Source organism: Triturus cristatus, chromosome 3_1 (assembly GCF_964204655.1).
Source record: "Triturus cristatus chromosome 3_1, aTriCri1.1, whole genome shotgun sequence".
Taxonomy (NCBI): domain Eukaryota; kingdom Metazoa; phylum Chordata; class Amphibia; order Caudata; family Salamandridae; genus Triturus; species Triturus cristatus.
The window spans coordinates 191,991,873-192,136,051 of NC_140583.1; positions in this window are offsets into that span (position 1 = coordinate 191,991,873).

A 144,179-nucleotide genomic window follows, 5' to 3' on the forward strand; every position below is an offset into this window, starting at 1 on the left:
GCACAAGGCCTTAAAGCGAGCTCTCATGTGGATAAGGAGCCAATGCAGCTTCTTTAGTTCGCCTTTGACTGACACAGTCCTGGGAGTCCGGGTCAACAGTCTAGCAGCAGCATTTTGAATAACCTGCAGCCTATTTTGATGTTATAATTGCATATTAACATAAAGACTGTTGCAGTAGTCAAGGCGTGATAATATAAGTGCAGTCACCACCGTTCTGAGACACCCCTCAGATAGATATGACCTGATTTTTCTGATCATTCTAACTACCATAGAACATCCCGACGTCACCTTGCTCACCTGGTCCCCCATGTTGAGTTTGTCATCTACCACCACACCCAGGTTTTAAGCTTTCCTGCATGGTGTAGGGCAGAGACCAAGCATGTCAGGCCACCAATCAGGTGTCCACATCAAAGGATTATTACTGAATCTCAGAACCTCTGTTTTAGCTGAATTTAGCTTATGGCAATTTGCCGACATCCACCTAGAAATGGATCCCATGCAATCTGAGAAACGTGCGCCTGTTTCCTTTTCAGCTCCCTCCATCACAGACAACACAATTTGTGTGTCGTCTGCGTAGGAGGTGAGCTGAAACCCAAACGATCTAATAATACCAGCCAGGGGTGCCACATAGATATTAAAAAGTGTAGGGCTGAGAGATGAGCCCTGCGGCACGCCACATGGCAAGGAAAAAGGTTCAGAAGTATCGCCATTTAGTTCAACTATTTGTGACCTATCCTTCAGAAAGGAGTAGAGCAAATTCCATGCTCGTCCTCCTATCCCGATCTCTGATAACCGATTGAGCAATACCTTGTGATGAATGGTATCAAAGGCCGTGGATAGGTCTAATAGGATCAGCATCGCGTTCCCTCCCTTGTCCATCACCTCTCTGATCTCCTCGGTGGACTTGAGAAGCGCCGGCTCAGTACTGTGATGGGCTCTAAAGCCATATTGAGAGTGATCCAAAGAGTTATTTGACTGAACAAAATCACTAAGTTGTCTATTAATAGCTTTTTCTAGCATTTTGGCTGGTAGGGGAAGTCTGGAGATAGGACGGTAGTTAGTTGGATCCTTAGGGTCCAAAGACTGTTTTTTTAATAGAGGAAGCACTGAAGCTTTTTTCCAAAAACTAGGAAAAGTTCCAAAAAGAAATATGTCATTAAACAGAGGTGTCAAAGCTCCACAGGTAATATCTGCAATCTGCTTAATAATCCATGTGGGACAAGGATCACTGGGGGCACCTGATTTTATAATATTCATATGTTTCACAGTGTCCTCTATATCCAAAGGAGAAAAATGATCCAAAGTACTAACCGGCGGAAGAGAGATTTTAGTTGTAAGATTATTTTGATTTTTATGAATCAATTCGAAAAGGGAAAGAAAAATTGTTTCCACTTTTGACTGGAAAAATACCGCAACAGTATTACAGAAGTCAGGGGCAACAGGATCATTTGGCGTCCTGGGGTTTGACAGTTTAATAAGTGTTTTAAACAGCCCCTTCGTGTCAGATTTAGCTTTCGTAATTTGTAAAGAAAAGTATTCTTTCTTTGCTAGCATGAGGGATTGTTTATAATTAGAAATCGTTAGTTTAAATTCTATTTTATCAGCCGTAGCATAATTCTTCCGCCATAGTCTTTCGGCCCGTTTACATAGTCATTTTTTTTCCCTAAGCTCTCCTGAATACCAAGGAGCAGTGGGTGAGGCCCTTTTCGGTATCCATGTTTTGGGAGGTGCTAATTTGAGACACACATCACTTATCCAACTGTTGTACAAACATGATGCTACTTCAGGGTCATGTGAAGCTGTGTACATTGAATCAATAAGGGAAGATTCCAGATGTTTGACATCTACTTTACCCCAGGCCCTGGTCGTGATCTCCTTCTTTTGTTTGGAGTCGATATGAACCCTCCTAGCACACTTAAGTTCGAAAGTAACTAAGAAGTGGTCAGACCAGATAATCGGGAGGACGGAGATATTGCCTAAATCACAATTATTAGAAAATATCCCATCTAGGGTATGTCCTTTCGTATGAGTAGGAGAGGAGACCAGTTGTTCAAGGCCTCCTAGAGCCAGGATGAGGATAGTGCACAGGATGGTGGGTGCTGTACATTGGGTTTTGAATCCAAAGTTCACAGTAGAGTTGGAAGTGTTGGTAGCTGAAATGTCCAGAGTAAAGATCTACAGTCATCTGCTTCATTGGACCAACATGAACCCTCCATGTTATTTAGGCGAGTTGTGTCAGATACGACAAGGTGAACGGGTTGTGTACAAAGAACATTGTCCAGAACAGGTTTAGAGGCCCTGGGGAATGTGCAGGGACATCTGCGTCTCATTTGTCCTTCTTCGGACGACCCCTTTTCTTCTTCGGGGGGGGGGATCCTCAGGTGCAGGCGTCTGCGGTGCAGGGGACTCTCCGTCAGAGTCATCCTCCCTCCCTGTGGCACTGGCAGGTGGTGTGGCAACAGATGTTGTGGCCACACAGGGAGGTGTGGACATGTTTGTGGGGATCTGGCGGAGGCATATGATTATGTCCCGATGCACCGCAGTAAGTGCATCCCACTTTGCCTCCATGCGGGCATGGTGGGCAGCCTGCTCCTGTTGAATGTCCTTGAGGATCCCTACTACCTGGCCAAATCCTCCGTTGCTATCTTGGTATGCATCTATAATGTGTGCCAGTTGGGGGTCATCATGCAGTCCAGACCCCTCTGCAAGGCATGCCCTCTGCCTACCACCCCTCCCAGCACCCCTATCCACACAGGCAGGACCTGCGGCGGCACGCACAGGTGACACTGGGCCCCCTTGGGTGTTGTTGCTGGTGGTGTTGCCCGTAACTTCCTTGGGGTCCTGTGCCCCTGTGCGGTTGGTGTTCTGTGGAATTGGTCTGTCCGTGTTGGCGAGGGTGCCCTGTCTGTTTCCAGATGGTGGAGGCATGGGTACAGGGGGTGCAGATGTTGGTACTGCTGGTGCTGCATGATGACTCACACCGGAGGTGCCAGGTTGTTCGTCGTCATCTGAAGAGGACAGAGACGGATCCACACCAGAGAGCTGAGGGTCCACCAGAGTCTGGGACAAAGACTCCTCTTCATTTGGTGCTGTGTCCCCAGCACCACCTGTGTTTGGAAGAGACACACAATGTAAGTTATGTTTCTACAGGCATCAATGGTTCACATACATGACATTTTCTACTGTACGTCCGGATGCATGCCTGTACACTACTTTGTCCAAGGTTGTCACGGACAGAGATTGATATTGTTGTGGCACATTGCCCAGCCAAAATGAAACATTTCAATGTGCATGTCAAAGTGTGTGCATGCCCAGCTCATGTATAGATTTGGCTGTACATGGCCATTACTACTCAAGGGCCATCACGTTGCTGACACAGGTGTGTCATCCCTGTACACATTTTAGCTTTAAGAAGGACATACGTGCAATTCCACTGAGGATATGCTGTAAGTTTGGGGCATGTGTGGTAGCAGATTTTGCTAGTCTTTGTGTGCCACATTGGTGTATTGGTACGACATGGTCACAGTCCGGTATGGCTGTGATCTCTTGGGAGAAAGTGTTTTTTTACTGTGTTCCTAGTTCCCATCTCATTTCATACAAGTGATGATGTCACCATCGTTAATGAGTCTGGTGCTGAGTTTTGTACGTGCATATGTGATTTGACTTGTCAGTGTTCTCCATGGTGACATGGATTGGGCAAGGTAGCACTCTGGCTTTTCAATGCTCATGACAGTGAGGGCCGGTGGTGTGTGTGTTGCAGTTTGGCTGCTGTGAGTAGCATGTCTCCTCCAATTAAGCTTTCCTGCATGGTGTAGGGCAGAGACCAAGCATGTCAGGCCACCAATCAGGTGTCCACATCAAAGGAATATTACAGAATCTCAGAACCTCTGTTTTAGCTGAATTTAGCTTATGGCAATTTGCCGACATCCACCTAGAAATGGATCCCATGCAATCTGAGAAACGTGCGCCTGTTTCCTTTTCAGCTCCCTCCATCACAGACAACACAATTTGTGTGTCGCCTGCGTAGGAGGTGAGCTGAAACCCAAACGATCTAATAATACCAGCCAGGGGTGCCACATAGATATTAAAAAGTGTAGGGCTGAGAGATGAGCCATGTGGCAACCCACATGGCAAGGGAAAAGGTTCAGAAGTGTCGCCATTTAGTTCAACTATTTGTGACCTATCCTTCAGAAAGGAGTAGAGCAAATTCCATGCTTGTCCTCCTATCCCGATCTCTGATAACCGATTGAGCAATACCTTGTGATGAATGGTATCAAAGGCCGTGGATAGGTCTAATAGGATCAGCATCGCGTTCCCTCCCTTGTCCATCACCTCTCTGATCTCCTTGGTGGACTTGAGAAGCGCCAGCTCAGTACTGTGATGGGCTCTAAAGCCATATTGAGAGTGATCCAAAGAGTTATTTGACTGAAGAAAATCACTAAGTTGTCTATTAATAGCTTTTTCTAGCATTTTGGCTGGTAGGGGAAGTCTGGAGATAGGATGGTAGTTAGTTGGATCCTTAGGGTCCAAAGACTGTTTTTTTAATAGTGGAAGCACTGAAGCTTTTTTCCAAGAACTAGGAAAAGTTCCAAAAAGAAATATGTCATTAAACAGAGGTGTCAAAGCTCCACAGGTATTGATCTGCAATCTGCTTAATAATCCATGTGGGACAAGGATCACTGGCGGCACCTGATTTTATATTATTCATAAGTTTCACAGTGTGCTCTATATCCAAAGGAGAAAAATTATCCAAAGTACTAACCGGCGGAAGAGAGATTTTAGTTGTAAGATTATTTTGATTTTTATGAATCAATTCGGACAGGGAAAGAAAAATTGTTTCCACTTTTGACTGGAAAAATACTGCGACAGTATTGCAGAAGTCAGGGGCAACAGGATCATTTGGCGTCCTGGGGTTTGACAGTTTAATAACTGTTTTAAACAGCTCCTTCGTGTCAGATTTAGCTTTCGTAATTTGTAAAGAAAAGTATTCTTTCTTTGCTAGCATGAGGGATTGTTCATAATTAGAAATCGTTAGTTTAGATTCTATTTTATCAGCCGTAGCATAATTCTTCCACCATAGTCTTTCGGCCCGTTTACATAGTAATTTTTTTCCCCTAAGCTCTCCTGAATACCAAGGAGAAGTGGGTGAGGCCCTTTTCGGTATCCATGTTTTGGGAGGTGCTAATTTGAGACACACATCACTTATCCAACTGTTGTACAAACATGATGCTACTTCAGGGTCATGTGAAGCTGTGTACATTGAATCAATATGGGAAGATTCCAGATGTTTGACATCTACTTTACCCCAAGCCCTGGTCGTGATCTCCTTCTTTTGTTTGGAGTCGTTATGACCCCTCCTAGCACACTTAAGTTCGAAAGTAACTAAGAAGTGGTCAGACCAGATAATTGGGAGGACGGAGATATTGCCTAAATCACAATTATTAGAAAATATCCCATCTAGGGTATGTCCTTTCGTATGAGTTGGAGAGGAGACCAGTTGTTCAAGGCCTCCTAGAGCCAGGATGAGGATAGTGCACAGGATGGTGGGTGCTGTACATTGGGTTTTGAATCCAAAGTTCACAGTAGAGTTGGAAGTGTTGGTAGCTGAAATGTCCAGAGTAAAGATCTACAGTCATCTGCTTCATTGGACCAACATGAACCCTCCATGTTATTTAGGCGAGTTGTGTCAGATACGACAAGGTGAACGGGTTGTGTACAAAGAACATTGTCCAGAACAGGTTTAGAGGCCTTGGGGAATGTGCAGGGACATCTGCGTCTCATTTGTCCTTCTTCGGACGACCCCTTTTCTTCTTCGGGGGGGGGGATCCTCAGGTGCAGGCGTCTGCGGTGCAGGGGACTCTCCGTCAGAGTCATCCTCACTCCCTGTGGCACTGGCAGGTGGTGTGGCAACAGATGTTGTGGCCACACAGGGAGGTGTGGACATGTTTGTGGGGATCTGGCGGAGGCATATGATTATGTCCCGATGCACCGCAGTAAGTGCATCCCACTTTGCCTCCATGCGGGCATGGTGGGCAGCCTGCTCCTGTTGAATGTCCTTGAGGATCCCCACTACCTGGCCAAATCCTCCGTTGCTATCTTGGTATGCATCTATAATATGTGCCAGTTGGGGGTCATCATGCAGTCCAGACCCCTCTGCAAGGCATGCCCTCTGCCTACCACCCCTCCCAGCACCCCTATCCACACAGGCAGGACCTGCGGCGGCACGCACAGGTGACACTGGGCCCCCTTGGGTGTTGTTGCTGGTGGTGTTGTCCGTAACTTCCTGGGGGTCCTGTGCCCCTGTGCGGTTGGTGTTCTGTGGCCTGGGTCTGTCCGTGTTGGCGAGGGTGCCCTGTCTGTTTCCAGATGGTGGAGGCATGGGTACAGGGGGTGCAGATGTTGGTACTGCTGGTGCTGCATGATGACTCACACCGGAGGTGCCAGGTTGTTCGTCGTCATCTGAAGAGGACAGAGACGGATCCACACCAGAGAGCTGAGGGTCCACCAGAGTCTGGGACAAAGACTCCTCTTCATTTGGTGCTGTGTCCCCAGCACCACCTGTGTTTGGAAGAGACACACAATGTAAGTTATGTTTCTACAGGCATCAATGGTTCACATACATGACATTTTCTACTGTACGTCCGGATGCATGCCTGTACACTGCTTTGTCCAAGGTTGTCACGGACAGAGATTGATATTGTTGTGGCACATTGCCCAGCCAAAATGAAACATTTCAATGTGCATGTCAAAGTGTGTGCATGCCCAGCTCATGTATAGATTTGGCTGTACATGGCCATTACTACTCAAGGGCCATCACGTTGCTGACACAGGTGTGTCATCCCTGTACACATTTGAGCTTTAAGAAGGACATACATGCAATTCCACTGAGGATATGCTGTAAGTTTGGGGCATGTGTGGTAGCAGATTTTGCTAGTCTTTGTGTGCCACATTGGTGTATTGGTACGACATGGTCACAGTCCGGTATGGCTGTGATCTCTTGGGAGAAAGTGTTTTTTTACTGTGTTCCTAGTTGCCATCTCATTTCATACAAGTGATGATGTCACCATCGTTAATGAGTCTGGTGCTGAGTTTTGTACGTGCATATGTGATTTGACTTGTCAGTGTTCTCCATGGTGACATGGATTGGGCAAGGTAGCACTCTGGCTTTTCAATGCTCATGACAGTGAGGGCCGGTGGTGTGTGTGTTGCAGTTTGGCTGCTGTGAGTAGCATGTCTCCTCCAATTAAGCTTTCCTGCATGGTGTAGGGCAGAGACCAAACATGTCAGGCCACCAATCAGGTGTCCACATCAAAGGATTATTACAGAATCTCAGAACCTCTGTTTTAGCTGAATTTAGCTTATGGCAATTTGCCGACATCCACCTAGAAATGGATCCCATGCAATCTGAGAAACGTGCGCCTGTTTCCTTTTCAGCTCCCTCCATCACAGACAACACAATTTGTGTGTCGCCTGCGTAGGAGGTGAGCTGAAACCCAAACGATCTAATAATACCAGCCAGGGGTGCCACATAGATATTAAAAAGTGTAGGGCTGAGAGATGAGCCATGCGGCAACCCACATGGCAAGGGAAAAGGTTCAGAAGTGTCGCCATTTAGTTCAACTATTTGTGACCTATCCTTCAGAAAGGAGTAGAGCAAATTCCATGCTTGTCCTCCTATCCCGATCTCTGATAACCGATTGAGCAATACCTTGTGATGAATGGTATCAAAGGCCGTGGATAGGTCTAATAGGATCAGCATTGCGTTCCCTCCTTGTCCATCACCTCTCTGATCTCCTTGGTGGACTTGAGAAGCGCCAGCTCAGTACTCTGATGGGCTCTAAAGCCATATTGAGAGTGATCCAAAGAGTTATTTGACTGAAGAAAATCACTAAGTTGTCTATGAATAGCTTTTTCTAGCATTTTGGCTGGTAGGGGAAGTCTGGAGATAGGACGGTAGTTAGTTGGATCCTTAGGGTCCAAAGACTGTTTTTTTAATATAGGAAGCACTGAAGCTTTTTTCCAAGAACTAGGAAAAGTTCCGAAAAGAAATATGTCATTAAACAGAGGTGTCAAAGCTCCACAGGTATTGATCTGCAATCTGCTTAATAATCCATGTGGGACAAGGATCACTGGGGGCACCTGATTTTATATTATTCATAAGTTTCACAGTGTCCTCTATATCCAAAGGAGAAAAATGATCCAAAGTACTAACCGGCGGAAGAGAGATTTTAGTTGTAAGATTATTTTGATTTTTATGAATCAATTCGGACAGGGAAAGAAAAATTGTTTCCACTTTTGACTGGAAAAATACCGCGACAGTATTGCAGAAGTCAGGGGCAACAGGATCATTTGGCGTCCTGGGGTTTGACAGTTTAATAACTGTTTTAAACAGCTCCTTCGTGTCAGATTTAGCTTTCGTAATTTGTAAAGAAAAGTATTCTTTCTTTGCTAGCATGAGGGATTGTTCATAATTAGAAATCGTTAGTTTAAATTCTATTTTATCAGCCGTAGCATAATTCTTCCACCATAGTCTTTCGGCCCGTTTACATAGTAATTTTTTTTCCCTAAGCTCTCCTGAATACCAAGGAGCAGTGGGTGAGGCCCTTTTCGGTATCCATGTTTTGGGAGGTGCTAATTTGAGACACACATCACTTATCCAACTGTTGTACAAACATGATGCTACTTCAGGGTCATGTGAAGCTGTGTACATTGAATCAATAAGGGAAGATTCCAGATGTTTGGCATCTACTTTACCCCAAGCCCTGGTCGTGATCTCCTTCTTTTGTTTGGAGTCGTTATGACCCCTCCTAGCACACTTAAGTTCGAAAGTAACTAAGAAGTGGTCAGACCAGATAATCGGGAGGACGGAGATATTGCCTAAATCACAATTATTAGAAAATATCCCATCTAGGGTATGTCCTTTCGTATGAGTAGGAGAGAAGACCAGTTGTTCAAGGCCTCCTAGAGCCAGGATGAGGATAGTGCACAGGATGGTGGGTGCTGTACATTGGGTTTTGAATCCAAAGTTCACAGTAGAGTTGGAAGTGTTGGTAGCTGAAATGTCCAGAGTAAAGATCTACCGTCATCTGCTTCATTGGACCAACATGAACACTCCATGTTATTTAGGTGAGTTGTGTCAGATACGACAAGGTGAACGGGTTGTGTACAAAGAACATTGTCCAGAACAGGTTTAGAGGCCCTGGGGAATGTGCAGGGACATCTGCGTCTCACTTGTCCTTCTTCGGACGACCCCTTTTCTTCTTCGGGAGGGATCCTCAGGTGCAGGCGTCTGCGGTGAAGGGGACTCTCCGTCAGAGTCATCCTCCCTCCCTGTGGCACTGGCAGGTGGTGTGGCAACAGATGTTGTGGCCACACAGGAAGGTGTGGACATGTTTGTGCTGATCTGGCGGAGGCATATGAGTATGTCCCGATGCACTGCAGTAAGTGCATCCCACTTTGCCTCCATGAGGGCATGGTGGGCAGCCTGCTCCTGTTGAATGTCCTTGAGGATCCCCACTACCTGGCCAAATCCTCCGGTGCTATCTTGGTATGCATCTATAATGTGTGCCAGTTGGAGGTCATCATGTAGTCCAGACCCCTCTGCAAGGCGTGCCCTCTGCCTACCACCCCTCCCAGCACCCCTATCCACACAGGCAGGACCTGCGGCGGCACGCACAGGTGACACTGGGCCCCCTTGGGTGTTGTTGCTGGTGGTGTTGTCCGTAACTTCCTGGGGGTCCTGTGCCCCTGTGCGGTTGGTGTTCTGTGGCCTTGGTTTGTCCGTGTTGGCGAGGGTGCCCTGTCTGTTTCCAGACGCTGGAGGCATGGGTACAGGGGGTGCAGATGTTGGTACTGCTGGTGCTGCATGATGACTCACACCGGAGGTGCCAGGTTGTTCGTCGTCATCTGAAGAGGACAGAGACGGATCCACACCAGAGAGCTGAGGGTCCACCAGAGTCTGGGACAAAGACTCCTCTTCATTTGGTGCTGTGTCCCCAGCACCACCTGTGTTTGTAAGAGACACACAATGTAAGTTATGTTTCTACAGGCATCAATGGTTCACATACATGACATTTTCTAATGTACGTCCGGATGCATGCCTGTACACTGCTTTGTCCAAGGTTGTCATGGACAGAGATTGATATTGTTGTGGCACATTGCCCAGCCAAAATGAAACATTTCAATGTGCATGTCGAAGTGTGTGCATGCCCAGCTCATGTATAGATTTGGCTGTACATGGCCATTACTACTCAAGGGCCATCACGTTGCTGACACAGGTGTGTCATCCCTGTACACATTTTAGCTTTAACAAGGACATACGTGCAATTCCACTGAGGATATGCTGTAAGTTTGGGGCATGTGTGGTAGCAGATTTTGCTAGTCTTTGTGTGCCACATTGGTGTATTGGTACGACATGGTCACAGTCCGGTATGGCTGTGATCTCTTGGGAGAAAGTGTTTTTTTACTGTGTTCCTAGTTCCCATCTCATTTCATACAAATGATGATGTCACCATCGTTAATGAGTCTGGTGCTGAGTTTTGTACGTGCATATGTGATTTGACTTGTCAGTGTTCTCCGTGGTGACATGGATTGGGCAAGGTAGCACTCTGGCTTTTCAATGCTCATGACAGTGAGGGCCGGTGGTGTGTGTGTTGCAGTTTGGCTGCTGTGAGTAGCATGTCTCCTCTAATGCAGTCCAGGTTAGACCTTGTGTCTACAGTGTCTATGTCAGTGAGTGGTGTGTTGTGTGAAGGATGCATATGTTGCAGCACGATGTAGGAGTGAAATGCAGCTCACAACAGCACCAAGTGTGAATGAGACCATGCTATGTTGTCGGCTATATTGGTGTGTCCTTTCCATTCACTGTCAGATGTTTCCTGCCAATGATGTATATGTGAGTTCCTGTGTGTTTTGTGCAATGTACCATATATGGATCTCCACACTTGTCATCTGCAAGACACACCTCCCCAGCCAGGCCAGGGGACACCCCTGTACACTGCATCCCCAGACAATGAGTTTAAACATATGGTTGCAATGGCTGTGTGTGCGACCGTGTTTTGTTTGGCCAGTGCATATGTGTGATTTTCAGCCACATCATTTCTCAGGCCCACGTATCAGACATCTTGCCCGGGCATCATCCTTGTGAGTAACTGGTACCACGTGTGAAATGTTTTTTAGCATAAAAGGTGTGTGTATGTCCAGCATCGGTGTTATTTGTTTACAAATCAGGGCCTCCTTCTCCCCAAGGCCAGTTAACCCATCATGAAGTGTGCCACCATTGCAGTGGGTGCGGGTTAACTTTCAGGATGTCAGTCAGTGCAGTCCTGGTGTTTGTTGTTGTCCTGTTCCCAGCATGGCCTTGTGCTCCCCACAACAGAGCCCAGTGTCAGACATCTTTTCAGTCCATTCCCACTCCCTGTGAGGCGAGCATGGTTCAATGTGAGCTTGCTGGGCCATGTGGGTGGGTGTGGAATGTCTGTGACTGAAACTCCCATCTTGCTTTTGGCTACACCCCCTTCCCAGCATGCCCATACTTCCTTCCTTTTGACTCTGCTTCCCTGTGAGGGGGTGTGACAGCAATGGCAAGTTGACTGAATGTGCAGTCCTGGTGTTTGTTGGTACCCAGTTCCCAGCATGGCCTTGTGCTCCCCACAACAGAGCCCAGTGTCAGACATCTTTTCAGTCCATTCCCACTCCCTGTGAGGTGAGCATGGTTCAATGTGAGCTTGCTGGGCCATGTGGGTGGGTGTGGAATGTCTGTGACTGCAACTCCCATCTTGCTTTTGGCTACATCCCCTTCCCAGCATGCCCATACTTCCTTCCTTTTGACTCTGCTTCCCTGTGAGGGGGTGTGACAGCAATGGCAAGTTGACTGACTGTGCAGTCCTGGTGTTTGTTGGTAACCAGTTCCCAGCATGGCCTTGTGCTCCCCACAGCAGGACCCAGTGTCAGCCATCTTGTCATTCATTTTCCACTCCCTGTGATGTGGGCATGGTTCAGAGAGGTCTTGATGGGCCAATTTTAAGGGGGAGCATTATCTGTGACTACAAACCCCATCATGCTTTTGAATACACTCGCTTTACCTGCATACCCTCTATTCCTTCCTGTCCGTCAGCTGCACTGCGAGGTAGTGTGTTTGTGGTGGCAAACTGTCTGACAGTGTTTATTTGGCTTTCTGCCACTACCTTGCTCTATTTGTTTGTAGGTTTGTACATGTCATGACACAGTTACAAGTCACTATGAGATGCCAGGTATTGTGTTTGTCTGACTAGCATACATATCTTGGGATGATTATCTATTGGTAACTGGGGCTTTGCTAACGGTGCATGGTTTCACTGTCCCCTTGCCACACAATATTGCGTATGTTGGTTGTGTACTCACCAGGCTCTGGTATGTCTTCTAGACCATAGACGCTCTCTGGTGGTAGGATGTCCCGCACCTTCTCCTCCCAGGTCCTGAAATAGACTGGTTTGGCAGGAGGGCCACTGTCGGTGTACTGACTCAGGGCGTGATCTTTTTCGATGAGTTTCTTGACCCTCCTGCGCACGTCATACCACCTGTTCTGGATATCGTCCTTTGTGCGCCTTGCTGGTGCTTGTGCGTTCACCTTGTCCACTATCCTCGCCCACATCTTTGTTTTCTGTGACATGGGGCTCCTTTGGACCAATGTACCAAACAAATGTGGCTCTACTCTGATGATCTCGTCTACCAGCACTTCTAACTCACTATCTGTGAACTTTGGATTCTTCTTTGGGGGCATGGTGATGGGTGGTGGTGGTGAGTGATGTGTGTGTGAGGGTGCAAGTGAGGGTGGGTGAGTGCTGGTTTTGCTAGCTGTATGTGTGGGTGCTTTTGGTAAGGTGCTAATGGTGTGAAAGTTGTGTGATGGGTGAGTTGTGAGTGTGTCTGTGGTTGCTGTGTGATGGTGTTTTCTGCTGGCTGTTGTCTTCTATTTGGAAAGGATCATAGTAGTGATTGATGTCCTTTATATAGGTGCAGTTGTGGGTCTGTCTTTGTTCCAAGTTTTTTTTTGGGATATTTATTGGCTTTGTCATTGCTTGTTTGGTCCTTTTTTAGTATTTTTTCCTTTGGTTTTTCTAGGGATGAAGGAGACGTTCTTCTGACCGAGACAGATGCTGATGTTGGCTCGTGCGGGTTTCTCCGGCTCGTTCACGCTGACTTTCTTCTGTGTTTCATACGCGTCGATCACAGAGATCTCTATTGCTTGAGGGCCCTGTTATCTGTGCATGTCAGTCATGCGGCTTGGGCTCCGTGCGAGTCGGTCTGGGTTTACACGCATTGCATCGTACTGCACGGATCGGACATCGCGGGTACGTGTCGGTCGGGTTCGTTCCTGGTACATGTCGGCCGATGCAAATCGCATCGGTTTTCCGGGCTTGGTCATATGGCTTGTATTCCGTACGTGTCGATTGTAATTCACACGCGTTGCATCGTACTGCACGGGTCGTACGGCGCCGGTCCGTTTCGGTCGGTACGTTTTGCGTCCGGAATCGGAATCGGCCCCAAAGTAAGTAAGTAAGGAAAGGAAGTACCGGAACATTCCTAAATAGGAAATAACCAGGTCTTGACCATTTTCCTGAACAGAGGTCTGGCAGGTTGAAGCTTAATGTGGGTCGGTAGCTCATTCCAGAGCTTTGAAGCTCGATAAGCGAAGCATCTGCCTCCCATCTTGCTTTGTTGATTTTAGGAACTTGGGCCCAGACTTTACAGGCTGATCTAAGATTCAGACGCAGGTGTACCACTGAAAAGGTTTCAGTAGATCTAATGGCCCTCCACCATAGAGTGCTTTATGTACCAGGCAGAGCACCTTAAACTTGATGCGTTGCTTAACTGGGCACCAGTGTAGCTTCCTGATGCTGCCAGAAATGTAGTGGTATTTAAGAACATTAAGCAGAATTCTATCTGCAGCATTTTGCAGTGATTGCTGTTTTCACAGTTGACGCTTGTCAACGCCTAAATAGAGTGCATTACAATAGTCAATTTGAGAAAGAATTAGTTCACATACTACTGTTTTTCTGATGACTAGTGGAATTAAAGGAAGGATTTTATGCAATATATAGTTATTAAAAAGAAGCAGGATGAGGTCACAAGATTGATCTGTCCTGAAAATTTTGACTGAACGTCACAGGGTTCGGACAGACCCCTGCCAGTACCAGCCACCAAGATTGACTCCAGATTGGAGTTCCATTTCCAAATTCCATAACCTCCGTTTTATCCGTGTTCAATTTGAGGTATTTGGTATGCATCTGTTCCATAAAGTGCTCAAGACATCTGTGGAATCTCCCCACCACCGTGGTGCTTAATCAGTTTGGCCAAAGGCATAACATAGATATTAAATAGTGTTGGCGATAAAGCTGAGCCTAGGGGGACTCCACAGGGGAAATAAAAGCTATCAGATTTAAGATTGTCCCAGTACACACTCTGTTCTCTTGCAGTCAGGAATGAGGTGAGGAGAGTTAGAGCAGCCTCTTTGATTCCTATTGCCTTCAGCCATTGCGTGAGTAACGTGTGATTCACAGTATCAAACACGGCTAATAGGTCAAGTAGGATGAGGACGGCTCTATCCCCCTATCGATCCGCATGCATATTTGTTCAGTGGCCACGATTAATGCTGACTCTGTGGAGTGGCACGGACAGAAGCCATGTTGAGTAGAATCTAGGAGGACATTGGCATCAAGGTAGCCGGTTAACTCTTGATTAATGGATTGCTCAAGGATTTTGCCGCCATGGGTAGACAGGAAATCGGACGGCTGTTCTTGTCCCCGAATGCGTCTAGGGAGGGTTTCTTTGGGATGGGTATAATACAGGCTCTCTTCCAGGAAGCAGGGAAAACTCCTGTCCTAATAACATAGTTCAGAAGTGGGGTTAGTAAAATACTGATCTTACCAAAGCCAGATGTATTATATCAGGGGGACAGGGATCTGTTGGGACCCTGATTTTGTGGCTAGTAGCAGATCATTGACTTTGTCCGCAGGCAGAGGTGAGAAACTAGACAACTGGCCCTTCCTGGTAGATGAGGAAAAATCCTGCCTTAATTTGTAAAAAAAAAGAGGTGATGGGGACAGGGATCCTCACAGCCAGTTCATCATATATTGTTTGAACATTGGACTGGAAGAAATTGCCCATTTGATCAGGAGCAAATTAATTCTCCTGTTGCAATTTGGACGAGGTGGTGACGGCCTTGAAAAGTTCTCTTGAAGAGTTTTTTGCCACCTCATTTTGACTTGTGTAATAGATCTTTTTGGAGGTATTAATGGCTTCCTTATATTCAGTAAGTGCAGGTTTGTAGGTAGCTTTACCTTGCTCGCCATATTCAGTCCTCCATGCACGCTCTGAGCGTCTACACTTAGATTTTAGAACTTTAAGCTCTGGGGGTAGAGAGTTTGTTTCTCCCTTGTTTAATTGTTCTTTCTGGGGCCTGCTGATTCATTGTTGACCTGATCCAGTTGTCGTAATTGTCAGCTACCTTGTTAGTGTCCATGTCTAGGATGCAAGTACTATTGTCAAGTATCTCTATTAAAGCATCTTTCCTGATTTTGCACCAGGATCTTACTTTAGTGTGGGTAGATTGTTTAACTGAGGGTATTGATTGGTTGGACTGAGAAGGTTAAAGAAAATCAGTCCAGGTTATTGGCAAAACTTTGTTCACCATGATAGAAGGATTGTTAGTAAAACTCCCATCGAGGCCTATAAGTTAGTCTGGGATCCCAAGATCAACTGCAAAGTGGAAATAAGACACGGTTGGACTCTAAACACAATCCCTGGTTGTGTAAGGGTAATTTTTAAAAATGTATGTCTTCCTTATTCCTGGCTGATCGTGACTCTTTAGAAAATGATTGCTGGCATGAAATAGCTCATTCTACTTATGCATACGCTTGGCGTTCCTATATTTCATCATGCCTTCAGAGTTTTTATTTGCAGACAGGGCTTTCAGAAATGACAATGCCCATTATTAAACAAGTTTTTAGAAAAAAAATTAAAAGGCATTCACTTAGTGCGGATAAAGCAGCTTAAGTGGCAAAATCTCATGTATGGTCTGTGATTAATTCCTATAATTACCTAAGAATTCAGCCATATTCAAATGCCTATTTTTCGGCCCACATGAAAGAAATAGTTTTAAAATTAAGACTTGCATACACCCAAATAAAGAAGGAACATCGATTTGGATACAACAATGGCCAAACTTGGCATGTAGACTGTGCGGGTGGAAATGGGAACTCTTTTACATATTGTGCTTGTGTGTCCTAAACTGCTTAAAATACGCTGTGTATTATTGAAACCTCTATTCCTTAAAACAGTGGTTAGATCAGCCCACCAGGCTCTGATTTTATGTTTATCAGGTGAATCAATTTCACTATTATGTTAGATGATAAATGTTTTATCAATTGTGGAAAAATTGCTGGTATCAGCAGTGTGCAATTAAGGGTAAGGTATATTTTAGAAAATATATGGATGCTGTTGTCAAGTTATTGGCACTCTTAATGCATTTGCAGTTGGATTTTATGATTCTGTCTTCGGCAATTTTTGTGATTCGCACCTAAATAGTATATGGAAGCACCTTTTTTTTATTGCTTATGTGCACAATGAAGCACCTATTTTTTTTTGCTTATGGGCACAAGGTCTTATAATGTCTACACGTTTTGCACTCTCACACTTTATAACTATTGCACTATGTCATATAATGTCTATAGTTCTTTTTTGCACATCCCTGGAAATCAGACTATCATATGTTTTTTGATTTATTATTAACAACTGTTATAAAAGAAGGGCAACTGTGGTGTCAAATTTCTAGTGCGACATGTAATCATAGAAAAAACCATCCTTTTATGTGTACACAGTTGTATATTAATTGGTAAATAATGAATTTGTTTTTAACTCATGATTTTATTGCAATGATTTTTTATAATTAAGCAATAAAGAATTTCATTTCATACCTGAATGAGAATTTAAAGGGAAATTGGGGTGGTGAAGATGACATACCCAAAAAGGAGAGTCTAAGTGCCAGAGCAGACCCTTTATAGGCAGGAGGGAAACCATATACTGTAAATACTGTAAAAAGGAAAAAGAAGTCAAAACACTTAGAAGAACATTTTAAGATACATATCAATTATAATAAGAGTTCCAAAACTAAATAGAATATATGAGAACTATGTCAGAGAAAAGAATCTTCATGTAGAAGGACCAGCTGTGTCCACAGTGTCAGATATGTGAGCATTCATAAACTTTTAAGTTCAGCTGGATCATAAAATGAGGAGGTATTGTTCTGATAAGTAACTCTGAAAATCAGGGATGGGAACGACCATATCAGGCTCACAATGTTCACAATGCAGTTCAAAGATTGAGGAATTATTTTCGTCTGGTGACAGTGGCATTGGAAACATCTTGCGAAAAGAAGATCTTCTTCCCAACCAGGTGATTTGTTGTTTAGAGTTGGTTGCAGTAAAAACCTTCAATAAGTCAGTGATTTCTAGGAATAGGATTATAACTCCGCTTGGTTTAGCAGAAGACGCAGAGGAAGAAAGGCGAAGACCGAGCCTTTGAGGTCTTTGTCTATCAAGCGAGGTGGACGGAGATAAGTTCAACACCTTTGGGAGAAATGAGGTAAAAAAGGAGACCAAGTCACTGCCTTCTACACCCTCAGGAAAGCCGTAAATGCTAAAATGATTCCACCTCGTCCTGTTCTCCAAATCTTCTGTGTGCTTCTATAGCTGGAGCACTTCTATTTATAAAAACCAAAATTTTGTTTCATAATGTAAGTCAACAATCTGCTGCTCCACCAAAGACACATGGGTTTCCATAAGAGTCCATCGATTGCTAAGATGTTGAATGTGCTTGTTGTTCTCCTCAACAAAGAGATGCAAAGGATGTAGTGCTCAAATTTCCTCTAACAGCATCTCTAGAGAAATGGGAGATGGAGACTTTTCTGGTAAGGAGGATCTTGTTTTAAGCACTTGTTGGTTGAAGTGGGTGATTGAGCTTTATTCGAAGATATCGATTTGGACGAAGCATGAGGAGCAGCAGAGTTAGCCATTCCACAAGAAGAAGTTGGTTTATCCATCAACAAGTTTTTAGAAGATGAACATCTACTTGAAACAGGGGTAGATTGTGGTTTAGATGTAAACACAATGTGTGTTTTTTTATCTACCCATGCAAAACAATAGAAAGACAGGTTAACACAATTGCAAATGTTTCTAGCTCAAAATGACCTGCGACCTTTCTGAATTACTACCACAGCAAGATCACCAACATCTAGAACAATTTCAACCTCCAACCCACCACCCTCAACCCCAATGACCTCAACAAACCAACGAACACAAGCCAAACCATTACCACCTGGTCACCGTTTACCGCCCTGACCACCTCAGCCATCATGTCTTCCATCTACTCCTTCCATCTACGCCAGGGCACCCACCAACCCCTGCCCTCACCACCTCTACAACATCGCAAGAAACCCAATCAGCATGCAACTCACCAGCATCCTCAAAATCTCCATCTCCACAGCAACCTTCCTGGACAGATGGAAACACACAGATGGCAGACCCCTCCTAAAGAAAGCCTCTACTGACCCCAACAATCTCAAAAATTATTATCTGAGCTCCCTACTTCCCAACCTGGCTAAAGAACTCGAGAAAGTCATCAACCAGCGGCTCACCAAATTCCTGGAACAAAACCTCCTACTGAACTCCTCACAGTCAGGATTCTGTGCCAACCACAGCACTAAGGCTGCATAGATTGCTGCCACAGACGACATCAGAACACTCCTCGACTGTGGAGAAACTGTGGCCCTGACCATCCTCGACCTGTTTGTGACCTTCGACACAGTCTCTCACAACACCCTCATCAACAGACTCTCCAATATAGGCATACAGTCAGACACCCTCAAGTGGATTGCCTCCTTACTTACAGGCCACACACAAGGCATCCAACTGCCTCCCTTCACCTCTGCACCGAAAGACATCATATACAGTGTACCACAAGGGTCATCCCTCAGCTCCACCCTGTTCAATATTTACAAACCCCACTCGTTGACATTTTCAGATCCCACAGACTCAACACTCACACTCACACTCAACGCTCACTGACGACCCCTCCAATGCCAAAACCAGCTTCTGTAGCGTCATGACCAACGTAGGCAAATGGATGAGAGACAACTGCCTCCAAACTCAGCTCTGACAAAACTGAAGTACTGATCTTCGGGAAGACACCTCCATAAGGGACCACAACTGGTGGCCTGCAGAACTCAGACCCACACCGACCAACCATGCACGCAAACTCAGCATCATCCTTGACAACCAACTGACCATGAAACGACAAGTCAACGCAGTTGGCTCCTCCTGCTTCCACACACTTTGCATGCTCCACTGAATCTTCGATGGATCCAACCAACACCAGAAAGACCGTCACTCAGGCCCTCGTGACCAGCCGCCTCCACTACGGCAATTCCCTCTAAGCCGGCATCTCCACCCTGCTCCTCGGAAGACTCCAGACTATATAGAACATGGCAGTCAGACTCATCCTGGGCCTCCTCAAACGAACCCACACCGCCTCCACCTGAGAGACCTCCACTGGCTCCCCATCCAGACGCGATGCCAGTTTAAGATCCTCACTCATACCTACAAAGCCCTCCATGACCTAGGACCGGCCTACCTCAACCATCGACTGAACTTCCACCAACCCTCCAGACACCTGTGCACCTCTGCACTCACCCTCGCACACCCTACATCCATTACAGCCCCATTGGTGGCCACTCCTTCTCCTCAATTGCTGCCAAAACCTGGAACAATCTTCCCATTACGCTCTGTACGGCCTCCTCACTGGTAGACTTCAGAAAGACACTCAAGACCTGGCTTTTCATTGGAAACACACACCCAAATACCCCTAGGGGTGACAGTGTTGTGCTTTACTAATGCGGTTTGATTGATTGATACAATATTGCCAAAGAATAGAAACTCTGAACACAATTGGCTGAATTGTACTATTTTTCATTTCAATGACAGTCAGGTGGCAAGAACAATCAGCTTAGTACTAGTACAGGCTGGCAATACAACCAAAAATTAATGCTGATCCTTTAGAGTCATAGTACTCTTGAGTTCTTAGAGAAAATGTGAAAGGAGTGCTCCAGAAGAATGTAGCATGTTTAATTTAAAATATTTCAATAAAAATGAAAAGAAAAGTCGCCTTGAAGTATATCGTAATATTCTGAAGTTGATGAGTGGCTGACGAGAGCTTAAAATGGTGGCTGCAGTCAAAACAGCAGCTGTGACGAAAATTGCTGGAGGAGGTGACGCATTGACTTGTCATTTCATGGACAGTTGGCTGTTGAGGATGAGCCAATGTTTCCTGCATGGTCTGTTGTTGTGGGAGTGGGTCCAAGGTCGGCTGGCCACCAGCTATGAGTCCAGGCAGAGGTTGTGTTTCCGAAGATCAGCGATTCTGCCTTGTCGAAGTTGAGTATATGGCAGTTGTTTCTCATCCACTTGGCTACGTTTGTCATGGCATTGGAGAAATTGATTCTGGCATTGGTGGGGTCCTCGGTGAGCAAGAGGATAAGTTGAGTGTTGTCCACGTTCAGGGGCCTTGTGTTGTTCCCAACGGACAAAGAGCCTAAACTAGAGATACAAATAAACTGAGTCAAACTAAACGTGCACCAGACAGTGTTCAAAGTCAAAACCATGAAGGATTATTTACATTTTAGAATCATTACAGAAAGCAAAATAGTTAGTTAGTTCAAATCAAAATGTCAATAAATCTCAAAATGAACATAAATAGCAATTAGCATAGTACAATAAAAACTGAGCCCTATTCCACTAAATTAGCATGAATCACGAATGGTCTTGAACAAGGCAAAATAATTGAAATACATTCTTAGTATAGAGTCCAATAGCTGTATAACATGAAGTCAGCTCTCTAATAGGTAAAGGGGAAAGCTATCTAAAGTACAAAGTAAAATTTGATTATAAATACATGATTAATAGGAGTCCCAGAAAAGTTTGGCAAACATCTCATACACATCTTGGTATATTGGTTTTCACGCAGAAGAATCACACAGGCAACATGGTGTGAAACAAATGATACATCACAATAGGCAATAGTAAAACAGAAAACACATCACATCAAAAATGGTTTTTGATCCAATTCTAATCCTATATTGTGCTTTACTAGGAAAAACAAAGGAAAACTAAAAAAGAAATGTGCAAAATATGCTAGCCTGAGAAAGGGGCCTTATAAAGATACAGTTGAGTTTACTCCTTCCTCCAGTACATTAGAATCTCAAAAAGAATAAATTTAAAGATAAAGGGGAAACACACCTGAATAATAAGTGTTTAAAACTGCTTAAATTAATAGTAGTTTACAAGATGCTAAAGGACACAATTTAGTGCAAGCTGCACAAACACAAAAACCCATTAATATTTGCAAACAACTTCAAATGGATCTGAGGCATGACTGGGCCTCTGAGTTTTAACAACATTGTTAAATACAGCTTAGTTATTTTATTTTCAACCCATTCATCTTAAATAAACAATTGTTTTTATGAATTCTAAATACTCCTGTCAGGATGTACCCTTATAATCACTAAATTAACCAAAGCACAACAACCTGGTAGCTATGGCACAGGGCAGACAGGATTGACTTAGTGCACTGTGTAAAGTATTTATGCACTACCAAAATAGTCTCGAAGTGAAAACACCTAGCAATAAATCCCAAATTGAATTACAGAAATACAGTAAAATGTAATAAACAAATGACACTAAAATAACAAAAAAGTTCAATAAGCTGAACTTGAGATATGAATTTTTAAATTTGTAGGTAGAAATAGCACAGAGGAAAAGTAAAGTGCCAAACATAGTCAACGTTCATGGAAGAATGAGACCAATGCGCATTTTCAGGCTGACTTAAATGGAGCTTGGGTTGGCTACACCAAATGGATTGGTCTGGAAGTCAAAAAGTTTCTAAGTCACACTGACCTGGAGAAAACATTTTCAAACGTTTCCAAACTTTCTTCTAGTGCCCAAACAATTCTAGCAGTATATTTCTTGACTGCCTAGAGAAGGGGAGGTACTTGGAGACTTACAGAGTGTCAGGCAGAGGCCAACAGCAGGGTCCAGTGTAGTTACAGTTGACTCTAGTCAGCTGGGTACATTCAGAAAAAGGCCTATTGTAGTTTGTTGTGTACATTCAGACATACAGGAGGTCAGGTAACTTTTCTATGGGTTCCAGGAAGAGCAGCTCTCCTCTCTTTTGTTCTTCCACAGGTCCAGAAAGTGTTCTGTCCAGGTGACGTAGGGTGTTATATTTATGTCTGGCTCCAGCTAGTCAGTGGAAGTTAATCCTCAGCACTCCCTAACCAATGGGCTAAAAGGTCAACGGAGGCAACTCTACCCAATATTTAGAAGCATTGGTTTGCCTTGATGCAAATAGTCCCAAAATGCCATGTTTCAGGGCATTTTCAAGATGGCGAAAAACCTTGGTCACACTAAACTAAGGGTTATGGGTGTGGAAGAGAGTGCACTATTGTAAACAGTAGTGTCCTCCCACATTTAACACTAAACTCCAGTTTGAAACAGGCACTGTACCAACAACAAATCAAGAAGCAGAAGTCAGGTAGGACGAAAGAAGGGTCCTTCAGCAAACACACAGAGGATACAGGACGAATTGTCCTGGCATTCTGGTCTCTCCCTTTCAAGTGTGCCAAAGTGTTACCTGTCAGGCAGGGATTAACACTTTGGGGTCATCCGAATGCCTACAATCCCCAGCCTGCATATTATAATGAGCTAAAAGGAGTCATCTCTGCACATTCAGGTCAGCCTATTGTGTGCTTCTGGGAGGAATTTCACACCTCTTTTGTACCTTTTCGTGGGCTGACCACATGCTGTCAGTTGCTGGAGAGTTAATGCAAATCAGCCCCTGTGAACTTTAGGCAGATACAAAGTATGTTTCCTTAATATTTAATAAAAAACGAATTTCACCATTGAATAGGATTGTTAATAACTATTAGAAAATAGTTGGTCAATTTGTATAACTGGCCTATTCCATAGATACAGTTTTAGTCTTTAAATCTGTACTCTGATTTTCTACACAGAACAGCTAGGCTTGCCATAGTGAAATCTCATGTATATGCATGTATGTGAGTATTCACACACACACACACATATGCACATGTATAACTATTTTATATTCATTTTCATGCATGAAAGTTTTTACATGCTGATACCCACTAGGATAACATTTACCCCTACGCTTCAAAAGTGCACATGCATGTGGGCAAAAATTGTAATCGTGGTTTGTTGCATTGTTAATCTGTATTAGTTCTGCGCATTCTGCCATTTAGCCGTTTATTATTTTTACATCACTTCCCTATGAGCAGTTTTGGTGAATTGTATTTTACTGTCTTTTGGTTCTTTAAGATTGCAAAATTCTTTTATGTAATTTTTGTTTTAACCATGGTTTTAACCATTGTACTGGAAGTTCTTTGTCATGAACTCTGGGAAGTGTAGTGAATAAACTCAATTTCAGCAATTCAAATTTTGTACTTATAAGACTTGATTCACACAGGTAAATTTACACTTTTGTGTAAGTTTATGTTTGTTTGCTATTCACAAAGGTATTTTACTTGTAGTATCATTACTGCACTTTAAAAGATAGGACTGTCCTACATTTGTAATTTGTGCACAGCACATCTATGTAGGTGAAAAGAATACAGTACTTATATGCATTGTGAGCCATGCTGAATAGGTAGAATACAAAATTAGCCAGACCTGACTGCAGTAAAACAGGAAGCATCAAAAATCGAAAGCATATAAATACAAGCTATACTCTAGGTTGGGCCGTCTTCCCGTTGTGTTTCATATTATTTTGGAGCAGTGCTACTTCAACACTACTGAAGTGGCAGACAATATCATTCAGGCGGAAGAGGAACTTCATGTGGGAGGATGCAGACATTGTGATCAGTGAACTCCAAGGAGCATTGTAGCATCTTATCATTTGACTGGCCTCATCCTCAAACCTCAAAATAAGACCATGTAAAATGAGGACTGGTTATAAATAAAGTATCCCTGCCAATGCAGATGACATCATGGCCACAAATAACATCCATGCCACTCACAATAAAGAGGGTCTGATCTGCTCCACAACACTACACACACAAACACATTGAAACACATGTAACAGATCACTGACATAACATGTTCACATGCTTAGCCTGATAAATAATGCTAAAAAACAGCTAGCTTCTTCATGGGGCACAGGCACACAGGTCTACAGTTTAGATTTTTTCTTAGACCCCTTTCTGGTTCAAAGACAAACACGCGTGTGCCCCAGCAACGAGCGAGACAGAGAGTTTTTTCTGAGGCTGAGAAAAAAATCTGAAGAATGTAGAATATCGAACCAGATACTGTTTGGATTTTTTTCTTAATCTAACAAGAAAGCCAGTAAGCACTTTTCTCCTTGCTGAGTGTACTGGAGTTTTCGCTGATGAAAAATGAAGGAATTGCCATCTTTACACATACTATGATACCTATATGGGATTCTAGGTAATCACATATGGTAGGATTCAAGCTACACCACACTGAATTCCTGGGTCACCACATTTTAGAAAGGTCTTGGAATGGTTACTTTTCTTTTTGCCAGCCAACCTGGGCCCAAATACCGCAGACATAACCAGTGGAAGTTCCCCCAGCAAAAACAAACTCTGGTGTGTAATGCTTGGATTCCTGCTCAAACCCATTGAACGTCTAAGCTTATGTAGTCTCTCTGTAAGATACCACGTGCAACACAGGTGAGTGAATCCTTGGCAGGAATATCGTTATGTTTGATAAAGACTCAGGGGAATTGGCATGTTTTGGGAAAGATGCACAGGAAATTACACACATGTCATGTTCATTGAATGTCCCAGTCAGCTAATCAGGTAATCAGGATGAGTGAGTTCTCTCACCCTGCAATAGAAGGCTTCAAATGTGTAGATGTTAAATTATATGGTTGTGGTATGTTTCCACGCAACAAAGGATTGATACCTGCAGCCAAAAAACAGGGATCATACCAGCATTTTGCATTCAGTGGCTTCCTAGCGTTCCCAAATGCACAGCACTCAGTTTATTGCTTGTGGGCACCCTGAAATCAAAAAACAAAGTAATGCATGGTATCCTCTCACTCAGGAGAACCAGAGGAATAAAGCTTGGGGTCAAGCCATGGCAGGGATATGTTCCTCTGCAAGGAAAACTAGAGGGAAACATTATGCTTTGGAAAAAAATGATCATAATATGACAAAAGTCATGTTGAGTGCAATCGCCAGGTCAGCCAATCAGGGTGCGTGTGTCCCAGCATGCAGCGCTATCAACCTTAGTGTTAGACCTTTCAGCCTTAGGATGGTCTTTTCCCAAACATTTGGCCTCACTCCTTCACAATTTTCTGATCTGGTTTTTGGTGGCCTTAGGACTCTGTGCTTGTTACCACTGCTAACCAGTGCTAAAGTGTGGGTGATCACTCCTTAAAACATGGTAACATTATTTTATCTCCAGAAACTTCTGCATATTTAATTTACCTATAAGTTTCTAGTAAAGCTGTGCAACCTGTATCCATGACCTATACATTAAATGCTACTAGTGGGCCTGCAGCACTCATTGCACTACCCACTTCAGTAGCCCTGGAACCATTTCTCAGGCCTGCCATTCCAGCCTGCACATACAGTTTGCTAGGCCTCAACCTTCCTTTTCAATACATATATGTCACCCATAGTGTAGGCCCTAAACAACCCACAGGGCACGGTGCAATATATTTGTCTTTAAGTGCCTTTAGGTTTTACATGATCTGGTAGTGAAAAACACATTTAATAAGGGTATCTTCCAAATGGGAGGAAAATAATTGTTGTTTGGTGTCATTGGAATTGAAAAGAAAACCCCTCTTTTAAGGTAAAGTCAGACTTCGAATTACAATTTGCGAAATCCACATTTAGAAAGTGGCAATTTCTTACCTTAGCAATTGTTTGCTTGCAACCTGTCTCTGGGTCACATGGCTTTGTGAAGTTGGCAGTTGGTCTTTGTGCATTCCTTCCAAACTGCCACACACAATAGAGAGCTTGCATATGCCTGGATGTGCAATCACAGGCGGGATGGGAGAGCGGAGTTAGGCACAGCCCCACTTACACCTCAATAGGCTGTGTACTGCTTTCACACAAAGGACTACATAACCCTGTAGTCAAGCTGGAGTCTGGGCAGGGGAGGCAGGAAACCTGTACACTTTAAAGGGAATGCTGTAGAGCACAAGGTCTAAATGTTGGACCTCAGGCACCAACTCTTCCATACACTTCTGAACCCGTGGAAGACTCTGCCAGGGAGCAGGACTGCTGCTCTGATGAAAGAATGTTACTCTCCTGGTCTTGTGAATTGAGCGACTACTGCCCTGCTGTGATGACCTACTGCCCTCTTGTCTGGGTGAGGACAAGACCTGCAAACTGTACCTAGGACTACCAGAGTGACTGCAAGGGCTAATCTCTGGTAACCATCAACTGGACTCTGCTGCACCTTTATTTCCTACACTCCTAAGTGGTGCCATCCCCGTCTTGGATGCTTGAGAAGTTGGTCTGAATGTGCTCTGCTAGCCCATTTGTGGACCCAGCAGAACCAACGCATCCCCTCTGCTGCTCTATAGCCTCATCAGAACCCCCTCTGTGCTATGCATCCTCAACACAGGCCTTTCCATTGCAAGCCCTTAGTCGAGAGCATCCTTGACGACGATGCAGGGCTCTGCATCGCAAGCCCCACAGCTGCTTCGGAACTAGCTGGTGCACCTGAACTTTTGGCTTTGTCCCCGTCCAAAATGACAAGATATCCATAGTTGGTGCTTTGTGCTTTTTAGCACTGTTTTAACTGACATTTTAACAATTGCATATATCCGGTTCTACTGATTGGATTGTTGTCATTTTGGTCTTGATTTATTTATTTACAATTACTGTATGTTTCTAAATTGTTGTGGGATTTTTCTTGTTGTGTTTTCAATTTTTAACTGTTTGGATGAGCTGCAAAAATACTTTACACATTGGCTCTAAGTGAGCCTGACTGCTCTGTGCCAAGCTACCAGTTGGTTAACAGGGCCGGACTGGCCGTAGGTAGCGGGCATCGGGTATTTCCCTGGTGGGCCGCAAGGCCGAGAGCCGATTTTGGGGCCATGGAGCGGCCGTTTTTGTTAAAGGGCTGTTTTTGCAGCATAGCTGCAAAATCGGCCCCTGTAACAAAATCGGACGAAATGGGCCCTGGCAGGCAGCTTGGCTGCACCACCCAACCCCGGGGGGCTGGCCGAGCACTTTTCCAGGGCCGGTTTTGGTTCCCAGTCCGGCCCTGGTGGTTAAGCACAGGTTAATTTGGGATTTGCTGATAAGGATTGTGTTTTCTGCTTTAGTAGGGTTGCACCACCCACAACCAGTTACTTGGGGGCATATTAACAAGCCAGGCGATAAAATTATCGCCGTTTTAGCGGCAGAAAACTGCCGCTAAAACGGCAATAATAGGCTTGATAATATGCTCTATGGAATTCCAATTGAAGCCCATGTTAGATGTGAAGGACATCTAACATGGGCTTCAATTGGAATTCCATAGAGGATATTATCAAGCCCATTATCGCCGTTTTAGCGGCAGTTTTCTGCCGCTAAAGCGGCGATAATTTTATCGCCTGGCTTGTTAATATGCCCCCCAATTTCTTATACTTAGGATGTGCAGTTAAAAATATATGTTTTTTGTTTCCGTTAAGCATACGGTTCATACCTGCAACCAAATGATGGGTACCCTAAACTGTCATTTCACTTTCACCTGCTTTCCTTTGAGGTTAGTTTATTTTAGATCACAAATCCTTAAAAACAAAGCAATACAAATTCCATTACATTGAATGATTTTACTAAAAGTTATAAAATATAACTCATCAAATGAGATTGTATGAAAATAGGCCACGGCCTGCTTTGCACAATAACATTATATTTAAAAAGTAGTAAGAAAAGCGCTTTGTGCAACAGAGCTAGCTCCCTAGGATGATCAAATGACTATTTTTAACATCAGTAGTGCAATCTTTTGTTCTTATAATCCATAGAGTACTTAAATATCTAGCCGCATTTCGTACCATGAACTCTTCTGTATTTCACCTTAAAACACGTAAAGCTTGATGCTGACTTATATCCATAAAAGGGCATACTGGTACAATCCATTTTTTTCCGTCTGGTTCTATATGCATGACAGAAGTAAAACACGTCTACCTCTGTTTCTGGCTCCTTGTTGCATATTGGGCACAGGTCATTGCCAGGATGGTCTTTAGTTAGCAATATTTTGTATCTAAATTTAATATACAGCTGCTGACTAATCCAAAATGTAATCTAAGAAAAGGTTCAATAGTTGGTGTACACTTATAATTCAGAAATCTCTCAGTACTTGTTGCTTCTTTGCATTTCTGCAGTTCGTTGTACCAATAAAACTGGTGAAATCTCTCCTTTAATAAGTCTTTTGTGATACATTGTGCACCTGCTGGTTTTACCCATAGGGTTGCCAACCCCAGACTATATATAATATTTTTCACATGCGCCAGCCATGAAATAGAGATATGTTTTTTGTGCCGCAAAACCGTCACCAGTGCTGTCCTGTAGGGACCATGGGGCATATCAACAACAACCGGTGATAATTATTGCTAAGCGCACTTAGCGCTAGGATAATTTATTATCCTAGCGCTTATTTATAATAGGAGGATTTTTATCGCTGAGATAGCGTGCTATTAGGAACGCTTATTTCATAAGCGATAAAAATCCTAGCGCTAACTGCCTAATGTGAGATTATCGCTGGAAACCCAGCAATAATCTCCCGAAATGTAGCGTTAGCTTGTTGAAAGGGACTCACAAACTTAGCCATGATATCCACCTTCCATAGTATATCATGGCTAAGTCAGTCCTGAAGCAGGTGTAAGGAAAGTGGCGATAACATGGGTTATCGCTACTTTTCCTGACGCTATGCTTCATAGCGTGGGGCTTGATGATAGGAGAAATGTCGCTTAGCGACATTTCTCCTGTCATGTCAGGTCAGGAATGGCCACTTTGCATCTCATTAGAGATGCAAAGCTGGGCGTTAAGATTCCATACGCTAAAGCAAGGTTTCACGCGAAAACGGCCGCAAAAGCGATAATTTTCTATCGCCTCGTTATTGATATGCCCCCAAGTTTCTCTTTGTGCTGTACTCTCCGCCAATTTAGAAAAGGTCTCAGTTTAGCTATGTTTTGAAGCAGGAAGTGGCCAAACTAAATGTACATCGGCAGGAGGGTGCACTCTGAAGCAGGTTCCTAGGAGACCTGACAATTTTTTTTCTATCCTTGCAAGTGTGCTAGTGTTTGTTGCCCCCACACTTCAGCACTGTAGAGTGCTGAAACTATGGCCTGGATCATACATTTTCGTAGCTGGGGAAATGATGGTGCAGGTATAGTTTGCATTTAAACATGTCCAGAATTGTGGCGAACTGATGCTGGTGTTTCACTTAATTTTACAGGTCGGTCTAATACCCTGTTAGAAATGGGGTTTCTGTTTAGCTATGGTATGCACCTAAGCTAGGCAGAACTCTCCGCTCTATTTAGAGCAAGTAAGTTGCACACCAAACCTAACCTGTACTCACCCTCTGTTTGCTTGGCACAGAAGAGGTAGGCCTCAATGTCAGTAACAGAATGGACACAGCACAAAAGAGACTCCACACAAGGTTATATAAAATATAAAGTATAGTATACATAAATCATGGACCAAAATGACAAATTATAACTTCTGTGCATATTATGCAGTCACTGAAATAGTACCAGTTATCCTGATAATGCTAGGATCCAAAAAGTCATACATAATACCAGGACATGAAAGGCAACCAGTTATAAAATAAAAACAACATGAATCATCACATGAGTGCAAGACCGCAAATACGTTTATGTGAAGGCACAGGAATTACCAAAAGTCACCTGTGATAAGTACTGTGCATAACCTTTGACCAATGCAAGATGAATGCAACATATGTTAGAACCAGAAATGTGATAGTAAAACACCTTAGTATCACCATAAGCACATGACGCATGATAATTCTGCACTTCCTGCAAGTATTTCAACCATAACTGTTATCCTGATATAATCAGAATCTAAAGGTCAGACCTCACAAACATTAGCGCGTGAAATAAGGTAGTTGTTTGACAGAAAACACACAGGCATTACATTGTATTGCTATTCTCCCCCTTGTGATGGGCCCTGTGGGTATGGGCACACTGGGGGTTGTGTCGCAGTGGCAGCAAAAGAAAAGGACACACACACAGATGGACATGTTAACCATGTGCGGTCTTAGTCTCTTTATTATATAGCCTCTGGCCATGCCTGGCCAGAGGATGTACAAGGTGCAGTTTCTGGGTCAAATTAGCACTGCAGGGTGGTCTACAGGGTGATATTGGGCTGCTGAGACCCCTTAGTGTTTTGTTTTTGCAGCCTTGTATAATTTGACTTCTTACATCTTTTGGTTGGTCGTCCGCTGTGCATGTACTGGCCAGTTACTGCAGGCACACGTAGATTGTGCCCATGGGCTCCCCTTCATGTTGACGGGCTTGGTAGGGCTTAAGGAGTTCGTAGTCTGGATTGTGTTGCAGGTCGAAATGTGCATTGAGCTCTCAAACTGCTGCGTCATAGTTGGTTGCAGCACCTGTGTTTGGGTAGTTGTTCAAACAGTTTGTAGATGTCCTCCCCAGCGAAGTGGAGCAGGAGGGACCTCTTGATAGCATCGTCAGTCTCGCAAGACACGATGAAGTAGTGGTCCAGTCTTCCGATCCATGTCTTCCAGCAAGGTGAGCCGGTGGCAGGGTCTTGAAGCTCACTGAATGGAGGCGGCACTATAACTTGTGCTGGCCTTGCGGGGTGCTGCATTGATGACATTGGGGGCAGGCAGTCAGAGCTCCCAGGGGTTGGAGTGGATGAGACGCTCAGCTGAGCATAAGGAGGCGAAATTAAGGGAAGAGTCACTCTGGATCGCTCCGTCTGCAGCAGGCAGCTGCATGCATGGCCTCTGATGGCAGTGGGGGTTGATCTACCTACTTGGCCACAACTCATCCGAGGCAGGCAGAATTGGCATGGTGTCAGTGGGCAGTGGAGCATCCTGCACAACAAGGTCTGTGTCAATACTACTGCGATGAAGGGCCAGCAGCCAGGGAAGCACCTGCTGGCAAGTGGGAAGCAGGTGAGGGGAGTACTGTGCCAGACCGGTCGTGAGGGTTGTAGCTGATCCAGCAGGGCGTAATCGGTGGTGTCCAGGAGGCCCACCCTCGTTGCCAGTATAATGGGCCCTGTGGGTATGGGCACACTGGAGGTTGTGTTGCAGTGAGTGCAGAAGAAAAGGACACACACACACACATGTGGACACGTGACAGGTTAAAAGACAAGATGCAGTCTTAGACCCTTTGTTATATAGCCTCTGGCCACGCCTTGCCAGGGGATTTACAAGGTGTGGTTTCTGGGTCAGATTAGCACCGAAGGCAGTGCTAAGGTCATTACACCCCTATGTACTTTGCATATAGGGCCCAATGGTTGAGAGAAATACACACATCACCTGTAACCATATTCCACAGCACACCTGTGCTCTTTGTAGTGGGTTACAGTAGATTTGAATCAAGTGGGTTCAAAGGCAGTGCGTAGGCTGCCAGAGCACCTGCATGCCTACTCTTTGGGATGTGGTAATGTTGGTTCCATGTAAGGCAGGAAAGCCCCAGCATGCAGATTATGAATCAATCAGTCATGCTATGTTAGCAAAAAACATGGTGGCGGACAGATGTCTACCAGGCCCATGAGACCAGTGCGTCCTCCAGTACTGTGGTACTCAGCTGCGGGGCATCTGCTATAACCACAGTGCAGCCTCCTTTGACAACCCCAAGAAACTCACAAAGGAGCACAGACATCTGTACCTCTCAGCAAGGAGTATCTACTGTTCCCATGCTGTTGGGTTGAAAGTGTTTCTTGAGGGACCACACCTAGCTGTCCCCAGCCTGTTGGGACAGACTCAGGGATCCAAGCCTGGGGGGCTAGTGCTACAGCGGTAAGGCAGGCGGGCCGTTCTAAGCTTTTCTCTCATTGTTGAGACAGCTTCAGCGATCCGCGATGAGCGCCAGCATCAGTGGTGCAGTCCCCGTTTCCCCAAGCAATGAATCAGCAGATAGGTTTCCCCAGGCCCCACAGGGAGCACAGGCAGTCTCTCTCTCCTTTGAAGAGGGTCGCAGTGAAGGGCATGCAGAACTATAAGCATGCACTAGACTCAGGGGCCTGACAGAGACAATGGAGTGCGCACCACACGCTGAACATAGCGTTCACCATGTGCTTATATGAAAGTGGAAAATAAAGCGTTCTCCACATGCAAATTGCAGAAGAAGCAAAGGAGCTGGAAACCGTGCTTCATCTGTGCTGAGTTCCTCGGGAAGCACTTCAATCAATAAATCAATCGATCAGGGGTTGTAAAGTGCGGCAACTACCTGGTGAGGGTCTCAAGGTGTTGGGGAGGTGCCTGCTGGTCCATCTGCACTTTGGTTCTCAGTCGAAGAGCCAGGTCTTGAAGTCCTTTCTGAATGTCTGAGGTGGGTAGGCAGGGTGTTCCAGGCCTTGGCGGTGAGTTAGGAGAATGATCTTCCTCCAGTTCTTGTCTTATGGTTCCGTTGGACAGTGGCCAGAGCCAACTGTGTGGAGCAGAGGTGTCTGGTGGAGATGTGGAATGTGTGTCCGTGGTTCAGGTATGCTGGTCCTGTGTTGTGGAGAGCTTTGTAGGCGTGAGTGAGGAGCTTGAAGGTGATTGTTTTGTTGACGGGGAGGTGTTCGGAGATGTGGCTGCAGCAAGGGACGTCAAGGACCAGCCTGGCTGCTGCGTTTTTTGAACGTTTTTAAGTTTCCTGAGGAGCTTCTGGGTGACACCTGCGTAGAGTGTGTTGCTGTAGTCGAGTCTGCACCCATGTTGCTTGCAAAATTCTATTAAAGCATTTAATAAAGTATAAGGTCCTGATTGACTTTTGAACAGCAGGAGCATGCCATCTACAAATAACAGGGCTGAGACCTTTTAAGATCCAATGTTTGGAGCGTCGCTAACTGGAATATGAATGTAAGTAACTACACCATCAATATATAAAGGGTAGAGTACAACCCTGCCTCACTCCCTTAGCCACCGATATAGGATCTGCCAAATCGTCCATGCTATGTCACCTCACTTGAGCACAGTTGTTGTTTTACAATCTTATTAGAATAGATAGAATATTTTTGAGAACTCCCATACATTCTGGCACACTGCAGTGTTTAGGGCAAGGGATGAGGTCAAAAGCTGACCTAAGGTAAACAAATGTCATATATAGATGAGATCAGTGATATAATATCGAGGCATACAATATTGAAACACAAAACGATCGGAAATTAAATATCGATAACAAAATATTAACTTTCTATACTTAACTAGTAAAACCATAAATGACGAGAACACAAATATCATTGGTAAAAATATACATTTTTAGCTGTGTCAAAAGCAAAAATTTTAAAAACAAACATATTTTGACGTTTACTGATTAACAGAATATCAAACTACAATATTATTGCCCTCTCCAAAAAATAATAAGACATAAATATTTAAAAAACACTTTTTACATAAAACAATTACTTCAAATAAGCCCAAAACTTTTCATACACATATTTAATCAAAGAAAAATATATTACATCAACAAAATCTTTCTATACGCTCCAATACATTTTATTATTAAAATAGATAATCTCAAAATCACCTCTACAATCAGCCACAGCACAGAGACACACACTCCTGCCCAGCAATAATCAAGCTCAAAGACACTGCAGTTCAATAGATTTACAAACAGAGCTTAATCTACCATCTAAAACCTATGGGAAAGTTGCCTTTAGAGCATGCAACGAGCAGCCAGAGACTTGTTTCAACTTCTACTCCTCACTCTACTTAACGCTGAAAATTTGGCAACATCCAGTTTGTAGTTACCTCTTCTTTTCTTTTCCCTAATTTTATGCCTTGGTTATTTCATATTTTCTTCTGTGTTTCTAACATTCTCTTTTGACAAAAACGTTTTGCTCACATTGGCTATAGGTACAAATTGTAATCACAGAATTGTGCTTTCATGAAAATAGTGCATTTGTGGCAACTTACTTGATAATTTTGGTATGTTTGATTATTTCTATGGACAATATGTTGTTGACAGCTTCACCCATTGTGGCCTTATGTGTGTAACAATAACAAGGTATGCATGGAAGTATCACACCTGGATTATAGATGAGGCCACTGGGGTCTAATGAGGCAATAATTAAGAAGAAAGGGTTCCACAATGCCCCATTTGGATGTTTGGGCAATAATACTGTCTGACATGTAAGCGCTTTACTGGAGTGTTTACCATAAACAACTCTGCCCCATGAAACGGGAGTTAGACTATGGTAACTGGCCCATGTGCTGATAACATAAACAATCTACACAATATATCATATATAACAATATTAACAATATTAACAAATTAGACATGGAAGGATGCAGATCATTTCCAAGATAATAATGTAATATATGTATTAGCATCTTGGCTACATGTGTCAGGAGGGCTGTTTGTGCATGCTTTCAAAGAGAGATATATTAATTATACCCCCACGGGTTTATTAATTATTAATGACATTAGGGATGTACACATGACCTTATGAACATTCGGACCACCAATCATTATAATACTTGTGTTATGAAACATTTTACTTATTTATTATGAACTTTGATTGATGTGAATCAGCTGCTTTCAATGTATAAATGGAACAAACTATACTCTTATTGGAGGATTCATATACAAATGTACCCATCTTATCTCCTTACAGTCGATATTGGTAACATTTAGTATTGGTGCATATTGTTGGATGTATTTATAACCATAATGTATGGGACCATATGCCACGATGGCCGCCACAGTTATTGCTCTCATAGAAGTAGTTTGATGTAAAGCCCGTTTTCTATGCACTGTTTAACTCCCTTTAAAATACTGCAGGCAACAAAGCTGGCCCACCTGTGAGCAAAGAGTGCACGTCGCAAAAACGTGCTGGGTTCATTTTCAGCATGGAAGATTAAAACTTTATATCTATTGAACTGCAGTGGCTTGGAACTTGAATATTGCTGGACAGAAGTGCGTATCTCCGTGTTGTGGCTGGTAGTGGAGGTGATTTTGAGATTACGGGTTCGTCAACCTAGAGACACACCATTGCTGAATCTGGGACAGGGTCTTATGAGGATTTGTGTTGCCGGAATATATCGATATATATATATATATATATATATATATATATATATATATATATATATGCAACACCATACACTTCTCCTCCAGGAAGTATACACGGACACCAGGGATATTTGCAGTTATCAAATTGGTTTAATGGACTGCACAAACAACGCGTTTCAGCTTTCGCCTTGTTCACGTTACAATGACGTTTTTTTTTGTATAAAGTTAAATACAGTTCCTGTGCACAGAAATAAACAAAATAAACAACAGACTCTTAGCACCAGAGAATGTGTGGAGTGGCAAATTGGTAAACTTGGCGGCCATCTTAGCCTAGTGCAGAAGATCAAACAAAGGGTATCAGTTACCCAGTAGCATTTCCAAAATAACACTTCATGTTTAAAAAGTAATACTCAAATTTTGTAAATAAACATATCCACTACCGAATTACAACGTGATTGAAAACGCAATGTCATGTTATATAACATAAAGACGTATAATCAGCCCTAGTGGGCGTGCTTTCATAACTAATTTATAATGAAATGTAAACAATCACTAAATTAAATAATTTCGTAAAGGATATGCAAATAATCACGCCCCAGTGGGCATACTGAAAGAGTAAATTGATGCTTGAGATATACATCGAAGTTCTGCAGTACCACAGCATAATTCAATATCATTCTCTGAAAACGAAAAATAAAATTTTTAGTACATTACAAAAGGAAAAAACACAGTACATACATGATCGCAATTCCATATTCTATTTGTGTAAGTGTACCGAAAGTTCTTCACTGGAATTCAATCCTCTAGGGAACATTGTATCGAAATCTACGATGTATCTAGATTCCAATTGTCTCAGATGGAGCAATTTATTGCCCCCACGTACAGTGTCAGTCACAGCATCAATCACCACCATTTTTAACAACGCTTCATTCTGTGCATGTTGTTCAAAAAAGTGTCGGGCAACAGGATATTGTTTGTTGTTATGGCGTAAAGCCCTTATGTGTTCTAACACTCTCTTTTTGGCGCGATGAATAGTGCTGCCAATATATGCCTTGTTGCAGGGACAGGTTAATGCATAAACACAATACATTGTGTTGCAAGTTACAGCTTTTTTGATAATGAACTTGCTATTCATGCTGGAAAATTGTACCTCCGTACAATCCACGCTGTTTTTGCAAGCCTTGCAATTTTTGCAACAACGGAATCCTGGTCTACCAGTAATCTTCGAAGATGTTAAACTCGATATTACATTAGGACTTAGCTCATCTCTAAGAGAATTGCTTCTCTTAAATGTAATTTGTGGATGGCTGGTCAGATGTTTTTTGAGATTATTGTCCGTTAAAAGGACATGCCAGTGTTTATCAAGAACACGGCGTACCTCATGCGCTCGTCCTGAGTATGTAGTAATGAAGCGAAGACTCTCTGTTTCTGATGTCCGTGGCCTAGGATGCAGCAAATCATTGCGTGCAACTTTATCCACTTTGTTACATGCTTCATTGATAGTGTTGGAATTGTAACCTCTCTCTTTGAAGCGTTGTATCATCATATTTTTCTCGCTCTCATAACCACTGTCAGTACTACAATTGCGCTTAGCACGCAGTAATTCCCCATATGGAATACTGTGTACCAGCTTGCGGGGGTGTGAGCTGGAAGCACTTAGAATGCTGTTACCAGCCGTCTTTTTACGGTACAGCTGTGTGTGCATGGATTGATCCCTAATCTCCACTGTGACGTCGAGAAATTCTACAGAAGTTCTACTGACGTGTTCGGTGAACACTAAGTTATAAGGATTGTCATTCAATGTGTTCACAAATGCTGTAGCAGAGTTTAAATCACCATTCCAAATTAAAAAGATGTCGTCTATGTACCGGAGCCACAGGACACAGCTGGAGAAATCATCCAATTGTGTGGCCACCTGCTCCTCCCACCAGCCCATGACAAGATTGGCATAGCTGGGGGCGAAGCAGGTGCCCATCGCTGTGCCCTGCGACTGCCGGTACACGACACCATCAAACAGAAAAAAATTGTTATTCAGACAATATTCGATCATGGCCATGATCATTTCTGAGTGACGTAAGTAGGAAATAGAGCGGGTCTTTAGAAAATGTTGTACAGCCTGCAGACCTAACTGATGTTGTATGCTGGTGTACAGGCTGCCAACATCCAGTGTAACCAAGGTGTAATCTGGCTCCCAGTGTATCCCATCAATGATGGTTAAAAAATGGGTAGTGTCGCGAAGATAAGCTGGTAAGGCAACAACATAAGGACGTAGGTAATGATCGATATACCTGGAAGTGTTTTCCAAAAGAGACCCAATTGACGACACTATAGGCCTGCCCGGGGGGTTCACTGGGTCCTTGTGCAATTTGGGAAGTAAGTATAGCACAGGTATCCGAGGGTGAGGACATCTAAGGTAGTTGTATTCCTCCCACTCTAGCAACCCCTTTTCCCTCCATTCTACTAAAAGTTCCCAGTATTTTACATTGGAAGCTGATATCGTCTTTTTGTCTGACAATGCATAACATGTGTGGTCACTCAATTGTCTCATACCTTCTTGCAAGTAAGAAGTTTTATCCAAAATCACAACATTGCCACCTTTATCCGATTGGCGGATAACAATGGCATTGTCAGTCTTTAAATCCTGTAATGCTTGGATTTGAGACCACTTGAGATTTTTCTCACTAGTTGGAATTTTGCCGTGTCTCATTTTCTTGAGGTCATTAAGGACACCCCTCTCAAACACTTCGATGGCATCACAATCAATATTAGGCAAAAATACAGATTTGGGTTTGAATTGACTACCTGGGTTGACATTCATATCAATTGCAAAATCATCTAAATTGGAACATTGGTCAGAAACATATTCTTCCATATTAGATATTGCATAAAGAACCTCAATATCGTCAACATTAAGATTGCTCAGGGGCATACTGACAGGTGTTGACACAGTTTTGTTATGTTTTGTTTCAAACCATTTTTTCAATTTTAACTTGCGTGAGAAGTAAAACAAATCAATTCGTGCTTGAACATAATTAAAATTAGAGGTAGGACAGAAGGACAAACCTAGGCCAAGGAGGTCTCTCTCATCTTCAGATAAAGAACGTCTTGAGAGGTTGATGACAGTCATGGTTGAACTTTCTTGCCCCTTGTCGTCATTCCCATCGGGCTTACTGCATCTTTTCTTCCTCCTCTGTTTTGCCTGTTTGTTCCTCTGGTTTTTCCTCTGCCGCCTCGCCCTCTGCCTCTCTGACCAGTTTGGTCTTGATATTGCTCTGTCCGTCCCTGGTTTAGCATTTGGAACTGGGCTAAAAAATTCGACTTTTTTGGTAGGTCTTGACTGGCCAGACTTGCAGCTACTGATAGAGGAATGTCCGATAAACTGCCATCTGACACATCACTCTCTATAATATCCACCGCTGCAGAAGTAGTCGGCAATGGCATAGATACTGCTCCACTAGTATCAAATAGGTGGTCATACTTTTTGTGGAAAGTTAGAGTCCGGCCTGACTGGTAATCTTTGAAGTCTCTAACTTTCCACAAAAAGTATGACCACCTATTTGATACTAGTGGAGCAGTATCTATGCCATTGCCGACTACTTCTGCAGCGGTGGATATTATAGAGAGTGATGTGTCAGATGGCAGTAATTCCCCATATGGAATACTGTGTACCAGCTTGCGGGGGTGTGAGCTGGAAGCACTTAGAATGCTGTTACCAGCCGTCTTTTTACGGTACAGCTGTGTGTGCATGGATTGATCCCTAATCTCCACTGTGACGTCGAGAAATTCTACAGAAGTTCTACTGACGTGTTCGGTGAACACTAAGTTATAAGGATTGTCATTCAATGTGTTCACAAATGCTGTAGCAGAGTTTAAATCACCATTCCAAATTAAAAAGATGTCGTCTATGTACCGGAGCCACAGGACACAGCTGGAGAAATCATCCAATTGTGTGGCCACCTGCTCCTCCCACCAGCCCATGACAAGATTGGCATAGCTGGGGGCGAAGCAGGTGCCCATCGCTGTGCCCTGCGACTGCCGGTACACGACACCATCAAACAGAAAAAAATTGTTATTCAGACAATATTCGATCATGGCCATGATCATTTCTGAGTGACGTAAGTAGGAAATAGAGCGGGTCTTTAGAAAATGTTGTACAGCCTGCAGACCTAACTGATGTTGTATGCTGGTGTACAGGCTGCCAACATCCAGTGTAACCAAGGTGTAATCTGGCTCCCAGTGTATCCCATCAATGATGGTTAAAAAATGGGTAGTGTCGCGAAGATAAGCTGGTAAGGCAACAACATAAGGACGTAGGTAATGATCGATATACCTGGAAGTGTTTTCCAAAAGAGACCCAATTGACGACACTATAGGCCTGCCCGGGGGGTTCACTGGGTCCTTGTGCAATTTGGGAAGTAAGTATAGCACAGGTATCCGAGGGTGAGGACATCTAAGGTAGTTGTATTCCTCCCACTCTAGCAACCCCTTTTCCCTCCATTCTACTAAAAGTTCCCAGTATTTTACATTGGAAGCTGATATCGTCTTTTTGTCTGACAATGCATAACATGTGTGGTCACTCAATTGTCTCATACCTTCTTGCAAGTAAGAAGTTTTATCCAAAATCACAACATTGCCACCTTTATCCGATTGGCGGATAACAATGGCATTGTCAGTCTTTAAATCCTGTAATGCTTGGATTTGAGACCACTTGAGATTTTTCTCACTAGTTGGAATTTTGCCGTGTCTCATTTTCTTGAGGTCATTAAGGACACCCCTCTCAAACACTTCGATGGCATCACAATCAATATTAGGCAAAAATACAGATTTGGGTTTGAATTGACTACCTGGGTTGACATTCATATCAATTGCAAAATCATCTAAATTGGAACATTGGTCAGAAACATATTCTTCCATATTAGATATTGCATAAAGAACCTCAATATCGTCAACATTAAGATTGCTCAGGGGCATACTGACAGGTGTTGACACAGTTTTGTTATGTTTTGTTTCAAACCATTTTTTCAATTTTAACTTGCGTGAGAAGTAAAACAAATCAATTCGTGCTTGAACATAATTAAAATTAGAGGTAGGACAGAAGGACAAACCTAGGCCAAGGAGGTCTCTCTCATCTTCAGATAAAGAACGTCTTGAGAGGTTGATGACAGTCATGGTTGAACTTTCTTGCCCCTTGTCGTCATTCCCATCGGGCTTACTGCATCTTTTCTTCCTCCTCTGTTTTGCCTGTTTGTTCCTCTGGTTTTTCCTCTGCCGCCTCGCCCTCTGCCTCTCTGACCAGTTTGGTCTTGATATTGCTCTGTCCGTCCCTGGTTTAGCATTTGGAACTGGGCTAAAAAATTCGACTTTTTTGGTAGGTCTTGACTGGCCAGACTTGCAGCTACTGATAGAGGAATGTCCGATAAACTGCCATCTGACACATCACTCTCTATAATATCCACCGCTGCAGAAGTAGTCGGCAATGGCATAGATACTGCTCCACTAGTATCAAATAGGTGGTCATACTTTTTGTGGAAAGTTAGAGTCCGGCCTGACTGGTAATCTTTGAAGTCTCTAACTTTCCACAAAAAGTATGACCACCTATTTGATACTAGTGGAGCAGTATCTATGCCATTGCCGACTACTTCTGCAGCGGTGGATATTATAGAGAGTGATGTGTCAGATGGCAGTTTATCGGACATTCCTCTATCAGTAGCTGCAAGTCTGGCCAGTCAAGACCTACCAAAAAAGTCGAATTTTTTAGCCCAGTTCCAAATGCTAAACCAGGGACGGACAGAGCAATATCAAGACCAAACTGGTCAGAGAGCCAGAGGGCGAGGCGGCAGAGGAAAAACCAGAGGAACAAACAGGCAAAACAGAGGAGGAAGAAAAGATGCAGTAAGCCCGATGGGAATGACGACAAGGGGCAAGAAAGTTCAACCATGACTGTCATCAACCTCTCAAGACGTTCTTTATCTGAAGATGAGAGAGACCTCCTTGGCCTAGGTTTGTCCTTCTGTCCTACCTCTAATTTTAATTATGTTCAAGCACGAATTGATTTGTTTTACTTCTCACGCAAGTTAAAATTGAAAAAATGGTTTGAAACAAAACATAACAAAACTGTGTCAACACCTGTCAGTATGCCCCTGAGCAATCTTAATGTTGACGATATTGAGGTTCTTTATGCAATATCAAATATGGAAGAATATGTTTCTGACCAATGTTCCAATTTAGATGATTTTGCAATTGATATGAATGTCAACCCAGGTAGTCAATTCAAACCCAAATCTGTATTTTTGCCTAATATTGATTGTGATGCCATCGAAGTGTTTGAGAGGGGTGTCCTTAATGACCTCAAGAAAATGAGACACGGCAAAATTCCAACTAGTGAGAAAAATCTCAAGTGGTCTCAAATCCAAGCATTACAGGATTTAAAGACTGACAATGCCATTGTTATCCGCCAATCGGATAAAGGTGGCAATGTTGTGATTTTGGATAAAACTTCTTACTTGCAAGAAGGTATGAGACAATTGAGTGACCACACATGTTATGCATTGTCAGACAAAAAGACGATATCAGCTTCCAATGTAAAATACTGGGAACTTTTAGTAGAATGGAGGGAAAAGGGGTTGCTAGAGTGGGAGGAATACAACTACCTTAGATGTCCTCACCCTCGGATACCTGTGCTATACTTACTTCCCAAATTGCACAAGGACCCAGTGAACCCCCCGGGCAGGCCTATAGTGTCGTCAATTGGGTCTCTTTTGGAAAACACTTCCAGGTATATCGATCATTACCTACGTCCTTATGTTGTTGCCTTACCAGCTTATCTTCGCGACACTACCCATTTTTTAACCATCATTGATGGGATACACTGGGAGCCAGATTACACCTTGGTTACCCTGGATGTTGGCAGCCTGTACACCAGCATACAACATCAGTTAGGTCTGCAGGCTGTACAACATTTTCTAAAGACCCGCTCTATTTCCTACTTACGTCACTCAGAAATGATCATGGCCATGATCGAATATTGTCTGAATAACAATTTTTTTCTGTTTGATGGTGTCGTGTACCGGCAGTCGCAGGGCGCAGCGATGGGCACCTGCTTCGCCCCCAGCTATGCCAATCTTGTCATGGGCTGGTGGGAGGAGCAGGTGGCCACACAATTGGATGATTTCTCCAGCTGTGTCCTGTGGCTCCGGTACATAGACGACATCTTTTTAATTTGGAATGGTGATTTAAACTCTGCTACAGCATTTGTGAACACATTGAATGACAATCCTTATAACTTAGTGTTCACCGAACACGTCAGTAGAACTTCTGTAGAATTTCTCGACGTCACAGTGGAGATTAGGGATCAATCCATGCACACACAGCTGTACCGTAAAAAGACGGCTGGTAACAGCATTCTAAGTGCTTCCAGCTCACACCCCCGCAAGCTGGTACACAGTATTCCATATGGGGAATTACTGCGTGCTAAGCGCAATTGTAGTACTGACAGTGGTTATGAGAGCGAGAAAAATATGATGATACAACGCTTCAAAGAGAGAGGTTACAATTCCAACACTATCAATGAAGCATGTAACAAAGTGGATAAAGTTGCACGCAATGATTTGCTGCATCCTAGGCCACGGACATCAGAAACAGAGAGTCTTCGCTTCATTACTACATACTCAGGACGAGCGCATGAGGTACGCCGTGTTCTTGATAAACACTGGCATGTCCTTTTAACGGACAATAATCTCAAAAAACATCTGACCAGCCATCCACAAATTACATTTAAGAGAAGCAATTCTCTTAGAGATGAGCTAAGTCCTAATGTAATATCGAGTTTAACATCTTCGAAGATTACTGGTAGACCAGGATTCCGTTGTTGCAAAAATTGCAAGGCTTGCAAAAACAGCGTGGATTGTACGGAGGTACAATTTTCCAGCATGAATAGCAAGTTCATTATCAAAAAAGCTGTAACTTGCAACACAATGTATTGTGTTTATGCATTAACCTGTCCCTGCAACAAGGCATATATTGGCAGCACTATTCATCGCGCCAAAAAGAGAGTGTTAGAACACATAAGGGCTTTACGCCATAACAACAAACAATATCCTGTTGCCCGACACTTTTTTGAACAACATGCACAGAATGAAGCGTTGTTAAAAATGGTGGTGATTGATGCTGTGACTGACACTGTACGTGGGGGCAATAAATTGCTCCATCTGAGACAATTGGAATCTAGATACATCGTAGATTTCGATACAATGTTCCCTAGAGGATTGAATTCCAGTGAAGAACTTTCGGTACACTTACACAAATAGAATATGGAATTGCGATCATGTATGTACTGTGTTTTTTCCTTTTGTAATGTACTAAAACTTTTATTTTTCGTTTTCAGAGAATGATATTGAATTATGCTGTGGTACTGCAGAACTTCGATGTATATCTCAAGCATCAATTTACTCTTTCAGTATGCCCACTGGGGCGTGATTATTTGCATATCCTTTACGAAATTATTTAATTTAGTGATTGTTTACATTTCATTATAAATTAGTTATGAAAGCACGCCCACTAGGGCTGATTATACGTCTTTATGTTATATAACATGACATTGCGTTTTCAATCACGTTGTAATTCGGTAGTGGATATGTTTATTTACAAAATTTGAGTATTACTTTTTAAACATGAAGTGTTATTTTGGAAATGCTACTGGGTAACTGATACCCTTTGTTTGATCTTCTGCACTAGGCTAAGATGGCCGCCAAGTTTACCAATTTGCCACTCCACACATTCTCTGGTGCTAAGAGTCTGTTGTTTATTTTGTTTATTTCTGTGCACAGGAACTGTATTTAACTTTATACAAAAAAAACGTCATTGTAACGTGAACAAGGCGAAAGCTGAAACGCGTTGTTTGTGCAGTCCATTAAACCAATTTGATAACTGCAAATATCCCTGGTGTCCGTGTATACTTCCTGGAGGAGAAGTGTATGGTGTTGCATAATTGGGGTTGCCGATTACCCCCACACGGACCGCCCAGCAGACAGCCTTCGTCTTTATCGGGACGGGTTTTTTGATATATATATATATATATATATATATATATATATATTCACTGAAAAAACCATAGGTTTCACACATGTTATAGTTAGCGGAAATTTTACTGATAAAAAACCAGTGAAATTGCCCCGTTATAGTTAGTGCTGGCAACTATAACTCACGCGACCGCAATCCTCTGCTGATGCTAATACTGTATTTAGACACTTATTTGCCCATGTCTTCTTCCATACATTTTTAGCTATACATATATTACAAATATTTTTTTTTCATAAAGACACATATGTCATCAGCAGAAGATTGCGGTCGCGTGAGTTATAGTTGCCAGCACTAACTATAACGGGGCAATTTCACTGGTTTTTTATCAGTAAAATTTCCGCTAACTATAACATGTGTGAAACCTATGGTTTTTTCAGTGAATTTGCAAGGTTTTTTAAATGCTAATTCCTAACTATAACGTGTGTGAAACCTATGGTTTTTTCAGTGAATTTGTACGGTTTTTTAAATGCTAAGTTACTTTACGCCATTCGAGGCGTGCGCGCCCACTTAACGCAGTTCGTTCCGTGCACGGTTTTTATCAACTTTAATAAGCCCTGTACATTTGGTGGCCTTCGGCCACCAAAAGCACAGGGGGTGGGGTCAATGTGGATAGTGTTTTTTTTATTTCGATTTTATAATTTCATGTTGCCAAAATTTAGTTTTTTTTACCTATTAATAAGCCCTGTACATTTGGTGGCCTACGGCCACCAAAAGCACAGGGGGTGGGGTAAGTGTGGATAGTGTTTTTTTTATTTTTTTTTTTTTACCGTACGCTTACGGTAAGCGTACGGTAAGCGTACTCGGCGAAATTGCCGAAAAAAAAATAAAACCGTTTTTGCTCTTGGGGGATGTTTGGGGACTCCCTCAACATGACTATGTGGGAGGGAGTTGTCAAAACAGCCCCGTAACATGTTTTTGGCCATCTTGTTTGATAAACAACACTCAGTGCGAGAGACAAAATGGCGGCCGCCGCTTCCTGGTTTCGGTCGATTCGAATGTTTACTAAGATCTAAGAGCCAATCAGAATCGCGCTCGCGCACGCCACCGTACGCTTACGGTAAGCGTACGGTAAGCGTACCGTAAGCGGGCTCAGTTATATATATTGATTTAAAGGCTATTTTCTCAGAATCTACTGAACAGATTTACACCAAACCTACAAAAGGCAATTCCTTGACCTAGGGACTACCTCTCTGCCAAATTTCTAGTAATTCTGTTCAGCCGTTCGGGCTGTAGCTCGTTCTAAAGGTCCTATGGAAAAATGCATGGGAAAAACGCGTTTTGGGACCCCCCTTTTATCTCAGCCCCCGCTTGACGAATCCCCCCGAGACTTTCAGGGTAGGAGCGGAGCGTAGCGCCCCACCTATTTTGAGAAATTCGCGAGGATTCATCGACCGGCGCCAAAGTTATTCAAAATAGAATGTTGAGGTTTTCCTATGGAAAAGGGGTCCTAACTATAACTACCTACTGGCGACCGCCAGTAGGTAATATATATATATATATATATATATACAGCTCACAAAATCCCTTACTCCGTCCGGAGAAAAAGGCAACAGCACTCACGGTTTCAGTTTTTCAGGGCCAGTTTTATTCCTTAGCGCTTCACAGACGCGTTTCGGGGTTTCCCTTCGTCAGTGTGTTAACGATCTAAAAAGCGCGGCGCCATTTTTATATACAAATTTACATGTTTCAAAAAAGTTGCAAGCAAGGAAGGACTGACACGCCCCTACGTATTTCTTGGGCGCCATCTTTCAATGTGCAGGACACCACGTTAAACATACATCGATATAATTCGTGTTGTTTAACAAATATTATTTTGTCATCAATAAACATCCTTAATATTATTGTCCTGATCATGATTAATACAAATCTCGCCGTGGATCGGCATACCAGCGGTTTTATAAACCGCCCATTGTCCTTCCTTGTGTGTGTTCATATAGCCGTATATCGGCTTTTTGAAAAAATTCATCTATATACATTTTGGTTTAAGAATTTTTACAGTTTTACAGTACTACATTCCATATTAGAGTTCACTGTGATTGTTTGTTTGACTAATTTCCCAGGTGCACTATAAGCTCCTCTCCACTATTCATGCCATTAGGATTTTTTGTTTGCAAATCAATGATATATCTCGACTCCAACCTTCTCAATCTGAGTACTCTGTCCCCTCCTCTGATGTGTGGTGGTACATGGTCTAACCCTAAAAATTGGAGTAGGTTCCTGTCACTGTTGTGCTTTATGGCGAAGTGTCTTGCCACTGGGTAGCTCATATCTCTGTTTGTAATTGCACGCATGTGCTCTAAAATTCTTATTTTTACATTATGTATGGTGCTACCGATATATTGCAGCTTACAGGGACATATCAAACAATAAACCACATGAGTGGTATGGCATGTTATGAACTTGTTGATAGTTTTGCGAGTTCTCACACCTCTGATTTCATAGTTTAGTACCCGTCTGCTAAATGCACAAGCCTTGCATTTACCGCAAGGGTAAAAGCCCTTCAATTCACTTAAAGTGCCTTGTCTTACTGTGGGATTATCCAGGTGGCTGTGGACTAATTTATCTTTGAGTGACCTAGCTTTTTTAAAGGTCATCAATGGCATCGGTGGAATGTCTTTACCAAAGATGGTGTCTGTCTTCAGGATATGCCAATTTTTTCGAAAGATGTTTCTTATGGAGTCAACATCTTCAGAGTAAGTGGTAATAAGGCGGAATTTCCCCTCCTCTTTCTTTATTCCATTCTCCTTGTCCCTTATCAGTTTTTCCCTGGGTATCTTGCTTACTCTCTTCAATGTGTTCTCTAACAATGTTAAATCATAACCTCTAGAAGTAAATCTCTTAAGACTTTCCTTAGCTGTTGCCTGAAAGTCGCATTCCCTTGAGCAGGCACGTTTCAAACGTAAGAATTCCCCATATGGGATGCTGTTTTTTAATTTTATTGGATGACTGCTCGTGGCATGCAATGTACTATTGCCTGCTGTCGGCTTTCGATACAGGGTAGTTGTTATTTTCTCGTCTTTTATTTTTACTTCCAGATCAAGATAGTTCACTGCCACTGAACTTATCTCGCCTGTGAAGTGCAAATTGAGATTGTTCTGGTTCAGATGGATGATGTATTCTTTGGCACTATCAACCGACCCCCTCCAAACAAGGAAGAGGTCGTCAATATATCTGTGCCAGGTTATGATGTTATTAGTCCATACAGCATTTTGGGGTGACCAGGCCACCTGCTCCTCCCACCAGCCCACAAATAAATTTGCGTAACTGGGGGCGAAGCAGGTGCCCATCGCAGTCCCCGAGACCTGTCTGTAGAGGTCCCCCTGGAATAGGAATATGTTGTTCAATAAACAAAATCTTAGACATTCAATCAACATTTTGTTATGTTCCATCATTTTTAGTGGCCTCTTATTCAAAAAGTATTCCACAGCCCTTAATCCGTGTTCATGATTTATACAAGTGTACAAACTTGTGATGTCTAAAACTATGAAGACAAAGGAATACTCCCACTGTAGTCCATCAATATGGGAAATAAAGTCCTTCGTGTCTCTAATGTAAGAAGATAGTTGTGTTACAGCTTGAAATAAAAAATAATCCACAAAGACAGACAAGTTTTCCGTAAGGCTCCCCAATGAAGACACTATGGGTCTGCCTGGAGGATTTAATGCGTCTTTGTGTATCTTAGGTAGATGATAGTAGGTGGGGATAGTGGGGTTCAAAGTTCTCAAGAAAAGAAATTCCTCCATAGTCAGCATTGATTTGTCTTGCCATGTTTTAATCAGTGTATGATAATCGTTTACACTGTCTTCATATTTTTTTCTTGTTGTTGGTTCATAATCATGTTTATTCGTTAGTTGACGTAGGGCTTCCCCTACGTATTGTTCTCTAGACATCAAGACAATATTTCCTCCTTTGTCGGAGGGTTTATAGATTATGGTTGGATCCTTCTGTAAATTGTTCAGAGCTTCCTCCTGAGCTTTTGATAAATTCCTTCTTGATGTTCCCCGTTTGTCCTTTTCCCGTAGTTGTACCAGGTCCTTAATGACCGTGTCTGAAAAGACATCAATAGCGTCTTGTGGCATTTGAGGCAAGAATTGAGAGATTGGTTTAAAGTTACTCCATGGTGCCTCCTGGTCAATTCCCAGGTTCCTAGTTCTTTGTGTCAGTGAATCCTCACTATGATCTTGGGTCTGATTTTGTTCTTGTCGAAGTTCTTCAAGTAACTCCAAGGTTGTTAAATCATCCACTGTCAGTAGATCTGTTTCTTTTGCTTTGCCCTTGATCTTTCTGGCTTCTTTCATAGTGGGTTTCATTTTAAAGAACTTGTGTAACTTCAGCTTTCTAACAAATTTAAAAAGGTCAATCCTTGTTTGAGTAAATTCGAAGCTGGTTTGCGGGCAGAATGATAATCCTAGTTTCAATACGGATTCTTCCGTCTCAGATAGTTGTTTTGAAGTTAGATTTACGATGGTAAGGTCGTCAGCTTCATTTACCATCTTGCTCCTCTCTTGCTTCGTGTAGCTCTGGTCCCCCTGCCCCTTCCTCTTCCTCTTCCAGCCGCCCCTTCTGGTCTGTCGGTGTCTGCCTCCGGGGGCTTGCTTTTCCCCCCCCTTAGCCATGACTGTCTGATCAAGTTGAATTCCTCGTGAAAAGGGGTTCTCTTTTGTTGTTCTCCTGAGGGGCCTGCTGTATCATCTCCAGACTGTTCGTTTTCCGTCAGATCGGACTCTGAAGTTTCTATTCTTTCCGGTGTCACTGTTGGTGTCTGTTTTTTCTTTGACAGCTCCTTCCTGGGCCCGTCGAATTTCTTCGCGAATGTTAGTACTCTACCCATTGAGTAGTCCCTTTCATCGCGGTCAAACTTCTCCTGCTTCCTCTGACGTATTTTTAGTTCATATTGCTGTAACCTGTTTTTCATTTTCTCCCTTAGATCATCCTGTTTGTTCTTATCAGAATCCTTCGCAATCTCTTTTTCCATCGTCTCGATCTCTGCTAGGGCCTTCGCTCTGTCGCTCCATGCGAACTTCACCAAGATCTCTAGGCTTCCTTTGCAAGACAGAGCCGTGTGTGCAGCCCACTCCTCCAGTAATAGGGGGTCGGGATTCTCATAAGCAGGCACCGTGTAGATGCGCAGGCCTCGTGGGACCCTATCTACTTCAATGTAGTTCTGGAGGGAGGTCGCCTCCCACCATTTGCGCACCTCGCGTTCATGGAGCCTCTCCAGTTTCATAAACTGGGTTTGCATGGTATTAGATGCAACAGGATATTCCCTCTGTACTGGTTCTGTTTTTTTCTTAAACATATCGGCCGCCGCCTCCCTTCGCGCTGACTCACTGAACATTATGTTCTGAGATAGGAGCTCCGGTCTTCATTGGGGAGCCTTACGGAAAACTTGTCTGTCTTTGTGGATTATTTTTTATTTCAAGCTGTAACACAACTATCTTCTTACATTAGAGACACGAAGGACTTTATTTCCCATATTGATGGACTACAGTGGGAGTATTCCTTTGTCTTCATAGTTTTAGACATCACAAGTTTGTACACTTGTATAAATCATGAACACGGATTAAGGGCTGTGGAATACTTTTTGAATAAGAGGCCACTAAAAATGATGGAACATAACAAAATGTTGATTGAATGTCTAAGATTTTGTTTATTGAACAACATATTCCTATTCCAGGGGGACCTCTACAGACAGGTCTCGGGGACTGCGATGGGCACCTGCTTCGCCCCCAGTTACGCAAATTTATTTGTGGGCTGGTGGGAGGAGCAGGTGGCCTGGTCACCCCAAAATGCTGTATGGACTAATAACATCATAACCTGGCACAGATATATTGACGACCTCTTCCTTGTTTGGAGGGGGTCGGTTGATAGTGCCAAAGAATACATCATCCATCTGAACCAGAACAATCTCAATTTGCACTTCACAGGCGAGATAAGTTCAGTGGCAGTGAACTATCTTGATCTGGAAGTAAAAATAAAAGACGAGAAAATAACAACTACCCTGTATCGAAAGCCGACAGCAGGCAATAGTACATTGCATGCCACGAGCAGTCATCCAATAAAATTAAAAAACAGCATCCCATATGGGGAATTCTTACGTTTGAAACGTAACTGCTCAAGGGAATGCGACTTTCAGGCAACAGCTAAGGAAAGTCTTAAGAGATTTACTTCTAGAGGTTATGATTTAACATTGTTAGAGAACACATTGAAGAGAGTAAGCAAGATACCCAGGGAAAAACTGATAAGGGACAAGGAGAATGGAATAAAGAAAGAGGAGGGGAAATTCCGCCTTATTACCACTTACTCTGAAGATGTTGACTCCATAAGAAACATCTTTCGAAAAAATTGGCATATCCTGAAGACAGACACCATCATTGGTAAAGACATTCCACCGATGCCATTGATGACCTTTAAAAAAGCTAGGTCACTCAAAGATAAATTAGTCCACAGCCACCTGGATAATCCCACAGTAAGACAAGGCACTTTAAGTGAATTGAAGGGCTTTTACCCTTGCGGTAAATGCAAGGCTTGTGCATTTAGCAGACGGGTACTAAACTATGAAATCAGAGGTGTGAGAACTCGCAAAACTATCAACAAGTTCATAACATGCCATACCACTCATGTGGTTTATTGTTTGATATGTCCCTGTAAGCTGCAATATATCGGTAGCACCATAAATAATGTAAAAATAAGAATTTTAGAGCACATGCGTGCAATTACAAACAGAGATATGAGCTACCCAGTGGCAAGACACTTCGCCATAAAGCACAACAGTGACAGGAACCTACTCCAATTTTTAGGGTTAGACCATGTACCACCACACATCAGAGGAGGGGACAGAGTACTCAGATTGAGAAGGTTGGAGTCGAGATATATCATTGATTTGCAAACAAAAAATCCTAATGGCATGAATAGTGGAGAGGAGCTTATAGTGCACCTGGGAAATTAGTCAAACAAACAATCACAGTGAACTCTAATATGGAATGTAGTACTGTAAAACTGTAAAAATTCTTAAACCAAAATGTATATAGATGAATTTTTTCAAAAAGCCGATATACGGCTATATGAACACACACAAGGAAGGACAATGGGCGGTTTATAAAACCGCTGGTATGCCGATCCACGGCGAGATTTGTATTAATCATGATCAGGACAATAATATTAAGGATGTTTATTGATGACAAAATAATATTTGTTAAACAACACGAATTATATCGATGTATGTTTAACGTGGTGTCCTGCACATTGAAAGATGGCGCCCAAGAAATACGTAGGGGCGTGTCAGTCCTTCCTTGCTTGCAACCTTTTTGAAACATGTAAATTTGTATATAAAAATGGCGCCGCGCTTTTTAGATCGTTAACACACTGACGAAGGGAAACCCCGAAACGCGTCTGTGAAGCGCTAAGGAATAAAACTGGCCCTGAAAAATTGAAACCGTGAGTGCTGTTGCCTTTTTCTCCGGACGGAGTAAGGGATTTTGTGAGCTGTATATTTCACACGGGGCACCACCGTGCAACAACAGCACCCGCCAGCGAGTGATCCGTTTTCTTTGGTGCAGTGGAGCAAGCATATATATATCTATACGCACACAAAGTTCCAAGTGACAGGAGCCTCCGTCCTTGCAGGGCGGCTTCGTAACAGGCCTGGAGATGCCTGTAATTTAACACCACACGAACAGCACTTAGGAAGTACTCGAAGCCCAACTCCAAAGATAAACTGGCATTTATTACAAGTAGGCAACAAAGTCTTTCCTTACGCGTTTCAGCTTTAAATAGCCTTGATCACAGGTGAGTAAAATCATGGCAAGAGTAGTTTAGTTTGAACGTAGTGAGCACATGACCAACGGTAATCCTTCAATGCCCATAATGCACCATCTTTGCCTGTTTGGTGTAGTACATATACAATGACTCAGTGCAAATGGAAAAATAAACCGTCACGTATGTTTCATTACATTAATGCCAGTCTTACTGTTTGCTGCCAAGTGAGTTCTTTACAATGCTCAGAATGTCCGAGTTGGCAGGAGGAGACGTTTCCCCTCCTCTCCCTTTCACGTTTCCGAATACCATAGAAACCATAGTGGCAATGAAAGGCTCTGGAAAACGAGCAGGACATGCTCCCCAAAATTAAACACACACAAAGTTCCAAGTGACAGGAGCCTCCGTCCTTGCAGGGCGGCTTCGTAACAGGCCTGGAGATGCCTGTAATTTAACACCACACGAACAGCACTTATGAAGTACTCGAAGCCCAACTCCAAAGATAAACTGGCATTTATTACAAGCAGGCAACAAATTCTTTCCTTACGCGTTTCAGCTTTAAATAGCCTTGATCACAGGTGAGTAAAATCATGGCAAGAGTAGTTTAGTTTGAACCTAGTGAGCACGTGACCAACGGTAATCCTTCAATGCCCATAATGCACCATGAGATGGTGCATTATGTGGTGTGGTGTTAAATTACAGGCATCAACATCTTCACAAATTAAATCTCTGCCCACAATTCCTGTGCGCACACAGACTCATGCTATGTTTTTTGGAACAAAACAGTGTCCCTGAATAGTACCAAATTACTGTTACAGCCTGATACATTTCCCTTATCATTTACAGAAGCAGAAAACAGCACATGTCCTAACAGCTCCTTAAGACCATGACCATGTGTTACAGGGTGAGTGATTAGACTAGATCAATTTAAATGAGGCCTTGGTGACGTTGAATGTGTTTGCATTACACAGTGCGGAGAACAGGTGGGTAACGCTTAACAAAGCTAAGCGCTCGGACCAGGCAGATGGGGGTTTAAATAGTCTTTGAGGCACGTGTGTGTTCAATAGACAGTTTACACGTGCTTCCAGGACTGCCGTTGAAACGTGTTCTAAAGCGGCTCAACATTAGAATATTAAATTAGCAACAAGACATTTGGAACGTGTTAAGAACGTGCATGAATACTGTTGCACTGAACTCTGACAACAACAAGCATTGGCGAATACAACATCATCTCTCAAGTACTATAATACAATGCAATATTTGAAGATAGTATTGCTAATTCTAGTTACATGAAACATGTGAGGTTCAGGTCTTAGACAATTGGTTATTTTACCTTTAATAGTGAGGAATGTTTGGACACACAGCTTAGTGAGGAATGTTTGGACACACCGCTTAGGTTTTTTGCAACAGTGGGTGGTGCCTCTGCCACGGTAAAATGTAATTGGTCCCATTTTTCAATGTGTAACATGGTGAATTTCGCATCTCAGCGTGCCATTGTTATCTGTCTTTTCATCAGATCATATTCAGAAAACATACTGGTAGTGTTGATGTAACGCCACAGCACATGGCCAGAACGTAGTGTCTGCAACGTCCAGCTCAGTATTACGATGGAACGTAATTGTGACTGTCCATGTTGTAAAATAGACATCTCCTGCTGTATTATGTCGATTGCAGAAGACACACTGTTGCCCAATGATTAAATTCTGGATGATAAAGTGGTCATACCGTTGTCAACCACAGCCAAAGCCTTTTACCATATTTACCCTGTTGATCCTGTTCTGTTTGTACATAGCATAGGTCAGTCCTGTTAATCCTAAACCCTCCTGTGTTACCCAGGAATCTTGACTGACATTTATCTGTGTCTAGAGTCCAAACAAACCAACCCTGCTTATTGCAGTTTGATGTATTGCATGATCCATTGCGGAGTATGGCATCTAAAGTATCCTCACTGTACTTTGTGTATTTTTGCAAATGTTTAACGCGTGTAAATGTTGGAATGCGGGATATGTTAAAAACTTTCGCCTAAGTTAAAGTCTCTTGCACTGTTTTATTCAGGAAAATCATTTGATGTGGAATGAGACATGCTATAAATAATGCCTCCTGCCTGAACCTGCCAATCTTTTGTTCCTCAGACACATTTTGTTTCTATTGTGTCCTTCCAAAAGTCAAAACCCTGTATATACAATTAGGAAATACAGGAAGCAGAGTAAATCAGCTTGGTGTTTGTGATCATATTCTTCTTTGCAGGTGTAGGTGCAAGCCTATAGTAATAAGAGGCTGGATCCGATGTGTCAAAAACAGAAAAATATGCAAACTTTTGTGCAAATGTATTTGAACTGCCTTGTGGTGGTGTTGCGTAGTGTTTCCATTGGGTGCAATTATAAACCGTACATGGGATACTTGCTTTGTGTAAAAAATGGTGACCATAATTTTGATAACAGAAAATATCACCAAAATTACTTGTGCCTTCATGCAATTTATCATTAAAAAATGATGTTGATTGCTCTAGATCTGAAAGTAAATTATGCACAGTTCAATGTCCCAATAATCTGAGAATGTACTTGTGGTGATGATATCATTTAAAGAAATCTTAAACAAATATTGAATTTGCAAAAGTTCAGTAGGACCATAAACATTATACAATATCCTGGTCCACACTATTCCATCAGGAATCGGAACAGCTGTAATGTTCACCAAGGTTAGGTCTCTAAGTTCAAGGTGTGATGATGCATGCGATTTTAGTACCAAGTTCACATGTTGGACTGCAGAACATTCTGGGAGATAATTTCCATTCATAGAAAAAGACAGTCCCCATGCCAATACAGAGTACCAGGAAAAGTAATCCAATTGTAGCCCAGAGATCTATCCAGGGAGCAACAAGGTATGTCTTTTTCAGCCAAAGATGGTGAGAATAAACTCATAGCTTGAAAGGGAGTGGCGGTGTTGGCAGTTCAGGTTCACTTGGATCCAATGAAAAGTCATCATAATGTACCAAGTAGCCAAATGCTGTCCGGTCTATTTTTGGCAGCTCAGCAGGTTTTGTAGAACCAAGAGATGACTCGATCTGTGCTGTATCCATATCGGTGTTGTCAATTTGTCGAATTGATATTTCTGTACTAGCTCACTGTACAGTTGTAGAGGTAGAATTATCATTTATTGTTGTTTACTGATTCTCTTTGGAAAGTGGAGTCTTCATTTGATATTAAAGCTTCTGTCTGAACTTCCTGTACTGAGGCGAGAGAAGAGCGGTGGCTACCCAGGGGCCCACGCAGTCTACTGTTGAGAATCGGCCACATAGTGTGGTTTGATCAGCTCGATGGAGAAAAACCTTTTGTCTCAGTGACCAGCAAGAGGCAGAAGAAGTACAGTTCTGGTACCTTCAACAGCCAGGACAGGTGAAGGCAATCTGCAGGATGGCCCAAATTATTTCTTGTCCACTATTTTTTCTCTGACCAGGTCCCCAATCTTTGTGATACAGGCTGGTCTTGCCGATAATACTTTCACTTCCCCAGTGGCTGTGCGTTTCACTTGGACGTTGCTTTGTAAAGCTCTGTATTCTTTCAAGTCCTATAAAACATCCAAATGACTATGTCAAATGGAGTTTCAGCCGCCACTGTGCTGACACTATCGAAGTCTGGTACCCACATTATCACCCCAAAAAGGATCACATAGTGTGTACAACCCCCCCAGGGATTTTCTTGGCATGTTATTAAGTGCCTTCTGGACCCCGTATAGGTGATTGACCCAACTGTCACGGAGCCTAGTACCCTAGCTGTTAAGAATTGCTTTAAGTCAGGGTTCTTCCTCTCAATAACTGAATTTCCCCAGGATTTTAGGGGGAGGAGTGCAGCAAGGCCATACCCAAACTTCCCATGGCTTCTTTGTAAGCCCGAGAGCTAAACGCCGGGCCCTGGTCAGATTGAAATGTGTCAATTGCATATGTCCCGATAAAGACTCGTAAATCCTTTATAACAGTTCGGCATCAGCCGACCACTGGGGCCAAACCCACGGGAATCTAGAGCATGAATCTACTGTCACCAAGATGTACTTGTAAGTCCAGTGTGAGGGGCTGCAGTGATCCAAATAGAAACATGCGAGAGGTTTGTCTAAGATCAAGAAAGGTGTTTGCGTTGGACGTGCTACAGTAGAGCCCTTCATATGCTGGCAGATGTCACATTTGAGGACAAAGATCTTGGTCTGTTTACTGAGAGCTGGCCACCAGTAACGCTGCTTCAGTAATGAAACTGTCGCAGAAATCCCTGCATGTGCTGATACCAGACCCTCATTTGAAGCTAGTATTAATCCCAATCTGCAATCAATGTTTGGTATTACTCTATCCCCCAATCCTGGAAACTGAGCATACGGAATATTTTGTACATCCAACTTGTAGGAGTACTTGAGTAGTGAGTCGTTGTGTGTGGCACTGACAACTATCATAGTTGTTCTGTCTATTTTCGTGCTAGATCGAGGATTGCCGTAATGGCAAGCAATACGAACTGTTTCCTTAGCAGCTTCATCCGCCATTGAAATTCCCTTCAATGTGAACGCCAACAAGCTGATGACTCAATGTATGAATTACATGAGGCCATGGCAGGCCTTCTTTCAGCTTTGCCACTTGTTCCCAAAACATCTTGTGATTGACTGTACAACCCTTCGAATTTCAGAACCCATTTTGGCCCCAATAGTGAAGGTATTTAATGCAAGACTGGACACAGTAAAAGGAATGACACACGATATGTGTGGGGAATTTGTGATCCGTTATTTGTAGTGCCAGTATCAGGGCTTTTAGTTCTGCAAACTACGCTGTGCACTCCCCTAGGAACTGTGTGTGTTATTCCGGAAAAAAACGTTCCATCTCGCATGCACCCTTTTAGTATTGCGCATGCCACAGAATATTGCTTTTTCGATCCTACTGCAGGTTGAGCAGATCCATCGGTATAAATGATACATTCATATCGATCTAGAAGCAGAGGATATTCTTGTTCGTACTGCAGGAATTCCTGTGTTTGTAATGTATCATCAAATCTGGAATCTACATATGTTGCATAGGGAGTTAGCCCGTTGAATCCATCTTGGATGTAGTGATTTAGCATTCGGAATGCTTGCTTTAGTAACCGCCTCTGGAGTCAGTACTGGGGTAATGACTATTATGCATTTTACCAGAGTGACAGCGCTCGCTCTCGCTCTCATTACAGCAGTCTGTACAGCTGTGAGAATTTCCTCAGTGGTTGCAAAACTCATTTCAGCTTTTGTGTAAAGATGTGACTTGTATACTACAGGTACCGTTTCACCATAATTGAAAGTTATATAAGTGTACCCGGTAGATCTATGCGGATACCAGGTTAGTTGTACAAACACGTGTGTGTAAATTAGTATGTTCAGTGTTGCACTGAAAAGTCAGGTCTAATTGAGTCGTAGAATGGTTTTACCTTTTCTATGTAATCCAAAATGTAAGTTCTGCCAAAATTCCAAAATGGATTGTAGTCTCTTCAGAGTTGTTGGAGGTTGGAGCAATGCACATTTTTTTAAAAAATGTTACCAGGCTTTTGCCTTCACTTAATAACTCATTTAAATAAAATTTGTATCCCAGGTAAGCAAACCCCACTATTATGCTGTTTACTCTAGCCACATGTTCCATTTATTCATCATCCATCAGATAAATATCATCTACATAGGACACGCCTCCTCCTCATCAATACTCCAAAATAACTCTGTTACTCTGGCTGAGAACAGCCCAGGGCTATTCTTATACCCTTGTGGCAAATGCCACAATTGACCCTTAAACCCTAGCGCTGAAAATACAGTCAAATATCTAATTCCAGGCGCCATATTCTGGCAGAAAAAAAATATTTGAGATGTCGTGTGTTGTTTTGTATTTTTTCCGCACAATGGTATTCATCAGTGCAGCACTTTGTGCATTCTGTACTGCAAATGTGCATGTGAATGCATTCCAATATCAGTAATCTAAGACTAAATTATATGAATTGTTGGGTTTGATTACGAGAAACAAAAGATTATACATAGATGTGGTGCAATTTTCTATTGCACCCTGGTACTCAAGGTGATCTAAGATCTCCCTGACTTATTTCTTTGCTTCATGTTTAATCGGGTACTGTGTCTGCGGTTGAGGGATTGTTTTAAATGCGATCTCATGATGGGGAGACTCATAATCCCACCTAACATGATTGCAGTAAATAGGAGGCGCTAAAGCTGATGTTCACTCCTCCACTTATACATTTTTAACTGATTCTGCTACAAGGTCGGAGAAAGCAGGTAAAATTACTTCTTCCCTCATTGGGCACTCTATTACGAACTCAGGTGACAAATCTTTTTCCGCCAAAAGAATATTGTAACCATATGTCAGGTCCTCCCAAAAAAGACACTGCACTTCTCTTTGTATGTCCCCTTCTATCGAAAGCATTTTTCTGTGCAAATGATGTGGGACACTCACTGTTGTATCATATGTTTCCACTGTGATACACTCACTCAGCGCTACTAGTTCCAGAAAATCCATCATGTTCCGGTGAGCTATTGTGACTTTTGCTGCGCTGTCCAGTATCGTCACTGCCCACTGGGCATTTCTGATCTTAATCCCTGTTACCTTTTTATTTTTAAATTGAGGTTTAGTAGATTTGTTTTTATCTTCTTGTTTGATGATGTCGTCTGAAGTGTGATGTTTCTCCCTTTTCGGCTCGGTTCGCTATTCTGATCTTTGCTTTGACCGTCCTCCTCTCTCCGGGTGTTTTTTCAGATTGATCCTGAAAGGAACGAGAGGAGCGTGTATCATTATCCTGATATCTGTCAGGCTTTCTAACGTTATCATGCTTTCTGAGATTGTATCTCTTTTCATTGTGCTCTGTGATTGTTGTTTATTTTGTTTATTATTTTTTTTGTTTATTATCCCATTTCTTTTTAGAAGAATCGGGTGCTAGCTTAGAGTTATCCTTTTCAGAATTACACTTAACCACCGGTTTCACAGGTCTGGCTCCCAGATTAACTCTTCCCAGGGAAGCAAATGTTTCCGTGATAATCTTAGGTAACTCCCTCTTCTGTTGTACAGGAGTTAATTCCCTCAGATGTTGGCGTATAACCATCATGGCTTCCTCCCCTTCTATGTTGCTTAACATAATTGCAGAAACTTAGGAAAAATTGCCTATTAGTTTCATCCCTAAGATCAGGGCACGTTCTGCCCTGTACTCGTTTTCTATTTGTTTTAATACATCTGGTAGTCCCAGATGGTCCACAATAACCTGCATGCTCATCAAATAGGTGTGCTTCCTGTTGTGGTAGATATGTGATGTTGCTGCTGGAGGCACACGTTGCACATGGGTTCAGTCCATTGCCCCCCACGCATTTGAAAATCATGCAATGGCATAGTAGTCTTGCTTGTGCTCCTGTAGTTGCTGCATTGTGTTGGGGAAGTAAGGGTAATGGGGTGTGAGGCTTATGATGGCATCCAGAACAGAGGTGAGATATTTAGAGAAGGATAGCTGGGATACTCCTGCGACTCAGGCTGTGGTGGGTTGGAAAGTTCCAGATGCCTGCATGTGCAGGACAGCCAGTAGCTTGGCCTGCAGATGTATGTTGGTGCAGCGTTGCGATGTTATCTGCAGCCTTGGTGTAATCTGGTGCAGGAGGCAGACAATAGACTCCCCCCTGCGCCTGTAAAGGGCAATGATCTCCTCCTCCTCAGGAGGTCAATGGGGGTTATCCTCTGGCGGTATGTCCCCTCCCTTCCCCAGCGCTGCCTATGTGGTGGTGGCAGTGGTGATGAACATCTCCTAGGTGCTACGAGTTGCAATAGTAGTAGATCCATGGCATAGTTTAGCTTGCCAAAGTGATTTGGGTATGTTCTGCTTCTATACCAGTGTGCATGCATCATTTTTACACTTCCGGTAATGGGACTCAGCGCCTGTTTATCAAAAGTATTGCCATTTGTGAAAATCCTTGTAAATACAGCTGTGTCACTTTTGCATTGCTTTTTCTGGGGGAACGCCTATCTTGCATGTCATTACCGAAATCTACCCCTAGCGGATCTGGTGCTGAAAACAAATAGGCGCTAGCAGTGAAAAAGTGATGCTAAAGGGCTCTAGCGTCATTTTATAAATATGGCAACAAAAAGAAACCCGCCACAGAGTCCAAAAAATGCTGGACTGCTGCTAAGGGGCCAGGATATCATAATGCCGCAGAGCCTATGGACCAGAGTGATTGGTCTAGCGCCCCAAGCACACCAAGGTGAGGTCAAGACAAAGACAAAGCTCTGCGACAAGGTGCGCTTCCCGGGGATGTACACTCAAGGTGTGCAACTGCCACTCCTGTGTGATCGCCCTCAGCCGCGGGGCTCACCTAGTATTCCAGCCGGGGACCCTGGTTGAAAGTGAGCCTGGGCTTTGGTAGCTTGCAGAATGGATGCATCACTGTAGTACTCGTGAACTTTCACACCAAGTTCCCGTTTGTGTAACTCCTATCATCAACCACCTTTTCAAAGGTCAAGCCAGTCCTGGAGAAGGTTTTTGCCCTGATCAGCCTGCCCAAGGAAATTAAGAATAAGAAGAGTCATCCATGTCAGGGGCAGGATTGTAGGAATATCAGTGGAATATGTAGCCCTAGTGCCACTAGTGGCAGTCACTGCATTTGCCACCCGCGGCAGAGCGGGGCACTCACGGTCTCTGCGTTTGCCACCCACAGTGGCTACATGAAAGAGCAGGGGGGTTGCTGCCGCCAAAACTAGTGCCGCCCGGGGCGGACTGCCCCCCGGTCTGGTGAGCAGAAATGGAGAAAGGATGCAGAGTCAGAGGTATGATCTCCGCACAAACCCCGCTCCCAACCAGAGACCAAGAGACCATGCTAAGTGTATCAGTTGCAAACCTATTGCAGTTCAGTAAAAGTTGGAAGAGATGTATGTAGAGTGCCACCCGGACTCTACAATACTTTGTGACCGCATACAAACAGAGGGCTGGGCACGGCCTGAAGTTATAAATAAATGAGCGAATGGTCCTTCATGGCCACTGGTGATGCTGATACCAAGTGTGTGTATCTAGTCCTTGCTTGTGCAGCAATGGCCGGTGTCCACCAGGCCGTGGCCAACACAACCCCTTCTTTCGTACACTTGTTGAGAGATCAATGTCTGTCACAATGAGGGTGGCATGAAGGTGGAAAGGAATTGAAAATATGAAAACGGTTGCATTAAAATGTTGCTGATGTAAAAAGGGGTCCATCGCTCTCTAAACATGGCGATGTTTCTCCCTTCACTTTTTTTCAGTCGCACCTGCCTCCGTGAAATGAAGGTGTTGAGGCAGTACTGCGCTGTGCACCCAGCACCTTCAACAAGTATAGCTCCAAAACATGCATAAAGCAACACGGAAATAAAACGACCCACAAGGTATTGTCAACAGACATTATGGAATCTTCACACCCATGAACTTCCAATGTGTCAATGCCTTTTAGCAGCACTGCACGCAGCTCACTATTCTCATAGCTTCTTCCCCATCGCCAGGGTGTTCTGTTTTTACTTTTAAATACCTGAAATCTGTTATACTTTAGTTTTGCAATCAGTGAGAAAAAAACAACAAACACTAGCGAACTTAACTTGCACCAGCATAAAACTAATGTCGGGTTAAATATGCCCTGAGTGTAGCTGTTTAGCAGCTCCTTTTATTATTGTTTGTTTTTCCTATCTTCTCTTTGGAACATACCCAGAAGTACCGCATAATTCTTTTATCTATCAAGCGAGAGGCTGGCGTCTTGCGTACTGTACTAACATTTAGTGAAAGCAGCACTTTGCTTCATTAAAGTTGTAACAGCTTCGCCTCGGTTTGGGATATATAAAGCCTGCGTCTGGTTAAATATAGCCGTCTTCTGTCAGCCCCCACTATTTAGAAAACGCACCCACGTCATTCGACTTCACAGGTCTAAATATATGTTTTCTAAAAAAAAGTGTCTAATGATAAACACTGTCTCCTAATTTTGAAATACACGTCAAGTTCTAATTTAAAATAGCAATTTAAATTTAGCATAGAACGTGCATTATTTGGTAGGTGAAAATTCGCAAGGTGACAGCCAGTCCTTATCTAGGGTGTTAAATGTGCCATTAAAAATTGATATGTGTTAATGAGAACAACTCTTCCTTACAGAAAAGGGTTGCATAAATTATGGACTTTGTGTACAATAATGTGATTAAGTAGTCCGTTTTCTGAGGTCACACATGACGCTAGAAGATTAATCACGATTTTACATCAGGTATTAAGACATTTCAGTCCTTGTGAGCGAATTCAGTTTAAAGCCATTAGCCACTTTTCCATTGTTCCACAATAATACCTATTCAGACCAATAACATTGTTAAAATGTCACTAGCTAAGGTGAAATTGCACCCAAATATGAAACATTGGGAGCTGACCAGCCAATAAGAATGCTCAATTTTGACCAGCCAGTCAGAATGCTCCATGTGTGGGTTTAGCTACTGTTACAGGCCTAAAAAGGGGGCATTCTTTGCTGTCAGCTCTCTGTGCTGTGTCCACCCAGTTTAAGGCAAATGCTCTCGAAAGCAGGAAGCCCTGTCTCTGGCTCATAATGGCGGAGAGGATCTTTAGCTGCTATAATTGCTTAGTGCTTAACTTTGATCTGTTGTTTTATCATTTTTCTTCCGGCCTTAGAAGACGTAACCTGCATTGGGACTTGCAGATTTTGTTGAACCAGAAGATTGTTCACTTTGATCCCAATTCAGTGAATGGCCGTGCACACATGGGGTTATGTAAGGGATTGCTTACCTTTGCAATAACGGGGACATGAAATAGGATAAAGTTAAATAGGAGCAGGTGACGTGGTAAGATTGCAAACAGTGGGAACACACAACACGTTGTAGGAGCTCTCTGGTTTGTCAGTGCATTTTTAAACCTTCCCACCCCATACATAAGACTTGAGAGCATGCATGCAAGTCTGTGGTGCATCTTGCCTCATAAGGACGCAATCACACCGGTGGTTATAAACAACACAAAGAATATTATTTTCTAAAATTATGGTTTTTCCAATCACATGTGCTGATTACATTACATCAGGCCATGCATCTTACTTAACAAAGACCTCAATGACTGATTTCTCAATCATAAAATATTGTGAAAAATGTATTCATTCTTTTGGTCTAGCTTGACAGCACAGCTGTCATCAGACACGTATGTGAGTATCACTAGAGAAGGGCTTTGGCTCCGCTCACATGTTGGGAGTCAGGAGTGCGTGTTTTGATTGTGTAGAGTTGTGTTCTTCCACAAACAAGTGCTTGCTCTCCACACATCTGTGATCATTTTGTTTATTTAGCTGGCTGTCTGAGTTTGAACTTTCAGGTGCACTGCATATGACATGATTATGCTGTAAAAGTGTCCTAGAAAACTAGATAATTGTTGGTGTTTTTCTCTGGCAGCAGCACTGAGAGGAGGAAGCCAGCCATGAACCTACATGGAGGTTTAGCTTTGGCCTGTCACCAGACATTTTTAATCTACACCAATATTATTCTACAGATTTTTGCTTCCACACAAATACATATCCATTCCCTTGCTATTTACTTGTGATGCTTCACATTACCATACAACATTCCTTTAAAGCCAGACCTATTGGCATTGCCAGTGCTTTTTTCTTCAGTGACCAAGCATAAATGAAACATTTACAGATGTTATATGTCGGTACAAGGGACAAATTGCCCAAATAAATCAGAGGCAACAGTGCAAGGATCAACCTATACTGAATCCGTATTTGTGAAGAATTGCACTAAACAAGAACTCTCTTCATTATTTATTTATTATGTTGTTTTACAGCTCTCTTTTGTTTTTAACAACCATTACCAATCCAGATTCCAGAATGTTCCATTGTTAGCAATGTTTGTTTAGAATTTGAGACCTATTGTGACATCATTCACAGGATGGACCTTTTGTAAGCCGGGGCGGAGTTCGCGGAGTTCCCCTATATAGAACTCCTCGAAGTGTGAAAAAAAACTCCTCTGTGCTACGCGGAGCTCGTAAGTGGCAGAATGCATTAGAGAAATGCTGTTTGCGGTGATTTACAGTGCCAGGTGCTTGTCCACACTGTGCAATCATCGCAAACGGCACCATGCACAGCGCAAGCGGGCGCTCCTTCCTTTTTTACTCGAGGGACAGCTTTCACAATGCGAACAGACGGTTTTTCAACATGAGCGGTCACGATCATACGGAACCACTCGCAATGAGAAATGTGACCGCCCGCATTGCAAAATCTCACCGGGAGGTTTATTTTCCACGCTGGCACTTGCAAATGATCACAAACGAGGAAAAATCTCGCCAGGAGGTGGATTTTCCTCGTTTGCCAACCTGACGTTGATGAACGTGAGTGAGGGAACTCGGCGAGCTGCTCGTAACAAGGAGTGCAGAAAACTCCACAAACCTCCGCGAGCGGAGCAGAGTTCACTGCCCAGACTTACTTTTAAGCCGCTTAGGCTCAAGACAGGACTATTTTTTATTGCACTGTGTGTGCAATCTGCACTCTAAATATTTGAATAGTACACGGAAAGAGTATCATTAAGTTGGGTGATAAGGACACCTTTTTTTATGGTAAGTCCCTCATTATGAGTGGTCACTTTATTCTGATGGGATATTTGCCTATCGGCATTAGAGATGTTTATCATCCCATAGAGTTATCAGTTGCTGAAAGTATAGGTCAAAATGACAAATTACCAGTAGACTCGAACCTGGAATTACTGATTTCCTAAGTACTTCTTAAGAAAGGGTATCACGCTGAGAATAAACCATCTCGGCCGATCCGGTCTCGTCAATAAAGTTTTGTCAAAATTCTTTGTAAACTTCACTTCCCATGAGCCTTTATACATCCTTGCCCTCAATCGGCCCCGGAATTTCTTTACTAAAGCCGTCTGACGTGAGGCTCTAACCAAGCTTTAACGTTCAACGAAACTACAATTCCCAGACTTCGCCCTTGGTCTAACACAGGAAGTGAAAAGAGATGGTTTTCCTGTTTCAAGTCGAACTTCACTTTCAATGGCGCAACACGCACGGATCGAGGGTTCCACATAAACCGAACAAAGATTATTGGAAGGTAAGCGGTACTCTCTCCAACAGCACTGTAAAAAAATCCTGCGAGCTACTCATACGTTTAACTAGTGCGAAGACCTCATGCCAATGCTGTTCGGTCTTTTCTAGAGAAAACCTATAACCTTTCCAAGCAAGAATACTCATTCATCTAAAGCTGCTGAGACCGCTTCGGGCCACGCAGTCCCTTCAAACCCTCCCGCCAGGTGACAGATACACGATAGAGACTGTTGGACCCGGCCTCGTAGAATGGCCCTCCGTGCCCCCGCACCACCGAAACCTGGTACCTGCAGCCCAAGCACACGGCCCAGCCGACCCTTCCCACCAGGACACCCGCACCAACCCCGGACATCCCCGTCCATGGCCTCTCTTCTTTCGGCCACCCCGGGCCCGCGTGCCCACTCCATGCAACAAGATGGCCGCCCGGCCCCAGCGCGACCCGGGCCTCGAGGCGCCACTCCGGCTGGAGGACATCACGCTTCCAGGGGATGAGAGAGGGAGGAGCAGTTTCTATCGCACCTCTAACTCCCCTGGGACGATGGGTTTCGATCGGCCCTCCGGCCTCCCTGCGGGCTGGCTCCGTGCCTGCTGGGTGTCTGGGACTCCTCCCGACCCGGCCCTGAAAGGATCAAAAGACAATAGCAGGAAACCCCGACAAGCGGCCCCCAGGTGACAAGACCCCTGCCTGCACAGACTCCGGACATCAAAGAGGGGTCGACCTATAACAAGGGGTGCTCTGAGACTGTCCGGCAGATTCGACGCTGGAACAACGAGAGCCTGCCGACGCGGTCGCGGCTCCTGGAACTTGAACCTACCTGAGCCCTGCTGAGTGACTCGCGGCTCCCTGAAGATCGTAAGACCTCCGAATTTGTACCTGAGCCCTGCTGAGTGACTCGCGGCTCCCTGAAGATCGTAAGACCTCCGAACTTGTACCTGAGCCCTGCTGAGTGACTCGCGGCTCCCTGAAGATCGTAAGACCTCCGAACTTGTACCTGAGCCCTGCTGAGTGACTTGCGGCTCCTTGAAGATCGTAAGACCTCCGAACCTGTACCTGAGCCGCTGAGTGACTCGCGGCTCCCCCAGACTCTCACGGTCCCGCCGGACCCCGACTCCGACCACGTATCCCCCAGCTCGAGGATTGTGAGCTGTGCGCCGGATACGTCCCTGCTTTGAACCGTTACCAGAGACAGTCCCGCTACCCCCTACCTTTCCGAGACTCTTGAGCCCGTGCTCACCTTGTACATATTTGCAGTGATACCTATTTGATAAAGCTTGTTTTCTGAGAATACCCAGTGTGGTCTCTCTGTGTCGTGTGGTGCCAAAAGTACGATCCTAGTTGCGAGATTCCTCCCCCTGGGGAATCTCCCGCCAGTGCCCGGCCACGATACTACACGGGTGGGACTCAGGGTAGTCAGGACCCCCCTTCCGGGCTCCTCTGAGGTCGCCGTCTAACATTGGTGGCAAGCGACGGGATTCGGGCCCATCACCTAGAGATCGTACAGTGAACAACGGACGCACGACCAACAAAGATGGCAGAAGGAAGCGCCATGAGCTCCGCAGAAACCAACGCCAACAGAGTGTTCCAGGTGGAGCATCTAGAAGAATACACACACAAAGAGCTAAAGCAATTTTGCAAAGAACTTAAAATCGCTACCACTGGCCTCAACACTAAGGAAGACTTGCAGAAAGCACTGAAAACTTGGGTGGAGACCGGGGCCTCCCGCCCGGAAGGCACGGGGGAGCGCCCCGACGAAGCCGAACCCCCTCCAAGTGAAAGCAGCGACAATCAGGTGCGAGGCATTGTACCAGACGGGGGCCTATCCCCGGAAGAACTCGCGGACAGAGAGAGAAGCCGCAGTCATGAACTCGAGTTAGCCAAACTCAAAATCGAGGGCGAATTGAAGTTAGCGGAGAAAAAGCTAGCGGTAGAGCAAATGCGCGTACAAGGCGAACTGGAAGAAAAGAAGCTCCAACGTTAGCACGAAGGAAGGAAGCTCCAACTGGAGCACGAACGCAGCTTAAAGGAACTCGAGCTCAAGGCCCGAAATGAGGACGGGAGGCCCTCGGGAAACCGAGAGACGGCCCCCCCATCGGAACAGAAGGTCCACATCCCCAAGGATGTGGTCAAGGAATATTATAAAAACGATGACATTCAGCAATGGTTTCGGGCCTACGAGGTCGCCATGACCTCCCATCGGATCCCACAGAAGGACTGGGGGGCGGGGTTGTGGGGGCGGTTTCTGAGCGAAGGAAGGGACACCCTGCTCGACCTACCCCTCTCCCTGCAGACCTCCTACAGCCATATGAAAGAGGCTCTCCTCACAAGATACGGCCTCACCCCAGAAATGTACCGCCAACGGTTCCGGGACTGCAGGAAGATCCCGGGCACCACCTGGGTGGAGTATGTAAACTTTTTTAGTCGGGCCTTCGATGGGTGGGTCAAGGGCAGCAAAGTCACCACCCTTGCCGAACTCACTGATCTCATGTTATGGGAACATCTGGCTGCGAACTGCTTCATAGAGCTACGTCAACATCTGCTGGATAGCAAGCTCACAGATCCCCGGAAGCTGGCTGTGGAGGCCGACCGCTGGACCAACACCCGGGTCTCCCGGGGCATGGTAGGAGAGTACCCCCGAACCAGTCAGGGACCACCCCGCCAGAGAGGGGGAGGGAACCAGGGAGGGCCGAGAGAGTCCCAGCCTAGCCCCCCGAAGACACCACCTCCACCTTTCCCGGCGCCCCCCCCACCAGTGACAGGGCCCCCTGGGAGACGAGGACACCGGGTGACCGTCACATGTTTCCGTTGCCAGAAACCCGGGCACTACGCCAATGACCCAGAGTGCCCCACGGCCACCCAAGTCACCCCTGCGAGACAGATAGCCAACGTAGCCCTGGGGGAGGAGGTTGAGGAAGCCGAGGAGTGGGAACCCGCCGCTATGGCCCTAGTATCCCTGGGAGATAGGGAAATGATCCCTGGTAGCCTCCTACCATCCAACACACAGAAATATGGGCAGCTCGTCAAGATCAATGGCCACCAGGTAGAGGCCCTGCGGGACACCGGGGCCAGTATCACCGGTGTCCTCAGGCACCTAGTCCCCGAGGAGCAGATCCTCCCCAATGTCTTTTGCCCCGTAATATCCGCAGACAATAGGGAAAGTATGTGTCAGGTAGCCCTGGTGCCATTTGAGTGGGGAGGGGTGATAGGTAAACTCAAGGTGGCCGTAAGAACCTCCCAGCCGGTCGACTGCCTCCTAGGGAACGACCTGGAGAGTTCTCCCTGGAAGCACGTAGAGCGCAAGGCCCACCTAGGAATGATGGGACTCCCCGAGTGGGTGTGTGCCACCACCCGATCTATGACAGCCCGACTCACTCCCCGGAGAGAAGTCGAGAGCACCCCGGTCGAAGAAACCCGTACCGTCCCCGCCGAGGGTCCTCCCGTTCCCCCATCGGAAGGGTCCGTCGCCAGCGACGAACCCGCACCATCCGACCCCGCCCCGGTCCCCGAGTTGGGGGATCTACCCGAGTTGGCCCACTGGCGCCACGAGGGCGGGCCCACCCGGGAAGAATTTTGCCGGGAGCAAGCCACCTGTCCTTCCCTGATCGGGCTGCGGCGCCAGGCCGAGGGCCAAGCCACAGGTGACCAGACCGGAACGCACCGAATCTATTGGGAGAATAACATCCTGTATAGTGAGCAGAAATCGGTGGAGCTGGGATCCGGACGGGTACTGGTGGTACCCCTCCGCTTCCGAGATTTCCTCCTGGGCTTAGCCCACGACGTCCCCCTCGCCGGCCACCTGGGTCAGGACAAGACCTACAGCCGTCTCGTGACCCATTTTTATTGGCCTAAAATGAAAGCAGCGGTAGAGGCACACTGCAAGTCCTGCCCCACGTGCCAAGCCAGTGGGAAGAGTGGGGGGAAGCGCAAGGCTCCCCTCCAACCCTTCCCAGTCGTCAGTACCCCCTTCGAACGAGTCGGAATCGACATCGTGGGGCCACTGGACCCCCCCACCTCCCAAGGTCACCGTTTCATCTTGGTCCTAGTAGACCACGCCACCCGCTATCCGGAGGCTATTCCCCTACGCACCATTACGGCCCCCGTGGTGGGCCGGGCCTTGATGGGGATCTTTTCCAGGGTGGGTTTCCCCCGCGAGGTCGTGAGCGATCGCGGAACTAATTTTATATCAAGGTATATGACGTCCCTGTGGCAACAATGTGGGGTGTCCTATAAGTTCACCACCCCGTACCATCCCCAAGGGAACGGCCTAGTAGAGAGGTTTAATAGGACTTTGAAAGGGATGATCGCTGGCCTAGAAGAGCCCCTCCGGCGTAAGTGGGACGTCCTGCTCCCCTGCCTCTTGTTCGCTTACCGGGAGGTCCCCCAGAAGTCCTTAGGGTTCAGCCCGTTTGAATTACTCTATGGGCACCCCGTCCGAGGTCCCCTCAGTTTGGTTAAGGAAGGGTGGGAGGCAGCACCCCAGACCACCCCCCGAGATGTGTTCCAATATGTCCTGGCCCTCCGGAACCAGACCAGGAGGTTCCGAGAACTGGCCGAGGCCAACCTGGAGGCGAGTCAAGAAGAAATGAAGCGCTGGTACGACCAGAATGCTACTCTGGTCGAGTTCCAGCCGGGCCAGCAGGTGTGGGTCATGGCCCCCGTGAAGCCTGGCGCCCTCCAGGACCGATGGACTGGGCCCTACAAAGTGGTTGAGAGGAAGAGTCAAGTCACCTACTTGGTGGACGTCCAGTCGCCTCGGGATCCCCTCCGGGTCCTGCACGTGAACAGCCTCAAGCCTCACTTCGTGCGGACAGAACTGAGCCTCCTGCTGGCCACCGATGACGGGGCCGAAGATGAGTCGGATCCCCTCCCGGACCTCCTGTGTGTCAAGGAGCAGGATGGCTCCGTGGAGGGAGTGAACCTCTCCCCAGCCCTCACTGCCCAGCAACAAGCGGACTGCCGCCAGCTCCTCAGACAATTTTCCGACCTCTTCTCCCTGACCCCCCGGGTCACCAACTGGTGTGTTCACGATGTGGACACCGGGGACAGCCCGCCGGTGAGACACCGAGCCTACCGGGTTCCTGACCGGGTCCGGTCCTGCATTCAAGCTGAAGTCTCGAAGATGTTGACCCTGGGGGTGATCGAGCCTTCTGACAGTCCCTGGGCCAGCCCCGTGGTCCTGGTTCCGAAGGCAGCAGCCCCCGGTGTCGCCCCCGAGCTCCGGTTCTGCGTGGATTACCGGGGGCTCAATGACATTACCCGAGCCGATGCCCACCCCATTCCACGAGCCGACGAGCTCATTGACCGACTAGGGGCCGCCCGGTTCCTCAGCACTTTCGACCTCACCTGCGGATACTGGCAGATTGCGCTCACCGAAGGGGCCAAGGAGCGGTCTGCTTTCTCCACCCCCGATGGGCACTACCGCTTCCGCGTGATGCCCTTCGGGATGAAAAATGCCCCGGCCACTTTCCAGAGACTGGTGAATAGGGTCCTGGCCGGGCTAGAACAGTTCAGCGTGGCCTATCTGGACGACATCGCTGTCTTCAGTTCAGAGTGGAGTGAGCACCTCCAGCACCTCCAGAGAGTGCTAACCGCCCTGCGCCAGGCAGGCCTCACCGTAAAAGCCAGCAAGTGCCAGATCGGGCAAGGATCCGTAGTCTACCTGGGGCACCAAGTCGGGAGTGGCCAGGTCGCCCCTCTACAGCCAAAGATCGACGCCATCCTGGCATGGGAGCCACCCATCACCCAAACGGAGGTCCGAGCCTTTCTGGGACTCACGGGCTACTACCGCCGATTCATTCGGGGGTATGGCAGCCTGGTCGGCCCTCTCACTGAACTCACGTCTAAAAAACAGCCAAAGAAGGTGCAGTGGACGGCTGCCTGCCAGGAAGCTTTCGATGCTCTAAAAAAGGCCATGTGCACTGCCCCCGTCCTCCAGGCTCCCGACTACACCAAGGAGTTCATAGTTCAGACCGATGCCTCCGAGCATGGCATTGGGGCCGTCCTGTCCCAAGTGAATGATCAAGGCCTAGACCAGCCCGTCGCCTTCCTCAGTCGGTGGCTGCTGCCCCGAGAACAGAGGTGGAGCACCATAGAGCGCGAAGCCTTCGCCGTGGTCTGGGCACTCAAAAAACTACGACCCTACCTGTTCGGCACTCATTTCAGAGTCCAAACTGACCATCGGCCCTTGCGATGGCTCATGCAGATGCGAGGAGAAAACCCCAAGCTACTGCGGTGGTCAATCTCCCTCCAGGGAATGGACTTCACCGTAGAACACCGCCCTGGTACGGACCACGCCAACGCTGACGGCCTCTCCCGGTTCTTCCGCCTCAGCAAAGAGAACCCCCCAAGGTGATGGGCAGTTCTCTCCGGCTTTCAGCTGGGGGGGACGCGTGTTGGACCCGGCCTCGTAGAATGGCCCTCCGTGTCCCCGCACCACCGAAACCTGGTACCTGCAGCCCAAGCACATGGCCCAGCCGACCCTTCCCACCAGGACACCCGCACCAACCCCGGACATCCCCGTCCATGGCCTCTCTTCTTTCGGCCACCCCGGGCCCGCGTGCCCACTCCATGCAACAAGATGGCCGCCCGGCCCCAGCGCGACCCGGGCCTCGAGGCGCCACTCCGGCTGGAGGACATCACGCTTCCAGGGGATGAGAGAGGGAGGAGCAGTTTCTATCGCACCTCTAACTCCCCTGGGACGATGGGTTTCGATCGGCCCTCCGGCCTCCCTGCGGGCTGGCTCCATGCCTGCTGGGTGTCTGGGACTCCTCCCGACCCGGCCCTGAAAGGATCAAAAGACAATAGCAAGAAACCCCGACAAGCGGCCCCCAGGTGACAAGACCCCTGCCTGCACAGACTCCGGACATCAAAGAGGGGTCGACCTATAACAAGGGGTGCTCTGAGACTGTCCGGCAGATTCGACGCTGGAACAACGAGAGCCTGCCGACGCGGTCGCGGCTCCTGGAACTTGAACCTACCTGAGCCCTGCTGAGTGACTCGCGGCTCCCTGAAGATCGTAAGACCTCCGAATTTGTACCTGAGCCCTGCTGAGTGACTCGCGGCTCCCTGAAGATCGTAAGACCTCCGAACTTGTACCTGAGCCCTGCTGAGTGACTCGCGGCTCCCTGAAGATCGTAAGACCTCCGAACTTGTACCTGAGCCCTGCTGAGTGACTCGCGGCTCCTTGAAGATCGTAAGACCTCCGAACCTGTACCTGAGCCGCTGAGTGACTCGCGGCTCCCCCAGACTCTCACGGTCCCGCCGGACCCCGACTCCGACCACGTATCCCCCAGCTCGAGGATTGTGAGCTGTGCGCCGGATACGTCCCTGCTTTAAACCGTTACCAGAGACAGTCCCGCTACCCCCTACCTTTCCGAGACTCTTGAGCCCGTGCTCACCTTGTACATATTTGCAGTGATACCTATTTGATAAAGCTTGTTTTCTGAGAATACCCAGTGTGGTCTCTCTGTGTCGTGTGGTGCCAGAAGTACGATCCTAGTTGCGAGATTCCTCCCCCTGGGGAATCTCCCGCCAGTGCCCGGCCACGATACTACACGGGTGGGACTCAGGGTAGTCAGGACCCCCCTTCCGGGCTCCTCTGAGGTCGCCGTCTAACAGAGACACAACGTTAGGCTGACAAGTAAGACGTCTCTCATTGTTTCAAAGCTGTTTCTTTGTGACTTCGCGCTCTAGGCGACACTTTCATTGATCTCTTTTTTCTCTCTCTTCTGTTTCTGTTAAGGTTTTGAAAGATTGATTTCCCATATTTCCAAGTCTCTCCTTTGTTTTTACTCAATGACAGGTAAGATTCAAGAATAAGGCGTGTGACTAGGAAGTTCTAGTGTGTTAGGGTCATTTGGTCTAATTAAGCTTTCCGTCTATTTTTTAGAGAGCGTTTGGTCCTGATGAGAATCCCCACAACTTGAGGGATTCGAAACGCGTAGACCCCTTCTTCGCCTTGGGCTAATCATGCACTAAACAATCAAATTCAATATTTTCCAACTATTTCAATTTTGTCAAATACCATTTCTTGATGGCCTTCTTTCAAAATTGTTACCGACAGTCACAATAAAGTGTCCTATATGTATGATTGATAAGTATGTTTGTGTTGTTGTTTGATTGACTTCAGTATGTTAGTGGTTGTGTCGTTTTCATATGTCTATGTAATGTAAATATCAATGGTGTACTGTTTTTTCTATTTCTTGAAATAGCACAATTGTCTTAATGTAACCGTGCAAACTAATGAGTTAATCTAGTACCGAAATCAATTTTGATTAAAATCAACGGAAAAAGTGGTTGTGAGTGTAACTGTTCTGTTCAGTTCATGGTTAAAATTGTTTTCTTAATTTAATGCAGCACTGGCATTACTTCTGTTTTGTTGAGAATAAACCATAGCGTTTTGCAATAAGTAAATCACTTGGCGCATGGTATTCCCGCACAGTTTAGTCAAGCCAAGGGTCAGAATAGTAAATATGAATGCACTCTTTAAAATTAGAGTGTGCTATTTGGTGCACGGCACAAACTGCTGTTGCCATTGTTCGGGCTAACCCAGGCCCTGGTCATTCAAAATGACTTTTTTCCCCAAAAGCGATCTTTGACATTCCGGTAAGCATAAAGCTGAAGAAGCCTTTAATGTCAAATTTGCTTCCCTTTTCAGTATTCAAAATTTCAAAACATGCCTAATGCCTTTGTGGTAACCCTTCATCAGGGAACAAAATTACACATGGTTTAACTGGACACATGGTTTTCAAAAGAAACCATGCCTAAGAAGCTATGGGGAAATGAACTAAACTGGACTTCTCCACTAATCCCTCATATATTAGTGGAACCTCAAGCTCCAACTTGAAATTAACCTAAAAGGTTGCCATGACATCAGTAAATCTGGTAGTGGACAAGCCCTTTTTCCCGTCCGCTATGAAAGAGGGACTCAGGGTCATATTTACAAGCCCCTATCCCCACCACAACATCACTTATCGTGACGTTGTGATGGGGATAAGGGCCTTGCCTTATTTACAAGGCAGCGTTAAGACACTTGATGTGGCTTAATGCTGCCTTGTAAATAAGCAAATACCAAAAAAGCGCCAGAGCTGTTGCCGTTTTTGACTCAATTTATAGTGCATTGAAACAAAACAATGTCACGTCAACCACTTTTTCTGTTGGATTTAATCCCAAATGTGTACCATTTACATTAAAGGTTTACCAACATAGCAAAACAAACATCTTTAATTTTTTGAACAACTATATCTTTAGCACCCTCACCTACAGACATAAAATTCCTTCGCTTTCATACAAACTTAGCTAGCACCCACTCTCAACGATTCATTAGCTCATTCAGCAATATTTATACCAATCATACCATCACTACAAATTACACATTTCTCACACAAACACCACTCATATCCAAAAATATTTAGCTGCAAATCACAAAAAGAACAATTAATTGCCAAATGCAACAAAAAGGCCATCAGCTACATTGATCACTCTGGATAAACAACATATACAATTTTAATCTTTGATTGGCCTTTGAAAACCGTGGTCCACGCGTTTCAAATCCCTCCAAATCACGGGATTCTCATCAGGACCAAAATACCTGAAAGACACAAAAAGACATCCTTGTCTTAAAGTTTGACCTCAAGTAACCCTATCTCTGTGCAGCTCTTCTGTGCAAAACAGCCCTTACCTTTTTAACTGCCCATTATTCTGCCAAACATACAGCTTATCAGTTTCTCCGATTCTGGCACACCTATAAAGCAAACATACAGTCACAGTCCCGTTGTGAAAATAAGCACTAACGTGTCTTAAGGTGGTATAGGATTGTATAAAGCGGAACTCTTGGAAAGCAGCCGATCGTGTCGCCCAACTGGTAACAGCAATAGCCGGTATTTTACATATCTGTAAAATAAAGATGTAACATTTTTCTTATGGTCTCAATTATTTTCAAGGATTTAAACGTATCCTCTCTGAAATTGCCCGGACCTGTCTCAATCTCCGTTGTCTTTATATCATATCCAAGCAATAGAATTGACTAAAACAATGCAAATAAAATCAACATCAAGTTCCATGGGCCAAGCCTTAGAAAACATTCCAAAGGCACAATATTGCTAATTCAACCCACATACGTATCATGCTACTGACCGAAAAAGGAATTTGACGCCTCATCAGGGATTGTAAGAGCTAAATAAATGCAATTCCAATTTCAATTTTACTATTACAATCACAGGTTCTGGCTGCACACTGTTTTACTTGTTGCACATGCCCTTTATTTGTCACAGTTGCTACCCTCACCAAGAATGGTATGTATAGTGTTGAACGTATCGCAGGCACATATTGGCAAAGTTTGTGTGTGCGAAGATTGGTACTTCGCCCCAGAAACATTGGTAAATGTTCAGGTTACACAGATTTTTTGCCACTACATGGAAAGTACAGGAAAATCTATGCACATTTAATGCCTTTTCATAATCACCAGAGAAGTATATTCATACCTTTACAGATTGAGGATATACTGGTCCTTTAGTCAATTTCGCCAGAAAACACCAGCCAGGTTCAGACGACCCCATTATATTTTACTATTGGAGGGTCTGTCAGTACATTCCTAAACACAATGGAACATGTGAGTTAATTGGCACCTGAAGCATCTGGTATGTGTGGTGTTCAATGCGCTAAGTCAAATACTTGTGACGTGGTGCTACAGTTATTGTGTGATGCTCACGAAATTCTGAAATCATTTTGCAACCAAATACTGCACAGTATAAACTGAGAATGGTCTCATGAACCAAGAGGTAGCTATTTTATATTAAAGTCCTACAAGTTCCGACAGCACACTCCTGAACTCCATTTGCCAGCCACTTGTTGCTTTTTGCCATACAGCATGAAAAGTACACCAGAAGACTTCCAGGAATTGCTAAATAGTATTTGATTAAAACAACTATTTGACAGATGACAAAGAAGGAGATAGCTGACACTGATGACAGTCTATAGAAGAATGAGAAGCATGGAAAGAAGTAGAGAAACAAAAAGCAGGCTACATACATTGTCAGAATTTATGGGAGTTAAATCAGCCTCAGGCGATGGAGTCCAATGGCCTCAGTGAGATTCAGGGAGGTTCATTACATGTGCCCCCAAGGCTACTTTACAGTAGCCCACAGGGGATGGGGGCCCTGGTTGGACCCCCAAAGTCCTTTCCCCACAGTCTTTACATATCTGTAGGACCGCCATGAAAAGACTGTCGGAAAGGTAAATCCTGATCCCTAAGGTGGTGCCTGCACTGGCACTGCCTCCATTGAAGGGATAGAATTCTGATCCCCGCCCGACAGTATATTGGATCCTTTCGGAGGCAGCGGTCTTTCCCTCTGACCTCTGCTGTCCGTCCACTTCCATCCAAATGTGGTGGCAGGAGCGATGACTTGTATGGTGGTCCCACCGACATCGTAACTAGGTCCTAAATAAATGCCAATGAGGATCTCAGATTCATTATTTCTATATCCCATCAAGTTGGAAAGGGAGAAGCTATGTGTCCTCCAAATAGGAATCAGAGAGCTAGCAGTATAGAATGGCCAGATGAAGAGCAGAGTAAGATCTGAGAGACTAAATGTAAAAATCGTAAGGATGGTCATAACTAGCATTGTAGTCATCAAGGATAGTTATACGATATTCAGGCAAAAGTAAAAAGTATATAAGGGCATTTGCATCATTTTTTCTGGGAATAAAAGGGAGAGAAATGGAAATAGTCTTTGATGAAAATGAAGTTACTCATTTGGTCAGAGGACAGCAAAAGTGTCTGCCCAGGAAAGCTCTGGTGGGAGATAGGTTTGAGGATATATGTTTATGTTCCAACCAGAAGGTGTCTTATTTGTTGGCTAAGTCACAAATATGCAATAGAAGAGTGGTTAAAAGGAGGAACATCATTTTTTGAATAGAGTGTAGAGACTGGGGGAGAAATACAAGACAAATAGACCCTGGGAGAAAGGTATTCTGAAGAAGCTGAGATAAGAAGAAGAATGAATTACGTATGTGGGAGAGTGCTGCTAGCCACAAGAATGGGAGGGATAGTAAGAGGCGAAGGGTGGATTATAGAAGTGTGGGACGAAATCTTAGCGGAAAGAGCTAAGACTAGAGAAAGAGGAGGTGGAGAAGAGAGGAGCAGAAAGGAGAGAGAAGGCCAGTATATTAGCTTAGAAGCTATGAGAAGAGTTCACATTAGGTCACTGATTAGTTTAGAAAGCAAAGAGGAAGAGGAGGTCTCTTGTGGTCAGGTGAGGAATGTACATTCCACTTGAATTAGACATTGTTGCGGAATATTGGATGAACCATTGATTGAGAAGTGGGCATGAAGGTGGAAGAGTAAAGAAAGAAATGAAGTGGCAAGGAGGTGTGGAGACATGAGGTGAGGTTATATAAAGTCAGCAATGTTTTAAGAAAAGACTGTGGATATGATGGTCAAAGGTCTAAGATATGATTGCCATTGTTGAAGTTCAACATGAAAATATCAGTCAGTCTTGAACAGAAGTGTCCGCCTTAAATGTGATGGAAAAGGTGATGGTGAGCTTGTGGTCATAAGCAATTTAGAAATTAAGAGAGTGAAGACTACATTAAGATTCAGACCACAAAGTTTTGTTGTGGTAGAAGAGGATAAGGTCATTTTCTGGCTGACATTTCAGGTATAGTAATATTAGTTAGTGATGGGGATTTTAGAATACATTTTAAGAAGTCTATGTTCATAGATGGGAATAGATTCTTTGAAAAGAGAAAAGACCAAATTTGAGGAGAAGTTCAGAATCTGATAGAGAGGTATGCAGGCAAAGCATACTGGGGATGGAGCTATAAGATTCAAAGAGTGAAGAGTGAGAAGAAACGCAGGCCTAAAGAGACAATAGGGTGTGCAAGAGGTGATGGGTAAGGTCAGGGGTAAGGTAAGGTGAAAGCGGAAGTAGAACTCGAAGAGGATGGAAAATGTGATTGTTAGGTATGGAAGTATAGGCATAACAAAGTCGACATTGAAGTAAGAAATAAGGATGAATAAAAAAAGCATATAAAACCATAGGCAAAGATCACAAATGAGATAACAGAAAAAAGTGTAATAAATTATGGCTATGGTAACAGTTTGGGAAAACCTACCCAATGGTAGGACCAAAGGAGAGCAGTCGTGCAGGTCATGTCGCTCTTAGTGAATAATAAAGACAATAAAGAGAGAGGAGCAATATATAAGGTGTATCGGTGCACCCAACTGAATCCGGACTACAAGACATCTGAACACTAAAAATAATATCTGGCACCTATATTGCCGGACCCTATGTACACATTGCTGGCTTCTACTGTCGAAAGAGCATTGGTGCATCTGAGTGCTCCCTGCGGCTTTCCTAGCACCGTATAACACTGTGCTGCACTGTTAATGAAAGGTCAGGGAGCGTGTTCTGAGCGCCATCAATAAAAGGCCCCACCACTCCAAAACAATGTCCTGCCCATGAAGCATGCTGCAGGCATCAGAGAGGAAGCCCTTGGACCACCGAGCTAAGTATCAGATCCAGGTCTGAGGGGCATGCTGGGAACATGGAGATAGGTTACTCCCTCCCTCATTACCCATTGATTGAAATAAAGGAAGGAGTACACGAAGACACAAAATGAGGAGAACTGTAACAGAAACAGGACACCCAACATAATTATAATAAAAGAAGGACCGCCGTAGGTTAACAAAATGAAGAAAACTGAGAAAGAAGCAGGAAAAACAATGATCAGCAATAATATTATTATGAAAGCTCCCTCTCTACTGCAAGATAACACCTGGTCATTACTTAAAGAAAAGAGAACCATCACTAATCTTAATTAAAAGATAAAGAGAACTGCCCCAGCCTTAGGTGACTGGTTGAAGACCAGTCACCTAAGGCTGAACCCCAGCAGTATTAAACTACTACTCCTCTCCCCATAAAATAATCCTCTAACTATCCAAGAATGTCTCAAGTATTTGGATGGTCTAAATTGTTCTCTTTCACTTTCTAATTCTATAAAGTCCTTGGGTATCAACTCGGACAAAAACATGTCAGTGAAGTACCACATTAACAACTCAGCCAAAGGAGCCGTCTGTGCACTAAAACATATCATAAAAATCAAACTGTTTATTCCCCCTGTTGATCTCAAGATGGAAGTACAATCATTAGTCCTTTCTAAACTTGACTACGGCAACGTCATCATCACTGGAACCCCGAAAAGCCATCTTGCAAGCAATTCTCAAGCAATTCGCAACATCACACATGCCCTTGAAAGTCTTAATTGGCTTCCCATTGAAGGGAGATGCATCTTTAAGACAGATTGTATCATTCACAAAGCCCTTCATACAAAGAGCCCCAAATACCTAGAAGCAAACTATCAGGAGCAGGTGAAGGCCAGTCACTGAGAGACTCAAACTCACTTTTTCTCATACTGTCAAAGCTACAGAAGAAATAATCTCAGGTACACTCTTTCTCGGTAAGTGCACGAAGGATCTGAAACACACTCCCAAAGGATTCTCCGCTGTAACCCCTCCTTTTCTTGCTTCAATTGTGACTTTAAATCTCTACTACTTGACAACAATTTCTACATGCTCTCAAACTGAGCTATGTTTCTCAAAGATTAAACCCCCAGCAACAAGATCCTTTGTTGTGATTGTCTTACTCTCTCAATATCTAACTTGGGACTAAAGCTGTTTACCTTAATGCTGTATTATTATGTACCTTAATTGCAGTACTATTCCATGCTCTTTTGTTGACTGTTTATGACCCACACAAATCATTGCATGCAACATAGAGTTAAAACCATGCGCATAACATGTAAAGAGCTCTAATCCCTTAGGGTCCAGCTAATGCGATATAAAGCTCAAATGAATAAAAAAATACATACACACAGATCATGATCTATAAATCAAATTTGATTAGGCAAAAATTAGAAATGTTTTTTTTGTTAAAGATGCTTTATTAAATGAAATTTTAGAACAATACATAGTAAATTGATATACATGCTTAAGCATTATGTAAAAATAATATATGACGCAGTGAAAATATCGTAGCTGAAAGGGATTAACAATTAAGAAAAAAATAACGAGAGAAAATATAAAGCCTAGAGTCGAAAGAACAATATTAATACAAAACTGTAGCATTTTCTTAAATTTTGGGAGAATAAGAAAAAAGATGAAAGAAGAAAAGAGAGAAAAGATAAAAAGGAAGAAGAAATAAGAAGGAAGAAAAAGAAGAAACATCTACAACAAGGTTAAAATAACATAAGTAGCAATCATCTCTCGTAACCAAAATATCCAAAAGTGAGATAGTGGCTACCTATGAGAGTCCAAAAAGGTGCTCACATGTCTAGCAGGGGTAATCGTTCTGGATATATATATGACGTTAGAGGAAGCCAGAATAAATCTCATTAATGGTATTGAGGTAGTGAGTGCTCTGTCTAACCTGTGATGATGGAATAGTAAGCTCAACCAGGCCATGAAGGTGATTTTTGAAGTGTCTTTCTAATTGGATGTGATCATTTGTAAAGCCCGGGCTATCGTCAAGTCAATAAACTTCGTAATTACCTTGCAAGATTGCCATAGAGGGGACACACTACCCGAAACAGATGTTAAATGCATAAATTGTAGACAAAATGTTATTAGGCTTCTCCCAAATTAACAAACAAAAACTCCAAACTTGAGAACATTAAAAAAAAATATGCAAAAAGTTACAGTTTTCTTAGGTACATGACCAACATTTTGTGTCATTGATTAGATGGAACTTATATAAATAAGTGGGAGTCTAATATAGTCTATTATAGAAATAGAATAGAGTTTGGGTGGTGGCAGCATAGCGAGAAGTATAATGTATCTTGGTCCAAATATGTTCCCATGTGCGTTGAGAGAGTTCTTGATTGAAATCCAATTCCCAGCATAATTAAATTTTAGATTTGGGTCTACACTTAGGCGGGAGACATAAAAGTTTGTATGTGTACGAAGCGTTCACCCTTGAGTAAAAATCAATGGAGGGAAAGGGAGACAATGGGAGACTTGATGAAGAGGAAGATTGAGAATAAAGCTGCAGAATGGTGGGTCTAATAATGTTAAACTGCACTGCATAAGAGGATGAAATATCGTATTTAAGTTGGATGTCCCTAAATGATACCACAGATTCATTGGAAATTATATGACCAAATACTAATATTCCTTTATCTATTCATTCCTTCCAATAATGCGCCCAATTGTTTAAATTAATGTGCTTGTTATACCATATCGAGGTTTGTAAAAAAAACTATTATAGAGAATTAGACTTAAGGAGAATATGTGTGAAAACCGAGAGAGAGTGTATAAGTAGGGGTGAAAGGAAATTCCTAATAGCTTGGTATACGTAGGCCACTTCTGTAAGTGAAAAAGAAGCAATACAAGCTTGCTCCAGTTGCCTCCAGACTGTACATTCTTCCAGCGATGGAACAGAAAGAGAGGTCCAAATCTGCTTTAGAGAAAAAGCGTGATGGTATCTACTAATAACAGGAAAATTGACCACTCCATTTTTCCTAGTCTGTTGAAGCAAATAAAGAGATATTCTCAATTTGCGTTTGTTCCATAAATAAGGTAAAAGTAAATGAATAACAGACTTGAAAAAAGTAAGAGGGAGTTTGACTGGAAGCAAAGACAAATCATCATTTTAATATTAGCTAGTCTCCCTGACCAAGATGAAAAAGAGGGGACCAGGCTAGTGACAGGCTAGTGACATATTGGACATTTTTAATTTTACTTGTTCAAAATTTATTTTAATGGTTTCTTTAATGTTATTAAAATATGGAATGCCTAAATATTTGATGGGCTTAGATGTCCAGGTATAGCCTGTGTCCATAAACATATCAGGGAGACAATATTTATTGAATGGCAGCACCTCTGACTTATCTATATTGAGTTTATATCCAGATACAAGGGAATATTCGTTTAATTATCGAAAAAACGTGGGAAGCGTATTTAGTGGGTTAGAGACATATAATAATACAACATCTGCATAAGTGGTGAATTTAACTTCAAGATGCCGGTATTTGAATACTGAGAAAGCCGATTAGCTACGTATTTTCTCTAGCAAATTTTCAGGAGAAAGAATAAAAAGGAGAGGGGAAGTGAGCAGCCCTGTCTGGTGCCTTGGAAAAGAAGAAAATATGAGGATTGTATGCCATTAGCATAGATTGAAGTGGACGGTCGAGAATATAGTAGATTAATATGTCTGAGACGTAGACTGAAACCATGCCATTTTAATGCACCAAAAATAAAATCCCAATTAACACGATCAAAGGCCTTCTTAGCATCCAAAGTCATGGCTGCATAAGGTATTTCAGACCTAGAGGCCATATGGATTATATTGAGGAAGGTTCCAGAGTTATCTGAAATAAGACGATCTTTCACAAATCCTGATTGATGGATGTCTATTATTTCTGGAATAGCCTGCTTAATACATAAGGCTAGGGCCTTTGCAAACATTTTGCAATCTGTGTTAATAAGAGAAATGGGCCTGTAATTCCCGCACTTAGACAAGTCTTTATCCTTCTTAGGAAGCAAGCAAAACATTGTCTGTGAAAATGTTCCTTGTGTGCATTTTTGAGTGAGAAACTAAGAAATCAAAAGAAGTAGTTTTAGAAGTAGGAGGTGTGCAAAATGTGAGTAAAATTGAACAGAAAACACCTGGACCGGGAGTTTTGTCTTTGGGAAGTTGAAAATGGCATTCTTGAGCTCCAACTCAGTTAAATCGGCATCAAAGACGGAGAGGTCTGGTTTGTTGACCTTCGATTTGGAAGCAGATTAAAAGAAAGAATCTAATTGGTCAGCCACGGGAGAAGACTCTATTGAATATAAATTGGTGTAATATTGTGTGAAACAGTCTAGAAATTCTGAGTGTTTAGTGTGATTCAATCCATCTTTATCTGTAATCACTTGTTTTTTTATGTTTGTTTTTTAATTTTTAAATTGTTGCCCAACATTTTTCCAGCTTTATTACGACCACCAAACACTTTTGCATTGATTTTCAGTAGAGTTCTACACGCATCAATACAAGATTGCTTGTTGTATTGCAATTTGGCCAATCAACAGGAAGATTAACAGCAAATAAATTTGTAGTAAAATCAACAAATGCATCAGTAAACTGTTTATCTTGCAGTAAAATGTTATTAAACCTCCACCTGTTAGGCCGAGATTTGTTAATGGGAAAATCTAAGTCTAAAATAACAGGGGCATGATCTGAAATCAAAATGGAGCCGATATCAACATTTAAAATTAATTAGAGACTATTTTGAGTGACAAACAAATAATCTATTCTGGATTGTGAGACATGAACAGGAGGAAAAAAAGTAAACTCCAACATGTCTGGGTGAACAGCTTGTCAGGCATCGATAAAACCTCTGGAGGAAATAACCCTCTTGAAGAATTTTTACATTTTGTTGGGGATGTATCTTGTTCTAGTCTGCTGATCTATAAAAGGGTCTATTAATTGGTTGCAATCTCGTCCTATTATAACATTATCTGAAGAACAATCAGATAGGATGGTAGAGAATTGTTCCCAGAAATGTAAATCCACACCTGTAGGACCATAAACATTACATAATGAGAAGAGAGTGTCATTAATTTTGACATTTAACGATAATCACCACCTAGTGTCATCTTTGGTTTCCTTAATCACTTGAATATGCAGAGATTTGTGAAATAAAATCAAAACATCATTCTTATTATTAACAGCAGAAGAACTGAAAACAGAACCTACCCATTGCCTGCACATACAATCAATGTCAGTATCTTTAAGATGTGACTCCTGTAAAAAAGCAATCTGGCAATTCAACCTAGATAGGTGAGTTAACACCCTCTGTTTTTAAATAGGGTTACGAAGTCCCTTTACATTCTGGGAAACAATACGTAAGTGAGCCATCAGTAGCGTATACAATGACGTGAAGGAGAATTGCAACAATTAACCAGATACCAAGTAAAATAAGCGTACAATAGATTGATGGAGTAAACAGGAATACAAATGGATGAGCATAAACTAATAGAGAGCCACAATACATAGTAAAAAAGAGAAAGCAGAGAATGTAAAAAGAAAGATGAAATAAAGATAGAAAAGGAATATAGGACAGTGGGAAGTCAGGAAAAGAACTTCCTAGTGCATAGAAATGTAAAGAGATGACAAAACGCCAAAGGACTTCAGTTATTTCAGCCAATAGAATGAAGAATGGAAGGAAATTAGTTTAGGAGTGGGTGGCAAGACAAGCTGTCCACCCCAAAGGGAAGCCATGAGAAAAGTAAGAAATAGACATATGAAGTCGGGAACGGTAACATGATACAAAAAAAAATGATATAGGAATGAATATAACATATCCAAATAAACAAGGAACTCCAGACCGACCTACCATGCGATGAAACACACGATATGGCATACAAGAAAAACATGGAGACTAGAAGTGAGGAAACGACAACAATCTTCACGACATGATCCGACAGACCACTGAAATGCAGAGCCTGTAAAAAACATCAAAAAGACAGACAATAAGAAAACATAAATATAGGTTAGGCAAATCAAGTTTTACTGAGTTCCAAATCTTCTCCTTTACGTTCACAGATGAATTGCTTAAGGTTCTTAAGAGATTGTCCTATCCTTGTAGGTGAGCATGAAGAAACAAGGATGTAGAAGCCCATACCGTTCATTCATAGAACTCAAAACTGGTCTCAAGTACAAAAATTATTTTTGCCTTGCAGCGGTGACCTTAGCCACATCCACATCCTGACTGAAGAAGACTTTGTGCCCAGACCTGTAGGTCTTTTAGAAGATGTGGGAGAAGATGGACCAATCCTGAGGGCTCTCTGAATGTTCAATTCTGCAAAAGATTTCAACTCAACAATTTTGGGCATGTGCAACTTGAGAAACTTGATCATATCTTGACTGCCTGACCCCTCCGGATACCATAAATGCACAGGATGTTGCGGCGATTACGGCTTTCCAAATCTTCAGCCAGTCTTTTAAGCTGTGTGACCTCCTTAGTTAAATAGGACACCTTGACCACAACATCTTGGGCATCACTCACCTGTTGTTCCACCACAGTGACTCTTGAATCCAGAACAAACCATTTCTCTTCGATCAGTTGTATAGTCGCATTTGTTTCTACCATGAAAGCTTTTATATTTTTTAATTCGTCCATAATATCCTCCAGAGTCAAGGATAGACGAGATTTTGTAGGCAAAGAAGGATCTTTTTTAACTCTTTTGTTTGCACCACCACCAGACTACTTTGCAAGCACCTAAAGCTTTTAAAACCATAGCTTTGGAGGAGTGTGCAGTATCCATATTGAGACTCGGTGAGACAGCTTAGCAGTGCGATAATTAATGAGTCAGGAAAGAAAATGAGACCAGCGTTGGAAGTGTCTGAAAATGTAACCAAATTAACAGTAAATTGGAGGATGAGAAAGAAATAAAAAATTGCAAAAGAGAGAAAAGGTGAAAAACAGCAATGATGGCCATCTATACCAATTAGCAGAGAAAAAAAGGGGTTCAATGAGCAAAAAACAAGCCATTTTAATTATGAAGGCAGGCTGAGAGACCTTCAAAATGGCAGCGATAATCCTGACAGGATTGGAGCGGCAAATAAAACACACAAAAATGGTCGCATTAAGCATTTAAAAAGCTCACCAGGCCGTTTCTTGTCATTTCCGATGCCTATTAATGCCGTGTAAAATGCAAATGCGGGACAAATACCCCAGACAAAATGTGAATGATTCCTCGGCTCCCGGGTGGAAAATCAGAGGGCGGCAATCTTGTTTGCTGCCAGGGTGAGCTCCCCCACAAATAAGAAATTAAACTAACGATACCACACAATGGAAAAGCCATGTTCTTTGCAGGTGAAAGTGTGAAAGAAGTTTAATAAAACTATAAGTGAAGCCTTTAAATGAAATCAAAAACAAAGGGACTGTTTAATAAAGGATATAAAGGATTACAGAAAAGAATATGGGAGGGAGATGAGAAGAGGCACATGACTAGAAAAAGAAAAGAGATAGTCTGAAGTAATAACAGCCCTACAAGACGATTTGAAGTGTAAAACTGTTGGTAGACACCTGGGTAAAATATGTAGAATAGGTTTACTATGAAAAACCTAATGATGGCAAATTGGTCTACCACAATGAAGGTATATGGCCTTTGGATTTCCCATCTAGCCTCGATCAAGAGATAGTACTACCATCTCTCAAGGATAGTGATGTTTTCATACCAAAGCTGAAAAATTCTAAATTGCAAGGCCTTGATAGTCTATTAGTTGAAATACTGAAACTTTGTTCAAGGGGCCTGATTACGATGTTGGACGGACCGGAGTCCATTCAAGGTGCCTGCCTCCAGGTGCACGGATCAACAGGGGGGCACCATTCGGCGGCCTTGCAACCATGGTGACCTTGCTGGTGGTCCCCAAAGACAGATTCCCAAAGCCTCTCTGAAGGCTGTTGGAATCTGCCATCGTAATCCCTCGGTCGGAAAGAGCAGGCCGAGGTATTACTGAAGGCTTTCCAAACGGCAGACAGGCTCTCCGAGCCCATCAGAGGCCATTCGGAACTCCGATTCGGATTCCCTTCTGACTGACCCCATCAAAATGGGTTCGTTGGGAAGGAATCTGACCAGCCAATTATGATGCGGTCTGAAGGGATCCGACCAACGTAATCAGGCCCTAAATTGGGAGGTTGGCTTTTCTCCTTTGTTTGAGGCAGTAACCAAATAGAATAACATCCCTGAAACATGGCGAGGGAGCATAGGCGTAGCCATCATTTAAAAGGGGCAAAGAGGTCTACCTAATAACTACAGAATGATTACCCTTTAGGATATTCCAAGAAAAAGATATGTGCAGTACTTCAGTTCTTACAGAGCTTAGAAGAATAGCTTGATAGGAAAAAGTACTTCCCATGACTTACCCTAAAACTATTGGCAGAAAAATATACACTGAGTAAGAAACAACCCCTCTATGTGGTATACATGGATTAAACATTGGCATTTGATACAATAAACAGAACAAGAGTATGAGAAAAATGGAAGATCCCTATGGGTCTCTTAAAAAAGATACTTAAGCTCCACAAGGGTCCATGGATCCATGGCAAATTGGGTTGCAATGGTGCATTATTACGGAGAGTCAATATGTCCAATGAGTTGATGCATCTTTCCTCTTCTTCTTTTTTTTATCTATATTGAAGATGTCCCTATGGCACTATGTGCAGCTCGTACATTCCCACTAAAATGTGTTGATGTTTCCATTTCTCATATTTTTTAGGCTGATGACACAGTCCTGTTGGATCTTAAACTTGTTGGTCTTCTGCATCAGATTAAGGAATTTGCAAAACATTATGTTAAAATGAAAACAGTACCAAAGAGATAAATGGCCAACAGTTAGAGTCCATTTCAGAGTAGACGTATTTAGGCATCACCTTTAAAATAACCTAAACTTTAATAGTCACATAGAGAATGTTATCCAATGAGGAACAACTTAAGCAGGTTGTTAGACTTGGCATTTTTGGTGTGGTTTCTCCTGACTTTTTGCGTCTTCCTCCTATATTTTTGATGCTGTGCTGGATTTAATTTTTGCCGGCTTAAATGCTTTGAGCACTTTGCCACTGCTAATCAGTGTCAAAGTGCAAGTGCTTTGTGGGTAAATTAATATTCCAATTGGTCTCCCTAATTAGCATAATTAATTTACTGTTAAGTCCCTAGTAAAGTGCGCTGGGTGTGCCTGGGCCCGTTGAGCATTGGAAAATAAAAATAAAATGATAATAACAGTAAATTATTATCATTATATTTTCCTTTGCAACTCTGGGTGGGACGGGGTCACTGTAGAGGGAACAGGAGCGGTTTGTACTCCTTCCCTACATCTACATGATGCTTTGACAGGCCCTGTAGGGCCTGGCCAAAAAGTCATACGTAGTTGGCATGTTCTTCATTCGACTGTGTTGCACAGTCCCATGAAGAACATGCCCAGCCTCTCCAAGCACTGCCTGAGTGGCCAAACAGGGTGCTCAGACCAACCACAACGCTGCTCCTGCACCGTCGGGATTGGCTGGCAGAGTCAGAAGCCTGGGTGCTTCCAGTGCAGGCTGCAGGCAGCAGCCGGGAAGAGGACAAGAAGATGGAGGAGAGGCAGCCGCGGATGCGTCGGCAAAGCAGGTAAGTTTATTTTTATTTTTTTATCCCGATACCCCCGCCCACCCCCACTCAGAGGCAGTCACCACTGTATGTAAGACACTCATCAGGTAGGCCCAACGTACCCTCATGAGCAGGGTGCAGGTAGGACATGTACTTGTGTTTGATATGTCCAGATAGTGAAATATTGCCAATTTCGTTTTTCACTATTGAAAGGCTATCCGTCCAATAGAACAGCATGGGAAAAACTATGTAACATCTTACAAGAATAACTTCCCATTGGAACAAGATAGAGAAATTAAGTTTAGGCTCTCTAAACTCTGAATTTAAGAACACATCTTTTAGTAAAGATGGCTTTTAAATTGGGTGTTTGAAAATGCCACTTTTAGAAAATAAATGCAACACAAAAGTGCCTCTCAGACCATGGATCAATAAATATTTTAACAACGGAAATCTCCAAGCATCATCTCCGCGTCTGTTCAATTAATGAACCCTGTTTACTTGTGTAATTCTTGTAACACCTTACTGGCATTTTCCCCTTTTAAACTTAGTATATACAACTCAGATGAGTTGTACCAAATCATTACTCATATGTCATATAAATTGGCTGTATCAAACATTTATCCTTAAAAGGAACAATGAAATAGAGCACTGACATATTTACATACAGAACAAAAAATTAATTCATTGTTCGAGACGACACATGAATGTAGCTCCACATATCAACATCACACCAAAATGAATATTCAAAATCTCCTATGCACTGAACCAATTGTTCCATATAATGGATCTTGTATGCCCTACTTTGTTCTTGTATCGGGACCTATCTACTTTGTCTCTTCGATACTACTTTGGTGTATGGTCCTGAAAAGGTCAGAGCACAGATATTGTAAATCTCGTCTAGGCCATCCTATTTGGGCTTAGACTTTCAGTCCTTTATCGTGGTGTTTAAAGTAATCGTTCTTGGCCTCAGGTGAGTATGTGCCAATGCGTTTCGACCTTCGTGATGGGTCCGATAAGTGTGTTCTCAGGGCTGGAAAAATGTTTTTGTAGGACACTGCAACTACATAATACAGAACATGTGAGTGTTATTCAATTTAAACTGCTATATGTGTGCTGTACTTAATCTTATATTTGTTACTATAGAAATACACATACCGAGAATATGCCTACTTTTATTCATAGCAAAAACCAAAGGAAATGATGGACGGAGTGTTGAACATTGCAAGCACTCACCCCCAGTCAACTGATCTGGGTTTAATCCATCACTGTTCTTCAGCCCACTCTGCCACCCCAGTTCAGACATGGCCATATGCAAATCAGTCTGACCCTGTGCCTCATGGGAACAGTCCAGCCCGAACTGCCAAGCAATGTCTTCCCTGGACCGGAAACAAGCTACCCAGGACCGGTTGCTGGCATTTCAGCCGTCTTCAGCCAGGCTTGCTTGAATCCAGTGGCAAAGTGAGCAAGGGACTCACGTTTGAGCATACCCTGCCAACTTATGGCGAACAAAGCAAAAACCAAAGGAAATGATGGATGGAGTGTTGAACATTGCAAGCACTCACCCCCAGTCAACTGATCTGGGTTTAATCCATCACCGTTCTTCAGCCCACTCTGCCACCCCAGTTCAGACATGGCCATATGCAAATCAATCTGACCCTGTGCCTCATAGGAACAGTCCAGCCCGAACTGCCAAGCCATGTCTTCCCTGGAATGGAAACAAGCTACCCAGGACAGGTTGCTGGCATTTCAGCCGTCTTGAACATTTTAAGGTCCTAGGATGCTTGATTCCCTTGCACAATGCTGTCTCCACACTGTGTGGTCTTACTGCACCAGTGAGGACAGAACTGGTTTGGACTGAGATCAGAGACCCTTGAACAAAGAAGAACAAAGACAAAATTGGGTATAACGGGGACCTTAAGCCCCTAACTTTAGATCACTTTTGGACTCCAGAAGAAACTTTGCCAAGGAGAAGAGTTGGAGAGCTGTGAGGAGGAGTACTGCCCCTTTGCTGTGTGGGGTTGGCCTGTTGTTGCTGCTTCTGCCCATGGAAAGGACAAAGACTTGAACTTTGCTGAGAATCCTGCTTGAAGAAGAATCTCCGAGGGCCTGTGTGTGCTGGCCTCATATTATGAAATCTCAGGGACATCAAGACTTCACCCCCAGCTCTGCTGAATACTATTGCTGATAGTTCTGACCTGCCAGGTGGTGCTTGTTCCAGTCTTGGGCCTCCAGAGGTTTTTGCTGCTGTTGGGAGCTGGAAGAAACCAAAGAGAAGCAAGAAAAGCATTCTCCAACACCATCAGCGATGCCGCTTTATGCCGTGACCTGCACCGAGGCACGGGCACCTCGCATAAAGTGCAGCCAGGTAGCCAGCATCAACCTCGGCACCTACTCCTCACCTCCACGCTGTTGTGCATCGTCATAGACTTCATTTCCAAGGTACTGTTTGTTTGGGGGCCCATGTGACTCCGTGCCCGACGTTCCCACATTGTGGTCGGTGCCGTACTTTGGATTTATTGCTGTCACATCATAGTAATAGACCCTAGTGGAGCTATTTGATTTCTGCAAGCTTTATTTTGGAAATAACAGTTTGTAAGTGCTATTTTACTACCTGGATGTTGGATTTTGTTGTTTAGGTCTTGTCGAGTTTAGATAAAGTTACTGATGGAGCGAAGTACAGAAGATTTTGTGTGTACCCCGTTCAGACCAATCACCCCCCATAACAAAGTGATATATTAATTTTGTTTGCTGTTTATTAACCAAACACCCTCATTACATGAGGGAAATGCTCTGCATTAACAGGTTTGATTAACATATTAATTAATGGTGTAAAACGCATGTTTAATTTATTTTGCGCATTTAAGTAGTGTAATAGTGCATGTCTATGTTGTAGTGTACATTGTGCATTACATGCTGCTTTTGCTTCATTTTAATGGCTTGCAGTGTGATGCTTTTCCGCTAGTTAAAAGTTTTAGGTGATAAATATTAGCCCTGGCGGGTGGGGGGGACAGAAAACACTTATTTTCTGTGTATTCCCATTTTCTTTGTGTGTGTTTATCATAGTTTGGCTGGTGGCCCGTTTCAAGATGTCTTCGTTTTCCCTGTTCTGCGCAGTAGAGAATGCTTGCATCATCTGGCTGGAGGAACTTCGTGCATGCCTTGTGCTCCACTGAACTTTGCAACTCTAGCTGACTGTTTTCGAGGCTATTTGGTGTGAATGCCGGTGAGTGGCTGAGAGCCAGAATGATAGCACGATAACAGCTGAATGCCTGCCAAAGAGAAACGGTTGAATGCCTGCCAAAGAATGGCCACGTGGAAACTGCTGAATCCCTGACACTGAACAGTTGAATCCCTGCCAATGAACCTTTGAATGCCTGCTAATGAACTCTGGGACAGTTGAATTTATATCTATCAGCTTGTCAAACTTAAAGTTATTCACGGACATCCTGGGAGCTGAGAACTACATTGTTGTGAACAGACATCCTGGGAGCTGAGAACTGCATTGTCATAACCAATCAGAGCAAGGGAAACGGCAAGAGTTGAAACATTTGAGGGTAGAGAGCCAGCAAACACAGTATAAATATTAGACGAAAAAAAGATGGCGACTGAGTAACTGGCTGCCTGATGCAGCTCCGCCGATCGGACCCTCAGGCTGACACCAAGCAGATGGCAAACCAAAACAAATATGCCAAACTCGTGCTGAGCCTCATTTAAAACGCAAATGTCGAACGAATTTCACCATGTGGAGTCGGGCATCCTGGGAATCGTGGTGATATCGGCATGCTTGGGTGAGAGACAGCAGCCCCAGGAGGTGCAGTGACGCCCGCCCGTGACTTCAAGGAAGAATCAATCGGCTCCGGCATCTCCGTCCTACATCACCCTGCGGCGGTCCGCAGCGGAGCGAAGCCTCAATGTGATCCTATCGACTCTCCTTCGGCTCCTGACCTGCGCAAGCACCGAGAGTGGCGCGCTCCTCTACAACCGGGCCCCCTTCAGGAAGCAGAGACAGCCGATACACCGGACTCTGGGAAAGTCAGGCAAGCAACAGAAAAGGACAGGGAGGGGGAGCAAAACAACTAAATCGGTTAAAGGCAAGAATATTAATATTACATCCCCCTTCTCCTCCTCTGATGCACAGTCAAACCTTTCAAAAGGGAGGCAGAGGCGCCCAGAAACTCGTGAGGCCAAGAACAAAGAGCTTGTAGAAAAAAGGAAATCTCCCGACACGACTGACCCAGCACTCAAACAATTAAAAAAAAACACTAGTCAAAAACTGAGGCACCACAATGTTAATCAAGGGCATGGGCATGGCTCTCAGCCTCTAATCTCCCATATCTTTTGCTCTAGTGCAGGGAAAGAAAGTAGCGCAGAGCTAAATGGGGGACTAATATCAGAGAGCTCGCAGGACCCCCAAGAAAGTTTGTAGAACCCTCTGGGAGACTCAACAAGAATATTAGCTTTAGACATCGATCCAACCACAACAAACTCTACACCATTAGTAAATTCAAAGGCAGAGGCAGACGGAGGAGCGGTCTTAGAAACTCTTGAGGGTGGATATGCGCAAATAGAGAATGTGCTTCTAGCGGATTTACAAAACCCAGATATAAGAACAGCCGAAACAGAACCTATTGCTAAAGAACCTCCAAAATCGGATGACATATTACAAGGGAACTCCGAGGATGGGCCATATCTACAGTCTAAGTCACCGGGGAAGAAGGATAAAACTATTTCTGTGACCGATGAATCCGAGCTATATGAGACCGGCCTCTCTACATCCAGTGATGGCTCAGGAAATGATTGGGGAAACAGTACGGATTCTGAGGCAGTTTGGCAAACTGCCGCGCAAAAGGAGAAATCATGGGACAAAAAGAAAAGACTAAGCAGACGCAGGAGTGGGGGAAATTCAGATCACAGAAGCAATTCTGAACTCAGGTGGGACTACTCATCGTCCCAATAGACGACTCCCTCGGAATGCACCGTATGCTCCGGCGTAAATTCTTCACTAAAAGGGGTTACTGGGGCTAATAATGTCACAGGCAAGGGTGATCCCACCTTGGCAGAAGTTCTACATTCCATCAAGAGCTTCCAAGAAGAAGTTAAAACAGACAATAGAAGAAATAGGCAAGCCACACAAAAAATACAAGGCGCAATTAGGAAAGTGGGTCGTACTTGTGCCGAAATCGCTGACAGAATGACGTCAGTCGAAGCACGCACGGAAAATCTTGAGAAAGACGTTTCCTCTCTGAAAACTCAGGGGGAAGAACATGAAGGAATAGTCAAAGATTTAATGGTGAAGCTCGAGGAACAAGAAAACAGAATGCGGCGCAATAACCTACGCTTTCTCGGGATTACGGAAGGAGTCGAAGGGAATGACCCTAGGTCCAATATGATCTCGCTATTGAAAGGCACATTTCCCGAGATTCAGCACTGGGACTTGGAGAAAGAGATTCAGAGAGTACATCGCTTCCCACTATCAATACCCAAACGCCCACAAGCTCCAACTCAATACCCTCGCACCATGCTAGTTATTTTGGGAAACTTTCTACTAGCCCAGATACTTTTTGATCTAGCAAGGCCAACAAGTAAGAGGGAATTCAATGGAGTCACGTTTTTTACCAGACCCGATTTTTCCCATGCTACAGTGGAACGTAGGTGGAGGTTAAGACAACTCTTCACCCCTTTTCAACAAGCAGGAGCAATGGTATATTTACAAAATCCGGCATGCCTTAAAATTATCTTCAAGGGTGTCACACGCAGCTTCACTTCTGAAATCCAGGCCCAATCCTACCTCCAGGAGATTACTGAATCAACCAGAGACACAAACAGACATTAATAGGGAGCCGGAAAGGGGGGCGAAAAAAAACCCAATATTAGATTCATGGACTGAGACCTTCAAGAACATTTTCTAGAATGTCTCTAAAATCCCTTAGGATAATTTAATGGGAAGGGGGTCAATCCAAGGTGACGGAATTAGCAAGGTATTTAAAAAAAAAAAGAAAGAAAAAGAGGAAGCCAGCACAAATGGGGTGGTCAGCTTGGGGAAGGGGATCCGATCGGTGGGGTCCATGGGTCCTAACTGCTCAGACGCCCTCATCCTGGCTCTGGTGAGCCAGGTAGTTCCATTGGCAGGCGGTGGGTGGGGGGAGGGTCTCCAAGGGGTTGTAAATGGGGGGAAGGGCAAGGGAGGGGGTTGGTACCAAGAGCTTTGTTCTGTGGTCTTATTGTATTTTCCGCTCTTTTTATTTTTGTATGTTTTTTTTTATTCTTTGCTTTTTTTTTGTTTCAGTCAGGGGATCAAGTGATGTTGAGCAATCTAGAGGTTTGAATGAGTAAATTACGTATAGCAACCATTAATATTTGTGGCCTAAACAATTCAAAAAAACGTTGTGACACTACAATTGCGCTTAGACTTCTTAAAGCAGATATCGTATGCCTCCAGGAGACACACATTGATAGGACACAGATACACTTATTAGGAACACTCGGCTATACAGTAATTGGGGCCACAACACAAAATACCAAGACACGGGGGTGGCAATACTTAGAGCTAAAGGATCACTTCAATTTACACGCACGTCTACTGATCAAAACGGAAGGTGGGTTATCACGGAATGTCGCAGGGCAAATGGTGAATCCATCACCATTTGTGTGATCTACGGTAGTGTAAATGATGACCCTCAAATTTTTGGCCTCTACCAAGCATTATCTGTGGAGACTTTAATATAAATCTTCCCGCAAATCAAGATATATTCGCAGATAAAAACTGGAGCGACAATGGTAGAAAACCCAAGGTCTTTAAGGCCTTGAGGGCTTTGTGCCAAGAACAGGCACTCATTGATATTTGGCACTCACAACATCCTACGGATCCAGGCCACACTTTCTATTCCTTCCCTCATAATAAATTGGTGAGATTGGATTATTTCTTCACATCACATTCCATTATTCACAAATGCACTGTAGAAAAGACCCTACGCATAGTGTCGGATCATAACCCCTTAGTTCTTGAGATCAGAGGTGAAACTATAGTTAATCGGGATATGGGTAGTTGGACTTTTGAAAGGTCTCTATTGCTAAATGAGGATTACTGTAAACATATGAGGCAATGGCTCCCCCAATTTATTAGGGAAAATCTCGGCAGTACTAAGATTGAAGTGGTCTGGGATGCATTGAAAGCTGCAATAAGGGGAGAGACACTGAGTTTCTCACTCGCCTTAAATAGGAAAAAACGCCAAATACCAGAAACTCTACAAACTCAACTGGCAGCCGCAGAAGAAAATTTAATTACGGCACATAGAGATGGCATCGACCCTACTGATGTCTTGGCCAAATTAATGACAGCCAAATCGGCAGTTATGGAAGTAATAGCCAAAAAAGCTGTAGAAAGACTGGAAATTTGGAGAAAGGAGGCATATGAGTGCAGCGAACAGGTCGGACATCACCTTGCAGTCAGGGCCAGATTAAAAACCACAAGAAATATTATTATTTCAGTGTTTGATGCCACTCAGGCCATAATCTCAGATCCTGCAGGCATTCGGAAAGTGTTCCTGTCGTATTATCAGGATTTGTATCAGGAAACTACCAAAACCTCCGCAACAGATATTATGAACTATCTCAATCAGATCTCATTTGAACAGCTATCACAAGATGACCAGATTCAATTAGAGGAGCCCCCCCAATGGGTCAAGGCTCTGCTATGCATTAACAGTCTCCCCAATGGTAAAGCTACTGGATTAGATAATATTCCAGCAGAATATTATAAAAAATTCGCTATAGAGTTAAAAGAGGCAATGTTTCCCTTATTTATGCATGTCTTCAAGGGGGGGAACCCACCAGCATCATGGGCACAAGCAAAAATTGTTGTTTTTTTGAAAAGCACAAACCAGCTCATGATGCCGCATCCTATCGCCCGATTACATTAATAAACTCGGATAACAAAATCTATTCCAAAATGCTAGCGGTACGATTATCTGGGGTAATTCATAAGGTTATATCACCAAGGCAACATGCATTTATTCCAGGACGCAGTACCACAGATCATATCAGGAGAACCATCTCACTTTTAGATGCAGCGCATATATCCAGGGACCCCATAGCACTTATTCTACTTGATGCCGAGAAGGCCTTTGACAGAGTCTCCTGGCCTTTTCTTTGGGAGTCTCTGTCAAGGGTAGGGCTAGGTCCCCGACTCATTCAGGCATTTAAGATGCTATATTTCCAACCCACCGCAAAGCTATTTATAAATGAAACATTCACTGAGACATTTAAAATAACTCGAGGCACACGTCAAGGATGTCCTAGTTCACCTCTTTTATTTGCGGTATACATTGACCCCTTCTTACGAGTATTGGAAGGTAATCAAAGGATTAGCCCAATCATTACCCAAGGTTGGGAAACAAAAGTATTGGCTTACGCAGACGATATTGCGCTTGTAACGCCAAATCCCGTAATGTCAATGGCGGAGGTTGAGCTAGAGGCGAAGAAATTTGGACGTCTGTCAGGCTACTCCCTCAATAGAGCTAAAACCCAGATTATTTGTAAAAATATTAGTATGGGGGATGATACTAGACAGGTGGAGAGAGCCACATATCTGGGAATTGATATTATGACTAATGTTGAAAAATTAGTCGAGTCTAATATCGACCCCCTGATAGATAAAATTAAACCTGAGTTAAGGCGATTAAATAATTTACATCTTTCTATAATCGGGAGATGCAATATTATTAAAATGCTCTTTTTCCCCAAATTTCTCTACCTTATGAGGGCTATCCCGCTAGAATTCAGCAACAATTGCTTAAAAAAGATTGAGGATCTGTATTCTGGGTTTATCTGGTCCTACGCAAAATCTAGGAGAGCATATAAGTTCCGCTCCTTACCAAAGGACAGGGGAGGTTTGGCTCTGCCAAATATTAGACTGTATTATTGGGTAACTACTCTCTTGTATAATTACACCCTTTTGTCCGATAAACCAATGGATGACCTTCCAGAAAGTATTCCCACACCTATCGAACTTATAATGGGCAAAGATGCCTGGGGCTGGGCTTGGAGATTTTTAAATGATTCCCATTACAAAAAAGTACGGTTTAAGACACTGGTCGCTGGATATAAAATCATGAAAGCAGTTAGGAAACTGATAGGACTTGGACGCTTGAATTATTACACTCCGATCGATAAAAACCCCAACCTACCCAAAATTTTTAAAGATTCAATAATCAAGAAATGGTTAGACAATGGCTTGTCTAAACTTGGTGATTTTTATTCCCTCACTGGTTTAGTTTCTTTTGAGACACTCAAAGAACAATATGCACTAGACTGGAGGGATTTTTTCAAGTATCTGCAACTTCGCAACTTCTTAGGTAGGAAATGTGGTGGTCCATCAGGCTTCGTCAATAATCCTATCATAGACAAGCTGAGAAAGAACCATTCATCTATAGGAATTATATACAACTCCCTCAATCACCTAATGATTGATTACTTGGGACAGCGGGCTACTAAATGGAAAGAGGAAATTGGTATCACAGAAGATCTATTTTTACATTCAACCAAATTAGCACAAAAAATACTTATTCCAGCACGGTTTCAGGCGCAGTACTATAAAACTTGCTTCTCACTTTACTACACGCCGAAAAAGATTGCTAAATGGGGAAATGGAAAGGGAACTTTTGCCCCCGCTGTTCTACGTCTCAAGCGGATCTGGATCATATGCTAGCTTCCTGCGTCACACTAAATGTTTTAAAAATCGACATAACAAAATTCTTCAAAGAAATATTAGGCAGGGATGTAATTCTTTCTTCAGCCTTGATCTGTCTAGGGGTAGATCGGGAGGTCCAAGGAAAACCAGGAGAACAACTGATTTTCATAGGCATGGCCGTATATAGACTCTCTTTAACCTCAGCCTGGTTAGATCCAACTCCCCCTGGATTTTATCAATGGTTAACTCGACTAGTGTCGAACTACAACTTTGAAAAAGCTATTACCGAAAAAAGAGGGATCCAATCTCGAGCAAAAGGTTTAAAGATATGGGAACCACTGACCAGATGGCTTGAGAGGTGAACAGACGGCCAACCCTGGGGGGGGGGAGGGAGGGAAGGGTGGAGGGTAAAAAGTCATAAAAATGTGCATGAAAGAGCGATATTGAAAACTTGTAGGACACAAGACTGTATCTCTTTTTCTTTCTTTCAATGGAGTTTTGCTTCTAATGGCATACATTATAACGTATTCGGCTACATAAGTATATAATTTTTTTTTTCTCTTCCTTTGTTTTCTGGCTAGATATCAGCCCTTGTATGCAAATTACAAACTTAAGATGTAAAACATAACAGCGTTATCATGCACAAAATAAAAATAAATAAAAATAAATAAATAAATAAATAAATAAATAAATAAATAAATAAATATCAGACGAAATTGGGGTTTAGTGTCAGAGAAGGCGGAGGAGAAAAGCTGCTTTGGAGAGATGCTGGGAGCTTGGAATTATGCCAGATTGCGCACTGATGACCCCTGTAGGTTCGAGATCGTTGCGGGACACTAGCCTGGGTGAGAGAAGTCATCGAGGAGGCCAAGGGTTAATTAAGTAAGTTGGGGTTTTAGTTCTAGGTAGGAAGCTTTTAGTGAAGGAAATCTTTAGAATTAAATGCATGTTTTTAACTATGGTTCACTGATCCTTCATTTTTGGAACCCTCTGTCAGTTACATGACCAAGGATTGATTTTTAACCATTTTGAGAAAAAGGCAATGAATGCAAACCTACATTTTCTCTTCATGACTTTTATTGAACAGTTTCTTGATTTATGTCCTGAATAAATGGCAATGCTCAAGTGAAAATTAGTAGTGAGAGAATAAATGATCATTTCCTTTATGCAAATTAATTACATCAAATCTTTTAAATGATTTCAGGTGTTCGTGATTCTTTTAGAGTCAATTAATTATGCAATTCAATGTATTGTTGTAGTGAGGTTAAGCTGGTCTTGACAATCACCATCAACCAGTCCAACTAATTGGTCCATCGACCAAGTGGTGGAGTGCCTTGATGTTAAAGCTATGATTCTACAGATGCAGATGTCCATAATGTATTTAATGTAAATTTCTTTCCCTATAGGTAATAAGTTACCCCCCCACATGTCCAGCGGATTCATCATCCCCCTGTGTGCTGATACGAGTGCGTTAGTGTGAGTGTTGGTGTTATGGGCCCCACCAATGAATGCGTGTGTGAATGAGTAACTGCGATGACGGATCTGTGACGCAGGGAGGATGTGTAAAAATGTGCCCCCTTTCCGCTGGATCAGTTTTTCTGGTAGCAGAGTTATGGTTTTATTGCATTGGTTTGGTGATTATTGCTTATTGATTACTGATTGATGAATGATTGATTTATTATTGATTTATGTTCTAACATTCTGTGTTGAGGCGAGTTGCATTTTATGTTGTTTCTGAAGACTTCTGGGATGTAGGAAGTTGGAGGCCCTGTAGGAACACGGGAAAAACGTCTGGCAAGTGAAGTCGCACGGTGTATTGTCTTGTTGCCCTGTAGGTACACGGGGAAAACGTGTGACGATTGCAGTCGCACGACGCTTTGTCTGGGTTCGAATTGGTAACATCGTTGTATGTTATCGGTAGGGATTTTCTGTGTGAAAGTGGTGTATGGATAGCGAAGGCCACCTGTGAAATTTTGGTCTTAAGTAACAGGAGTCAATTGTGAGCTCTGATTACGCTTATCACTGGAAAGGTAATAGGTGTTCCCTAAGCTTGTAAGAAGGGTAAAGTAGAGGGAAGTGCTACGTTATTAACGAAACAGGATAATTCTGTGGTAGAGCAGAGGTAAGCGCTGCTCTCAAGAAATACAGAATTCTTGTGTAAATGGACTACATTTTCCGTATGAACGTGTGTAAGTGAAATAGCATTCGGTTTTATCGTGAAACTCTGGCCTTAATTCTCAGGAGCAGTGTAGTCTCCACATGTGTTTTATCTTCAGAGAAACGGTTAGCTAATGCTTGTTAGAAGGGTAAGGTAGAGGGAAGTGCTACTTTATCGGCGAATGAAATAATTCTGTGGTAGGGCAGAGGTAAGCGTTGTTCTCGAGAAATACGGAATTCTTGTGTAAAAGGTCAAAACTATTCCTTTGGTTTAGCAAAGCGGACAATGGTGGTGTTTTATGTCGTTATTAACAGATTTTGAGTGAAAGAGAGCATAGAGAAGTTTTGCCGATAAAAATTGTAAAGGAGGGGTCAGCAGAAGCAGGAGTAGCGAGAAAAGCTGACATCAGAAAGACCGCACTGGGATTGGCCACCCATTAAGAGACGTAGACGCTCTGGATTGGTGCGGTAGTGTACGCCGCGCTAGGAGTGGAGAAGTGACAGGGTGACGGAGACGCTCCAGATTGGTGCGTTAGTGAGAGTCGCGCTGGAATAGGTGGATGCGGAAGTGATGTAGAGATTTCTGATTTGCTTATGAGTGTGTTTCCACAGTGGTATTGGTTGGAAAGGAAACCGCACAGAGGAAGCTGATTGGTAGAGAGTTTGTGTTGCACTGAAGTTTCTAGCAGAACACGAACACAAAAGTTAAGTGAAACATTTATTATATTGGTAAAGAGAAGAAGAAAGTTTCACTGTTTAGACAGGTAAAAAGATTGTTTGTGAAAAACAAGCCTGTAGTAAAGCAGGAGTGGAGACTATTCTCTCCCCCGGGAACGCCTGTATCTCACATGCTAATGAAGTATGGCTATCACACTTGCTTGTGGGTGGAGAATTGGGTGCGATATACAAAAGGTGATGGTGCACTTGCATTTCCTCCAGAAGGTTCTTTTAACATAGAAGTTTTGCGGTATTTGAGAGAAACAATGGGGAAACTTGAGCCTAAACCTAGACCTATGCAATTTGAAGCATTAATGGATTGGGAAAATGCAGCGTATGAGAATGAACGACACAGATCAGGAAGAGGTTATGATTTTGGCTTGGATAAATATCGGAATGAGAATATTGAGGACAAAATATGTAGATGGCAACAGGTGGATGTACCACATGATTTGTTTCCTGTCATGAGTATGGGAGGATCTACAGGAGGTGAAAAGAAAGTGGATAATAAGCATGTTCAAATTTCAGGCTGTAGGTACAGTGATACTAAAGATGAGTTGCTGGATGACATTCTGGGTAACAGACCACCTCCATATCAAGGGGAGCTTGCGACATGGGTGCCAAAGGCACCGCCAGCAGAAACTACAAAAGTTTTCCAAACTGTTCCAGTCCCCATAGGCAATAGTGTAATAAATAGACAGGAATCTGTTCAAATTAATAGTACAGTAATGAAGCCAGAACTCCTTCCAATGAGCAGTACGATTATTTGGCAAGAAACACAAGTGATAAATAGGTCAAATCATGAAGAAGAAGAAAATGAGTTAGCAGTCAGGACACGAAAATTGTCTGAAGAATTGAAAGAACTGCCTATGAATATGGAAGCTTTAACAGTCGCGATGAATATAGATTCTGAAATTTCTGTTTGCAAAAGTGAGGATAAAAAGGTAAAGCACCAGATGCAGGAGAAGGGAATTAATGATGACAAAAAGCCTCAAATAAATAATGATTCAGTGAAAAAACTACAAGCTGCAGATGCACAGACAGTTCCTAGAAAAATTGTGACTGTTCAAATTAATATGGGCCCTACTCAAAATGTTCAAAGAGTTGTAGAAGGAGTAAATATGTCAGGGTTTATTTCAGAAACTCAGAATTCACAGATCATTGAACAGAAACTACCCCAGAAGGTCCAAGCATTGAAAGATGGGAAAAAATGGTATTTACAACATCTGCAGCCCAGGATAAAATAAATATATTTGGAGATGGGATTTTTCAAACCTGCTTTGAGGAAGCAACAGTAATTAAAAAGATAGAAAGCATGGGGGAACAAATTAACCCAGACCCCGAAAATGAGAAACAGCTTAGTGTTTTAAATTCAGCATTTGAGCATGAAGAAATGAACACTTCTTGCTATTTAAATCATGAAAATGTCAACCAGTGTCAGGAGAAAGAATTAATTTCCCTAAGTAAGGAAACAAATACATGTGCAGTAACTACACATGGTAGACTGACCGATTTGGCTCAAAAATATGAAATTAGTGTTTCAGGAAGTTTTCCATTTCAGAAAAGTTTCAGGGTACATGTGGATGATGAGGCAAATGAGACAATGTGTTCTTCAGGAATGCAATTGCACATTGCAGAAACGAAATATATTTTTTAATGCAATGGGTTTGAGAAATTAGTGCACAAGAAAACTGGAGAAGAAAAAGAAACCACCAGACCTAGCAAGGAAACTGGATAAGAAAAAGAAACCACCAGATTTAGTTGAGGAAAATAATAAGCAGAATGAGGGAAAAGCTTTTGCTTGCTCATTGAGGAAAAGGGGGGATGTTGAGAAATGGAGAAGCAGGTGGAGAAAGGAGAAGAAATGAATAGTTGATAGATAGGGGATCTTTAACATTTCCTGATGCTCACAAATGTGAAACTGACTATATTACCAGAGGGAATTGATTTGCAGATGAATTGGCAAATTATTGCACAAAACAGAATTGTTCTTTGAATCAGGCACGGGCGAAGGAAGACACTTCTTCCCAATATCTCATGCTTACTAACACAGTAGAAACATGGAAAGAAGTGAGGCAGTTGCAGGATCAGGCAAGCGATGAGGAAAAGGAAACATGGATAAAAGAAGGTTGAAACAAAGAGAAGAGGATGATGTTTGGGTTTACCAAGGTGAAAGAGCTGTTATGCCCGACAGCATGTTTGCCTATTTTGCACGCATGTACCATGGACAGGAATACACAGATAGGGAAACTCATTTCGCCAACAAAGTTATCAGTCTGATATTGAGCACTAAACAGAAACTGCATTGTGCCTATTGTCCAGAAGCTTCTGGAGTTGGTGAGCAGGTGAATGGCACAATGAAAGTCAAATTAGCAAAAATGTGTGATTTCACTGACTTGAAATGGCCGGATGCTTTGCCCCTAGTTCCAATAACCATGAGAAATATACCTGACAGAAGGACAGGTTTAAATCCCTACAAGATACTAGTGGGATGAGCATTGAGAGAAGCATATGTACCTGATCCACAAGATAGGCCACTGGGAAATAGACTGCAAATTTCGGATACAAGTTCAGAATCAGGTGCTGAGCAACCAGAAGCTGTTAACAGAAAAGAAGCAGACTGTGAAACTGGTGAGACTAGATCAACAGACTCTGCGAGTGTACAGCAAGGTGTAAGACTCAACGATTTTTCACCTGACAAGGATTTCAATGGTACTGCCGAACTAGGACAGGAACAAAGTCAAGAGCAGAGGCAAGTACAGGAAAAAGAGAGAACAGAAGACTCAGAAATCATACAGTTCAAGATAAGGGGAAGTGAAATACAAGCAGACACAGAGACTGAAAGCAAGGGAGAAGAAGGTTCAGAAGTCCTGACAGTTATCTTGTCTGACATTAGAGAAGAAACGGACAATCAGGAAATTCTGAACAAAGACTGTGAACCTATGGATAAGGATGATTCACACATGTGGCCCAACGGAGTAAAGAGACTCAAGTATAAGATAGTGAGAAAAGGAACAACAGCTCTTGAAGATCAGATCTCTGAAATGACACACAAGTTAGAACAAGAAAAATTGAACAGGCCACCTGAGTGGACTTACATAGTCTTACAAAAGATAGAAGAAGTAGATTTAAGTAAGGAAGGGGACAATGACAGTAAGCAGGACAAAGAAAACAACTTGAGGCCACCCAAACAGTGTTACAGAAAACACTTCTGGGTTTAGCATACAAGACGAATACAATTTTTCATGAACTATTTCCAAGTAGTTAAAATAAAAGAAGGGGCAAAGGACAGAAAGTCATTCAAGTGGGAAAACACACTTTGTGCATACGGTACATGTTTAGTAGATTTCATTTATAGGATAACTTAGATACCATAGCAGATATGGACAGTCCTAAAAATAGATATAACATTTTTGCTTTGGGTGTAGGATGTGTTTATGTTGTACCATTATACTAATGGTGCTGTTAACACTGTACAAATACTTGTACAAGAAAATAGAACTGCACTTCACAAGGACAAGTAAATTTCAGATTTAGAACTAAAAAGAACATTTTTGTAAAGACCCAGGGAAATGAGAAAGGAAATTGCTGAACTAACAAAATTATTGAGAAGTGTCTGATCGAATACAATTTAGTGGGATGAATGGGTGGTTTGGGATTTGGTGATGATGTAATCATCAAAGGGGGGATTGATGGAGCGAAGTACAGAAGATTTTGTGTGTACCCGTTTAGACCAATCACCCCCCCATAACAAAGTAATATATTAATTTTGTTTGCTGCGTATTAACCAAACACACACATTACATGTGGGAAATGCTCTGCATTAACAGGTTTGATTAACATATTAATTAATGGTGTAAAAAGCATGTTTAATCTATTCTGTGCATTTAAGTAGTGTAATAGTGCATGTCTATGTTGTAGTGTACATTGTGCATTACATGCTGCTTTTGCTTCATTTTAATGGCGTGCAGTGTGATGCTTTTCCGCTAGGTAACAGTTTTACGGGATAAATATTAGCCCTGGCAGGTGGGGGGACAGAAAACACTTATTTTGTGTGTATTCACATTTTCTTTGTGTGTGTTTATCGTAGTTTGGCTGGTGGCCAGTTTCAAGATGGCTTCATTTTTCCCGGTTCTACGCAGTAGAGAATGCTTGCATCATCTGGCTGGAGGAACCTCGTGCATGCTTTGTGCTTCACTGAACTTTGCAACTCCAGCTGACTGTGTTCGAGGCCATTTGGTGTGAATGTCGGTGAGTGGCTGAGAGCCAGAATGATAGCACGAGAACAGCTGAATGCCTGTCAAAGAGAAACAGTCGAATGCCTGCCAAAGAATGACCACGTGGAAACTGCTGAATCCCTGACACTGAACAGTTGAATCCCTGCCAATGAACCTTTGAATGCATGCTAATGAACTGTAGGACAGTTGAATTTATATCTATCAGCTTGGCAAACATAAAGTTACTCACGGACATCCTGGGAGCTGAGAACTACATTGTTGTGAACAGACATCCTGGGAGCTGGGAACTACATTGTTATTAACGGACATCCTGAGAGCTGAGAACTGCATTGTCATGACCAATCAGAGCAAGGGAAACGGCAAGAGTTGAAACATTTGAGCGTAGAGAGCCAGCAAACACAGTATAAATATCAGACCAAAATTGGGGTTTAGTGTCAGAGAAGGCGGAGGAGAAAAGCTGCTTTGGAAAGATGCTGGGAGCTTAGAATTATGCCAGATTGCGCACTGATGACCCTTGTAGGTTCGAGATCATTGCGGGACACTAGCCTGGGTGAGAGAAGTCGTCGAGGAGGCCAAGGGTTAATTAAGTAAGTTGTGGTTTTAGTTCTGGGTAGGAAGGTTTTAGTGTAGGAAATCTTTAGAATTAAATGCATGTTTTTAACTATGGTTCACTGATCCTTCATTTTTGGAACCCTCTGTCAGTTACATGACCAAGGATTGATTTTTAACCATTTTGAGAAAAAGGCAATGAATGCAAACCCACATTTTCTCTTCATGACTTTTATTAAACAGTTTCTTGATTTATGTCCTGAATAAATTGCAATGCTCAAGTGAAAATGAGTAGTGAGAGAATAAATGATCATTTCCTTTATGCAAATTATTTACATCAAATCTTTTAAATGATTTCAGGTGTTCGTGATTCTTTTAGAGTCAATTAATTATGCAATTCAATGTATTGTTGTAGTGAGGTTAAGCTGGTCTTGACAATCACCATCAACCAGTCCAACTAATTGGTCCATCGACCAAGTGGTGGAGTGCCTTGATGTTAAAGCTAGGATTATACAGATGCAGATGTACATAATGTATTTAATTTAAATTTCTTTCCCTATAGGTAATAAGGTACCAGCGGATTCATCACCCCCCTGTGTGCAGATATGAGTGCGTTAGTGTGAGTGTTGGTGTTATTGGCCCCACCAATGAATGCATGTGTGAATGAGTAAGTGTGAAGACGGATCTGTGACACAGGGAGGATCTGTCAAAATGTGCCCCCTTTACACTGGATCAGTTTTTCTGGTAGCAGAGTTATGGTTTTATTCCATTGGATTGGTTATTATTGTAGGGAACCAACACATCCAGGTAGGTGAAGGGATAGTTAGTCAGCAGGAAGATTGTGTGAAAGAAACACGAGGATGGACAAAAGTAGATAAGATAAAGGAAGTGGTGGAAAGAAAAACTACTGTAAGTAAGAGTCAAGGTGGAACAGAATCTGAGGACAGTGACGAAGAGGTACAGGAAGGTCGAGTTCTGATGAAAAGAGCATGGAGAACTGAGCGAAGTGAAAAGGGAAGTAAGTTGAAAAGACCAGCAAAGGAGAAAGTTTGGCCAAACAAGATAAAGAGATTGAGATATCGATTGACATGAGTAATTTCAACTAGAGCTGAACAAGTGAATGAGGTTTCTAGCCAAGAGAAGTCAAAAGACACTGATCAGACATGCTTGAAGAAGGAAAAACGGACTAAGAAACCCAACCAGAAGTATAAGTCACCAGAATAGACATACATGGCGCTCCCTGAAAAACAAGAGGAAGCTGACAGCCAAGGAAGTCTAGAGGTGACTATACCAGAAGTGGTTGAAGAAGACGAAGATTTGGAAATCCTGAGAGTTATCTTGTCCGACATCGGGGAAGAGACGGATGTTCAGGAAATTCTGAATTATGATTGTGAGAGTAGAGTGAAAGACGATCAAATACCAAATTGAGGAAACCAAGGTGTTTCAGAAGAAACTTTGAAATTATCAAATAAAAGACATAACTGAAAAGAACCAAGTAGGCGCCTAGAGCCTTGGGTTTAGACAAAACTAGTTGTGTATATAAGAGGCTAAGTCAAAAGACACTGATCATTTTCTGAAATGGCAAACACAGAAAGTAGAAAATCTACATGTGTGTTCCTTCGAAGATGGTGCAAGGTGTGTTGCTGTTGTACAGTATTACTAATGCTTCTGTGGAGTTCGTTAGCTTTAATAGTTTCATATAAAGTAACGTTAGAAACAATAGAAGGTCATAGTGAAAATAAGTCTGATGTAGAAAAGATTCACGATATTCATCCGATTAAAGAAATAGATAGAACTTACTTACATAAAGATAGGTCCATAATTGATTTTTCTAATAATGTTTTTTCAAAATTGTTGTATGTATATGTAAAAACAATGGATGTGAGAGATTGCTATGTCTGCATGCAGTTACTTGCATCAGTGTCTGAGGGAGTGACATATCACCACCTTCCAGTACCATATGGAATAACATGTAGTGTATTAACAAGTTTGTTTTACAAAACAGGAAAACTAGAATATTATTTTTCTGATGTAGATAACATTTTTTCACAAGTACCTGTAGTTCCTGAACTGAATAGAGTAAAACCTGGTAAAGTTTTAGGTGAATTTTTCCTAGAAACTAGAGAATTAACTTTCGAATCAGTATTTAGAAATAATCTCACTTGTAGTCTGAAGAGAGAAGAAAATACTTTTCTAGATATGGTAGAAGAAAGGAGAATAAGAATGCAAAAGAAGATACCTGAGGGAAAGGGAGAGAAGACAGTCTGGGACGTTGAAAGGGAGAAACAACTGAAAGGAGAAACTAGTCCAGCTATGGCTTTAGATTGGCCTCAAAAAGGAAAATTATGTATTAGAAGAAATGAAACTATATATCATATTTATTTCATAGGTGCAAGTGACTGCCATGATACTTGTGAAATCATGGGTGGATGGTGATTTAAAGGAGGAAATGATCCGGTATTCCCTGGATTATATTTTATCTGTGGGAACAAAGTATATTATCGATTACCGGACCATTGGTATGGCACATGTTATCTAGGCCTGGTCTTCCCAAAGATATTTCATGTGGGAAGGGGAAAAGATGGTGCACATGAGATAGGTAGACAACTAACACATAGAAGGAGGGAAAGTTGTTCAGAAATTGTAGGGGACATATTTGGAGCATTGATACCAGCCATTGGAATATCTCTGAATGCACACAAAATTAGAAAATTGTCTACAGCAGTGGATCGCTTGTCGACAAGCACTGCTGGAGGACTTTTATTAGTAAATACAGAAATGGTTGCCATGCAAGCCGTGGTTATGCAAAATCAACTTGCCCTTGATATTATTTTGGCTAAAGAGGGAGGAGTCTGTGGAGTGCTGAAGGTTCAACATTGTTGTACTTATATTCCTGACGAAAGTCAAGATTAAAAGACATACATTAAGAATATAACTGATTTGCATGAGGAGATTGTTCCATTGGAGGTTGAAAGTGTTTTGGGAAAGATTGGAAAATGGTTTTCTACTATTAAAAACTTTTAACTAAAATTAGGTAGTACCTTTATTGGTAAAATTCTAATTCCAGTAACGTGTGATATTTTTAGTATTAATTTTGAGACTAGGATGTTTATGTTGCAAAAGACGAACATTACAAAGTAATATAAAAAGAGAAACTGCTAAGAAAAGAGAGAAAGAAAGAAAGGAGAGAGAAATTGAAGATATAGAATTAGAAGAATGGAAAGAGAATGTATATAAAAAGAAGAGAGGGGATGAGACAGGGGAAAAAATGATGTGATCTAACAAAACTTAAGAGAACTGAATTCATTTCTATTATAAATTTATCAAAATCTAAGGGAATTTGTGGTGATATTAAAAATCACCAAAGGGGGCATTGATGGAGCAGGTCATGCAAAATTTTGTATACCTTCTCTAATTTGCATGAAAATACTAATTACGTAATCAATTTATATTTTAATTTGAGTGCTGTGTTATACTAACCAACAAAATGCATTTTTTATAAACACAAATTACACGTGGGACTCATTGCTATTTGCATGGCAGAATAACTTAATGATTAATTATGGTATGCATGTTAACAATAGGAGATGTGGTAATAGAAAATTGCATGATTTATGTTGCTTTTGTGACGTTTTGTGTTCCTGTAAGGACCGATTGGTGAGTAGTACTGCTTTAAATGTCGCTATAAGCTAGGAAAATACTAATATATAAAGGGATTAGTGTGGGTTTAACATTAGAATCTTCATTTCCGCATATTAATTATTCTTTTGTGTTTGTTTTGCTTAAGTTGGCATTCAGGCCTACAAAGCCATGACATACAATATGGAGTTCGGAAGTGGCCACCGTCTTGTGAGCGCGATGTCTACTGCGCAGACTCGGATGGCTCCCAAGATCTCCAGGCATCCTCAAATTCAGAGCACAGTGTTCCTGGTCAAGGATAGGAACATGGAGGGCTGCCAGATTTCAGTCAGTAAAACTACCATGACAAACAATGGTCACCAATGGGGCAGAATATCTGAGAACCCAAATCGATGGGAAAACAGGACGATATTGCAAATTTTATCAAATGGACCAATCAGATGCTTTCGTAGTCCAAGAAATGTTTCATGTTACCCAGAATTTTATTATAAAAAGGGTAGTAGAATAGAGAGGGGTTCAGTCGCAGATCATATCCGGAGGAGAGTGCGTTCCATGATCGATTCGCATGCGCGATTACATGGTCCTTTGGAGATCATTGGGACTGTGTCGCACCGAGCAAAGAACTTTTCCCGGACTTTTTGAGTCTTGGCCTGCTTCTGATTGGCGTTATGCAGAGCCAATTGATTTAGAAAATAACCTGAATAGCAAGAATAGGCAAATATAAATGTCATGAAATTTGTGTTAATTAAAATTGGAACTTTGATTGACTGAAATGCCAAATTATGCAACTAAAAGCAATTAATTAGATAAACTAAACATTGATTAACTAAGAAGGAGTTTGTGTTTTTTTTTTTTAATAGAGCATCGATTAAGAATTCTAAAGCTTTAATGTGTTTTAGCTGACTCTACCAGTACAACTAATTGGTCCATTCGACCAAGTGGTGGAGTGCCTTGATGTTAAGGTTAGGATTCTATAGGTGTTGATGTATATATGTAAAATATTGTAACATATTTATTTCCCTATAGGTAATAAGGTACCCCCCACATGTCCAGCGGATTCATCATCCTCCTGTGTACAGATACGAGTGTGTTAGTGTGAGTGTTGGTGTTATGAGCCCCACCAATGAATGCGTGTGTGAATGAGTAAGTGCGATGAAGGATCTGTGACGCAGGGAGGATCTGTAAAAAGTTGCCCCTTTCCGCTGGATCATTACATTATTTTTCTCAACTGGTGTGGTGTCCATTTGTAGTATTACTGTGTTACTGTGTGTTTTAAGTACAAATACTTAACACATTTGGGATAAGCTCGTCTACTCATGGCAAGCTACCAAGGGGGTGAGCAGGGGTTACCTAAGTGTGTATCCCCATTGCCTGACTAGAAGGAAGTCTCCCTATTTGGACAAAGGTGCATTCCTCTGCCAACTAGAGACCCTCAGTTCCAACACAGTTGTTCTGCGATGTATGTATTATGAGTCGGTCCATAACTCCGTAGAAGTCCTCAAAGAGACATAACATCTCAAAATTGTAACTCTGCTGCTTTATGAGTGTGAAATAATAATGAAAGCAATAAGTCACACCTAGGCAGCAGAAATTAATATTTGGAAGAGTTGATTCTCTCAAGGTGTTCGAATAATAGCGCCTTAAGGTTGGTATACAATCTAGGGGTCATTACTTTCATGGACCAATTGTCTGAAGCTGGTGAGAGGTCTTTGAAACACATCATCAATTCCTACATGAAGCTGGGAAATGGATTACCGTGGCAGGAGAATTTGACAAATATTACAAGGGGATTAGACCTTGGGTCACTCCTGATAGTAGGGGAAATATCTAGTGCAAGCTCAAAGAAACTCTTAAAATAGATGAATAAGGATATTGTAGGTAAAAAAGAAATAGAAGATTGAAAAATAGACCACCAATTTTGAACCTTATTCTCCTAGAAGTTAATGGTAAAATCAAGCCCTATTTAAAAGATGTAAAATGCAGAAACACCCGGTGGTGGACTTTGAAGTTGAGACTGGGACAAGTTCTAGCATTTATTAGTTGAATACTTGGATTCAGTAACAGCGCTGATAAATCTATGTGTCCCTTTTGTAAAGGTGATGTCCTAACAGTGCAACATTTGATTCTATTTTTCACATATTTTATAAGTGAGAGAAGAAGTTTATTAATTCCAGTTTTATAGTTTTGAACATATGTAAAGTAAATGAAATGATAGATCGCGTGATGAAATGTGATAATCTGTTGCTCTGATTTCAACTTGCTATATTTTTACTATTATAACAGAAAGTATAAAATTGTTTGCATAGTAATGTTCACAGAGATATTGGGCTCGTAAAGCATTTTTGGGTCATCTCCCTGTGGTAGTTTCGGCTGTTTAAGTCATTTATGTGTCATCATTTAAAAGGATGCAATGAGGTTAAATGATTGATTTTTATTGACTAGGTTCTCAGAATTCAGTGCAACACTCTTATACAGAATACATTGACAGATTCATTATGTATTGCAAGATAAGCGGATGACTCAAATATTGAGACTCGGTATACAGCAATGTATTTAAATTCTGCCATCTACAAGCTTTCTCTCCACTATATTACTTGCTGCGAGTTTTTATTTGTTCTACTAATTTTTTTACTAAATATTTATAGGACTATGGGAAGGATTGTCATGTTTAAAATTGATGGAGTTGTATACCAAGTTTTTTTTTAAATTTGTTATTAAGTGTTTTGCATTTGTGGTATAATAGTAAACAATAAATTTAAACTTGAAATTTTGATATTTTCCTCGTGGCACCCACAAATTATCCAATATTTCTGAGGGCATCCCAGAATTCCAAAGATCCCTTTTTCAAATGCACAGTAACTACCTTTCCAAGGAAGAGTCCTCTGTGATTTCTTTTGTTTTTATCCTTATGGACGAGGCATGTTTCAACTGTAGAAATCATTGAGATTTATGCTTTCTATATCAGATTGCAAGTTACCAAATGGTAGAGACTGAAATGTCAACTTCTTAAATTTTGGAAGGTTTGCTACTGCTGACAGCCCCTCCATAATAGTGCTTTGGGAGTCAGTCTGTTATGTCACTAAGGGAGCAATTAGACTGTCCGTCAGAGGCAACTCTCTGCAGTTTCAAAACCGACCGACCTCAGGTAGGCGGTCCGAAACCGCAGTTAGGATGTGACCGCACATCGTATTCGCAAACTCTCATTTCCCTATGGTAGCCTGTGCGGCCCACAACCAAAGGCCGCAGAGAGAAGGGGGCCCTGCTAGGGGCCCCCACAGTTGCTTTCTGACAGGCTTTCCATGTTGGAAAGCTGACATCATAATCCAGAGGGCAGAAACACCATCTGTTAGGGACTATGATTTATGATCAGTTTCCGACTGGTCAATGGGCTCCTCAGTAGCTAGTCGGATTGACCAGCCGGTTTAAACTTCGACCGCCTTCTTTGTAATAATACAGTCGGACTTTGAACCAAGGATGTTGGTCAGTAAGCCCCTACCCACTGACATCCTAATCAGCCCCTTAGTGTCAATCATATTTGTTTCATAAAGTGATTAAAGCTTTAGTGGCTAGAAGGGTGTATCAAGCTAAGGGACCCTGATATAGTGCATGCATGTACTCCCACGGGCCCGGTATATGGAAATCAATTTTAAATGCAGCTTCTTCATTCCATACATATGCCCAGTCTTTCACAGATCATAATTGTGCTGTCTCAAATATTTACATAAATGTGGTAGTACAATCCCCTGCTTGAATGTCAGTCTCTACAATTTCTTCAATGCTATTTGTGGAGACCCTCCTACTCATAGTTGTATTCCTGTGGCATTTCTTAAGAAACATTCAGGGATGAGATATGGGGTAATCTGTAAAATATTCAGAAGTCTAGGGATGGCAATCATCTTGGACCATGCCGCTTTCCTAAGCAATAATAGATGGTCTCTGTTCCAGAAGAAAGTATATGATTCCAGTTTGTTCACCAGTGTCCCAAGTTGTCTTTATAGAATATGTTAATCGCAGAACCCCTGATCCCCAGATACTTAAAGTGAGTATATGCTATTTTGAGGGACATGGGCAGTGGCCCCAATGACTCCAGCCACTCAATGGGAATGGTATAAATTTCTCACACTTTATTTTTTGATGTATGTATTTATTTAAGTCTTTCCAGTGATGACTTTAGATCCACAATGTACAGAAGGGTATTATCAGTATACAATGATATTCTTCCATTCTGAGTATCATCCCAAGACCATCCTCTCATCTAGGCGTCTATCCATATCCATTCTGTTAACTGCCAATGTGGATATTATGGGTGAGGCAGTACACACATATTTTGTTTGTATTTGAATCCAGATCAAGAATTTAGGAATAAACACAATTTTCTCCAATATTGCAAATAGGTAGAGTCTGTAAGGAGTCAAAGACTTTCTTTGCTCCAAGGAAGCCAATACAATCAGTTCAATAATTCCCTATAAAAGGGCAAATCTATTGTGGAGTTCTCTTAAGTTTAATTTAGTGAACCTTATGGGTATCAAGTCAGTTTTATCCATTTGTACTAAATTTGCAACTATTTCTTACGCCCTTTTGGCCAGTAGCTTGGCCAAAATGGTTGTATTACTGTTTGTTAAAGAGATTGGGTGATATGATGCATATGCATCGTGAGGCTTATCAGCCTTATGGACCATGGAAATCACAAATCTTGATGAACAGGACAAATGTGGTATTACAATTCAGGTCTGAGCCTCAGCTCCTGGTGGCTGAAACAGAGGATCCTAATCATCCTCAAAAAATGCTAATACCACAGTTAACCACTGTTTGATATGGCCCTCTTTGCAGGGACACCCCCATACATTTTGCCTTCCTCCTACAGTTCTATGAACCAATTTTTGTTAACTTAAGAACTCTCTGAACTTTACCACTGTTAACCCTGGCTAAAGTGCTTGTACTTTCTCCTTTAAACATGGGAAAATAGGCTTACACCCAATTGGCACATTTAATTTACTTGTAAGTCCCTAGTAAAGTAGTACTACATATACCTAGGCCCTGTATATAACATGTTACTAGTGGACATGCAGCACTTATTGTGCCACCCACTTAAGTAGCCTTTTTAAACATGACTCAGGCCTGCCAGTGCAGGCTGCCAGAAGTTTAAACTGACAATTTGGCTTGGCAATATAACCTCTCTGCCAAGCCTTAAGCTCCTTTTTTGATACATATAAGTCACCCCCAAGTTGGGCTCTAAAAAGCCCATAGGGCAGGGTGCATTGTAATTAAATAGTTGGACATGTCATTTTAAGTTGTACATGTCTTGGTAAGGAAAAACTCACCTACCTCTCCCATAGGATAACATTGGGTGTCTTTAGTACCACTTTTGATTGGGAGTAGGTAGGAACATCATGTTTGGTATCTGAGTAATAGTAATATAAAACCCTCTTTTATGGTGAAGTCCGATTTTAAGTCACAATTCTGAAGATTAAAGTTGTCATTTTCTTGTCCAAACCATTTGCTGCTTGCAGCCTGTTCTTAGGTCACATGACTAGCTGTAGTTGACAGCTGGTCTTTGTGTATTCCTCCCAGACAACATTACAATAGCGTGTTTGGGTGTTGGCAGGATGGGCCATCCTGTCTTAATGGGAGGGGGTGGAGCTGCCACCTACCATACTTGCACTCAAAGCCACTGGTTCAACTCACACTCAAAGGACATCACACCAGCTTATTAACCTTTAGACAGACTGGGCACAGTGGTTGGAAATTCCAGACATATTTGTGAGGAAAACTCCAGATGTTTCTCTCACTTCAATGTGGGCACCAGCTATAAAAAGAGGCCCCTAAGACCTGCTCTTCGAATCACTTCTGGGCCTGAGGAAGACTCAGAAGAAGTATTGCTTTGCTGCGGAGAAAGACTGCCCTTCTGCCCTGCCTCTCTGCTGCCCTGCTCCCTGAGTAAGCGGGACTGGGCCTGCTCTTTGAGCACAGGACCACCAGAGTCAATCCAAGGGCTAGTTGGCTGGTCACTTTGATGAATACAGGCCCCAGCTAGGCCCGCAGGACACAAGGGTTCGCTCTTCTGCAATGGAATCTATAAGGAAGTTGGCACGGAAACTGCAAAGTACAAAGACAAAGTTTATTAACCCTTAAGGGTGGTCCTACAATCCATACAACACCCTTCAGTATTGCATAGAGTAGCACAAAGAACTTGCGTACACGGTCCCCTTTTATACACAAACAGGGGCTCATAAGTGGGTGGATACAACATGAGGCAAAGAATATTACCTTTTATGGTCATTTTCGATACAGAATCAATATATGGGCGGAGCTGACACACTCCTTGAGCCCGCGAAAACATGGTCAAGCAAGGACTAACTGATAACAGATGTGGTCAAGTCTGGGCATGCGCCAGACAGACAAAGGAGCTATTTATAGACTGTTACTAGGCAGATTGCAAGAGCAACTAACACGAAGATAGGACTCTTCTCGTGCTACACACGTGGAGGCATGACAATACAAAATGGAGTCCAGACTTTAGTCAACATAACGAGAGAAACTCGGTCATATAAGGGGAATTCATGTCTTCAGTAAATGCTTACTCACACCGCTATTTCCATTTTCAACAGATGACCCTTTCAGCATTTACTGAAGACATCGGGTTTGTTAGGATAATCATCGTATACGTCAATCTTCATCATTTCTTCTATTTCTTTAGTCAGATGTTTCTGGTAAGTGACATTGGCAATAGCTTTCTTATCAGGAATGCAGAGTGACAGACATAGGGAACAGAGTAAAGGACCACATTGAATACAAATGCAACAAGAAAACAAAACTGCCACAATGATACAGAGACCAGTTAAGACCTTCCACCCCCATGTGGTGATCAACGCCCAAAACCATCCAGAAAAGGTCCAAGTACCATTTTCTGTATAGATTTCAGCTGCAATTTTATGCAGTTTATTGATAGCATTATAAACTGATGGCGTGTGATCAGGAATAAACACGCAACAACTACTTCCTTCCGATAATTTTACAAGCTCCACCTCGGTCAGCTAACATAACATCTAACACCATGCGATTCTGCAATGCAACAATTCTAGTAATCTGTAATTCTTCCGTAAGATTCCCAAGAGCAGCAGCGGTTTGATTTGTTACAGCCTCTACCACTCTTGTTAACCTTCGAACTTTCCTACTATTTAGGGCAGCTCCAACAAAGAAAAACAATCCTAAATTAAAATCAATATACTGCTGCAGACTGGTGTCAGTCTGGTCCACGTCATCAATCGATAGAGTACGTTTATACCTATTTACAGTCACATTATTCAACAACTTCAAATCTTTATGATAAGATGCAGGCGCCAAGAATACAGGGGGTAATAGGAATGCTACATAACATACTCCAGACCAACCGGCTGGCAAACGGTAATAACCTTTATTTCCACATACGAAGTATGTATTATGAGATGCTAAGAAGGTACTGTTATTCAATCCGTCGATATTTACAATAGTGATGCAATCACTAACACCAACAGGAATATAACCCACACTCTGGACACACAGGTCCGCTTGAGCTTGTGCCACTTGAATCACAAATCGGTCTTTCCCCACAGTGTCTCTGGTGTTCGTGAAAATATAAGGAATCTATTCATTGTCTGGTCGATACTCTTCCCATTCCCAAATTGTCCCAATCGCTTGTGGGTATCCATCTTTATCCTGATGACATTCTCTATTAAGTCTGAAGAGTAATCATCCCACTGTAGGTTTCCGGGTGGCAAAAAGCAAAGTATACCATGCTCTACAAGAGCCATTATGAGAGAAAGGAAGAGGTATGAATGGCGTTCCTCCTTTCTTCTGATGAGCTGGCATCATACCACATATCCAACAGTTCATAGCATTCGTGGCAATGTGGGTATGATGCAACATCTGGATGAAAGTGTTATTCAAATAAGACTGACGATGCTTCAATTCTTGATACGGAAGGGTATAAAAGTAGTGCTCCTCAGGCACTGGAGTAGTCAACACAAGTAACTTTCGAGCAGGAGTCACATCCTCCACAAACCATGTGGCTATCCCAACAATAGCTACTGTAAGCATAAAACCTGTTGCACAAAGGATTTTCTTTTTCTCCATGTCAGAATAAAGAATCAATATCTTCCTGAAACTAAAAGGTTTGTCAGAACTCTTCCCCTTGGGCAGCGGTCGATTTCTTCACCAGCGGGCCAAGACGGGTGTCGCTACACTAATGCAGGGCTGATCCCCCCCCCTTGCCTCATTGGCTCTCCGTTTCACTAACCCAAGGGCCATTCTGACAACATGTCCTAATACTGAAGAATTCACTTCCTTGGCCTGAGATGATATCGCTTTCCTCCAGGAGTCGCGTGGTCCGGGAAGAGCTCCTCAGTGTCGTTCGGTTCCACAGCACGGCCTTTCTCTGAAGTCAGAATCTCTTGTTGATCGGTCAATACAGCAGACTCCACCAATCCGGGCGGTACTTTGCGACAGTGCAGGGAATGGATCCAATTCTTTCTGTTGGAAACCCGTACAGCCGTCCTCGTTGCAAGTAGGACCTGCTCAGGACCAACCCATCTCGGCTCCAAGCTGTTCGTCCTTTCGAAAATCTTCACCATAACATAGTCTCCAGGCCGGAGACTATGTCCTTCGCCGGTGGACCGATCAGGGAGCGCCTCCCGGACCTGTTGATGAATAGAAACCAAGTTATCCGTTAACTGCGCCAGATAATCATTCATCATTACACAAGGTACATCATACACAGCCTTAGGTCTTGGTGGACCCCAAATATTCATTGGGCGTCCGAAAATAATCTCGTACGGTGTAAGACCGGTTCGAGAGTGCGGTATCGATCTAATTGACAATAATGCCAGTGGTAAAGCATCTGGCCAAGTCAAAGATGTCGAAGCTTGGATTTTAGCGATCTTGAGCTTCAGTGTACCATTATACTTCTCAACTAGTCCTGCAGACTGAGGGTGAAACACTGCGTGAAACTTCTGGGTGATACCCAGACCCTTCAGAACATACTTTATAACATCCGCTATAAAGTGGGGTCCGTTATCACTCCACAGAAGTCTACAAACGCCATATCCAGGGAAGAACTCCTTCAATAGCATTTTGGCGGTAGTCATTGCAGTATTGTCTTTCGTAGGGTATGCCTCGACCCATTTACTAAAGGCACATACCACTACTAGAACGTACTTCAAATTGTTACAGCGCTCAAGCTGGATGTAATCCATCTGCAAAACCTCAAAGGGTGCAGTAGGTGTCGCAAATCCTCCTGCTGGAGTTCGAGTACCCTTTCCTGGGTTGTACCTCAGGCAAATCATACAGGTCTGCACCACCCTCTTTGCCGCGCTAGCAATCTCTGGATGCTCCCAAACTTGTGTAAGCAATTTTACAATTGCGGAAGCTCCAACATGTGCTAGCCCATGTGCCATCTGAACCATAGGTTGTACAAAAGCTGTGGGTAGCTTCCATCTATCCATCTGCTTATTTCTCCAGCAACCCTCATCATCCAATTCTCCCTCACTGGACCATTGCGCCCATTCTTTATCAGAAGCGGTCCTCTGTATTTCCCGCACTTCTTCCTTCGCATCGTGCCATCTTTCTACCTGCGACTTCACTACATACATGGCAGTAGCACCGGGCTGCATCGCAGTCTCCCGTGCCACCCGGTCTGCTAACGCATTCCCTTCTCCAACTTTATCAACTACTTTCTTATGGGCACTACATTTAATGATAGCAATTTTCCTCGGATATGTCAATGCAGTCAAAAGGTTGTGAACTAACTCTCCATGCATTATTTGTACTCCATGCGACGTTAGAAACCCTCTCTCCTTCCAGAGTAGGCCGAAATCGTGCGCTACTCCGAAGGCATAGCGGCTATCTGTATAAACATTCACACACAATCCTGTACTGAGCTCACATGCTCGTGTTAATGCTATCAGTTCCGCTGCTTGAGCTGATTTCTGTGGTATGCGTGCTGTCTCCACTATTGTTTGCAGTGTGGTAATTGCATACGCTGCTGAAGTCGTACCGTCTGGTAGCTTCAGGCATGATCCGTCCACCCACAGTTCTCCATCTACATCTGGAAAGGGCGTATCCTGGAGATCAATACGACCCTTTGTTTGTTCCTCAGTCACAAGAATACAATTATGTGCTTTCCGCGCTCCAGACTGAGTCTCGGGGAACGGCAGCAATGTGGCCGGATTTAACGTTACGCACCTCTTTAACGTAATATGAGGAGCCAAAAGCGTCAGCTCATATCCCGTTAAACGGGCACTGGTCAAATGCTGCGTCTTTGTGTGATTAAGCAGGGCATCAACAGCATGGGGGACGAATACCAACAGCTTATGAGATAACACAATTCCCTCGCTTTGGCGTATTGACACAGCTGTCGCCGCAACCGAGCGAAAACAACCAGGCAATGCTCGGGCAACAGGATCAAGTACAGCCGAAAAATATGCACAAGGGCGCTGCTTGTCGCCGTGCATCTGCACTAAAACTGATAATGCACATCCATCTTTCTCATGCACATACAGCGAAAAAGGTTTTGTATAATCAGGGGTCCCTAACACTGGTGCTGAACAAAGGGCCTGTCGCAATTGCTGGAAAGCAGCGTCACACTCATTTGACCAAGGAAGCGGAATAGGTGTGTCTTTTGTCAAAAGGGCTAATAATGGCTTGGCTATGTGTGAGAACCCTAATATCCATTGCCTACAAAAAGAAACAAGACCCAAAAATGCACGCACGTCCTTCTGCGTGGAAGGCGCTGGCGTATCCAAAATTACTTGGATACGATCTGGTGTGAGTGCACGCCCCTCCTTAGACAAAAGGTGGCCCAGATAAGTCACCTTTGGTCTACAGAACTGCAATTTCTTCCGAGATACTTTGTGATTGTGAGATGCCAAAAAGAAAAGCAAAGACAACGTACTCTTCTCACACAACTCCGGAGTGTCAGCCGCCAACAAGATGTCATCGACATATTGAATGAGGGCGACACCCTCGGGCAGAACAAAGGAGTCCAATTGTCTTTTCAAAGCTTGACTATAAATGCTAGGGCTTTCTGTGTAGCCCTGAGGAACTCTACAAAATCGATAAGACCTATTATTCAGAGTGAAACCAAAAAGGTATCGACTATCGGGATGAATAGGAATCGAAAAGAAAGCATTTTTCAAATCAATGACTGAAAACGTCGTCGCCGTAGGCGGGACCAAAGTAAGCAACGTCGTGATATCAGAAACCACTGGATATGGAGGTATCACGATCTTGTTTACTTCTCTCAAATCAATTATAAACCGATAAACTTTGACATCCGTATCCTTTTTCAAAATGGGTAGAATCGGACTGTTACAGACGTTGTAGGGAACCTCCTACACTACTCCCACCTTAATCAAATCCTGCACAATCTGTATAAGGGCCTCCTCCCCCTCCTGGGAAATACGATACTGCGGGAGGCGTGGTAACACCGCCCCCTCCTTGACACTAATATGGACAGGCGGAATCACCATCTGTCCTACATCGGTATCCGAAACGGCCCACAAAGTACGGGGGAGAGTTGCTAACACAGTATCCTCTGCAACCACACACATCCGTTCAGACAAAGGGTGATTATCATTTAATATCACACGCACACCAGCGGGGGAGCAGCGGATCGTAGCTCTGAAGTGCTTTAGCATATCAAGACCCATAATGTTGTCCGGCGTGTTCGGGGCAAGCAAAAACGGACAGGGTGCAGAAAAAGAATCAACCTGAAATGTGAGGGGCCGAGAAAGAGGGCTTCGGGAGAGTGTACCATCAAACCCTACCGATGTAACCATTAAGCCAGATGGGGGAGCCCTCGGAACCAATTGTTTAGACAGCGCACTACGAGTCGCTCCTGTATCTACTAGGAACTGATCAGTAGAACCCAAAACCTCAGCTGATACATAAGGACCCTTCTGATCAACCGGCACCTCAACTGATTCTAACCCCCATCCAACGCATTCCTATGCATGCTGAGAATCATGGTACCCAGAGCGGTCAATCCCTGTCACTTGATACTGGTTTTGCCGATCAAAGACATTAGGTCTATCTCGGTGCTGCCCAGCAGGGTCAAAACGAGCGTGATCGTTAGAATTCCCCCTAAGATTTGAGAAACTCCCTCTACCTCTATGGCCACGCTGAGTATGTCCCTGCCGCGAAGCATGCAACGCCGGGCAATCTCTGGCCCAGTGTCCCACTTGTTTACAATACGCACATTGATTCCTATTCAAGTCAGATCGGCCCGAGGGAGGACCATAAAATCCTCCCCTCCCTCTATTGACACCCCGACGGGGCGGGCCATACACTTGCGCTAACATCACCTTCGTTTGTAAATCTTTCGACTTCTTCTCCTCCTGCCCCTTCGCTTCTTGCTCCTGACGCTCATAATACTGAGCTATAGTCAGGAGGGCTGTCGGAGACGCCGTGGACCAAGAACTTTCACTCGCCTTTAGGCGGGCCGCTATTGCCGGTAATAAATTCGCCACATATTTATCAGCAAAAAGGTGCCGACCCGTATCATCTGTAAGGGACTGACCACTAAAATCATGAAACGTCTCCTCAAAGCGCGTAAAGAAATCTGCAACTGATTCATCGGCTTTCTGCTTACACGAGGCTAACATGTTCCAGTCAATCTTTTTAGGGGGAATGATTGTTTTCAACTTAGTCAGAATAGCAGCAGGGAGATCTAAAATAATCTGAGGTGGTTTCTGCGCGGGCTTCCTCTCCCTATCCTCATCCTCAAGCTCAGACCACCGAGCCTTAAAAACGGCAACATCGTCCACCTTCCGTACGGATCGCCACATATCCGGTGGTAAAATAAGCCCAAAGAACAGATCTATATCTGCTAAGGTCATAGTACAAGAATTCAAGGCCCCCTCGACTTCTTCGTAAAAGGCCGCTGGATTCTTGCGGGGATCAGGCAACGCATTCTTTAATGCCATGACGTCAGCCCTATGCCAGGGAGTATAAACCCAATTGTACACAAAATATCCCTTAGCATCGGCGGAGGTAATATCCGAACTAGTTCCCGCTCCTTTAGGAGGAACATACAAAGGTGCCGCCTCTCGCATTGGTTTAACAAGCACTAGATCGCTCTTATCTGAGTGGGAGGTAGATGATTGGTCATCACCGACACGTGAAGCCGACTGCTTTTCCTCCCCAGCCTTCTGGCGCGCTTTCTCTTTAAGGTCACTCACCGCGTCCCGTAATGCAAACAGCCGTCGAACCGCATCAGGCGCCTTAGAGGGAGAGAAAACACCATTACGCAATGCTTTAGCATCTGATACCACATCATCAGGCTCAAAGACGCTGGCATATTTCCGGAAAGCAGCAATCACTTCATCAGAAAAGTGGCCCAAAAAATACAACTTCTCTCTATCCTGCCACTTCTCCCAAGAATTCAACATCTCAGCGAGGGATAACTTGCCCTTAAGTGCACGATAGGAAACTTGCCGAAGCTCACCCATTCGGTCAGCCGATAACATGGACCGCGTGTCTACCTTACCCGACACCGATCCAGAATCCGGTGGTCCCGGGGCAGACGCGCCAACATAAGGGGGCGGAGAGCGATCTAGTAAATAAAAATCATCGTCAGGATTATTAAGGACAGGATAAAGTGACTGACGGACAGCATATTGACCCGAGACTTGCAACCTACGCTCTTTCTCTTGTCTCTCCGTCTGTTCTCTTTCCTCCCGACGCTTCGCTTCCTGTGCTCGCACATGATCATTCTTCCGTTGCTCTTTATCAAACAGCGCTTTCTCACGTTTCTCTCGCTCACGCACTTCCTTCACCCATAATCGCACACATTCAAACATGTCTTGACGAGCACGCCGTTTACACATACACTGTTCCACATACTCAATCTTACGCATATCAAACGATCCATACAAAGGCCATCGTAACTCAGGATCCTTTCTGGTGTATTTCCTCCATATTGTGCTGTACATTATGGAAGAAAGACCATGCTTCACATACATATCCCTATTAGGAGTCCCCTCTGGGGGAGCTGGAGCAGATTCCTCGAGGTTTAACCGGTTTCCAAAGCAGCAGCACCACTTACGGAGTGCGCTAAAAGCAGGCATGCTCAAAAATAATGCAAAATATGCAGTATTATCAAAAAAATAGCACTTAAACGTTGTGCCGTTCAAAGTTACACAGTTCCGGAGAAATATCTCCACATTACCTGCCTATATGTGTTGCAACGCATATATTCTCACAATAATCAATACAAGATATGACCGGTCATCACAAATCAAACTCAAATAGCCAACCCAGGCTTCAAAAACTCGGAGCAAGTACCGTACAACGGTCCTTACCAATCAAGAGTCTAGATTCCAACTGCCAAGCTCCAAAATTCGCCCAAACGGCTGTCACGGCAGGACCGACAGAAGAGGTCTCAGTCGAGGACCGGCGCCACCCAGATGGTCAGCTCGGAAGGGAAGGAAGAAAACCTCGGGATGCCAGGACTAAAGTGCCTCTGGCAGTGATCACATCCCCGGCCAAATTCCTCACCTTTGTCACGACCAATCCTTCGAGCATCCGAGTCGCCGATGAGCCCCACGTGACGGGCGCCAATTGATGAATACAGGCCCCAGCTAGGCCCGCAGGACACAAGGGTTCGCTCTTCTGCAATGGAATCTATAAGGAAGATGGCACGGAAACTGCAAAGTACAAAGACAAAGTTTATTAACCCTTAAGGGTGGTCCTACAATCCATACAACACCCTTCAGTATTGCATAGAGTAGCACAAAGAACTTGCGTACACGGTCCCCTTTTATACACAAACAGGGGCTCATAAGTGGGTGGATACAACATGAGGCAAAGAATATCACCTTTTATGGTCATTTTCGATACAGAATCAATATATGGGCGGAGCTGACACACTCCTTGAGCCCGCGAAAACATGGTCAAGCAAGGACTAACTGATAACAGATGTGGTCAAGTCTGGGCATGCGCCAGACAGACAAAGGAGCTATTTATAGACTGTTACTAGGCAGATTGCAAGAGCAACTAACACGAAGATAGGACTCTTCTCGTGCTACACACGTGGAGGCATGACAATACAAAATGGAGTCCAGACTTTAGTCAACATAACGAGAGAAACTCGGTCATATAAGGGGAATTCATGTCTTCAGTAAATGCTTACTCACACCGCTATTTCAATTTTCAACAACTTGATTAGAGCCTCAGGGACAAAAAAGGCTTGAATAATCTTTAACTCTGTGCCTTGACTGCTCCTGCTGTGAGTGCTAACCCCTCAAGTGGAGCCTCTCAAGTCCTGGACCCTTGAAAGTGGGGATAAAGGTGCTCTGCAGCCCAGCTGTGGTCCCCATTCATCCCTCACAGCTGCTTATCAGAACCCAAGCAGAGGGATGCAGCTCGCATTGTGGCCCTTTAAGATTATCATTAGAACTGATGCAGCAGGACCCAACTTGATGCAGGACCCCACATAGCTTCTTGGAACCACTGCAGCACTGTGCAATGTCCCGCATCAAGGACATAATGTACAGTTACCAGTGGACCTAACCTGGTCCCTGTACCCAGCCAGCACTCCATCATTGTTGGCCTGTATTTGTAACTTTATCCCATTCAGGTGCGACCAGATAACCATAGTTGGTGCTTTGTGCATCTAAGCACTATTTTGCCTAAATCTTTAAAATTGCATATCTCTGATTCTTCTGATTAGATTTTTGTTGTTTTGATTTAAAATAATTTATTAAAACTTACTCTATTTTTCTAAATTGCTATGGAATTTGTCTGGTGCTATCTTTTCTCTTGATTATTGTTTGGATGCTGCATAAATACTTTACACATTGCCTCTAAGTTAAGCATGACTGCTTTTGTGCGAAGCTACCAGAGTGGTAAGCACAGGTTAATTTAGTGACTTTAGTTGTTTACCCTGTCGAGGATTGTGTCTGTTACTTGAGAAGGACTCAACACCTTCCCAACCAGCAACCCAATTTCCCACAGTCACCCACATCAATAATGAGCCACAATCGTTATTACTCCGATTAAGGTCCTCCTCATTCAGTCATTCCTATATGAAGCGCTACTGCATCCTGACAGGCACCCTTACAGGCACCCTTACATGCTAGTCTATTTTTTATTTCATTACAATGAAAGCCCCTCCCACCCATCTCCATGCCTGCTTGCAACAAGACCAAACACCACAACAGAAGGAGGAAAAGAGGAGATATGACTGTAACTTGGAGGACCTTATTTGGGGTAAAAAAGATTACGGCAAGTAATGGCTCATTACCCCCTCATAGGACCTCCACGTCCCAGTGATTACTATATGAGGACTTCACAAGCACAAACTCAAAAAAGAAGCATGAGACAGAGACAGTATGAAAACCCAATATAATAAATCAAGCCTATGACAGTGTTACCTTCACCACACCAATAGCAAAATTATCCATTGAAGCATGCAATACATTCAGATGATAGCTCTTAATAAAAGTGTGGTACGACTGCCAGGTGGCAGCCCTACAGATTTCCTGGATCGAAACTCCTGCCGCCTCAGAGCATGAAGTGGGAACAGATCTGGTACAACTGGTAGAACGTCCCTGAACCTGGGTTGGACCCCAAGCATTTGTAAAATTGACAAACTGTAGAAGTATTAACCCCGTTCTTTCCTGTCATCAGACAGGAAAACAAGCGGGCATGAGGCGGGTGGGAGTTTCTTTTATTTTAATGGAAATAAAAAACAGACTGGTGTGTGAAGGTGCCTAGTGGGAGTCGGTACCACCTCATACAGTAATAACTGGGAAGAGGAGGTCCTATGAGAGGGTAATGAAGCAAAACACGACATGCCAGGAGTCAGGACCCATAGAGATCTGCAGCCCAAACCTCATAGGCCAGCCTCATTCTCTCGTATGACTTTAGAAGCCAATGTTCAGGTTGCTGATAAGACATCCACAGTTCAGGGTTAAGGTGAGGACATGTTCAAAATGGGTTGCAAACAGTTGTGTTCTACAAGACATGGGACAATGAGGAATCACCTGGGTCCAGACCCAAGCACAAACATCAGGGCAGGCCTGAGGCACAGTAGCAGCGCAAGTGTTCTAGGGGATTTAGGATATTTGACACTGGGAGCCTAGGGGATTAGGCTTTGCCAGGGTCCTGTAGAAGGGATTCATCAGCACCAAGCCTGCAGTGAGGAATCAGGGAGTTGAAATGGGTCCGGGAATCAAGCTTCAGGGTTGCTCTAGTTTGACTGCCATCAGGGCGGCAGGAAGCGTAACCATGATTGAAACTGTATGGTTTCAATATGCATAAGCCTGGCTACCATCCTTATTTATTTTAATCACAACCTTGCCATACCTTGATCTTGATAGAAAAATGTTGCTGTCTCTAAAGATCTCAGTAAATAGTTATTAACTTTTCAATGTTTTAAAGCCCATGATTTATACTCATGTATATTGATGTCTTTTCAATGTGCACTGGCTATCATGCTGATTTTGACGGGTTTCGTTAAATTATACAAATAAACAATTAACTACCTCCAAAAGAGTCAAAAGTAAGGAACAGGTCAACTATGCATGGCATTTTTTACTTCTGTTTATGCTAATCTAACCCTATGTTCATGCAGTTTAGTAATAATCAGATACTTTTTCAAAATGTTGTAGTATAGGATATGCCACGCTTCCAATAAAGAATTTAACATAGCAGTCACAAAGATGACTGTTACAGGTGTTCATTTCAGCAGGGCGTCTTGTATTGCCATCAAACCTCAAACTGATGCTCACATTTATACTGCAACAAGGCAAACATAAAATCCATGTATAAGCATTTTTAATACTTTTCTAAGATCATTTGGCTCTGGGTGAAAAAAACTCGGATTAAATAAAACGCTGATAAACATTTTGCAAGATAATTGCCTGAAAAATATATTACATATATATCAGATCGTTACACGAAACAGTGTTAATTTTTTTTTGTTTTAGTTTGTATTACACCTCTTAATTTCGGGTCCATTCTTAGGTAAGGTATCATTCCCACTAACTGTGTGGGTGGGCAGAGGAGTGGATGAATAGGCATTTTTATTTTTCTAGGCCTTGTATCATGTTTTGCTGTTTTAATATCCTTTTTGATGGAATGATTTAATGCGGCGCACATATAGTAGAAAACAGAAATGTTTCAAAATGTTTGCAGAATAAAAATTGAAAATCAAAAGTGGACTTTTTCATCTTGTGCCAGCAAAATGATATAACCTCTCTCTGGCCTGCACTGGGTGGGTGGCTGCACAGGCAGGTTTTTATGACACTGGTATAGAATGTGAGCTGCTCGTTTTACAGCTCAAGCAAAAATGCCTCCAGGGTGATTAAAAACTCTACAAAGGTGCATTGATACAATGTTACTCAAGATAGAGGAGAAAAGGTCAGAGGCTGACAGTAGTTATCCCTCAACAGCAAATAATCAGTTGCTCTGGCAGGAGATTATGCTTGGACAGCTGCTAGGAAACACAAAAGCACAGTTTACAGTACACGTAAAAGTGCACTTCCGCATAGTAACAGAAGCCCTTTAGAAATCAACGTGGTTGCTAGGATGAGCATCCACAACACAGATTACTACCTTGTAGCTTGTCTTATCACATCAATACGGCTATGAACACCTGGCTGCAGGTCAAAGGGTCAAGTTGCTTTGTGATTTTGAGACACTCGTCTTCCCGCTCGAGCCCTCAGGTTTCATCTGTTTTCACAGACATATTTTCTTCTCTTTCAGGAAGTCTCTGATTTCCGGCTTGACATGCCCTGACCTATGAGTCTTTCATTTTCGCAGTCAATAATTCCCGTCTATTTGAAACAATTTCAGATTTACTGCCTCCAACATGGCCACGATTTCTAGGTTATGATCCGTGAGTTCCATTGCTCTCTGGGGCATATTCACGAGGAAGTGGCCGTGAGAGGCGTTAGCCTCCCTGGCTTAACGCCTCTCACCGCCACTTCGGAAACTCCAGGCTGCACCCTATTCTCAAAAATGTGGTGCAGCCTGGCGTTTCCCCCTGTGATGGCGCTAAGTCCCACGACTTAACGCCAACGCAGGCCCCTTTGCACCAGAGTGCAAGGTTGTCTCCGAGCAGGTAGGTTGGTTTATGTACAGGAAGGTGGCCCTTCCTGCACATAAACAAACCTAAAATGCTGTTTAGTAACTTAAATGTGTGCTGTTTCATGCAGCACACATGTTAGTTACAAACCTGCATTTTTTAAAAGGTTTGTTTATGTACACAAAGGGAACAAAACATGGCATTTTGGTATTTCCATGTGTGCTGCACAAGGCAGCACACATGAAAATAGCAAAAATGAGGAGAAATTAAGCATTTCTCCTCGTTTTGCCACCTTAAGACCAGGATTTTTCTGGTCTTAAGTTCGGCGCTGCCACCTATTATCGCCGCCTTTGATAATAGGTGGCAGCATCGAATTCAGTGGGTGTTGCGTGGTACGCCCACCGCAACACCCACTGCACGCCCCCTTTCACGCTAAGTTTAGCGTGAAAGGGGTCCTATTCTCAAGGCAGCGTTAAGCCACTTAACGTGGCTTTAAGCCACATTAAGTGGGTTAACGCTGCCTTGAGAATAGGGCACTGGCCCTATCGCCACTGGAACGTCAAAAAAAGTGACATTCCTGTGGCAATAGGGGTTTGAGAATATGCCCCTCTGTCTGTTATCTTTCACGAATCAACACGTTTCCGATTGTGTGTTCGATCATTTGATATCCGATCTCAATACTCAGTTTTTCTATCTCCCGTTTTTAGGCATGCCTACAGAAAGCTTTAGCTGGCGCTAGTGGGAGCAGCTCAAAACACGTTTGTAAAGTCCCCGCCTGAATTACCCCATTTAAGCTGACCCATTGCTTTGTCAATGCTTGTTCCCTGGTGTGTTTTGGATTAAGTGATTGAACACTTTAATTGCATTTAAATTCCAAATGATACATTGTACTATAAGCCACCCATGAACAGCCTCTGTTTAAACAGTTTTTTGCTTATTATGTTTAGATTAATCTGCTGGGATATTGATTGATTGAACTAAATAAAGGGATCACATAAAAGAGCGATATTTGTAATATTTCATTAACCAAATCTGAAAATTCCTTGTAACTTTATTGAAGAGCATATGGATGGTGTATCATAGAGCAACGCTTAGAAATGAATGCGCTTGCATGCATATTGCTATGCAAAGTTGTTGATTGCCTTTTCTGTTCATAGTAAAGTGATTGCATTGGCCTATTAAATATTCTCTTCCGGGTTAAACTTTATTTTTAAATATAATATTTTCTTATTGGAAGAGACTACATAGAAAACAAAAGAACAACAATTAGACTTAAATTCATCTCAGGTTATAGCAGCATATTTCTACAAGCATTTCTCTATCAGAGCATGATGCAAATATTTTAGAATGTGACTCCCTTCATGCACAGCCATCATTTCCCTCAGTTACTTTAAAAGCTTTTACAAAATCCAGAACAAAATAAAGGACGATGCCATTCCACAGCCTCAAAAATTTCTTCTGTGAGCCTGACCTCAGGGCATAGAGTAGTTATTCTTAACATTTTGGAGTCCCAATGTTCGAATGTGGGTATTAATTTGATTTTCTAATTATGCAAAATTAGCGATCTTGGAATAAGAGTAATTAAAAAGTTTTTTTCTATCATCCGATTTTAGCTTCTCATCGGTTTAGTAACCCCTTAGTACCATTAGCAGATCATTGGCAGTCAGTTCTTAGAATGAGCTTACCGTACTGCTGTATGGGAGACCAGAATGGCATTAACTTTGGACACTGCCAAATAATATGTGTCCTATTTCCAGTAACTTCCTTCAGACACTTAAAACTATTTGTGGGCATCAGATTGGTTGATTTTATGTAGTAGGGGTGGCATCCTATAGAGCAGGCACTTGCCTTAGAATTTCATACAATGAACATTTTCCCCCTTTCTGAAGGAGAAATAATATGAATTTATCATATACCAAAACTCTTTCTCCATGTTCAATTGTTCCCCTGGCTGCCGGTGCTGTCGCATTTTACTGACAACATCATGCTCTTTATAATTTGCTAGTTTAGCCTTCCAGTCCTTCGCAGGCTGACTCACTTGAGTCTCAATTAGATCTGTCACTAAGCCCAGACTCTCGCTGATTGAAATGAGGCCCAATTGTTTTAATAAATGTGCAATTTGGATATAGGACTATTGGGTAGACATTTTCGCGTAACTAATACCAGGTTTTATATCCACCCACTTCCAATTATCAAGGCTTGAAAAATCCTCAATGGCGTAATATCCCTGGACCTCCCATCTATCAACCATTGTTTATCTAATAGGGAAAGGAGTCCTTTTGAAGTGCTTGCTAATTTAGTTCAGACATAAATTGCAGGAATAGCATAACATTTTTAAAAACGCCTCTTTTCGCTCCAGCAAATTTGGATTGGACTTTCTGGGGAGATTTTGTTAAGCGTAACAAATCAGTAATCTTGTACTCCTGTCAAATTACATCTAAAAAAATGCATTTATTTGTCTCTAGACCTGTCCACAAATTTTACAAAATCACACACCATATCCATAGGTCCTCGAAAGTCCTCAAAGGCCAAATTTTATTGTAAAGGGGCCAAACTAACCAAAGTCCCAACCTTTCCCTATTTGGGGGTACGTTTTGATGAGCACGGGTCTTGGTGCGCACAAATTACGCAAAAAAAGAACACTTTAATTAGAGCGACGGGGGCTACACTAAATTTTGCCAAAAGATAACGGTCAAAACCCTTCCCCGCCCTGATGAAGATTTATAAAGAAAAGTGCATCCCTATGGCAACCTATGGCTGTGATATTTGGGGTTACAAGGAAGGAAAGGACATTCAGGGAGCCGAGGACAAGTTTCTGAGCAAACCTTTGGCAGTCCTGCTCACTACCCCAGCATTTATATTACATGAAGCACTAGGGGTGGGCTATATTTTGGATTTGATAGCGGTAGCTCCACTGTTGCGTTGGCTGAGAGTTTGGGCCAGTCCCACTACTAATTTAAACCAACTGATAATTACTGCTTGTGTAGCGCTGGAGGGAGCTGCACACATCCCTTGGTTAAAATATGTAATGGATCTGACAAAATGGCTCGGTTGCCCAGACCTATACCGTAGCCCTAAATCCCTGGGTAAATCAACAATCAGAACCATTAAACAACAGTTCCTGGACATACGCCAGGGACTTAGGGAGGAAAAGGAGGTAGCAAAACCAACGGTGAGAAGATATGCTACTTTACCCCTGTGCAATCAAGTCCAACCGTATCTACTGGTATTAGTAATGCCTTTCATCGCTTTGTGCTGACCAGACTCCGACTGCATCTGGTTCACTGGCTTTTGGCTTTCCCCCAAGGTTTTTCAAAACCTGGTACCCTAAAACCTTGTTCTTGCGACAACTTCTCTGAGCAAGATACCTTACATTTTACTTTTAACTGTGATTCTTATTACTCACTGCGCAAAATGTTTATATTTCCATTACTCAGAGATTGTCACTTTACCCAAGTCAGGCCCGCTATGTTATACCTCCAAATGCTATCTTCATCTATGGTTTGTTTTGGGGTTGCAAGTTTCCTAACAGGAGCCATTAGCCGTAGGAAAAGTTGTTTTTCATAGCAGCCACTTGTCTTTGCCTGTTTTGATACTAGGGCCCATCTCATGCTAATATTGGTATTTTTATGATATATTGTCTTTTGCACTTGGCTTTAGCACTTTGTACTTTCTAAGATGCTTTTATTCTCATTTTATATCTCGAATTCTGCTCTTTTATTGATATCAAGAATGTTCCTATTTTAATTCTTTTTAAAGGTTTTTAAGTTTGTTGGTGAAATGTATTCTTTTAACATGTTCACTTTGAAGGCATTGAGTTGCCGAATAAAGTACCTTTTGATTTGATTTGATTTGCATCTATTTGTCTCTTCGTACTTGGGGAATTGGAACATCGATAGAAAAATGTGCAGAGCAAGTAAAATATTATTCCTTCAAATTTGGTAGTCCAAGACTTCCTTCCAAAACTGGTTTGTGAGGATGTAGATTGCTGATCTGGGCACTTTGTTCACCCAAATGAAAGTTGAGAACATTCCCTCTATTTCTCTAAAAATGTGATTTGTAGGGTACAAAACAACGCAGCAAAAAAAAAAAAAGCAGTAGAATGGGCATCCATATCTGCCCATTATTGAAATAGGGAGAGCTGTCCCTTTTGAAAATAGATTTTGAACTTCCTAAATAAGGACACATATTTTAATAATAAAAGATCATCGGTATCTTCCGCAGTATATATGCAAGGTATCTTTTAGGTTTAGAAATTACAAGGGGGCCTATATTATGCAATTGCATACAAATATTTGTGTTTTTTAATCTATGCATCTTGTAGCCACCCACCAATTTAAATAGATGGAAAACATCAAATGCCCATTTCTGATTTTCTAAGACTGCTTTCAAAAACAATGCAATATCATCCGCATATGGTTTGATTTTGGACATCCTGATGACAAGTGGTTCTATAGCCTGCTCTGTTCTTATGGCAATGGCGAGCCCTACATCGACCCATTGTGCCGGGCTAAAGACATGTTCTCAATTTTCCACTTAAACATGCCTTGAGTCTCTAGGGTATTGGAGATTTGTGTTTTCATCTCTACATCATATAGAGAGGTACAATCGCCTGTCCCAAACCTATCAAGCTAAAAACCAGCTACATATTCACTTTCCTCTGATGATTTTGGAAAATAGGCACTATTATAGATATATCCTAATTCAGAATAATACTGTTGCATCTGCTGTTTGGCTTTCCTAAGTTTCTGTCTAGATTCTATTGTTTTGAGTCATATAAACTCCCTCATGACCTGCTTCAGTTCCTGTTCTCTTTTCAATCAACCCTTTCCTCTCCATTGTGTTTCTAGAGATTATTACTGTGCAAATTGAAGCTTTAAAGGCATCCCAGACCATTTCTATTTTGGAACTATTACTGTCTACGTCAAAATAGCTGTTAATTGCTATCTTTATATCTTGGATCAAAGATTCATCCTCCAATTTGACATGATTAAAGCACCATCTATAAATAGGTCTATCTATTTCTATTCCCATTCCTGTCACCATAATTTCGACTAAGGAATGGTCCGAGAAGCCATTAGAAATATGTCAGTATTTAATTAAGGGAAGATCTAAAGAGATTAGAAAATAGTATAATCTAGCAGGAGACTTAAGCCTTTCCAAAATACATGTATTAGCATGTTGGGTTTTGGTTTCTATTGCTCCATAGGTCAGCCAGGTTCAATACCTGCTTATATTTGGACACCAATTTAGCAGTTCTGTGCTGAAGGAAGAATCAAGCTCAGGATCCAGAACGAAGTTAAAATTTCCTGCAAGAATAAACTTTCCCAGAATAGTCATTAGTGACTGAAAAGGTTCAGTAAATCGGGCAGGTTTGTGTGGTATGGGAGCACAAAAAAGTTGCAAGATTATACTGGTGCCCTTTATTTGACAATTAACCCAAGCCCACCTACCTTCTTTCCTTATCAGTATGGGAGGTACTAACCTCACATTTTACATATTGATTTATATCTTTTGCTCCCAACTATGAGCGGCCTTAGCAGTAGAGCAACATTCATACCCAGCCCAGCTTTTAAACATACAGGTTTGCTGTTTTGTGCCAGCTTCAAAGTGGGTCTCTTGTTATCAGGTGCGTATGTTTTTATCCATAGTTTGATTGCTTTGGATTTTTGTTTATTATTTAGATCATTAGCATTAAATGAGATGATCTTCAAGTCTGAGCTCTGTCTCATCTTCTCATTCTTCTGAGACTGACATAAACCCTAAGAAAGTAAGAAAGTTGAGCAAGACTGACAAAAAAATCTGGTATTCCATTGAAGACATAAAAACAGCAAATGTATTTCCCACCATAAGCAGTTTTAAAATGTTTAGTGTCGGATTAACAATAGTTGTGAAAGTGCAGGAGACATTGTTAGAAATAGGGGTCTCTAGCTGGCAATGGTTTGCATCTTTGTCCAAATAGGGACCCTTGCTTCTAGTTAGGGAAAGGGAGATCCACTCCTAAAGTAGCCCGTGCTCACCCCCGTGGTAGTTTGGCACAAGCAGGCAGGCTTATCTCAGAGACAGTGTATAAAGCATTTGTGAACACATATAGTTACACAACGAAAACACTACAAATGGACACAACACCTGTTTAGAAGAAATAAGTAACTATTTCTAAACAAGAACAAATGACAAAAATCCACAATACAGTATTCAAAATAAGACTTTCAAATGGTAGAAATAGTTCAGTTCAATGCAAGTTGTAAATGCGACACTTTTCCAACAAAGTACCTCAGATGCGTCAAGCAAAAAAAAGGAAAGGGTCGCAGGGAAGGTAATGCGTTGGTTCCTTGCTTCGGGGGAGATGATGCGTCGGTTCCTTGCTGCAGTGCAGGGGAGGTGATGCGTTGGTTCCTTACCGGAGAGGAGGTGATGCGTCGGTTTCTCACTGTGTTCCGGTTACTATGTGATAAGTTGACACCTCGATGCGATGCGACAATCCGGTGCGATGAAACAAAATGGCGCTTGATGCGATGTGACGATCGGGTATGATGAGTGTACTTTTGCAGCCGCACAACAGATGCTGCGATGGTCTTCTCGGCGATGCGCCGGGGCATGGTGTGGATATGGCACGCCTCTTCCTGGTTGCTCAGCAAGGCGTCAGAACAAAGTGTGGATGCGGCACACTTCTTCTGGTTGTGTTGATCTTCCAGCTCCCAGCGACAACCAGTCTCTAGAGGTCCTAAACAGCAGCAGGCACCTCTTTCCAGGATAAAATTTCCAGCCAGGAAATTCAGGGAAGCTGGTGGTGAAGTCTTTGTGTCCCTGAGAATTCAGAACAGGAGGTAAGCTCAGTTTCAAGCCTTTGGAGATCTTTTATTCAAGCAGGTGACAAAGCAAACAGCAAAGTCCATCTTCTCCTTTCCTTGGCAGAAAGCAGCCACTGCAGGCCAACCTCAGACAGCAAACAGCACAGGGGCAGTATTCCTCCTTCAGCTTATCCAGCTCTTCTCCTTGGCAAAGGTTGCTCTTGATTTTCCAGAAGGGATCTATAAGTCTGGGTTCTGGGTCTCTGAAGGCAGAGAGTGTCTGTATCCAGCCAAACAGTTCTGTCCTCATTAGTGCAGCTTCCTGGCAGGAGGTGGAGACAGCATTGTTGAAGGCAGACCAGGTCCAGGCAGGTAAAAGGAAATCTCCTCCCCTACTCTAAATTCAACCCAGGTCCCATTCAGCCCAGCCCTGACTCATCAGACTGCCGGAGCCACATCCCTCTCCCCAGCTCCTGTCACTCACAAGCCAGACATGCACTACACAAACCTAGCAGAGGCATAATAGATGGTTAGGCAAGAAAATGCCCACTTTCTAACAGTGGCATTTTCAAACACAGAGTGTAAAAATCACCTTCACCAAAAGATGCACTTTAACATTCTGAGTTTAGGCATCCAAAACTTTATTTTCCTATATTGTTCCTAGGGCCAGTTATGTTTATAAGATGTTATAAATTAACTGCCTATTCTGGACTATGGGAACTGATAGCCTTGCAATAGTGAAAAACGAAATTGGCAGTATATAACTATCAGGACATGCCAAACACATCAGGGCATGTCCTACCTTTCACATACAATTCACCCTGCCCACAGGGGTACCTTGGGCCTACCTTAGGGGTGACTAACATGCAGAAAAGGGAAGGTTTAGGGACTGGCAAGGGTGTGCACTTGCCAAGTCAACATGGCACTCCGAGACTGCACACAGACTGTGCAATGGCAGGCCTGAACCACATTTTACAGCTGCTTCTGTGGGTGGCGAAATCAGTGCTGCAAGCCCACCAGCAGGACTTGGTCTACAGACCCTGGGCAAACATGGTGCACGATACTAGGGTCTGACAAGTAAATTAAATCAGCCAATCATGGAATCACTAATCCATAACAACAATTTACACAGGGAGCACTTGCACTTTGGCACTTAGCAGCTGTGGCAAAGGGCCCAAAGCATCAAGACCAGCAAAAACATTGCAAAAACACAGGAGGCAACAGCAAAACATGGAAAGGAGACCCACACCAATGGTGTCAGGTCTAACATATGTCCCCTCCAGCTGAAATGTGGGGAGAACTACCCACCCCCTTGGGAGTTCTCTTCACTACGGCAGAAAAATCTGTACAGACCATCAGCATTGGCGTGTTCTGTACCAGGGCGGTGGTCCACCGGGAAGTCCATCCCCAGTAGGGAAATCGACCACCTCAACAGCTTTGGATTCTCACCCCTCATCTGCATCAACCATCTGAGGGGCCTGTGGTCTGTCTGATCCCGGAAGTGAGTCCCAAACAAGTATGGTCTCAACTTTTTCAGTTCCCAGACCACAGCTAATGCCTCATGTTCAATCGCACTCCACCTCTGTTCTTGTGGAACTAATCTCCTACTAATAAAGGCTACAGGTTGGTCTAGGCACTCTTCATTCAACTGTGAGAGCTAAACCCCCACACCATGTTCTGAAGTGTCTATCTGCACAATGAATTCCCTTGAGAAGTTGGAGGCCTCAAGCACGGGCACCGTGCACATGGCAGATTTCAGGCCATCAAAAGCTTTCTGGCAGGCATCTGTCCAGTTCACTTTCTTGGGCTGCTTCCCGGAAATCAGCTCTGTCAAGGGTGCACCAATGCTGCCATACCCCTTGACAAACCTCTTGTAATACCCGGTGAGTCCTAAAAAGGCTCTCACTTCTGTCTGAGTCTTGGGGGGTTCCCAAGCCAGGATGGTATCAATCTTGGGTTCTAGGGGTACCACCTGCCGCTCCCAACGTGGTTCCCCAAGTACACCACAGAACCCTGACCGATTTGGCACTTACTCGCCTTGATTGTGAGACCTGCCCTCCGCAGCGCCTTCAACACTTTCCAGAGATGGTGCAGATGTTCCTCCCATGTGGCACTGAACACTGCACCCAGGTAAGCGGCACTGAAATCCTCCAGTCCAGCCAACACCTGGTTGGCCAACATCAGAAAGGTGGCAGGGACATTCTTCATCCCAAACGGCATCACCCGGAATTGGTAGTGCCCATCTAGTGAGGCGAATGCTGACCTCTCTCTTGCCCCACCAGTGCCCAGACGTTAAGTCAAACGTACTGAGGTACCAGGCAACCCCCAACCGATCAATGATCTCATCAGCTCTGGGGATGGGGTGCGCTTCAGTCCTGGTGACTCATTTGAGTCCTCAGTTGTCCACACAGAACCAGAGTTCTGGAGTGGCACTGGGTGCAGCAGCCTTTGGGACCAAGACCACTGGGCTGGCCCAAGGGCTGGTTGAGGACTCAATCACCCCTAGTGCTAACATCTTGGATACCTCCTCCTTGATGTAAGCTCTGACCCTGTCAGTCACTCTGTAAATCTTATGTTTTACTGGAGGACTGTCCCCAGTCTCCACATCATGGATGCACCACTGAGTGACACCGGGGGTCAGGGAGAACAGATCAGAAAACTGTCCCAACAGTTGGCGACAGTCATCCTGTTGCTCGGGGGTCAGGGCAGTAGAGAGGTTCACACCGTCCACTGACCCATCTTGCTCCTTTGCCGATGGGAGGTCAGGAAGAGGCTCAGTCTCCTCTTCCATCCCATCATCTGTTGCTAAGAGCATGCCCACTTTGGGCCTCTACAAGTGGGGCTTCAGGAGGTTCACATGTAGGACCCACAAATGGTTGCTAGGAGACTGCAAGTCCACCAAGAAGGTGATATCACTCTTTCTCTCCACCACCTCAAATGGTACGGTCCACTTATCTTGGAAAGAACTAGGCTCCACTAGGGTCATAACCCAAACTTTCTGCCCAGGCTGAAACTCGATCAGAGTGGCATTCTGATCCTACCACTGTTTCATCACTTCCTGGCTGGCCTCCAGATTCACCTGAGCAAGTTGTCTGAAGCGCCTTGTCTGGTTTCTGAAGGCCAGCATGTCACTATATACACTGATTGGGGGATTTATTTTTGTTTTTTGTAACTCAGGAAATGTGGTGCTCTACTATGTGAACATATGAGTGACTAGTGATCAATTAGGTGCGGTGCAACCAGGTAAGGGGAGACTCCCTTAACCCCTAAATGTGTGTAGGGACTGCCCTGCACCACGTTATATACATCAAAGTCCTGGGCACACGTAAAGTGATTTTACAGTGAAAGGTATTGTTCACTTCAGGTTGATTCAAAAGAAGAGTCAATATTCAACTCCAGTAAATAAGATCCTTGTCTTTATTCGTTCATAAAGTAAGCAAAAGAAACCAGCCAACACGTGTTTCGTCGCCAATGGAATTAATTCTGCAACTTCCTCAGGGCTGGGAAAGATGCATAGGGTAATATGAGCACAATATATTTGACTGTAAAGCCAAAATGTAAAGAAAAGCTCTTTATGTTGTACTGGTGACATTACACCTTAAAGTGGAAACCCTAAATCTCTAATAACAATTTACTGTATCTGTGATACATGTCCAGCATTTGTGAGTCGTGATGTGCTCAAAGTAAATCTTGTTAACATCATGTCCACCATTCAAAATAATGTTATCAAGTTGGTATAAAGTGCCAACATTGAGAGGGAAAGAGGGGCCAGAAATTGTGGCCCGAAAAAGACGATCAAAAACTTGTATCAAAAAACAGAGGGTATCTTCTCTAGTAAGTAAGGAAAAAAATGCTACCTGAAAATGACAGTAGGACATCTAAGTAATCTGTGGATATAAATGAAATGAAATACCAAAAGAAGGGTATAAGTAATAGTTGCGCGTTGGAGGCAGGAGATTACAACTATTCAAAATGAAGTATACAGTGCTCACCGGTCCGCCGGTGATAATTCTGACCTGGCTCGTCAAAGTGATTCTTTTTTTTTGGTAGACAGGAAAAAGTCTAAATATCTAAGGATGTACCTATATCAGAAGAATGGAGGCGGTCAAATGTAATTCTTATAGCGGTATGGCAGAACACATTGCAACATAAATTAATCACAAAAGCAAAGTCAACAGGATCTTACCACAGTAATGGTGATCCAACATATGAAGCGTGCCGTGAGTGTTCAGAGAGCAGAGGATATTCCGTATTCTGCGTGTAGATCTGAAATCCAGATCTCACTTTAGTAGCGGTAGGCACAAAGTCATTGGGTACAAGTCTAAGGGTATTATATCCTAAAGTTTTTAAGGGGAGGGAAAGTTCTTACCTCCAGTGTGTGCGCTGTGGTTTCTCATGGCGACGGTCTAAGTATCTCTGTTCCGGGTGTGGACGATTAGAAGAACCCGGAGTTGAAATTTATACTGCCTGAGCCAGTGAAAGACTAGAACGACAACCAGTCATCTGCTAGTCAAACGCGACTTTATTAGTACCATATTTTGAGAGGACAAGTCAGAGTACGGCAGTTGCTGTAACGATCTCAGAAAATTGTATGTAAAAAAACCCACAAACTATCTACATTACGAAAGGAATGCGGAAGTATCCGAAAATCATATGTAAAAAATCGCAAAGTTTCTGGATAGTTTAAGATAAACTAAGTAGAGCGGAAGATCAAAAAACTCTCGCTACTCAGAATGGCAAGCATGTGTTCGTGTAATCAATACGAATGGCGGGTGAAATACATTTGACATTTAGGAAATAAACATAAGGAAAGCAGCACGAGTATGATATAAACAAAATTCTTTTCTAAAAGACTTTAAATATGTGAGACTTCTGGTCACTATGTAGGTAACAAGCAACGGTAAATCATTGTAAGTCGGTAATTTGGAAATCATCACTGTATATACATGTGATGAACTGAGCAGCTTCAACGATATGCAGAGATCAGTATTGCTCATAGGGTTAGGACTCAAGCTACTTAGAACGGCCAGCATGTGGTCGTGTAATCAATACGAATGGCGGGTAAAATACATTTGACATTTAGTAAAGAAACATAGGAAAGCAGCACGAGTGTGATATAAACAAAATTCTTTTCTGAAAGACTTTACATATGTGAGAATTCTGGTCACTATGTAGGTGACAAGCAATGGTAAATCATTGTAAGTTGGTAATTTGGAAAACATCACTTCACATACATGTGATGAACTGAGCAGCTTCAACGATATCTAAAGATCAGTATTGCTCATAGGGTTAGGACTCGAGCTACTTAGAACGCCCAGCATGAGTTCTTGTAATCAATACGAATGCGGGTAAAATACATTTGACATTTTAAGAAATAAACAGAAGGAAAAGAGCACGAGTGTGATATAAACAAAATTCGCATAAAAGACTTTACATATATGAAAATTCTGGTCACTATGTAGATAACAAGCCATGTAAAGCCACTGTAAGTCGGTAATTTCAGCTAGGACATATGTTTGTAACCAAAAAACTGAATGTTATTTAAAAAGTGTGTTAATCTCCCAGAAAATATTGCATCTCGTGGTCGCAGTTTAAGCTGTGTTCCACAGTGTGGAGGCGCATGATCCAAGTTACCTCTGTACATCTCAGTTTCAGCTCTCTGTTGCCCCCTTGTACACTCGGTTGAATCACATTGATCGCTGCATGTAGTGCCACTAGATATCTGGCATCCTGTTGATGTAAAGCTCTCGCATGCTTGCTGATTCTGTCTTTCAGGGGTCGGATGGTACTTCCAACGTACTGTTTTTTGCATTGGCATTCAATAATGTACACCACGAATCTGGTATTACAGTTGAAGTTCTGTCTGATATCATATCTTGTTTTGTCAAAGCTGGTGAAATCACAGGTTCCATGTTTGGCCCATCTGCATACCCCACAGCAGCCACATTTATAAAAATCTAAAGTATGTTGGGTAAGCCATGTTGAATAGTTGACGGTACTTGGGACAGTAGGACTGAGTCTGTTTTTGAGTGTCCTGCCTCTCCTCAAAGTGATCTGTGGATAAGTGGTGATATGGTCGTTGAGAGATCTATCGGCCTGTAGGATGCCCCAATGTTTAGTAAGGCTCTTCCTAATGATATGGCTCAAACCGTCTCACTGGTTGGTTATGTTGTTGCATGGGAATCTTGACCCGTAGTGTATCTACTCTTTGTATACGGCCAATTCTGTTCTCTGCTTTTTTGATAGTTTGTGTTGTGTACCCTCTCTTAATAAATCTATGTTTCATATCTGTAAAGTATTTTTGGAAATCTTTCTCTTCACTGCAGTTTCTTTTGGCCCTCATAAATTCTCCATAGGGTATTGCTTGAATCTGGTATGCAGGATGAGAGCTGTTAGCATGTAGAATTGCGTTGCACAATGTTTCTTTGCGGAAAAGTCTACTGTGCAATTTGTCTTCCTTGATGTAAAGTTCCACATCCAAGAATGTAATTTTGGATGTACTAGATTCTATAGTGAATCTCATGTCAAGGCTATTGTTGTTCAAATGGGTGTAAAATTCTTCCAGTTTCTCTTGTGTGCCTGACCAGAGTAAAAGACAATCGTCTATGTAGTGGCCCCAAAATATAATGGAGTGAATCCAAGGTGCTCCCTTTTTGCCCCAGATCCATTCTGCTTCGAGAGGGCCCATAAACAAATTTGCAAAGGAAGGTGAGAACTTAGATCCCATGGCATCTTCCCTAATTTGCTTATGCCAACGTTTCTCAAATATCAAAAAGTTATTGTTTAGGATAAGGTCCTTCATTGAGATGAGCATAGTGGTGTGTTGCCATTGTGTCGCTGGCATGTTGTGTAAAAGGCGAGTAGCTGCGCGTAGGCCAAGATCAGGTTTGATGCTAGTGTACAGGGACACTACATCTAAGGTAACTAGGATCATTCCTGGCTGCCAATGGAAGTCTGATAGGATGCTAAGAATATGTTTTGTATCTTGGATGAAGGAAGGTAAGTTTCATACCATTGGTCCAAGGAAGAGAGAGACATATTCTGCTATCTTCTCTATCGTAGGCCTGGGCGAAGCACTACGCTACGCTCGCGTAGTTTGCGAAGTTCGCGCTACTTCGCGCTACGCGAACTGCACGTAGCACAGTGCGAACACGCGTAGCGTAGTGTTGCGTAGTGCTGCGGTCATTTTTTGCTTGCTCGCGGTCCTCAACGTCAAGTTGGCGACCGCGAGCAAGCAAAATGACATCCTGGCGAGACTTTTTCCTTGTTCGCGATCGCGAGCATGGAAAATAAACCTCCCGGCGAGATTCCCAACGCGAGAAGGTCAGGTTTCTCATTGCGAGGGGTCGCGTATGCTCGCGACCGCTCGCGATGAGAAACTACCAGTTCGCGTTGAGAAAGCTGCAGCTCGAGTAAAAATCTACTCGAGCAGCAGAAAACTACAGCTCGCACTGTGCAAGATGCCATTTTCAATGATTGCACAGTGCCGGTTGCTTGTCCGCACTGTGCAATCATTGAAAACAACATCTTGCACAGTGCGAACATGTTACTTCGCAGTTCGCGAAGTGCTACGCGTAGCTCGCGTAGTGCGAACTTCACTTTGCGTAGCTTCGCGAAGTGCTACTTCGCGAACTACGCCCACCCTTACTCTATCGGACCCCCTATCCCTGAAACAATGGGTCTACCAGGAGGGAAAGAGAGGTGTTTGTGTATCTTCGGTAAGGTGTACAACCAAGGGAAGGTAGGTCTGAATACCTTCATGTGACTGTGTTCGTTCTTGTCTATTAGACCTGCAGTGTGCCACTCAGCCAAAAGCTTATTAATTTTAAGGGTTAGTGCCCTGTCGGGTTGTGTGCGAGTAGTTCATACCAAGCAGTGTCTTGTAGTTGGGTCAATACTTCCTGGTTATAGTCATCTTGGTTCATAACTATGACATTGCCCCCTTTGTCTGCTTCTCTGATTGAAATGTCGTTATCCGTGCTAAGTGTCTTGAGGGCTAGGCGCTCGCCTCTGGCAAGATTGTATTTGCGTTTTTGTCTTGTTTTGGTCTTCCTGTTGTCCTATTTGCCAATTTCTTCCAATACTCATTTAGAGAAGGTGTCTATGGAATTGCCCCCGGAAAGAGTGGGTGTCCATTTTGATTTGGTTTTGAGGCCGCAGGCTATAGAATAATCAGTGTCTATGTTCAACACTTCTAGGAGTTGTTCCATGTCGTATGGTGGCTGTTCTAGGTCTGTAAGTGAAAGAAGCAATTGTGTGGATTGAACATCATGTATGGTTAATACATTGAACCCACAGATATTAGGAATGTTCTTAGTGTTTTTATTGATTGTGGGGCTACAAGTGAAATGTTTTTTAAGTTGACCCCTGATGAATTTGAAAAGGTCAATTTTAAGTCTGCAAATGTCCCCTAGTTCATATGATTTAAAGCTTAAAACTTTGCTTAGAAGAGAGATCATGTCTGGTGGAAGGGATTTGGAGGATAGATTAACTACCTGTACTTCCTTTTCTTGTTCTTCTATTTGTTCCTCACATCTCCTGACCTCAACTTCTTTTTGTATTCTTCTTTGTCCTGATCTCTTGCCTCTGCGGGTTTTGTATCTTGCCCTCCCCGTGTAGGTTGTGTTTTGTTCCCTTTCTCTATTCTTTGCACCTCTCTTAAAAAAGAGGATTTAGTTTGTTTGACACCTGTTGAGTTTTCAGCTTTACTCTCACTGGTAAGGGGGGCACTTAAGGAGGTGGAGCTAGAGGAGATAGATATGGTTCCCAGTCTAGTAAACATGTCCCCTTGTGGACCATTGTGAATCAATTGATCATATTTCCTAGCATACGTAAAGACTCTGCCTTTCTTGTTGTTAATTTCATCTCTCTTTAGCTGTTTCGCTTTCCTATTATTAATTTCATTCTGATGTTTAAGGAGAATGTCATTGAGAATGATGTATTTTTTTTCTGTTGCCTCCTGGATGTTAAGGTCTTTAATTACCTTTTCTAAAGTCGAGATTTCTATCTGGAGTCTAGTTACTTTACG